This window comes from Orcinus orca, chromosome 9, assembly GCF_937001465.1.
Source record: "Orcinus orca chromosome 9, mOrcOrc1.1, whole genome shotgun sequence".
Taxonomy (NCBI): Eukaryota; Metazoa; Chordata; class Mammalia; order Artiodactyla; family Delphinidae; genus Orcinus; species Orcinus orca.
Window position 1 is genome coordinate 22,344,695 of NC_064567.1, and position 121,896 is coordinate 22,466,590.

The 121,896-nt window shown below is 40.9% G+C and overlaps 1 protein-coding gene and 1 long non-coding RNA gene across 5 annotated transcripts; one reads left to right on the forward strand and one right to left on the reverse strand.

Annotated features, from left to right (window-relative positions):
• Positions 1 to 3,394: 3,394 nt before the first annotated feature.
• LOC117202324 (uncharacterized) lies at positions 3,395 to 5,509 on the reverse strand. 2 transcript variants are annotated; one of them, XR_004484602.2, is made up of 4 exons: positions 5,197 to 5,509; positions 4,305 to 4,442; positions 4,159 to 4,193; positions 3,395 to 3,815 (listed from the first exon to the last, which is right to left on the reverse strand). It is a non-coding gene; the product is annotated as an uncharacterized LOC117202324 (long non-coding RNA). The 2 variants fall into 2 exon arrangements; XR_007479071.1 differs by lacking the exon at positions 5,197 to 5,509 and adding an exon at positions 4,842 to 5,188.
• A 108-nt stretch (positions 5,510 to 5,617) lies between these two features.
• Positions 5,618 to 106,764, forward strand: UBE2H (ubiquitin conjugating enzyme E2 H). 3 transcript variants are annotated; one of them, XM_033432469.2, is made up of 7 exons: positions 5,618 to 6,101; positions 62,268 to 62,344; positions 62,921 to 62,995; positions 80,171 to 80,210; positions 81,514 to 81,566; positions 96,167 to 96,295; positions 106,235 to 106,764. In XM_033432469.2, the coding sequence occupies exons 1-7, from the start codon at positions 6,049 to 6,051 to the stop codon at positions 106,438 to 106,440; spliced, it is 633 nt and encodes a 210-aa protein (XP_033288360.1). In that variant the 5' UTR covers positions 5,618 to 6,048; the 3' UTR covers positions 106,441 to 106,764. The 3 variants fall into 3 exon arrangements, with proteins under 3 accessions (XP_033288360.1, XP_004272251.1, XP_049570470.1); XM_004272203.4 differs by lacking the exon at positions 106,235 to 106,764 and adding an exon at positions 101,188 to 105,456 and having other exon boundaries at positions 5,621 to 6,101; XM_049714513.1 differs by lacking the exon at positions 5,618 to 6,101 and adding an exon at positions 28,878 to 29,416.
• Positions 106,765 to 121,896: the final 15,132 nt, after the last annotated feature.

The window sequence follows — 121,896 nt, forward strand, 5'->3', positions numbered from 1 at the left end:
GCTGAAGAAGTATGTAGGGTTGAAGTGTCATGGTGTCTGAAGGTTATTTTCAAAAATTTAGCAAAAAAAAAAAAAAAAAGGTACACACTTGACTACATGCAAGTAAAACAAATATGGCAAAATGTTACCAGTTGTTATATCTGGATGGTGGGTATTTGGGTGGTCATTGTACTATTTTCTCAAATTTTCAGCGTATTTGAACATTTCCAAAATAAAAATCTAAAAAAATTACAAAGCAAAAAAAAATGAAAGCAAGGTAAGGACATAAAAGTAAGTGGCGTATCTTTTAAAACAAGGTAGTCGGGGAAGGCCTCTGAAGGCAGGACATTTGAATAAATGCAGGAAGGAGGGAGTTGGCCATGAGGACCCAGGGGAAGGGCATTCCAGGAAGAGGGAACAGCCATCTCAGGGGCCCTGAAGTGGAAACGGGCTTGGTGTATCCCTGGACACAAGCACTGAGAGAGGCTGAGGGGATGTGAGGGAGGCAGGAGATGAGGTTGAAAAGGTAACCTAAATCCAGATTACACAGCATCATAGAATTAAGATTTTAGTTTAAGGATGACCTACTAAAGGACCATGAGTGGAGAGTTACTTGGGTCAAATTATATTTTAAAACATCTCTCTGGTTCCTGGGTGGAGAATAGGCTGTGAGGTGAGGGTGGGGGTCATAGTGGACAAGAGTGGAAACAGAGAGGCTGATAAACAGGATTTGTTGCAGATGAGCGTGGCGTCACAGATTAGGTGATGGCACAGGGAGAAGGGCTTAGTTTTGGCAAATATGTCCCAGAAGGGGAGTTCTCACGGAGTTTGTTGATGGACTGGGTGTGGGAATGAGGGGAAAAAACAGTCAAAGGAGACTCCAAGGACAGTCTGAGCATCTGGCCAAATGGTGGCGCCATTTGCTGAGACAGGGAACTCTGGAGGGGAGGCACAGGCTTTTCCTTTCCAGAGGAACATTACTTTGGTTTAGAATGGCCTGGAAGTCTTTGTCGTCATGGAGGAGCTGGAATTGGGGTTGGGCCTTCAAAATAAGTTCATCAATGTCAACACATTAAGGTTTTCATGTGGGTTAACAAGCAGGGTGGCACAGCAGGTTTGAATCCCGATGCTGCCGTTTACTGGCTATGTGACCCTGAACAAATTACTTAACTTCTTTGAACCTGAGGTTCCTCATCCGTAAAATAGGCAAAATAACAACTGTCCTGCCAGGTTGTTAGGTTGTAACACACCTTGGCACAGCGCCTGGCACAGAGTAGGTGCTCAACATATAAGGTTTCCTGCTACTCTATAGAGACCATTAGGAAGAACTAACTTTCTGAGCATCCAAAGTACTGCTTTAAGCTGTTTATCTTTTGTTGCCTTTTCAGCTAGAGTCGTCCTTTCTTCCTTTTAGTCGTATGGTATTTGAGCATTTACTGTGTACCACGTGCAGTTCTAGGCATTGGATGTATTGCAGTGAATGAAACAGACAAAACCTCTGCCTTCATAGAGTTTACATTCTGATGGAGGGAGAAGACAAACATAGCTAAGTAATATACAGCATGTAATATATGAGATGGTGATAAATCTTAGGGAGAAAAGCAAAACAGGGGAGGGGAAGAGGAGGCACTGCGGTGGAGCCGGGACTGCAATTTTTAAAAAATATTTATTTATTTATTATTTATTTTATTTATTTTGGCTGCGCTGGGTCTTCGTTACGGCATGCGGGATCTTTTAGTCGCGGCATGTGGACTCTTAGTTGTGGCATGCATGTGGGATCTAGCTCCCTGACCAGGGATCGAACCCAGTCCCCGTGCATTGGGAGTGCGGAGTCTTACCCATTGGACCACCAGGGAAGTCCCTGGGATTTCAATTTTAAATCGGGTGCCCAGAGAAGGCTCTACAGAGAAGGTGACATCTCTGCAAAGACCTAAAGGAGAGAAGGGAGGAAGCCATGTTTTTAATCTAAGTGAAGAATGTTTCAGTCTGAGTGGCAAGTACAAAGGCCCTGGGGCAGGAGCATACTTGGTATATCTGAGGAACAGCTAGAAGCCCAGTGTGGCTAGAAAGCTGTGAGTCAGGGAAGAGGGTAGGGGCAGCTCCTATAGGGCCTGGGAAGCCCGCAATGGCTTTGGCTTTAACATAGAGTAAAATGGGAAGTCCTTGGAGAGTTTTGAATAGTGGGGATCTGATTTATGGTTTAAAAGGATCACTGGTTTCTATCTGAGTGAATTCAGGGATTAAAGAGAGGAGGCCTGTTGGAAAGTGATTGTATATAGTAATGATAATGGCTTAGTAGAGGTGGTGGGGAAAAGATTGTGGATATATTTGATAGTAGAGCCAACAGGATTTCCTGATAGATTCAAGGTACAGAATTAGAGAGAGGGGTCAAGGATTGTAAAGTCTAAGGCCTTTGGCCTGAGCAGCTGGAAGGAGGTATTTGGTTGAACCAAATGATGTTGCTGATACTTGACTGTTCTTGACCTTAAAAAAAAAAAAAAGGTTATTTCATATATTCTAACTTAATAGTGGCCGTTTACTGAGAAGGGGAAAACTATGCAAGGAAGAGGTGGGGAGATTATCAGAAGTTTATTTTTGGTCATGAGAAGATGTTGAATAGTCAGCTGTATATACATGTCTGGAGTTCAGGAGCAAGGCCCCAGTCAGCAATGTATATTAGGGAGTCAAAGCATAGAGGGCAGTTAAAGCTCTGAGACTGGATGAGATCACTTAGGAATTAAATGTAGATAAAGAAGAACAGAGGCCTGGAGACCAAGCCTGGAGCCTCTAGCATTTCCAGATCACGGAAATGAGGAAGCAGGAAGCCACGACTGGCAAAACAAGGGTTCCAAACAGGGGTGCTGGCCCCGACGAATAATGTAGGTGTGAAAAATTTCCCCAGCCTTGCTCTCTCCTTGAGCCTTGGCATTAGGGTATGTGTGTGTGTGTGTGTGTGTGTGTGTGTGTGCGTGCACGTGTGTAAGGGGGACATGATAATATCTTATCCATGACTAGATCTTTAGAAATTGCAACATCTCTTCTCCTATTTGATGTAAGCAAGGGTAATGTAGGTGCTATCATCCCATTTTACAGATGAGTAAACTGGGACACAAAGGTTAGGTTACTTGCCCAAGTTACAACAATAACAGGTAGCAGATCTGGGACTATGAGGGGGCATCTGTCTCCAAGTTCCACACTCTCATTGAATCACACTTGTTTGGGGGAGGTTGGTGCTTCCCCAGGGGGCCAGCTGCCAGAGGGAGCAAGCAAAGAATCCCATGGGAATGATAGCAGTGAAGGAGATACAATCTTTCCATTCTTTCTGTACAATCTTTCCATCCTTTCTGCTGCTGGTTGTTCTTGCGCCCCACTGACTGCTTCTATGGGGAAAAATTATAACAGGGTTACATGGAGATGACTTGAAATGAGTTTTAAGCTTTTATTTCTTGGCAGCAAGGAAACTGCTGATATTATTGCCCTCTTGAGGGGTCTGGACCTGTGATCTCAGATACCAAGAGCTCCGGATTTAAAATGAACCTATTTCTCAACAGAAATGGTCAAATGGAATCAGGAAGCCTTATTTGGGGGACTTTCACATTTGGCGGGGATACTGATAAATTCACTTTAGTTTTAGAGCCATTGGGTTAATAGGGACCTTTCAGAGATAGAGCAGCTTCCGGGCTGGGCTTTTCGACTCACTCCACCGAATGATGGGTTTCATCTTACTCCCTCTTAGTGTCTTGCTCAAAGCAATATATTCTCTGCAAACTTGTTTTCTTGCCTTTGAGAAGCTGCTCCTGAGATCAGAGGCTCCATTGGTCAAGCTTGGCCCTGCCCTGGGGAGAGATAAACAGGCCTGAATACATTTCCCAGATTGCAACACTGACGCGTCAGGCAAGGCTTGACAGCTGTTCCCTCACAGCGCCCCTGGTTGTCCCCGATAAGGAAGAACATGGCTCATTCCAGGGTACTGCCTTGTGTGCACACATATAAACAGACACTCCCAGGTCCCGGTGTTGTTTTAGAGCAAATTATTGACATTCTGAGTGGCTGAGACACTGGGGGGAAAGGTGAGCACAAACTGACTCCGCTCAAGGGAAGTTCCAGGTCCATAAGCAAAAAATAAGTCAAACCAAGACTGTCATTTGGCACCACTTTGGAGCCACTTTTTGAACCTACCTGGTCAAGGGCAGGCTCAGGAGTCCTCTGAAGCTCTGGAAAGAGGAGGAAAGGGGGAGGAAGTCAGAATAAGGGAGGTGGATTTATGAAGGAGCAGACGTCGAAATGCCCAGAGAGAAAAGTGTCTGGTAAAAATGTGAACATACCTTCACCACAAAGATCGACACTGTGACGTCTTTAAAAAAATACCAAAAATGGGAATTCCCTGGTGGTCCAGTGGTTAGGACTCTGCGCTTCCACTGCAGGGGGCACAGGTTCGATCACTGGTTGGGGGAACTGAGATCCTGCATGTCGTGTGGCGCAGCCAAAAAAAAAAAAAAAATTAAATTAAAAATACCCTCCCCCCCAAAAGTGAATGCTCTTCTTCTTAAATGACATACAAGTGTATAAGGGGTGGGGCAAATGGGGGATTAATATTAATAATACCATCAGTAATATCATCACACCTTGTAATCAACACTTCATGTTGTCTTCATAAAAAGCAATTTATAGTTTACAAGGGGCTTTCACATTCATCTTTTCCATTTATTCCATCAACCCACTCGAGTGGGTAGGGCATTATAAGCCACATTTTACAGATGAGAAAACTGAGGCTTGGGAGGATATAAGCAATTAACTGAGGCATAATTAAGAGCTGGGGAGGGGCAGGTTTGTCCTAAGTAACCCAGGGCTAAGATACTTACTAGGAAGGGTGATTCCTTTTCAATGACTGCTCAGAGGCTAAATCACCATGGCATTCTTAAATAGAGCAGCCTCACCTTCCCCAGTGTGGTCCAGAACAAGTCTCTCTAACTAAACACTCCTCTGATGATTTTTGCTTAGTACTTAGACCACAGCATCATAACATCTGTGAAGATTAAAGCATCACGGGAAAATCTCTATATCCACCCTATGCCCTTCTTTCTCAAGTGTCCCATCCTTGACCAGCTCTCTGTTCTGGAAAAAATAGCTTCAGATCCTTTAAGTCTGCTACCTTGGTCTCAGGTGGGGAGGAAACGTCCTTATTTTCATAGGACATTATGGAAGCACAGGACCCACCTGGAGCGGTCAGGCAGGTGTTTTGAAAGTGCTGATGCCTACTGGAATCTTCCAGCAGTGGTTCTCAAACTTTGGCCTGCATCAGAATCATCTGGGGAGCTTGTTAAAGACTTGGATGTCCAAGGCCCACCCCAGACCTTCTGAATCAGAATCTCCTACCCTAAAACACATGAATATAATAATACTTCCATTCTTTAACCATTATCGTTTATGATGATGATAACAACACTGGCAGTTGAGCTATTAAATGAGTGGGGGAGTTGGGGGAGGGGGCAGAGAGCTGGGAGGGCAGGAGAAAGAGGAACTACAACTCCCAGAATCCCTCGAGAAAGCCCACGCTACGGCCGCGGCGGCCCACCCCTTTCGACAGCTGGGCCCGCCCCCTCCGATGACGTCACAGAGGTGACGTCACGGCGCCCAGAGCGAGGCTGGGGTAGAGAGGCCGACTGAGCTGGAGTCGTCCGCTTGTCGTGGGGGCTGCTAGGGAGCCGGCGAGAGGGTGAGCGGGCGAGCAGGCGAGTGAGCTAGCGCAGGCAGGAGGGAGAGTCGCGCGGCGCAGAGGAGCGCCGGGGCCGGGCAGCGGAGACTCACAGCCAAAGAGGGGCAGCCCGAGCCGGGCGCCGCGGGGTCCCCACCCCCACTCGGCCGGACGGTGCCCGGTGTTCCCCCGTGCGGGGGGCGGCGGCGGCGGCTGACGGGACCGGTCAGGACCGCGGGGGTGTTGCCACCTCCACCGAGGAGCCGGCGCGGCCGCGGGCTCCTCAGAGCCGGGTCCCGGGGCCCGTGACAGACGGGCCGAGGAAGGGAGAGAGGCGGCGGCGGCGCAGGCGACGGGGAGGCAGCGGCGACACCATGTCATCCCCTAGTCCGGGAAAGAGGCGGATGGACACGGACGTGGTCAAGCTGTATCCTTCGTGGACTGGGAATTCGGGCTGTACGTGGGGGGCGGTTTGGGGATGCCCAGGGCACCCCCTGAAACCTAAGCAGGGGCCCAGGGGCACTCCAGGCCACTGTCCGAGGCTCCCTCCCCCATCCCTCCCCCTAGTGCCTACGGAGGCTCCTTGGCACCTCCCAGGAGCCGAGAGCCTTCTCAGCTCCCCCTTTATCTGCAGCACCCCGAAATGTGCGTTGTTCCACGCTCTTTCCTCACCCCCAGTGCCCGTGACTTTTCTTCACGACGTTTGGACTCCCAAGTAGGCCTTCCCCCCCCCCCACCCCCCAGGACCAGCCGCCTCTCTTCACCACCGAGCCCACCTTCTTTTTCCTGTTTGCTCGCTCTGGATTTAGGGACTCGAGGTAGAAATTCCCGAGAGCGAAGAATTCCCTTTCTCCTTTTCTTGAGATGCCTCCACTCCCTCCACTCACAATGCTTCTTGAACTGGGGTAACTCAAGTGACCTCCTTTATCCCTAATTCCTTTCTATATTAGGAAGAGAGTAGTCTGCTCAGTGCCCCCTCTTGTAATAAAGAGCTCTGAGTGTTTTAAACCAGAGACCCCTATTAAGCTTTCTGGTTCTTAGAAGAACCCCACTGTTTTTCTTCCTACCGACAAAGCCTATCCCACCCATAGTTGTATATGGTGAGGACCCCCAGTCCCTCCAGCAAGCCACCCTCCATATTGTGGCTATGACAGCTGAGGGGGAAGGAGAGAAAGAGGATCTCCTTGACCAAATAGCCCCTGTACTAGCCACTTAAGCAAACTCTCCATATGAGAATAAGGTTCTTGGGGAATAATTGCCCTGATCTTGCCAAGTGACACCCTCTATTTTTCTACTCCTCCCCCGCCCCCCCCCCAACTTTATGTACTTTGAAGGTAGCAGTGGGAAAGCTATAACTGATAAGAGTCCTTCAGGCAGTGGTTTTGGTTGGAGTCCAGGCTGATTATTTCATGACTAGCTTGAGAAATTCGCGAAGGTTCCTGTGACAAATAGAGACATTTTTGGAGGGGTAATTTAGAGAGTGGGGGGAGAGAGGAAATGAGCCCAGTGTTCTGAACAACTAATCCCTGGGGAGAGGGGGACCCGGGGGTGGGGAGTGGTAGTGTGTGAAACGCAGTTAAAAAGTCCTGTCTCCTGCTTCTGTCTCTCCCTCACCCCCATCCCCCCACCATTTCCCCCTGTTGCAGGGTTTTGTTTATATAACTCAAGTTGTTTGGCTAGATTCTTCAGGTGAATTCCTTCTTTATTCCTTTTATTGTTGCTGTTTTTGATTGGATGTTTTACCTGTTTGTAGAGATCAGTGATTATTGTTAGATACTCAGTTATGGAATTCGCTGAAGTTTTTAAAAAGTAGATTTTGCATTTGGTTTGGAAGTGGGGGATGGGAGGGAAGTTGCCTGGGCAAGTGATTTTTTTTTTTTCCCCCACCATAATCTTTTCAGGAATAAGGTGTTTTTCTCCTCACTCAGCAAAACTTGATTAGAAATTAGGAACAGTAGATGAACTTCTAAGTTTTAGGGTTTGAAGTTGAGAATTTTGGGGAGGTGGGAGTGGGGATTAGAGAGAAGAGCAAGTAATAAAGTATATATTATGTACCAAATATATGTCTAGGCACAAGTGAAATTGACTCTTTATGAGCTGTTTGTGGCTGTGATTGAGTTTTGTCAATGTGTGAATGATACCAGTAACATTGGCTTTTCATAAGGTGGCAGGATAACTTGTAACTATGGCTGTGTGTACAGTTTACACAAAGCAATATCGGGTTTTATTTTTGTTTAGAAACTAGGAAATGACATCGTGGCAGAATCTGAGTTATTTTTATCTTGAATTGAGACTTGCTGTCACACCTAATGCAAATTTCTACCTAATGTTTAATTGGGATGGGGCTGGGAGAGAGAATTCCAGCTGTCTTTGATCAATGTCAGGTTCTCAAATTGTAGACCTATATATTTTTTAGAAGACTGAGGATAAAGGGTGAGGCCTAACTTGACCTGATGCCTTTTCCATACAGTGCCTTTTGTTCATTTAGTAGTTGAGGCATCTAGAATGATTACCGTATTTAGGAGTCGGGGTGGGGGGGGTGGAGAGGGAGAGGAAAACAGACAAAGAACAGCAGGGTGTCTCTCTTTTTTTTCTTTCCCTAAGTGGCTTATTTCATAGCTTATTTTTAGTAGAAGATGAAGAAAGGCATAGATGCATTGGCCTTCTGTGCTTTCCCCACCTTCCTCCTTTCTGACAAAAGAAAGCAGAGGCGCTTTAAAATCATAGATGTCTGAGGTAGGAGGGCAACAGTCTCGGGATTTAAAAGCCAGGGGTTATCTTTGTTTCGTGTTTGTTATTTTCTTGTCTAAGTTCAATTTTTTGTATTTCCTTTTGTGTGTGCATGTGTGTTGTGGGCGTGAGAGATTTTCTGGCCTCCTTTCTCTGTTGAATTCACATTAGTAGGCCCAAATGGAGACAACAATTTTTGAGCAAGGTACACTTACCACAGAATTTAAGCAACACACTACTAAAATGAATACAATGGTGTGAAAGGGCTGAGGGTTGAAAATGAAGGAAGGTGTAGAGGAAGTAGAAAAGGTCTGAAGGAATGTACTTGCTTTTTGCCCCTCAGTGCCCCTTGATTTCTTTGGTGTGGAGGCTGATAGCTGGTTTCCTTGCAGTCTCCTGTTTCAGCCCATTTTTGGATGTCTCCTGAGTGTAATTATGCCACCACGATTTACAGCCTGGCAGGGAACCTGTATAGTAGGAAGGTAGTGGTGTGGGGGGTAGGGAGAAAAGAGGATGTGTAACTAATTGGCCACCGCCTTCCACCACCTCGTTAGGTTCTTTTGGTCTCTGGTTGTTGTTTGGAGTCGGTGATATTTCTTTTGTGACGGGTTGGTAGGAGGAGAGCTGACTTCCAAGTTATGGAGGGAGTGAGTGTTTTGCACCGATGCACTTAATAATCTGCTGGGCGAATATGTTCTGAAACTCTGACTCATTCATTGTTTCTCTTCTGATCCTTTGCTGAGGGTTGTGCAAACCTCAAACTGAGGTACATGACTTGGGCCCTGTAGGAATGTGTCCCAATCAAGAAACTTGCAGTGAGCCCAAATCCTGTGGAATGGTGGTTGAATAGTGTTGCCAATTGTTTGCAGAGTGAGGTAGATTGGTGATAACTGTGCTGTTCCCACCCTGGCAAGCTTTGGGGTTTCCATCTAGAACCCGGCTGATTATTTAGATTGTCTGAGAACTGGGACTCTGGTGACCTTAAAGCGTGATTTGCCCTAAAGGAATATCGGTTTAAGTTCTCCTGGGTGGAGGAACAAACAGCTCAGATTACACGGGTTTCCTTGTTGGTGGGGGTTACTCGTCTCACCCTGTTGCACAGCCTGGTGATCCTTTTATCTGTGAACCAGTGGCCCCTGCTGAAGGCTGGAGCTGCTTGTTTTGGAAAAGCGTATGCAGGCAAAAGGCCGCAGGCACAGCTCCTCACAGCTCATTGGCTGCTCTGTTACTACCCGGAAAAGGAGGAGGGGCGGAGCTACCAAACAGCTGATGGAGTGTGTGACCAGAGTGTGTTTATATACAAAAGAAGCAGGGGCTGGGGAGGCCTTGTGAGTGGTGTTACAGGATCAAGTGTGTTTTCAAGGGGTAAAAAGAGGAGAGGAAAACCTGACCTGTTAGAGTACAAGAAATGTTCAAGGTTAAATCAGAAAAGTGGATCTGATAGTAATGGGGACTTGGCATACACTGTATTTGTTATTGGTGTGAGATATTGGAACTTATTTTTATAATACCAAGAGTTTTCAAAGAGTCCCTTTTTCAGAGGGAGTGTGGTAACTTAAACCTGGATGGCTACCAATTTAAATTTATTTAACTGACTCCTGCAGGAATTCAAAAGTATGGTAGAAATGTAAGCTTCCCCTACAAAAGCTTTAAGAGTAATAATGGTCAGGAAAGGTCAGTGTCTTATACTAAATTCATTAACAGCGTTAGTGAATCTTACAGAATGCTGGTTGTCTGCCTTAGGGTTTCAGAAGCTTTCAGTAGTAAGTTCATCCCCTCAGACGTTTCCGTGCCCTCTTTGTGCCAGGCTTGGGGCTAGATGCTGGGGGTTTAGTAGTGAAAAATTTGGTGTGTGCTTATGTAACTAGTTAAACAATTTTTGAAAAAATCAGAGTACAGACTGTGTTTATAGCAGGTGAGCACTGTATGTATCACCTTGCCTTTTGAATAACTTGTATTTACTTTCAGAATTGACTTCAAGAAATAGAAAGTTTAAAGTGACTTTTATGTTGATGGGATGTATGGGGATCTATATTTCTGTTCTTTAAAAGATTGATGTTAAAAACTGAAACAAAAACAAACATTAAAAAGTGTAGCCATTTGTCTTTGACTTCAGCTTTGGTATTTTGCTGTTAATCAGTAGTTTAGTAACTATCCCTAAATTAGTAGTCTTTGTTGCTCTTTAATTTGTGCTCAAAGTGTAGACTGTTCTGTTATCTTTTAACTAGCTCCAGTGTCAATTGGGAACCTGTGGTTTGCCTTTTATTTCCTGTGGTCTCTGTTTTACTGAGATGATGAGATGGAAGGTAGAACAGTTTTATGGTCTTCAAGCTAAAAGTTAAAGCTTTGTCAACTCCCAGTGTTCTGAATTTGTCTTCTCTGCCTAGATTTTGGTGACAAATATAACATACTGGTACTTATTTTGGTTAAGCAGGAACCTACATGAGTAAGCGTTCACAGGTTCAGAACATCTGATTCCTGCAGTACAGTTCTAGTAAACTACACACAAGCCTAAAAATTCAGCTTTTAGGGGAAAACAATCTTTGCAGATGTGACCCATAAAAATCCCTTACCCTGTGTGTGTGTGTGTGTTTTAGAAGAACCTGGATTTGTTGATTTTCTAGTATTGTGCAGTTTCCCCAGCACCTTGACCTGCATGTTATATCTATATATTAAATGTATATATAATTATATATATAATTTGGTATCTTATCTCAGTCTTACCAGATTTGATGTTTCCAAGAATCATGGGAGTTTTAGGCATGCAATTCAGACCTGCAAAAGTGCTTACGGTGTAATAGCTTTTTAACTGTAGACCTACAGTGTACATTTTAGTAAAGTACTTTTATGAAAAACTTAATTGGATTATACAAGTAGTAAGATAATTGAGGAAAATATAAATTACAAATATAGGTTCCCCCCAGGATGTATTATTGTCAACCTGTTGATCATACTGTATGTGCCCTGTTTTTGCTTAATATTTTTGCAACTATTTTTCCCATTTAAAAATATCAGATTTAATAAATAGCTCATGTAATATGCCATTCCATGCCTGTGCCATTGATTTAATTCTTTGCCATTTTTCTGTGATAAATAAGATTGAAATTAACATCTTGTGCATAAGGCTTTTCTTGCCATTTTGGATTATTTCTATTTCCCAGAAATGGGATTCTAGATCAAAGAAGGTAAGCTTTTGAATTAAAATATTTAATTAAAAATCTTGGGGCCCCACACTCAGTGGGCTCTCACTTTGTTGTGTTTTAGTTGGTCATTTCAACACTGAAGCAGTCAGCCTGGCGTGGTGATGAAAGATGAGTTCTGATCTCTATTTATTTTCACGTTTTTTTGTGATAATAGTGATTTTTGAATTAGGGATACTTTTGTACTTCTCAGAGTGCCTACTGTGAGTTGGTAGGTTAGACATAATACATTCATAAGCAGATAGATCTGACTGGCAAGAGCTGTAGAATTAGTTTTGGTGACTTGATTTTTTTTTTTTTTTTTTGCTTTTGTCTTTTATTGAAGTATAATTTGGTAAGTTTTGACATAAGTAGCACCCATGAAGCCTATCACCACAATCAAGATAGTGAACATATTCATTTTCCCGAAGTTTCTCTTGCCCCTAGGTAGTCTTTCCCTACACCCGCCCCCATCAGATCAGTGATCTGATTTTTGTCACTGTAGATTATTTTGCATTTTCTAGAATTTTATATAAATGGAATCATACAGTATATACTCTTTTTGTGTGAATTCTTTCCTTTGTGTGAATTTTTTAGATCCACCCATGTTGTTACCATTGTAGTTCTTTCCTTTTTTACTGCTGAGTAGTATTTCATTGTATGGCTGTACCACGATTTGTTTATACATTCACTTCTGTGGACATTTGGGTTATTTTCTGTTTGGGGCTATTACAAATAAAGCTGCTGTGGATATATGCTTTCTTTTCTTTGGGGTAAATATATAGGAGTGGAATAGCTGGATCATGTGATAGGTGTAGGTTTAACTTTTTAACAGGTAGCTTGAATTTAACTTTTACTGATGATGGTCTCTATTTCAAACACAATTATGTTGTGACATTGAATTCCTGTTTCAATTGTGTGTTTTAAAGGAATCCCATTAAATAGCATGATCCTAAGCACTGATTTCTAACCTGTCAAAGCTAGTTTTGTGGATGCTCTTCCATTTCCCCCATTCAAAATTACTGAATTAAATTTTCATTGTGAAATATTTTTGTTTTGTGGCCCTTTGAAGTGGTACTTCAAGAATTATGGTCACAAATAACTTTTATTTTTGCATTTGCTAGTAAGACTATACTTTCTTGGAAAGGTAAGCACACTTTTTGTTGATGGTACCCTTTTCTTGCTTTTTGTAGAATATTGATAAGAATTTTTTAACATTAGTTTTACTTAGCACCTCCAGTTACATTTACAGCAGTTTAAAAATATTTACAGAGGACTCTGTTAAGGTCTGAATAGTATCTTCAATTTTCATATGGACTAAACTCGGGTAAAAGGAACCCACAGCAACTCAGTGGCAGAACTGGAAACAGATTCTAAGAGGGCATCCCTTAATATGTATTCCTGGAATCTTTTTTAAAGTTAATATTTAACAAAATGGTGGGGCTTTTTGTTTTGCTTTTTTACTTTTTGGCATCCTATGTAAATTATTTTATAAGTTAATTATTAGACATCGCCATAATGAAAAATTAGACATTGCTTTGTAAAACTTGTTACTGTCACATTCTTATAAATTACAAACATTTGAATTTAGATATAGGAGTTTACATGCATGTTGCTTAAAAAGTTAGGAGTTTACATGCATGTTGCTTAAAAAGTTAACATCTTATTACTGACAACTGGAATTTTTAGCTTGGTTAACAAGAAGAAAGACAACCTGTTTAATGTTGGAGTCAGTGACAGTTTATTCGGTGGGTAGACTTTGGTTCAGTCCTCAAACACGAGGATGGTGCTCTGAGCATATATATATTAGAGTGTATTATTTCCAGATTGCCGAAGTGTAATTCAAGTGCAATGTAGAAATCTTTGAAAACACAGAGAAGTCACTGTGTACTTTTGAGAGGCTGTTGTTACTTTAGTGATTCTCAGGTGGGGTATGAGAGGAATTGTTATACTTTTATGGGGGTGCTAAGGTTATTAAGGTTTCTTCTTGTACCTCATCAGATGCTTGGGAAAGGTGGCTGGTTGTTTGCAGACTGGTGCTTGTGGGGGCACCTGCCCAAGCCTGGCAGAACCCAAATCCTCAAGAGCCTGTGGAAAGCCCCACAGGGCAGTTCTGTGCACATGAGGGATGAAGGATCCTTTCCGCCTTCCGGTGCATTTTAGGTGTCTAGGGCATTGGGTAGGTGGTTTGAATAGGTGCTGCTGATCTTTTGACCTGGCCCTGCAGTGAAGTGAGGGAGGAGTAGGAAACCCATGTGAAGTGGAGAGGCTTGACTGGACTTTGTCATTATCAGGACAGGCATGGCTGGTGGGTCTGTCTTTGGGTTCACAAAAGGTACCTGGGCTGTAGCACTTGGAGGGACCATATTTAGGGATCAGGGAATGGAATCTTTATGTCTTTATGTTCAGATTCGTGGAGGCATTATGTATCAAAGTAAGAGATATTCCCTACATGTGAAATTGTTATTAATGTTGTAAATTATGCATTTTCTTTTTAGTCTTAGGCAAAGTATTTTTTTCATGTATTATGTTTTTATCATGCACACTTTTCAAGGTTTCTTGGATTATGAAATCCAAGTTGATGTAATATAAATAGAAAATTAGATACAGTGTGTGCCTGGTTCTTGTTACTTCATAAGCAATTGGGTTACTACTCAGCTTAGTGAATATAGATTTAGTTGTTTTGTTCAAATGGTCCAGTATAACTTTGGTTATCTGAATATTGCTTTTTAATCAGTTGACTTTCTACTGTGTAGACAGTTGATTAATTCAAAAATTCGGGTAAACATTTCCATTGTAGTGTCTATCTGTAGAACGTTGAGTCGGTTAGACTTGTGTTCATAAGAGATCACCAGGCGTGATATAGTTAGATATATTGTTTTATGGTCTTATAGACTACTGAATGTTTAGTACCCTTTGGCTAATCTATTTATCTAAATCTGTAAATAAATTAGTAAGTCTCATTGGCAACAAAGCTTGAAACTAGATCACACTTTTTGTTTCACTCCAAAGGAAAGAAACTGGATTGGCTTTTTTTCATTAACAAATGGTCACCTTAAGAGTCTCACAGCTGGGAATTGGTGCTTGGTCAGTTCGCTAATCCACACTAAGGCTCCTGCAATGAAATCATCCCATGATGATTTCTTGGGCATTTTGGATCTTTATTACAAATTATATTTACATTGAAATGGATGAACACAGGAGGGAAATGCATTTTAAATGCTTGTGGCGTTTTCTGACAAGAGGAGTTTTAACTGTTTATCTTAATTTGGTCGCTGATCTCAATGTTGCTTTAGAGTATATTTAAGTAAGTATATTAAAATATAGAACATAATGTATATTTGATCACAGAATTACTGATCTTGGCAACACAATTTTGACATTATTAGCATCTGTTGATTTTGCCAACTAATTCATTCAATTCACCAGAGCTGCCATCTTGATGATAATAAGAAAAAAAAAAACCAAAAAACCCTGCATTTTGCCTTTCTATTCATTTGTATCCTTAGAGACTAAAAAAAAACAAGGTACTTTTAAATCAGGTTTGTTTTATGAGTGGAAGAAGGAGAGGAAGTACACCTTTGAGTGTGTTCTTTTTTTTTTAACAACTTTATTGGAGTATAATTGCTTTACAGTGCTATATAACAAAGTGAATCAGCTATACGTATACGTATATCCCCATATCCCCTCCCTCTTGTGCCTTCCTCCCACCCTCCCTATCCCACCCCTCCAGGTGGTCTCAAAGCACCGACTGATCTCCCTGTGCTATGCAGCTGCTTCCCACTAGCTATCTGTTTTACATTTGGTAGTGTGTGTGTTCTTTAGTCTCATTATCTGGATTGCTGCTCTTGAATGCTGGCTTTGATTATCAAATGACATATATTTGAGTATACCTATATTGAGTCATTCACCTTTTTGTGAATACTTAACTTGCTTTTCTCTTTCTACAGGCTCTTGGGTTAGAATAGTTATTAGGTACCAGATTCTATCTGTCTTTGAGTAATTAATGTGGCTTTTCCTTTGAGACTTAGCTAAGAGTTTTGTAACATGTTAACAGTTATATATCAGGAAGACTATATTGGTGGCTCATAAAGACTAATTTCTTTTCATATATTTCAGTCTGTATGTCTTTTTTCTATTAGTGTGCCTAGCTTATACTTTGACTAATTTCTAGAAATCAAACAAGAGAGTTAAAATTACTGGCAGGAAAGTACACAAATAAACCTTTGGAGAGAAAGTGTTTCCTTAATTAAAAGTAGTAGTGAGGTCCGGTTCTTTTTCCTAGAAGTTTGAAAATCAGACTATACTTGGCCTATTTCACTTTGTGCAATTTGGCAATTATATATCAAACTTGAACTTACTTATGCTAAAAATGTATAGTAGCTTACAACTTTGGTATCCATTCTCTGAATGTAAAAATAGGCTATGCCTTATATTTGTCTTAACTCTCTGTTCAGTGAAGTGAGACATGATGGACCTTGGCACCTGAATCTTGCATTCTTACACTTTAAAGGCCCTTGTCTCTCATTGCCTCCGAAGAATTATGTTTTTCTAAGCTGAATTTATACAGTCTAGCCAGTGTTTCTGAGATTCAGGAGCTGCTAACTGACTGTATTTAAGTCTTCAAGGTGGGAAATCTAGAGGTCTCTCTCACTCAGCATTCTCCTGTGCTCTTCAGGCAAGGTAGATAGGAGCAGTCCCCTGCCCCATGGGAGCTTATTCCTGGGATTAAGTTTTAGCCCCTTTGCCTCTTTTTCTTTTCTTTTGGCCGCGCTGCATGGCATGCAGGACCTTATTTGCCCAAACAGGAATCAAGCCCGTGCCCTCTGCAGTGGAAACGTGGAGTCCCAACCACTGGACCGCCAGGGAGTCCCCCCCTTTGCATCTTGTAATTCAGAGAATGACTAACGAAATACCACATCTGCTTGTGCTTACTCTCCATTTTGCGGGGTGATCCGGTATATATGCTCAAGCCTTTGAACTAGATTATCTTAATTGACAGAGATACATGTCTTATCTTTCTATTTGCTTAGTGAAAAATAGAGTTAGAAATCCTATTTTTTATAGAATCAAAAGTTAGTGTATGATTTATGCTTTTAAATCAGGGCTTATTACTCATTTGAAAGAATTGGGTAAAGCGTAATGGCTTTAGTCTGTCAGTTCTGGCTGGTTTATTTCTTAAATGTCATTCCTATAGTGTTTTGCCAGCTCTGTTGAAGTTCTGATGACATTTTATTATTTGAAGTTAAATTTTAGTAGGTATTACACTTTCATAGATTTTTAGCATGTTTTTCTACTTGGAGAAAACCTGGAATGCAGATAATAGTATTATAAAGCAATGGTTGCTTTCTGAATATAAGGGCTCCTTGAGTTGAAATTAATAATTGTATTCTTTTTAGGCAATATCGTTTGTGGCCTCAAGTAACAGTTTGAGAAATACTAATGCTTGGCTGTACTGCTTCAGATTAGGAGAGTAAACTCTGGTAACTTTGTTTTCATTATTGATAGAAAAAATAGAAGCCAAAGTTGAAATAAGGAGTCTGCTTTTCATCTGTGACTTATAAAATCAGTTTTACTTCTTAGTAATCACATTTGTTATGTGAAAAATAGAATAAAAGCAGCATATAGCCTAATGCCTTAGTTAATTCTATTTATGAATGTGTCATAAAGAAAAAATAAAAATGACTTTAATAGGTTTTAATATAAATGTTATGTTATCTCTTTACAACAGTAGATTAGATGGCATTGCATTTGGTATTCTTGAGATGTCTGAATTATATATGCCCTGTCAATAATTTTTAAATAAAGTAAGCCTTGTAAAAGTGCCTGATTTATGAAAGCTTTTATCAGGATAGAATGGCAGCATGCTGTTCTTTCAAAATTTTATGTATTTAATTACCTAAATTATATTTTGGTTTTTAAAAGGTAAAGTTAGGGAATGTGAGTATAATTGAGTAAAAGAATATGCCCAGAACCAGTGAAGGATCCTATTGGAGTTTGAAACAGTTTGGTACTTAAGCATCTAAATATTTTTTACCTTTGTCCTTTTTTCCCCCCTAGATCATATTTTAAATTTTGACATAGAGATATTTCTGTTATAATGCCACAAATGCATTACTAAAATATCTTGCATTCTGCAAAGTCATGAAGTGGAAATAATAGTGCTTATAGATACCTTATATCTTCTAATACTCTCCAGATATTTAAAATATATCTTTTGAAGAAAATTTAGTTGCCTACATTTTTATTGATATTTAAACTGAGTGTCTCTAGTGGATCAGTTTTGCTTTGTGTTATGGTAATTTTAATTATTAGTCTCAAGACAGCCAAACATGTACTTTAGATGCTTAGTTTCTTAAAAGTTGGGATGATTTTTATAACAGAAAGCTTGGGATATAAGCTGCCCTGCCTTTTTTCTACTGTTTTTGCCTTAATATTTTGATAACTTTTTACTTTTTTTAGGTAAACTTTTAATTTTAGATTTACAGAGACATTGCAAAGACGATAGAGTTCTTGTACCCCACCCAGTTCTGGTCACCCCTGTTATTTATATTACTGAGACGTGTTTCAAAACTAAGAAACCAACATTGGTATGTTACTATAAACTAAACTCCAGGCTTTGTTCAGGTTTCACCAGTTTTTCCATGAATGTGTTTTTTTTCTGTTCCAGGCTTCCATGTAGGATAACACATTAGTTAGTGGTCATGTCTCCTTAGCTTTCTCTAGTCTGTGTCAGTGTCTCACTCTTTCCTTGTTTTGCATGACATTGACAGTTTTGGAGTACTGGTCGGGTATTTTTTGGAGTGTTCAGTTTCAGTTTATCTGATTTTTTTCCCCTCATGATTAGACCTCATAATAGTGAGGTATTAAAATTTAGCCAAGGGACTTCCCTGGTAGTGCAGTGGTTACGTATCTGCCTGCAGGACACACAGGTTCGAGCCCTGGTCCGGGAAGATCCCACATGCCACGGAGCAACTAAGCCCGTGCGCCACAACTACTGAGCCTGTGCTCTAGAGCCTGTGAGCCACAACTACTGAGCCTGCGTGCCACAGCTCTGAAGCCTGTGCACCTAGAGCCTGTGCTCCTCAACAAGAGAAGCCACCGCAGTGAGAAGCCCACGCACCGCAACGAACAGTAGCCCCTGCTTGCTGCAACTAGAGAAAAGCCTGCGCGCAGCAACGAAGACCCAACACAGCCAAAAAAAATTTAGCCAAACTCATTGTGGGTTTTGGAAAGAGTACTGCAGAGGTGAAGCGCTCTTCTTATCACAAGTCGGGTGTGTGTGGGGGGGTTACCTGTGTCCTCATGACGTTACTGGTGATGTTAACTTTGATCCACTTGGTTTAGGTGGCACTTGCCAAGTTTCTCCACTGTAAAGTTACTATTTTTCCCTTCTGTATTCTATTCTTTGGAAGCTAGTCACTAAGTGTACCTGACACTCAAGGGGGCCAGAGGAGTTAGGCTCCACCTCCTGGAGGGAGTAATTGTTTTTGACTTTTTTTTTTTTTTTTTTTTTTGCTGTACGCGGGCCTCTCACTGTTGTGGCCTCTCCCGTTGTGGAGCACAGGCTCCGGACGCACAGGCTCTGCGGCATGTGGGATCTTCCCGGACCGGGGCACGAACCCGTGTCCCCTGCATCGGCAGGCGGACTCTCAACCACTGCGCCACCAGGGAAGCCCTGTTTTTGACTTTTGATCATAACGTAATAGTGCATTAATCTTAGTTATTAGTGGATTTTGTACAGAACTTACACTTGATTTTGAATGAAGTGTAAATTGGTACTGCCTTTTTTGAAACAAAATGGGATGTAAAAATATGAGGATGTGGTCTAGGAGCACACAGATTTGATGGGTTTGTTTATTTAGCAGTTTGCATGCAAATTTAACTTTCAGCATTTGGCTGATTTTAGATCTATAATAACATGTGAAAATGAAGATAAACTTAAGATGAGTTGCAAAAATATTAGTTAAAAGCCTTATAACTCAAGGAATTCTATCATCTTGAAGAGTTTTAGATCAGAAAGAATTTGGGAATGGGGTAGTGATAAAATGCCATTACATTCTGTATACCTTCTTAACTAGTTATATAGTTAACTTAGAAGAATATGTTATTAGCTGTGAATTCTAGCAAAGGGTCATTATTTTGGCCCATAGACACGTTTTATTCTATCTTAAAGGAGCATATTTTTCACCATTTTGATATCTGGTTGTTTTTTCTTTGTTTTTTGCAGTTCTATTTGTAGTTTCAGTGAAAACCTTGACATAATTGTAGTTGGCGATATTAACCAGAAATTCAATTATTATGGGAAGATTAACTGTGTAGAACTTCACTTTTTCTTCAGAATTTTCTAAGCAATTGAAGCTTACTCCTTTAAATGAGAAAACTTGTTTACTTTGACAGTTTTTGGTGTGTTTTTATTTTGGCTGATTTTTTTCTCCTTTCTCCCTGGGATAACACTAACTGATTTTCATATGATGAAAGTCTTAAAGTATATATAAAACATTGTTTTCTTGAGCAGAGTATATTTATAGTTGAGGTTATTGGGTAAGTGACCTCTGAAGAAGTATTAGAGGTTAAAATTTGGCCAAACCCATTTGGTTTCTAGGCTAAAAACTTAAGCCAAATTATTTATGTCTCAGGGGAGTCCTTGAAAATAGTGAGGAAATTGTGGTAGCAAGGTAGCAAGAATTACTATCTTGCTAGTAGTAATATATTCTTTAAGACTGTAGAGAATAGTTCAGAATTTATGAATAGTTCAGTATTTATCAACTCATGGGGACACCTGGGTTTTTGTGTGGTATGTGAGTCAAGTGTTTGTAACCAGCTGTTTACTGGTTTAGTGACCCTGGTGGTGCATTTTTAGACCTTTGACCTTAAATAATGCGAGCACCTGGATGTCATGTCAGTGCTAAGAGTCAATAGTGTGGCACTTAGTGCCATCTTACTGGCGTTATGACTCTGGGCAGATGTTCAGCTGGTTCTTTTGTATCCCTGTTTCCTTTGCTCACTTTCTTAAGTTTGAGTGCCCTGGATGGCTTTTTTTAAATTAAGACTGTTTCTTTAGAGCAGTTTTAGGTTCACAGCAAAATTGAAGGAAAGGTACAAAGATTTCCTATATCCCCTTGCCCCACTCATGAACAGCCTCCCCCATTATCAGTATCCCCCACCAGAGTAGGGTGTTTGTTACAGATGATGAACCTACACTGACACATCATTATCACCCAGAGTCCACAGTTCACATTAGGGTGCACTCTTAGTGTTGTACATCTGTGGGTTTGGACATATGTGTAATGACATGTATCCATCATTATGGTATCATACAGAGTATTTTCACTGCCCTAAAAATTCTCTGTGCTCTACCTATTCATTCCTCCTTACCCCACCCCCTGGCAAGTACTGATCTTTTTACTGTCTCCATAGTTTTACCTTTTCAGAATCATACAGTTTGTGACCTTTTCAGATTGGCTTCTTTCACTTAGTAATTTGCATTTAAATTTCCTTCCTGTCTTTTTTTTTGGCTCATTTCTTTTTAGAGGTGAATAATACTCCATTGTCTGGATGTACCACAGTTTGTCCATTCACCTTGGTGAGCCATTTTTTTGTGAACAGAGCTAATAACTCTTTTAGTGGTTTCTCATTTTTCCAGATTAGCCTTTGTACTTAAAAAAAAAAAAATCTCTTAGTAGCAAGTAGCTGAATTTTATACTGCTGCCCCATTCTATCGTCAATTCTACCTTTCTTATCCCATTATACTTGTTCTGTAATGTGCTACTTCTCATTCTAATATATTTCACATTTATTCTGGTACAATCCTTGCTTTGAGATATTACGACTCACTTTATGTAAATAAGAAACCTGAGTTACAGAGATTGGTTGAAAGTGCTGAGATCACAGAGTTAAGTCCTCCTTGTGATGGGTCTGGAGCCTATGAGAGTTTCTCATGCTTTTGTCCCTTCTAGCACATATTTATCTTTGCATATGAAGTAGGTGTTCAGGAAACACCTGTTAAATGAATTTTGATAAATAATATACCACAGGTTTCCACCAAGTCCTTGGATCAGTTTTAGACTGAACTTTGTTTCTGTATAGAAACAATATGGAAACCTCACAGGAGAGAGGCAGATCTTCCTTATATGAGAAGAACTTCAGTTCTTTTATGTGCAGATGCCATTTGCCATTTCATATACACTGTTCATTTTTCCACATGTGACGTGTATTTGTGTTCTGAAATTGTCCTAAATGCTAGTACTTTAGTTTATCAAATGCCATTTTCAGAGGAGTTCTTTTTAAAGATTCCTTGATTGCTGGTTTTATTTAAGATCAAAGGAAATTATTAAGATTGGGGATTGGGGAAAGAAACAGCTGAAACTTTTGTTACTTCAGTTGTAAAATAGAATACCTTAAACTCATCAAATCATTTAGCTTACTAGTACTCTATTTTGTACTTTGTAAAGTGTCTCAAGTCCCCCCTTACAAATTAGTGGTTCTGAAGGTGACTTTTACTAGCTTAGTATTTGATACTATGAACTTCTTGGTTTGTATAGGATTTTATTGAGGACCTTACTTTATTTTGTGTTTATTTTTACCTTTTACCCATACTCTGTGAGGAAAGGAGATTTAAGAAATGCTTTAACAGCTCACACCTGCTATAAAAATTATATGCCGTCTATTTTTAGTTACTCAGAATAATGGGGGAAATGTAATAGCCAGATATTTAAAAATAATTTTTTTTAATCGAAGTATTAGTTGATTTACAATGTTGTGTTAGTTTCTGGTATACAGCAAAGTGATTCAGTTACGTATATATATACACACACACACATATATATGAGTGTGTGTGTATATATGTATATTCTTTTTCAGATTCTTTTCCATTATGGTTTGTTACAGGATATTGAATACAGTTCCCTGTGCTATACAGTTGCTATACAGGACCTTGTTGTTTATCCATTTTATATATAATAGCTAATCCCCAACTCCTAATTTATCCCTCCCCCACCCCCTTTCCCCTTTGGTAACCTTGTTTTCTATGTCTGTGAGTCTGTTTCTGTTTTGTAAATAAATTCATTTGTGTCACATTTTAGATCCCACATATAAGTGATATCATGTATTTGTCTTTCTGACTTACTTCACTTAGTATAATCTCTAGGTCCATACATGTTGTTGCAGATGGCATTATTTCATTCTTTTTAATGGCTGAGTAGTATTCTATTGTATATATGTACCACATCCTCTTTATCCATTCACCTGTCATTGGACATTTAGGTTGCTTCCATGTCTTTGTAACAGTGAGATATTTAAAATCTCATTTTACAGATGCAAAACTTGAGGTTTAGTGATATATTTAAACTGTATAGACACATGAGTATATTTTTTTTCTTTCTGTGTGCGTGCACAGGCTCTTAGGAAAGAACAAATTTTTGCTTCTTAGGTTTTTGGTAAGTTCTTCAGTCATTTGAACCATCTAACAAAGGTTGGAGTTTCCAAAGTTGCCTGCAGACCACTGGGGATCCCCAGGATACTTTCAGGGAGACGGTAAGGTCAAAACTTGTTTCATAGTTACATTAATTAATTTTTTTGCCTTTTTTGTTTATTCTGTAGTGACATTTGTACTGATGGTGCAAAGGCCAAAACCAACAATGGATAAAACTATCAAAGCTTTGGGAGTTCTCTGGCGGTCTAGTGGTTAAGACTCCACACTTCCACTGCAGGGGGCAAGGAACTAAGATCCTGCATGCCTCGTGGCCAGAAAAAAAAAAACCACACACACACACAAAACTCTCAAAACCTTAGCACATCAAAACCTTATTAATAGTCATTCTTCATCACAACACATGTAGAGTTTTTTAAAAAGACAGTTTCAGTTGAACATGCTCTTGATAAGGAGTAATGACAATAACTTTTGACCCTCAAGTACGTCTCTTTACTCTTCTGTGTGTTGAAATGGGGAGCACCTTTCCTGCATACTGAAAGTATGGTGGTGGTTTCCAGAAAAAGCACTTAGGGCAACCAGCTGTTTGTTTGTTTTTAATTGAATGCCATTTGAACTTGAAAGTATGACTGACTGACAAACTATGGTTATTCAGACTTGGATGTTTGTCAGACATTTTCTCAGAAGGGAACAAAGTGAGCCCATCACTTTAAGGAAAACTGATAGTGTGTGTTGCTGATGATAATATACAAACTTTAAAGTGAAAATCAGAATTTGGGAAAACTTGTATCTGCCACCACATGCTTGACAGTTGTCTAATACTTAGACATTTCTGATGAGATCAGTGGTGATATTAACATAATTTTTTGATATTGTGTGATGAAATGTGCCAGTGTTTGGAAGATCTGTATAAGTCAGTGAACCAGTATTTTCTGAACAGCTAATGCATGATAGAAAAATCATGCTTGGATAAAAGATCTGTTTAAAATACAAGGTGGACTAGTGGATTTTAATGTAACAATATGAAAATTTCATTGGTACTATTTCAGATGCCACATTGCAGTTAGCTTTTAGGAATCTACCACTTGTCAAGTTTTGGTGTAATATCAGTGAAGAACGTCCAGAATTTTCTGAAAAGTCTGTTGAAGTATTCTTCTCTTTCCTAACTACATTCAAAACATATTGTACCAGATTGAATGCAGAAGCAAATTTGAGAATCCAGCTCACTTCTAATTAAGCCAGACATCAAAGAGATTTGTGAAATTGTTTTTTCTTTTGGAAATTAGTTATTTTTTTCATAAAGATGATATGTTAACGTGTAAGATTTATTAGTACTTTGTAAAAATATTTATTTCTTTATTTACTTATTTGGCTCCGCCGATTCGTAGTTGTGGCAGGAAGGATCTTCGCTGCGGCGCACAGGATCTTTTTTTTTTTTTTTTTTTTTTTTGCGGTACGTGGGCCTCTCACTGTTGTGGCCTCTCCCGTTGCGGAGCGCAGGCTCCGGACGCACAGGCTTAGCGGCCGTGGCTCACGGGCCCAGCCGCTCCGCGGCATGTGGGATCTTCCCGGACCGGGGCACGAACCCGCGTCCCCTGCATCGGCAGGCAGACTCTCAACCACTGCACCACCAGGGAAGCCCGCACAGGATCTTTTAGTCACGGCATGCGGGATCTAGTTCCCTGACCAGGGGTCAAACCTGGGCCCCCTGCATTGGGAGCGCAGATTCTTAACCGCTGGACCACCAGGGAAGTCCCTTATTAGTACTTTTAAGTGAATTAATGTTTTAAATTTTTTACGTGGTAAATATCAATAGATATTTCCACATAAAGAAGCTCTTTGGGGTCATCAATTTTATAAGTGAAAAGGGTGCTAAGACCAAAAAGTTCGAGAACTGCTACTCTAACAAATGTGTGTCAGTTGAGAGGTTGTCATGTTGTTATGAAGTCTAGGATGCACTTTATTTGTATATAGCATAGTGTTGGCAAAATAGTAGGTTCTCTAATAACATATTTGAATCAGATTGAATTGTACAGTAAACCATGTAAATACATATTTAGCCAAGAAGGAAAATTGATGTGTGAAGATGGCAAGTGATTTTATGATAGTAAAGAATGTCAGGTTTACATCATATTTCACAGATTCTAAGACATTTTTTCCCTTAACGTCTTTGAAACTGAGAAGTCTTAGAATTGATCGTGAGTCGGTTTGATTGTCAGCTGTTTTCTTTCTTGGTGTGTCGTAGATGTGATGAAATAAGGTAGTGCTTGTTGTGTGGAGATGAGGAGGAAACACGTTGGATAGCAGTTTACTTCTTGGGCTACAGTATATGCTGCATTAAATGTTTTTGTCAGGCACTGAGTTGACTATGGGCAGTTGACAGTGGGCCCATTGTCAGAATATTCCATTCATAAAGCAGTTATCTTTATTCCAAGCTGGAAGACTAGACTCTAATGCTGGAATTCAGGCTTTTAAGATAAAACGTAGAACATGATATAAATTTGGGGTTTTTTTATATGTAAAGTTTTTTGTTTTTCTATTTAATCATATTGTTGATGGACCATAATGGTGAGTATTGAGTTATTCCCATTTCTGTTGTAAAGCAGGCTTTGGAAGGTTTTACTGTGTAGCTCTTAGAAAATGAATGAAGAAGAGTAGCAGAATTAAATTTTTTTAAATTCTTTTGATTAAAAAAATTTTAAATCTATTAATACTTTACTGAAGCTTGAGGAATTCACAAGTTCACTTTTGGCGTCTGTTATTCTGAATCTGAACGCTGTTAATATTTATTCTGCATGGTTTTATCAGGACCTGGGAGGTACAGATGCTCATTTCTTCATCTTTAGAGCTTTTTCTGTTCTCTTGAATAGGTCTAGTAAATGATAAGTTACTGGGTTCTATTATTAACCTTGTGCCTCTGTTTAATTCTATAAAAAAAAGAATAGGACCATAATACGAAGATTAAAAGATACTGTACAAATAAATAACAAAGGCATCCTTAAAAATAAGTTTAAGGCTTCCCTGGTGGTGCAGTGGTTAAGAATCCGCCTGCCAGTGCAGGGGACACGGGTTCGAACCCTGGTCCGGGAAGATCCCACGTGCCACGGAGCAACTAAGCCCATGCACCACAACTACTGAGCCTGCGCTCTAGAGCCCGCAAGCCACAACTACTGAGCCCGCGTGCCACAGCTACTGAAACCTACGTGCCTAGAGCCCATGCTCCTCAACAAAAGAAGCCACCACAATGAGAAGCCCACGCACCACAACGAAGAGCAGCCCTCACTCACTGCAACTAGAGAAGGCCTGCACGTAGCAACGAAGACCCAATGCAGCCAAAAATAAATTAATTAAAAAAAAAAAAGTTTAAAAAGAGGGTAGGAGCTTGGAAAAGTAAGGAGTTGAGTCTATTCAAGAAGGCTTCTGGAGGAAGCTGAATTTCATAGAGACAGGAGGTAAGTAAGCAAAAAGGTACCTGTGGGGATGGCAGGTGGTTGGTGGCTTAGACTGATGAAAGGATCAGAGGTTGTAAATTATTTGTCACTGTAAGTATGTATGTACTAGAGTGCAGTGTGTGTGACCATGATTACGTGGGTTGCTGTAAGGTGAACAGGCTGAGTCTTGTTGCTTTTTATCATCTAATGGACACTCTGGAACCAGTAGGGCCACACCTGTTATTTGCTGGAAGTATGATCTCTCATCTTTAGTCAACCAAAGAAGGACTCTTGGTAAAGAATTTACTCACATAGGTTGTTGAAATCTGGTCATGGATTGGCAGGATTTTAATGGTGTTAGTAGAAGGGAATACATGGATTTTATGGCAAGTTATATAAGAATGATTAAGATAGTATTTTGAAATGCATATACTTTTTTTTTTTTCTTTTCATGATACGCAGGCCTCTCACTGTTGTGGCCTCTCCCGTTGTGGAGCACAGGCTCCGGAAGCTCAGGCTCAGCGGCCATGGCTCACGGGCCTAGCCTCTCCGTGGCATGTGGGATCTTCCCAGATCGAGGCACGAAATCGTGTCCCCTGCATCGGCAGGCGGACTCTCAACCACTGCGCCACCAGAGAAGCCCCTAAGCTCAGCTTTTAAATTAGAGTTTAAATTAGCTGTTACAGCTGCACATCTTTTAAAAATTCAGCACTTAGGGCTTCCCTGGTGGCGCAGTGGTTAAGAATCCATCTGCCAATGCAGGGGACGCGAGTTCGAGCCCTGGTCCGGGAAGATCCCACATGCCGCAGAGCAGCTAAGCCCGTGCGCCACAACTACTGAGCCTGTGCTCTAGAGCCCACGAGCCACAGCTACTGAAGCCCGCATGTCTAGAGCCCATGCTCTGCAACAAGAGAAGCCACTGCAATGAGAAGCCCGCGCACCTCAGCAAAGAGTAGCCCCCGCTCGCCGCAACTAGAGAAAGCCCGCGTGCAGCAATGAAGACCCAACACAGCCAAAAGTAAAATAAATGAAATAAATAAATTTTTTAAAAAATTTAGCAGTTTACATAGAATTAACTTGAAGTGTACTCCCATATTCATTGAATTGATTTTTTAAAGCAAGGTGACCAAATGGAGCCTAGATTAGCATTCATTGTATATGTATTTTTTTTTTACACAAACTGCAAAGGTAGGATACATTTTAGTAAAATTTCAGCTGGATGTGATTTTGGAATAGATTCTTTGGATTAACTGAAAATTGAGCAGAAGAAACCCTTTTGATTTGAATCTATATTAAAATCTTTTAAAAATAGATTAATCCATTTTTCTGCCCTCAGAAAATGTGGAATGGTAAATACAATTGGACCCTCAAGATTAAAGACCAGAGGCAGTGATATAGTCATCCTAATAGAAAAATGATAGTGGCTGCCACAGAGGCTGTTGAATCAATTAAGTGAGACTGTGTACCTAGAGCTTAACACAGTGTCTGATATGTAAGCATTTCAAATGTTAGCTTTAAAGAAAAATGTGTATGTATTGATTTGGAGCTATAGACACCAGGACATTTGCAAGATTACTTTTTTTTTCTTTTGATTTATTCTAGTTATTTACTCATTTAGAATGTTTTTAAAATGACGAATTATTTTGAGCACCACAACAAATATGAGGAGTAAGATAATGATAGTAAAAGAGGTTTTGTCAGGTCTTAACATATTGCCTTATTTGCTTCAGAGAATTCATTTTTAAAAAGAAGTAAGACCTGAAGTTACATTGAATCCCCCTGTGAAATACTCCCAGATTCTACTTCCTTCCCTCGCTTATGAAATAGAGGTAGCTACTATGTTGAGTTATCTTTCCAATCATTTTAAAAGACTTTCTTATATATGTACATATCCATAAATATGTAGCATTGTCTTGCATGGTTAAATAAATGATAGCATACATTTTAGTTCAGTATTACTTTTGAGATTTGATGTTGATAGAAGTAGATCTACTTCATTTGTAACTCATTTTTTTTTCCATTATACCGTTTATTACTAATCATCATTCTTGTTGGTACTCTTATTGCTGTCGTGATGGTCAGGGGGAGCCATGCATCTCTGGTGCTCTCCATTTGTAACTCATTTTTAATTCGTTTGTAAAAGTTACATGCATATACCACATTTTACTTATCCATTTTGTTAATTTTCATTTAGGTTATTTCCTGATTTTCACCATTATATATAGTGCTGTAAAGAACATTTATGAATGTCTTTTTGAGCACATATGTGTTTCTCTACGACAGTGTTTTTAGACTTTTTTGTTCATTGGACACAATAAGAAATATACTTTACAGTGAGACACAGCATATATATATATATATATATACACACACACACACACCATATATATATATATATACACACACACACACACACACAGAAATTTTACTTTTATAATAATATTTACTCTGAAAAAAAGTTTAGGCATACACCCTTGAGATATCTCTCTGAAAAAATGCTAATCATGCTCTACTTTTGACAAATAATGGCCCAGTGTATTTAACCTGAAGTAGAATTGCTGGTCTTAATGGTGCACATCTTCAGCTTTGCTAGAGATGAAAACATTACTCTTCGAAGTGGTCGTACCAGGCTTTACATTTCAGCAGCATGTGAGACTTTCTGTTTACTCATATCCACACCAGCACTTGTCTAGCTTTCTAATGTTTGCCAGTCTAATGAATGTGTTATGGTATCCTAATGTTTTCTCAGCCTGTTTCTAATCAAATATTTTGAGTGCCTTTTCTCTGTCAGACCTTCTGCAAAGCAGGAAAGATGCTACCAAGACAAGTGAGACATGGCTTCTCTGTTCTAGGAGAGAGAGGTGAACTTTGTCGATCTATGAGTAGCAGAGGGACACAGAGGAAGGGGCAATTTGCAGCCCACTTGGGTATTTTTGTTGCGAGGGATGAAGCTTGACCTTGGTCTTGAAAGGTGAGTAGGCATTTTCAGACAGCACATAACAGTTGAAGGACATTACACGTGGAGAGGAGGGAACTAGGCAAAGGAATAGAGCTGTAAAACCACATCATTCAAAGAACTTAGTGTTAATGACTGTGCGTAGGGTCCCAGCATTGGGAGGCCAAGGGAGAGGCAGAGGAGAATCTGCAGACGTATGGGCAGGCTGAAGGAGTTAAGTACTGCAGGCATCCATAGTCACTGGTGAAAGTTTTAAGCGCAGGGTATTAGCAGGAGATTTTTTTAAGTCTAGAAATGAATTTGTGTATTTTAAAAGTTAATCTAGTTTTTGTTTTAATTTCAGTTTCAAACTCATTAGCTTGTCTCTTTTTTTTTTTAAGATCTTTATTGGAGTATAATTGCTTTACAATGTTGTGTTAGTTTCTGCTGTATAACAAAGTGAATCAGCTATATGTATACATATATCCCGATAACTCCTCCCTCTTGCGTCTCCCTCCCACCCTCCTTATCCTACCCCTCTAGGTGGTCACAAAGCACGGAGCTGATCTCCCTGTGCTATGTGGCTGCTTCCCACCAGCTATCTATTTTACATTTGGTGGTGTATATATGTCTATGCCACTCTCTCACTTCTTCCCAGCTTACCCTTCCCCCTCCCCGTGTCCTCGAGTCCATTCTCTATGTCTGCGCCTTTATTCCTGTCCTGCCCTTAGGTTCTCCAGAACCACATTTTTTTTTTTTTTTTTTTTTTTTTAGATTCCATATATATGTGTTAGCATATGGTATTTGTTTTTCTCTTTCTGACTTACTTCATTCTGTATGACAGACTCTAGGTCCATCCATCTCACTGCAGATAACTCAATTTCGTTTCTTTTTATGGCTGAGTAAAGTTCCATTGTATATATTTGTGCCCCACCTTCTTTATCCATTCATGTGTCAATGGACACTTAGGTTGCTTCCATGTCCTGGCTATTGTAAATAGTGCTGCAATGAACATTGTGGTACATGACTCCTTTTGAATTACGGTTTTCTCAGGGTATATGCCGAGTAGTGGGATTGCTGGGTCATATGGTAGTTCTATTTTTAGTTTTTTAAGGAACCTGCATGCTGTTCTCCATAGTGGCTGTATCAATTTACATTCCCACCCACAGTGCAAGAGGGTTTCCTTTTCTCCACACCCTCGCCAGCATTTATTGTTTGTAGATTTTTTTGATGATGGCCATTCTGACCGGTGTGAGGTGATACCTCATTGTAGTTTTGGTTTGCATTTCTCTAATGATGAGTGATGTTGAGCATCCTTTCATGTGTTTGTTGGCAATCTGTATGTCGTCTTTGGAGAAATGTCTGTTTAGGTCTTCTACCTGTTTTTGGATTGGGTTTTGTTTTTTTTTTTTGATACTGAGCTGCATGAGCTGCTTGTATATTTTGGAGATTAATCCTTTGTCAGTTGCTTCGTTTGCAAATATTTTCTCCCATTCTGAAGGTTGTCTTTTTGTCTTGTTTATGGTTTCCTTTGCTGTGCAAAAGCTTTTAGTTTCATTAGGTCCCATTTGTTTGCTTTTGTTTTTATTTCCATTTCTCTAGGAGGTGGGTCAGAAAGGATCTTGCCGTGATTTATGTCATGGGGTGTTCTGCCTATGTTTTCCTCTAAGAGTTTGAAAGTGTCTGGCCTTACATTTAGGTCTTTAATCCATTTTGAGTTTATTTTTGTGTATGGTGTTAGGGAGTGTTCTAATTTCATTTCTTTTACATGTAGCTGTCCACTTTTCGCAGCATCACTTACTGAAGAGGCTATCTTTTCTTCATTGTATATTCTTGCCTCCTTTCTCAAAGATAAGGTGACCATATGTGCGTGGGTTTATCTCTGGGCTTTCTCTCCTGTTCCATTGATCTATATTTCTGTTTTTGTGCCAGTACCATACTGTCTTGATTACTGTAGCTTTGTAGTATAGTCTGAAGTCAGGGAGCCTGATTCCTCCAGCTCCATTTTTCTTTCTCAGGATTGCTTTGGCTATTTGGGGTCTTTGTGTTTACATACAAATTGTGAAATTTTTTGCTCTAGCTCTGTGAAAAATGCCATTGGTAGTTTGATAGGGATTGCATTGAATCTGTAGATTGCTTTGGGTAGTAGAGTCATTTTCACAGTGTTGATTCTTCCAATCCAAGAACATGGTATAGCTCTCCATCTGTTTGTATCATCTTTGATTTCTTTCATCAGTGTCTTATAGTTTTCTGCATACAGGTCTTTTGTCTCCTTAGGTAGGTTTATTCCTAGGTATTTTATTCTTTTTGTTCCAATGGTAAATGGGAGTGTTTCCTTAGTTTCTCTTTGAGATTTTTCATCATTAGTGTATAGGAATGCAAGAGATTTCTGTGCATTAATTTTGTATCCTGCTACTTTACCAAATTCATTGATTAGCTCTAGTAGTTTTCTGGTAGCATCTTTAAGATTCTCTATGTATAGTATTATGTCATCTGCAAACAGTGACAGTTTTACTTGTTTCCGATTTGTATTCCTTTTATTTCTTTTTCTTCTTTGATTGCTGTGGCTAAAACTTCTAAAACTATGTTGAATAAGAGCGGTGAGAGTGGGCAGCCTTGTCTTGTTCCTGATCTTAGTGGAAATGGTTTCAGTTTTTCACCATTGAGAACGATGTTAGCTGTGGGTTTGTCATATGTGACCTTTATTATGTTGAGGAAAGTTCCCTCTATGCCTACTTTCTGGAGGGTTTTTTATCATAAATGGGTGTTGAATTTTGTCAAAAGATTTTTCTGCATCTGTTGAGATGATCATATGGTTTTTCTCCTTCAGTTTGTTAATGTGGTGTATTACGTTGATTGATTTGTATATGTTGAAGAATCCTTGCATTCCTGGGATAAACCCCACTTGATCATGGTGTATGATCCTTTTAATGTGCTGTTGGATTCTGTTTGCTAGTATTTTGTTGAGGATTTTTGCATCTGTGTTCATCAGTGATATTGGCCTGTAGTTTTCTTTTTTTGTGGCATCTTGGTCTGGTTTTGATATCAGGGTGATGGTGGCCTCGTAGAATGAGTTTGGGAGTGTTCCTCCCTCTGCTGTATTTTGGAAGAGTTTGAGAAGGATAGGTGTTAGCTCTTCTCTAAATGTTTGATAGAGTTCGCCTGTGAAGCCATCTAGTCTGAGGCTTTTGTTTGTTGGAAGATTTTTAATCACAGTTTCAATTTCAGTGCTTGTGATTGGTCTGTTTATATTTTCTATTTCTTCCTGGTTCAGTCTTGGAAGGTTGTGCTTTTCTAAGAATTTGTCCATTTCTTCCAGGTTGTCCATTTTATTGGCATATAGTTGCTTGTAGTAATCTCATGATCCTTTGTATTTCTGCAGTGTCATTTGTTACTTCTCCTTTTTCATTTCTAATTCTGTTGATTTGAGTCTTCTCCCTTTTTTTCTTGGTGAGTCTGGCTAATGGTTTATCAATTTTGTTTATCTTCTCAAAGAACCAGCTTTTAGTTTTCTTGATCTTTGCTATTGTTTCCTTCATTTCTTTTTCATTTATTTCTGATCTGATCTTTATGATTTCTTTCCTTCTGCTAACTTTGGGTTTTTTTGGTTCATCTTTCTCTAATTGCTTTAGGTGTAAGTTTAGGTTGTTTATTTGAGATTTTTCTTGTTTCTTGAGGTAGGATTGTATTGCTATAAACTTCCCACTTAGAACTGCTTTTGCTGCATCCCATAGGTTTTGTGTTGTGTTTTTGTTGTCATTTGTTTCTAGGTATTTTTTGATTTCCTCTTTGATTTCTTCAGTGATCTCCTGGTTATTTAGTAGCGTATTGTTTAGCCTCCATGTGTTTGTATTTTTTACAGTTTTTTTCCTGTAATTGATTTCTAGTCTCATAGTGTTGTGGTTGGAAAAGATGCTTGATATGATTTCAGTTTTCTTAAATTTACCAAGGCTTGATTTGTGACCCAAGATATGATCTATCCTGGGGAATGTTCCCATGAGCACTTGAGAAGAAAGTGTACTCTGTTGTTTTTGGATGGAATGTCCTATAAATATCAGTCAAGTCCATGTTGTTTAATGTGTCATTTAAAGCTTGTGTTTCCTTATTTATTTTCATTTTGGATGATCTGTCCATTGGTGAAAGTGGGATATTAAAGTCCCCTACTATTGTGTTACTGTTGATTTCCCCTTTTATGGTTGTTAGCATTTGCCTTATGTATTGAGGTGCTCCTATGTTGGCGCATAAATATTTCCAATTGTTATATCTTCTTCTTGGATTGATCATTATGTAGTGTTCTTCTTTGTCTCTTGTAATAGTCTTTATTTTAAAGTCTGTTGTGTTTGATATGAGAATTGCTACTCCAGCTTTCTTTTGATTTCCATTTGCATGGAATATCTTTTTCCATCCGCTCACTTTGAGTCTTTATGTGTCCCTAGGTCTGAAGTGGATCTCTTGTAGACAGCATATACACAGGTTTTGTTTTTGTATCCATTCAGCCAGTCTGTGTCTTTTGGTTGGAGCATTTAATCCATTTACATTTAAGGTAATTATCGATATGTATGTTCCTATTACCATTTTCTTAATTGTTTTGGGTTTGTTATTGTAGGTCTTTTCCTTCTCTTGTGTTTCCTGCCTAGAGAAGTTGCTTTAGCATTTGTTGTAAAGCTGGTTTGGTGGTGCTGGATTCTCTTAGCTTTTGCTTGTCTCTAAAGGTTTTAATTTCTCCATCGAATCTGAATGAGATCCTTGCTGGGTAGAGTAATCTTGATTGTAGGTTTTTCCCTTTCATCACTTTAAATATGTCCTGCCACTCCCTTCTGGCTTGCAGAGTTTCTGCTGAAAGATCAGCTGTTAACCTTATGGGGACTCCCTTGTATGTTATTTGTTGCTTTTCCCTTGCTGCTTTTAATATTTTTTCTTTGTATTTAATTTTTGATAATTTGATTAATATGTGTCTTGGTGTGTTTCTCCTTGGATTTATCCTGTATGGGGCTCTCTGTGCTTCCTGGACTTGACTATTTCCTTTCCTGTATTAGGGAAGTTTTCAAGTATAATCTCTTCAAATATTTTCTCAGTCCCTTTCTTTTTCTCTTCTTCTTCTGGGACCCCTGTAATTGGAATGTTGGTGCGTTTAATGTTGTCCCAGAGGTCTCTGGGACTGTCCTCATTTCTTTTCATTCTTTTTTCTTTATTCTGCTCTGTGGTAGTTATTTACATATTTTATCTTCCACATCATTTATCCATTCTTCTGCCTTAGTTATTCTGCTGTTGACTGCTTCTAGAGAATTTTTAATTTCATTTATTGTGTTGTTCATCATTGTTTGTTTGCTCCTGAGTTCTTCTAGGTCCTTGTTAAACGTTTCTTGTATTTTCTCCATTCTATTTCCAAGATTTTGGATCATCTTTACTATCATTACTCTGAATTCGTTTTCAGGTAGACTGCCTATTTCCTCTTCATTTGTTTGGACTGGTGGGTTTTTACCTTGCTGCTTCATCTGCTGTGTATTTCTCTGTCTTCTCACTTTGCTTAACTTACTGTGTTTGGGGTCTCCTTTTTGCAGGCTGCAGGTTTGTAGTTCTGTTGTTTTTGGTGTCCGCCCCCAGTGGGTAAGGTTGCTTCACCGGGTTGTGTAGGCTTCCTGGTGGAGGGGACTGGTGCCTGTGTTCTGGTGGATGAGCCTGGATCTTTCTGGTGGGCAGGACTGCATCTGGTGGTGTGTTTTGGGGTGTCTGTGAACTTATTATGATTTGGGGCAGCCTCTCTGCTAATGGGTGCGGTTGTGTTCCTGTCTTGCTAGTTGTTTGTCATGAGGTGTCCAGCAGTGGACTTGCTGGTCATTGAGTGGCACTGGGTCTTAGCATTGAGACAGAGATCTCTGGGAGAGTTCCCATCGCTTGATATTACATGGGGCCAGGAGGTCTCTGGTGGTCCAGTGTCCTTAACTTGGCTCTCCCACCTCAGAGGCTCAGGCCTCACACCCGACTGGAGCACCAAGACCCTGTCAGCCACACGGCTTACGTGTAAATGGGTTAAATTCTCCAATCCAACGACACAGGGTGGCCAGCCTTCTGCACTCTGCTCGGTCTTCCAGCCAGGTGTTGTCCTCCAGCCCTAGTCGATAATGGAGAGCCTGCTTTGGATCCAGGTCCAGCTGCATTCCCTAGTGTCTAGAAGAAGCAGCCGACGCCCCCATCCTCCCCTGTCCCTGCTGCAACTCGTCATGATCCTGGAGTGCCTGAGGCTCCACCCCCTCATGCTCTAGCTTGTCTCTTATTTATTATTGCCCATTTGAAACAAAGATGATAGAAATTGATATTTTTTCCTTCGAACTGGAGTTGGTCACTTGCTTTCCAAAATAGAAATAATTATAGCGTAGCACATGATGCATTTGCTCTCATCCATGCTCCTTGGTTTTAAGTGGGACAGCAGATGGTCTTCACAGTATTTTATTTCTGTTATCAAATAGGTATAGGTTTGCACAGAGATGGTAATTTTAAGAATTTGTGGTTTTGGACAATGCCTTTTGTAAGGAATTTTCAGTCTTCATGTCTTTCGCTACATCATAGCAAATATTGTGTAGTTGAAAGAACTTCTTTAGGAAGCTTGAGTGCTTTTTGTCAGCCAGCTCTGTGTGTATGTGTGTGTGTATAGGTGATCTGAGAGGTCTTTTGGGGGTCCTTGCCGCTTTTGGCATTCCTCGGCTGCCAGTTCTTTTTCATGGGAGTATTTGTCTTGCTTTAAGGCATGGAAGTTGAGGCCTCCCAGCACCTAATTTAAATGGAAGCGATTTTAGAGACCAGGTTGGAGAGAGTTACAGTATTTTGAAAAACTCCCTGCCTTAAAAGAATGAATGTTAAACATCTAGCACAGAACAGTCAGCACTTGTAACAGATCTCACACTTGTGTTAGTTTTAAGGAGAGTGTTCAGAGGTATGTTCATTGAGTTGCTGGGGCAACACTGAGTACTGCATAGATATTATTTTTAATTTAGGAAAATCATTTGCAAGTAGATTCTTAAACGAACTTTTCTAAACCTTACAGTTCAAAGTCTTAGTTGTCTTTCCTAGCTGCTTGATACCCTAAAAATACCCGGTTCCCTCCATGAGATCTCTAAAAGGGCTTTTTATTAGTATAGGACTTAATCCAGGGAGAACTCTAATGGAGAGGACCATGCCTGGGATTAAAAGAACTAGAAGTTTGTGTTGCCCAGTCATCCTGCCTGTGTCCTTTCCTCTCAGAACCTCCCACAGTGTTGATTCTCTCAGCCTCATCATCTCTTAATCACCCACCCAGCCTCCAACACACATACATACACAGTTACAGGTGGGGAAGGAGTAGGGATATGAGGGTCTGTCCTCGGGGTAGGAGCTAGGTCTGTTGTATTTACTTACCGCCTCTAGCAAATGTAATACATGTTAACATCTTGGCAGCAGAAGTAGGCTGGGTCATTTGGATACAAGGTGACTGTTCTAAAATAAACAAAATGAAACAGCATAATCTTGAATTCGTGGGCAACATGTGAGACTGAGCAAATGAGACTTTTGCAGGTGGTTTGGCCATTAACTGTGAGCATGCTAGGAGTATGTTAGGCAAGTGGATAGGATGTTCTCTGTGTGTACTGTATAACCTTGAAGACTTGCATCTATTTCCATTTCCCCAGGAATGAAATCTAAAACAGAAAAGCTACTTCTTAGCTTTCAAAACAAAAGTGAAGTTTATAATCTGAACTAGACTGTTGCATAGTGCTGGAGAGGATGGCTCTGTTCCCGGGTTTGATTTTTGGTGAGGATTTCCCTTTTTAAAAAATTCTGTTAGAAGTTGAACATAGATAAATGGTTTTGAAAAAATGAGAGGAAAGCCCAGGACATTGATCACTGTGCATATTCTATAGCAAATGGCTGAGAAATTTAACCAAATCTGTTGAGGTCTGTATAAGCTGAGCATTTTCTTTTTTTAATAAATTTATTTATTTATTTATTTATGGCTGCATTTGGTCTTCATTGCTGCACACGGGCTTTCTCTAGTTGCGGTGAGCGGGGGCTACTCTTTGTTGTGGTGCGCGGACTTCTCGTTGCAGTGGCTTCTCTTGTTGCGGTGCGCAGGCTCTAGGCACGCGGGCTTCAGTAGTTGTGGCATGCAGGCTCAGTAGTTGTGGCATGCAGGCTCAGTAGTTGTGGCTTGCGAGCTCTAGAGCAGAGGCTCAGTAGTTGTGGTGCGTGGGCTTAGTTGCTCTGCGGCATATGGGATCTTCCCGGACCAGGGCTCGAACCCGTGTCCCCTGCATTGGCAGGTGAATTCTCAACCACTGTGCCACCAGGGAAGCCCAAGCTAAGCATGTTGATTTCTGTAGTAGATAAAGCCAGTGTCATATCTGAAGACTGTTTTCCTATTTTTTTTAGATCCCTTTGGAACTGGATATATTTAATGGCAGAGGATTTCTACGTTAAGCCAGTTATAGTGCCCATCGAAACTTTGTGTTTAGAGTATGAGAGTTCTGGACTAAATAAATGTGATTATCTGCCTATAAAAAAATCGCTAAAGTCATTTGAAGAAAAATGAACAGGTGCAGGAATATAAGCCATTTGAAAATGTAAAGTGCATTTGAGAAAGCTTTCTGAGAGTCAGAGTGTTTTATGGATTTCTTGTCATTAATAATTGAACTTGGTGTGAAAGACACATTTTAGTTGGATGGACTTACAAGGCTTGTAAAGGACAAGGAATTTTTTTTATTATAGAATGTCTTTGCATTGCCTGTGATCTATTTCTGTATCTTGAGCTAATGATTGAAAGAAAAATCTGTGGAACTCAGTACTATTATGGCTTTTGAGTTGGGGGTGGGACTTAAAGGTGACTGCGTGTTGGGGGCAGGGGGAGTTCTTTTGAAAGATAGGCAGACTGGGGTCGTGGGCCACTTAGCCTGTTTGCTTCTGCTTTGGCCACAGGTGCAGGCAGGCTGTTTTACAAAGAGTTAAAGTTCTGCTTCTAAACAGATGCCTTTCCAGTGTTTCTTCCTGGCTTTCTGAAAACCATATGTGGGGGGAAAGAGTCTTGTTCTGTTTAAAGGTTAAGGGCGTTGCCTGCCTGAAAGCACCAATAGTATTATTTAATATTTATTTTAAGGTTTGAGGCAAGAGATGAAGAAAACTTCCCGACATTAACAAAATGGAGCCAAGCCACCGTTTTTTTTTTTTCGGGTGGAGGGAATGTTTTTCTACTACTACTCCTATAAAGCTGTAAAAGTTAATTTCATATCCTCAGGGAAAGATGTTGCTTCCCTTAAAGATCTGTTCTAGAGGGTTGGAAGTTGACTTGTCATTTGGTCTGTAACTTAAACTGATAAAAAGGTTTTTTGAGTGTTTACTGTGTGCCAGGCCTTGTGCTTTAGCACTTTGGATATCTTGCTTAATCCTCAAAAAACCCCAATAAGTAGATCCTATTGTCATTTTTCCTGTTTCACAGATGAGAAACCTGAGGTTTAGGCTCCAGTCTCATGCCAACTAAGTTGCAGAGCTGGGTGATAAACTCAGGCTCTCTGACTCTGAGCCACTAAACTCACACTGTAGTACTGGTATTTCCCCAGACCACGTGGCAAGGAGGGGGTGGTCTTATTTCCTGGAGGGAGTGGACTCAGAGAAGGTACGTAATTTACTGTCATAAGGCTGGTGTTGAAACCAGAATTCAAACCTGGGTCGGTTTGAAGTGAACACCCGTGTTCTTTCCACTAAGTGTATTGTATTACCTCTTAGAGTACATTACTGTAATATCTGATTTACTAAGATCTTTTTATTTCTTGTGTTGGCTGCCCTCAGTTTAGAGAGGGAGTTGTTTAAAAAGTTCATTTGTGAGGTGGTGGTTTGGAACTCAGAATACATTGTCTGCTGGCAACAAGTGTTGTACCTGGTTATGGTTCCAAGGCCAGAGCCCCTTGGGACAATCGATATGCTTCACCTTCTTTACGCTGTGATACCAACCTGGGTTCTAAGACCTGCTTTGAGTTCCAAGGGAGTAAGAGAAGCAGATATGTGTTCCTAGTTGTTTCCAGGTTCCGTTTGTCCCTTTACAGATGTTACCTCCCTTGGTGTAGGTAACAAACTATAAAGTATGGGGTTGAGGATAAGTGTGGAGCCTCTGAGGTCAGACCTGGTTCTGATTGTGACTGCACTAGTTACTGGTTCTCCCACCCACTCTCTACTAGGTGACCTGAGATGAGCCTTAACCTTTCTAAGGCTGAGTTTCCTCATCTGTAAAATGGATGGGTACCGTCATTGTAGGGTTAGAATGAGACAAAGCATTAGGTGCTCAGCATAGTATCTGGACATGGAAGGTGTTCTGGAAATGATGGCAGTGGTGATGGAGATGGTGATGATTTATTCTCCTTCGTGGGCCATCTCTTCTGTTACCAAAGGTTTTTGTAGTGGTGAATATTTTCTGGAGTAGACTGTGGTGTAACATTCTGAATTGGGTATAAGGTAAAGTTTGGGATTCCCTTTATTTTGTAGTCATGTAAATAAGTAAATTGCCTCGGAATTTAAATACTACAGTATTCTCAAATTATATGTTGTAAATTTTTGTATACTTTAAAACCTTGATTTTAATTGGAAATACATTGGTTGATGAAAGGCTTTGATACTAACAACTTTCATGAGCCTTTTAAGTTTTTGTTGCATTTAAATATAAATATAATGGACTTTTTGTTTTTCAAGTGGAGAAACTGAGGTAGGAAGTAGGGATGGACTTTTGTCCAAGGGCCAAAAAGTAAATATTTTAGGCTTTGTGGGCCACACAGTCTTTTTTGCAGCTCTGCTCAACTCTGCTATTGCAGCACAGAAGCCACCATCAACAATTCACAAATGGATGGGCTTGGCCTGGTACAATAAAATTGTATTTATAATAACAGATGATGGGCCATAGTTTGTGCACCCCTGGACTAAAGAAACATATTCAGTTCTATCTCATTGTAAAGCCCTACCTTGGTCCTACATCTCTCTCTGTAGGCTAATGTAGATTTATTAAAGGTTGGTTTTCCCATGGGCTTTATCCTCATTCTTCTTTTCACATAACACTTCCTTTACCATAAAATGATTCATATATACACATCTTCAGTTGAATTGTTTCCCAATCTCTAAATTAGTATAGCTGCCTGCCTTCCAACTTCTCTCCAAGAATATCCCAACAAGCCCCTTAACATGTCTGATACTGATTTTAGTACTGTAGCCTTCAAAATCAGACTGTAGTCTTTTTATGTGTTCACTCATCTGTTACCCAAGTGGGAAACATAGATATTCCCTTAACTCCTCCCTCATCCTCTTTATTCTGCCCCTTTGAAATCTCTACTCTCTCCCCTTCTCTCCATCCCTACCACCACTTCTTTATTCAGGCACTCATCATATACGTGGACTGTTGCAAATCATCTCACAACTTCAGAGCTCCCTATGTCTAGCCTCTGTCTCCTTCCAGTCTGCCTCTCGTTTTGCTGCTAGAGTGATCCTGTTTTTAGTACATTTGATCATGCCACTTCCTGCTTAAAACCCCTCAGTTGTCTTTAGTCTCTGTGGTTTAAAGCCTAACCTTAGTATAAAAGTCAATTCAATAGAGAGGTATTGCCTCCTTACTTGACAGTCTGAGATGTGGTGCTGCACCCACCCTGCAGTACGCCAGCCTTCTTAGAAGACAGTTCCTAACTGTTCTACATAGTTCCTTTCTCTTCTTCTGGCTAACTTTGGTTTATTCTTTAGTTTTCACCTTAGGCTTTGCATCTTTCTCAAACACCCCATCTCCATATTTGCCTTAGATGCTTTTCCTGCCTTCTACCTATTTTAATAGCACCCTTTATTTTCCCCTCAGATGAGCCGTTACCACTTTATTATCAGCTGTGCTTGTGGCTCCAACTCCCACCTCTTTCAAGCTGCCCCTTGGAGGATATATCCTGAATCTTTTATACCTTTACCCCTAGCTTCTTGTACATCTGGGTTTGGACATTTTGAAGAGTGGTAAATATTCATTAATAAAGAGGTGGGGACACATGTACATTTTTCTTTCCTTTTAGTGGGGGGGTTCTTATTTCTGCTCTTCCAGGGGAATTAAAAGCCTAAGGAAAGTGGCAAAAGGAAAAGATCCTTGGGCTAGGGTCTGTGGTACGAAGAATGCACAGTGGACAGGCCTGGGGCTTAGAACTGTCCCCTTACATGTTCTTCATGGCCTGGCAGCTCACTCCCTAGAGCAGTGGTGCTTCAAAGAATGTATGCATGTCTGATGAATACCTACTGCCCACTATCCCCACCCAGTTAGCAGTAGGGGCAGCGGATGTTCATGTCCTGTTGATTCTTCTACATGTATATTTCTTCTTTGCATTTCCAGTCATTTCTCCCACCTGACATTTTCTCCCTGTTCCTTCCATTTCAGAGTTCTTCATGATGATTCTTCTAATGTCTTATTTCCCTTCTTCTGAGAGAGGGGCTCTAGATGCAGCGAAGTTCAAATGATGATGATGTTAGCATCTCAGTGTACAACTCTGGATGCATTGGTACTTTCTAATAGAAATATTGATATAGATGAGGATTAACAATCCAAATAAAATAGTGTACTTCAGATATGAGTTAAATTGGCTTTTATTTGTGAGAAATTACATTCTGAGTTTTAAGAAATTTTGAAACAAAACTTAAGTCTGTTAGTTAAGGGCTTACCTGCTGTGGTGAAGTTACCATCATGCTGTACCCTTTGCTGTACCCCCCCTCCTTTAGTACCCCGATTTCTTAGCTTTGCAGATAGTGACCTAGAAGTTCTATAAAGGCGGCATTTCTTGGGAGGAACTCCAAGTTGGCCCCTCTGGAAGGTGGGTTGGAAAATGGGGAGGAGGTGCACATTTGTATTTCTCTGCAGTCAAATCAGAAAGGTTCAAACAATTATTTGCTGTCATATTTAGAGTACACTTTGCTGGTTTTGAGATTGAGTTTATGCAGATAGTTAGCTGGAGCCTCTAAAGAAGAAAGCTCTTTATTCTTAAATGACTGCTTAGTAATCTACATAACAAATGAGCCATTTTGCTTCAGAGATGTGAAATAGGCATCTATAAGTGAACAGTTTTTGAAACTAAAGTTGTTAAGACAAAGTTCATCTTTTCACAGTAGGGTTTCTCCAGAAAACCCTCTTTACTCTATTGAAATGCAGCTAGTTTGAACTAGGAAAGCATATTCCAATAATAGGCCCATGCAATTAGCCTTTACTATAATGGAGTGGATGCTGGAATTTTTTTGTGTATTATTATCATCAATTGATGTTAGTCCCAGGGGAACCGCATAATAGCTAGAAAACCTTGATTGAGAGATGCAGACAAAGGTTTCTTATTCATAGGCGTGCTTTAGTTCTTGAAACTAAATAAATGTTAGGCTCTTAAATCTTATACTTTTTTAGTAACCATCTGTCGATGGTTAAGATTAAGAATTGGTGCTTCAGAACTATGTCATTATTTTGAATTAGAAGAAAATGTTGTCACTTCATTTAGTGCCATATTCATACGAGACCTTGTGTAGAAATGACACAGTGGTGTGCTGGTGAATGCTGAACAACCACCTATGGGGGGATAAAGCCCTGATTTGTAGCATTTACTGATTTTTGAGGTATAAATATACTCCACCATGCCTGATTTCAGACTACAGATGGTGAGGTCACTGAACTTGAAGTTGGGAAGAGATGCATATAATCAGTTGGCTTCAGCACACTGCCAAATTCACCTCAGCCACTAAATGTTTAAAATCTTACAGCCGGTACTTTTAATACTTGTCTCATTCCTGACTGTACTTTTGTCCTTTATTTTCTAAAAACTAGCCTTATGGATGTATAACTTACGCACAACAAAATGTAGCAGTTTCAGATGTACAGCTTGATGAGTTTTGACGAATGTGTGCCCCGCCACAGTCTTGACACCTATTGCCTCTTCTGCGTGCAGTCGCCAGATGGATTTCCCCAGATCTTGCTTTGCATCCACTGCTCACCTGTGCCATATACTGTTCATACGATAACGTGCAGAATTCCGTAGCCTGGCGCTCAACCATCTTGCCTCTTGTTGGCTTCTCTGGCCTTGTTTACTATGGCTTGGCTACGTGAATCTCTTATTAAAAAACAAAACAAAACAAAAACTGTTCAGCTGGTTTCTAACACAGTTCCTGTATCTGTCCCTCTGCTCGTGTCTGTACCCTGCTTGCAACACTACTGTAACCTCACATTGCTCTTCTCTTGACTGTCCTGCCTTTCCGCAAATCTGGCTCACATCCCATTTTCTTCTTATACAATCAAGTCTTTAGTGATTACTCCCTCATTTGACCTATTGTACCACTGTTCGGCACTTAACTTTGCAACTTATATTGAAGTTCCAGATTTTTTATGGAGTAATTTGGTCTTCCCTAGCAAAGTTGTAAACTATGATAGGGTAGAAAATGTCGTACAGCTCAATTTTTAGCACGTGGCTTTGTTTAAAAAAAAAAAAGACTTAAGCGGTTCTTCTTTTTTTTTAAATTTATTTAGTTTTGGCTGTGTTGGGTCTTCGTTACTACACGCAGGCTTTCTCTAGTTGTGGCTGTGTTGTGGTGTGCAGGCTTCTCATTGTGGTGGCTTCTCTTTGTTGCAGAGCATGGGCTCTAGGCGCGCCGGCTTCAATTGTTGTGGCACGCGGGCTCTAGAGTGCAGGCCCAGTAGTTGTGGTGCACGGGCTTAGTTGCTCCGCAGCATGTGGGATCTTCCCGGACCAGGGCTCGAACCTGCGTTCCCTGCTTTGGCAGGGTGGATTCTTAACCACTGTGCCGCCAGGGAAGCCCAATAAATGGTTCTTGATGACAGTAATCTTTTCAGTGGCTCTTCCAAATCAGCTACCAACTCAGTGACACTGTTGGGGAGAATAGTACTGTGCTATATCATAGATCTCTTAGGGGATGAAAGTTTGGTTTGTCACGGAGTATAAATTTATAAATGGCCAGTAAAGTCTCTCAAAACCAGTGTTAGTCATTAAAATGCACAGTGGAGCTTTTATATCTGCCTTGAACATTCATCCAAAGGTGGTTAGCATCATGGACTTTGAACTTTTGGCAAGATTTAAACATTTAAAGTAGGTCCCAAAAGAAAATTCTTTGTTCCTTTCAACCAGCTTTATTTCACTTTTTGGAGTCCTAGTAAGAAGTCAGTAGGGTGTATCTCATTGATTTCCTTCCTGTTCCAGGAAGCCATATTATGGTATTCTGAAAGAACTTTTGTGTCTTTTTCAGTAACTTTACTGTAAGATTGTTTTTCTTTTTCTTTTACTTTCTCTGTGCAGATGTGCTTTGTAGAAATCTGACGTTGAAAGATAACCTAACAAATATTTAGGACAATTATAGGTGCCTTTCTCTATTTCACAGCCTACCTTGCCGGTTTCTTTTCTTCCATCCTTTAAATAATGGATTTACTCAGGTTCCTCATCTTTTGGTAGCTGACATGCCTTTCTTGGGTGATTTCATCTATTGGTGCCCAAATACAAGTATCTCCAAATTTTAAAAATTCCGTATCTCTTGAGTTCCAGTCTTGGATAGGCAAATGCTTACTGGATATCTCCAATTACCTGGCCTTCAGAGACCACAGATTCAACATGTCCTAAATGGGACATCTTCTACAAGTCTAATGCCCTCTCTTACTGCTGATGCTGTCTTGCTGAATGGTATCACCATCCCCAAATAACTGAAGCCTAAAACCTTGGAATCATCCTTGGCATGTCCCTCTTCCCTCACCTTCCATATCAGTCAGATTCACCTCAAACATTTCCCTTAAATCCTTTTCCTTAACTCTGTTTGAAGTCAGGCTAACCTCATGCTTTGTTGGGAGGGTGACTTCCCCACCCCCCAAGTCTTTAATTGGTGAACTAAGAGCAGATCCACTTCCCTGGCTTCAGATTAACTGAGCTCATGAGTCTGAAATTGGAAAGCTAGTATATAATTTTCAGTGTGTTCTCTCCTAGACATAGCCAGGAGCCCATACCATAATTAGAGAAGGTTATCTGAGAAGGAATCAGAACAAAAGCTAAATCAAATGTTTAATGGCTTGTCACGATCAGATGATACGATACCACTGTCTCATAACAGGGAGATCCCTTGTGACCAAAAAACTCATCTATGAGCAAAGGCTCCTCCTCTCCTGCCTAGTTGCTTCACTGGCCCCTGCCAGCCTTTCTCTTTTTTAATTCTTCTTCAGTGCTTGCAGGGGAGACCATTGCTGTTGAATACCTTGTTTCTTTACATGTATGAATACATTCTTTCTGGCTCTGCTTGAATCTTGTTTTGTGGCAAACCAGGCTTTCTCTTTTAGATGGCTTGCACCCCTCTCTTACTAGTCATTATGTGTTGATCTTGAGTTGAAGTTTGAGGGCCTTCTTATTTCTTGTGTTTGGAGAAAACTTCATTGTAGCTGCTGAGAGCAAAAGGCTAATCTCCCCTTGGGTTCAGCTGGCAACGTTACCTCCTGAAAACACCCTCTCCCTTCCCCACCCTCCTGGGTTTGGAGCATCCTCTGTATACTTCCTTCGCACCTCTGGGTAACCCTTATCATAACACTCATTTATTTCACCGTTTGGTAGTTGGTTGCCTGTCTGTTTCCCCATAAGAACTTGAGCTGTCTGAGGGCTGATCCCACTGTCTAGCATGGTGCCTGGCACCCATTTACATAATTCACTTTAACCAGTGTTTGTTGAGCACCGACCATAAGCTAGACAAAGAATAAGTCAGATTAAGGTTCCCTGCCATCTTGGAACTTAGATTTTCTGGAGGTGAGGGAGGATGTAAACAGACAAAATAGTACTGTGGTAAGACATACAAGGAAACAGACAGTGGGCTGAAGTAGAGAATAGTTGGGGGTCTGTTGGGGTATGTACTTCAGGTGATAAGAAAGATTGCTGAGGAAGTGGCATTTAAGACACACCATAAAGGATAAGAAGAAGCAAGCTATCTGTAGAAGTAAAGAAGTCAGGGCTAGCCAGAAGTAGCCATTGCAAAGGCCCTGAGGAGGGCAAGAGCTTGTTTCAGGAAATGAAAGACCAGTGTAGCTAGAAACAAAGGAAGAATGGGCCATGAATGTACTGTGTCGGTCATATTATGGGCTCGGATGAGTGAAATAAGACAACTGTTGATACAGTGATTCACATAGGTTAAGATTTGTTTGGAACTAGAACTTGGTTATTTGTTAGAACTTGTGATTCTAAGTTTTCTTTTTGCATATTCCTTTCTGGAAAGTGAATTTTCACAAATAATGATTGAAAGAGAACTGAGAATTTCAGTCTTCTGTGAAACATAGCCTACAATTGGCCAAACACTCATAGGAAGTTCCTTTTTATGCCTAAGTTTCTATCCCTAGGGAGCCTATAGTACAGCCAGATAAGCCTTCTATATCATACTGAGCATTTTCACTTAGTCTTACTGACTCATTATTTTCTGCTGGTTGATCTACTATTTCAGCACAACTCTTGAGATAAATATTATTAATTTAATATGATATCCTCATCTGAAAACCAATTCAGGATAAGCATAGCTGATTTAAACTTGTATGAGTACATTTTGTTTTGTACTCATGAATTTTGAATTATAATGATTGAGGTAACTTTAAAATACTATTTAAAAAACTATATTTTGGGGCTTCCCTGGTGGCACAGTGGTTGAGAATCTGCCTGCCAATGCAGGGGACACGGGTTCAAGCCCTGGTCTGGGAAGATCCCACATGCCGCGGAGCAACTGGGCCCATGAGCCACAACTACTGAGCCTGCACGTCTGGAGCCTGTGCTCTGCAACAAGAGAGGCCGCGACAGTGAGAGGCCAGCGCACCGCGATGAAGAGTGGCCCCCGCTCGCCGCAACTAGGGAAAGCCCTCGCACAGAAACGAAGACCCAACACAGCCAAAAATAAAATTAATTAATTAATTAATTAAAAAACAAACAAAGAAACTATATTTTGGGGGCTTCCCTGGTGGCGCAGTGGTTAAGAATCTGCCTGCCAATGCAGGGGACATGGGTTTGAGCCCTGGTCCGGGAAGATCCCACATGCCACGGAAGAACTAAGCCCGTGCGTCACAACTGCTTAGCCTGCGCTCCTGAGCCCACATGCCACAACTACTGAGCCCACGTGCCACAACTACTGAAGCCCGCATGTCTAGAGCCCATGCTCTGCAACAAGAGAAGCCACCACAATGAGAAGCCTGCGCACCGTGACGAAGAGTAGCCCCGGCTTGCTGCAGCTAGAGAAAGCCCACACACAGCAACAAAGACCCAGTGCAGCCATAAACAAATAAATAAATCTATATTTTTAAAAACTATATATTTTTAAAAACTATTGTTTGGATTTTTGGTAGGTGCAAGACTACTTTCCTTCCCTTCTCATCCATTTTGTGCCTTTCTCTGCCCAGGTTGCTTAAGCACTATTGGGCTTAATGGGGAGCAGAATCCTGAGTAGGTAGACAATGAGTAGCAGCTCTACCACTTACCTTGGAAGGCGTCACAGACTGGACATACCTTCATCTTTATAGTGGAAGAAGTACCTGCATGATAGGCATTGAGAGGATTAAATGAAGTAATATATGTATGACACTAACATCTCTTTGTAGAGGCTTGGTAAGTATTTGGCACCTATTAACCTTCAACTACCCTGTGCATAAATATGATTATCTCCACTTTTGTACAGGCGGGAAAAGCAAGCCTTAGAGAACATTCACTTGCTCTAGGCTGGTGCTTCTCAAACTTTTATGTGCACACAAATTAATGGCAAATATTTTTAAAGTGCAGATACCGGTTCAGTTAGTCTGGAATGGGACCCAGTTTCTGCATTTCTAACAAGTTTGCCACCTTGAGTAGTTAGACCCTAGGCTACTTACCTAGAAAGTGGTGGAGCTGGGCCTGAAACCCAGGTTTGCTCTATTCCAAAGCCTTCCACCACCCAGAGAACTTCCCTAACTCTCACCAGTGGAACAAGAGTTTTATTGAGGGACCCGTAAGTTGGTTATTTAATAATTTCTTAGACTAGTGAGAATCTGAAGTTGTATTTTATTCATTAGTTCAACATTTACTTAGAATGTTTAATGTGCTGTATCCCCTTTTTAAAGAAGTGTAGGGCTAGATTAAAAATGGGGAAATATTACTTCATATTGTCTATTGGACAATTATTTGGTGTCTCATCACCTTACACTTAAATGTCCCATATTGCTCTTACCCCACCCCCAATCTGCTCCTCTTCCTGCCTTCCCTTTTATTTATGTTAGAACAGTGTCATCTACCTCAACAGATACTCTTGAGTCCTCTCTCCCCTCACGTATAATTAGTCACGAAGTTCTTTCAGTTCTCAGAATCTTGTTGAAATGTGGCTTCCTCTCCAGCCCCCTGCTCTCTGTCAGCTCTTACCTGTTCTTGCTCATCAGGTCCCAGCTGGCCTTCCTCCCATCATGGTCTCCCAGACTGCTCCGCAGTCTCTCTGGAGTTAGTCTTCCTAAATCAAGACAAGTCTGAGCATGCTACACCCCTTTCCAAAAGCTCTGGTCTGTGTAGACAGTGCTGGATGGCTAAGAGCACAGACTTGAACTAGCCTGCCTGGGTTTCATCCCTAGCTCTACAACTTACTGGCCGTGTGAGCCTGAGCAGGTTACTTAGCCTGTCTTTGTAATAATAACTTGTCTCCCTGGGCTGTTGTAAGGGTTATAAGTTAGTACAGAAGGCTTAGAATGGTGTTCAGTGCATTGTAACTGCTGAAAGGGTAGCTGTTGTTAATATTGGTGACTAAAGGGGAAGTAGCAATTTTTAAAATTCGGAAGGGGCTGCACCATCATGGAAGTTGGGCTGAATGCTATCTTTGGAACAAATTATAGGTTAATAATCCCCTCATTGGCAATTGCTAACGTCAATGTATTAAGGACCTAGGCATATTAAAGGTAAAAAGTCATTGTGTACTTAACTCTTCTCAAAATTGAAGAGCCGTAATTTCAGCTTTGTAGGTTAGTAACTAAGGTAGATTAGACTAATAGATGTACCTTGTTAAATCTGAGGCTATTGTTTTGGAAGTATTAATGATAATAGCAAATACTGAGCCTTTCCTTAATCTATGATATATTTACTATTACTCCCTTTATACATTGAGGGAAACCAAGGCACAGAGAGGTTAAATGGTCTGCCCAAGACCCATATGGCATCTTGAGATTCAAACTAATGAGCCCACTCTCTAACCACTAGAATTCCAGACTTACTGTGAAATCTCTGTTCCTGGGAAAGAGCCGTCTTCCTTTGGGGAAGTGGTGCTCTGCAACTGGGTGATCTGGTAAAACCGAGTGGCAGAGGTAGGTAGGACTTCTTTGCCGTCCTGTCAGTCTCCAGCATGTGCCCCTGCAGTCCTGGATTTTACTCTGTAAATAATGCTGATGTTGGATATTCTTTTTCTTTTAAAGTGATGTTAGTGGTTTTAGCAGAAAAATTCTTAATTACTCTTGGGCAGAGTGCGGTCAGGTACTGATCCCTGTCTGGCTTCCTTCTGTCAGCTGGGATGTTCATGAGTCACCTTCCTTGGCTGTCCAGCCAGTGTCAGCTTGGGGAATGCATGGTACCTGATCAAGCCAAAGAGTGAGGCAGGTAAATTTACGAGGGGAAACATTCGAATACAGATATTCATCTTGATGGGTTTAAACATCAAGAGACAATTCTGTCAGAGTTGAGGGACAAATAATGATAGATACATTGGTTTCTTGTTTGCTTAGTTATTTAAGCAGTGATTATTTCCTTGAGAAAAAATACTGAAAAGAAAAAATCTTATAGTACTGTATGGCTCAGCAGTGAATAATATTTACATGGTCATTACTACAAGATCTCTCATTTGTTTTAAATAGTCAGGGGTAAACTGTGTGGCTTTTAGTAAGTTGGAGACTAACATATTTCTTTAAATGTTAAATATCTGTTGTTGAAGTATTCAGATCTGTAATTCTTTTGTGAGAATTCATTATTTTGTATGCTGTAACAGCAAACGTAGTTTGGTCTAAAGAGAACTATTTAAAATATCAGATTCACCCAAGAAATAAGAAATTAACTTCACATCCTAGTTGGGGCATAAGTTTAGACGTATAAAAGATTTAAGCATTTAGAGAAGTAGGTAAGATACTACTCCTGTCATTTAATTGAGTGATGCCATGTCAGACTAAACTTTCCTTGTTTTCAGCTTTTTCTGTCCAGGTTCTGTAGTTAACCTATTCGATGAGTTAAGTGAGATTTAATTGGCTAGCTTTGTCTTTGAGATAGTTAGCGAAAGGTGCTTCATATCCTAGTGTGTTTTTGTTCATGAATCTTGGAGGGCCACCTTCACAATCAGGTGTTGTGTTGGAGAGGCAAGAAGGAAGGTCAGCAGAGTGGAAAAGCTTTAATGCCAATATTGTTGAGAGTATGAGGAAAACAGGTTGGCTCATATGACAGTGGTTAGAAAGTGACTGTATGCAGCCTTTTTGAAAGACATTTAGGCACTATCAGAAGTACAGCAAGGGGCTTCCCTGGTGGCGCAGTGGTATAGAGTCCGCCTGCCAATGCAGGGGACACGGGTTCGTGCCCCGGTCTGGGAGGATCCCACATGCCGCGGAGCAGCTGGGCCCGTGAGCCATGGCCGCTGAGCCTGCGCGTCCGGAGCCTGTGCTCCACAACGGGAGAGGCCACAACAGTGAGAGGCCCGCGTACCGCGAAAAAAAAAAAAAAAAGTACAGCAAGATACGCATACTGAGATGTTCATTGTAACCATGTAATAGCAAAACACTAACAGCAACCTACCTGCTCACTAGTGGATGCTTAGTTATTTAACTTATGGTACATGGACATTGCACAGGCATTTTTTTTACGGGAGCTTAGATCTATGTGTACTAATAAAGAGGTCCTCCATATATAACCTGAAGAAAGGTGTTTACAGAAGAGTTTACACCTGTGTGTCTGGGTGTACATGATGATGTTAATGTGTGTATATATAAACATTAATATAGACAATAGTAATATCTGGGCAGTGGGATTAGAGCGTTAAGGGAATGGGGAGGCTGCTTTATGCCCCACACACATTTTAAAAGACAATTTTTTAAAAACCTAGAACTCAGTGCTTCACCAGATGAGGTTATTTAGCTGTACTGTAAGGCGTTCTCAGAACTGCACTCTTGCCCTGTGACTGTGCCGTCAGCAAACTGTTTGTCTCACTTAGTGGCACCTGAGCCTATCAGTCCTACTTCTCCCCATGGTACAGACATGGGAGAGGGAAACCTAATAGTTTTGTCACCTTTTCAATGCCAAATTTTCTTACTATATATATACCCACTGTTGTGTATGTCTAGGTTTATATTCTCTTGTTTTGCTAAATAACCAATTTTTTCCCCTCATTGTTTAATTATTCAGGAAACACTCCTAGTGAGAACCTTGATTTTTTAACTTCTTAACCATAACTCATAACAATACAGCCTTTATTCACTTTATTGTGTGTGTATATTTAAATCTCAGACTTCTGTTTACTTTAAATTATTAGGCTAGCTTATCACATATTTATCACTCCCATGTCTCTTAATTGTACCTGACAACCCATTTCTTAGTATGTATTAATCATTTCTGTTGGTCTTGAGCTAGCAAGTTTACTAACATAGGAAGAAAGCTTCCTTTCTCAGCTCTGTCACCTGTTACTTGTATGATGCTTAAAATAGCTGCAACCTCCCTTGTTGTATCACATTGCACACCTAGTTTACAGTCCACTTTCACCCCACATCTCTTGACTTTCCAGGGTTTTCTACTTAACTCAGTCACATTGGGGTTCTTTTTCTTAGGGTAGGATGTTTCTTTAAAAGAAACTTTTTTTTTCTATTTTAAAATATTATTTCTTTCGCTTATTTTCCTTATGGACTTTTTTTTTTAAAGCAACATTTAAAGTTTCTGGTAATTTTTTATCCCATTTTTTTATCCTAATTATTTATAAAGGTAATAAATGAAGGCAGCTTATAATGGCTACTTGAACATATCAGATAGAGTATTTGCCTACCAACTACCCTTGGATATAGTTTTTAAGCAGAATTTCAATCAAGAAGACACTGCTATTTTCTGTATCACTTTAGATTACTTTTTAATCCTTTTTTTATACTGTTTAGCCAAGCCTTTATTAAATTTCCAACAGATACTTGCTATGTTACCTCTCATAAGTCTTCCAAATGGGTAATAGAAACTGGGCCCAATTGAATAAAAGCATATTCGTTTGTTGTGGAATGCAGAGTTCTCTACATGGTGGATTGTGCTTTAATTTAGCATCCTATCCAGTGTATTCATCTGTAGTTGTGCTTTTTTCAGTATAAAATCTTGACAGTGATCTTGAACCTGCCACTTATTCCTTTGTACATGTATTGCTTTAAAAAAGCCTGAGTCTGTGCTGCTCACTTCCCCCTTATACTTTTTATGAAATCAGGGTTGTTATTAACATTTGACATCTACTCTGCCTAATGAACATGGAGTAGTAAAGGGAATGGCAGGCATTGGTCATTCATGTTCTGGGAAAGAACTAGGGAGTGAGGAGGCACTGAGACCAGGGCTTACAGAGCAGTGATTTATAAGGGCAAGCCAATTGTTATCTTGAAGTCATAAAATTACGATGAGGAATCATTGGTCTCTAGAGACACAAACTCGTAATTAGCCAGTGCAGAGAAGGAAAGGAAGAAGAGCCATGGCCTGGGTCGCGGACCTGGGTCTTTCCATCAGTAGTTCCATGACTTCAAGGTGTGTTGATTGTTCTTTTTTTTTTTTTTAAGAGTATGACCATATATCTAAGATCTCCTTCTCATTTCTGTGATCCACTGTTTTTCACTCTTCCATAATCTTCATCTACTAAATGGGTACCACTGCTTGGTATTTGTTAATTTTCATGGTATTTATTAATTTTCATACATCACCTTGCATTTGTAATGTACTATATTTCACTTGGAGACTGCCAAAGAAAATATTTCCTTTAAAATGTCACTGCTTACTGTGAAAGACTCACATATGCCTTGATTAGAATATCTGTGGATAGGGATTATCAAACACTTAGCTTAATTCTATTTTCATTGAGTGGCATTATAGTCTGCATGTCAGGTGTTAGGGTAAAAACTGGTCTGCTATATTTAAAATGAATAAAAGAAGTAAAGTTCTCAAGGATTTTCTGAGAAGAGGAGAACACTGGAAACATGATTACAAATACACTGCATAGATATTCCATAAAGCAGTATTAGCTTCTTACTGAGAAGCTGCTTCATGATGCACTTTGCTCTGCCCTGTGGATGGCTTGGTGAAGTAGCCCAGAAGGGGAGGTAGAATGTGTTTTAAATAGACGTTTCCGTTAGGATTTTGCAGATGGCCACCTGACTGTGGGGAATTCATCTCTGGGGAAATTATACATTGCCTGGGACTTCGAAGTTTTCAGGTGCTGTTGTCATCTATAAGGTTGTGATTCATGTGTTTTTCTTCTCCAGCCTTCTGTGATTAGGTAGTCTGCCTTTGGAATGACAGCGTTCTTTCTTTTAATATGTCCTATCTTCTAAAAAAATTTTTAACAGATTTTCTAGATCATTGGTTTGGATTTTCATTGTCAACTTGATGTCTCTGGGGTATCCTGCATCTTGAGAATTTTGCAAGTCTTTATTTTTTCTCAGCAGTTCAAAGTTGTATTCCAAGTTTACACATTTAAACTGGGTGTTTGACCAGCTGATAGTTCTTTAGCAGTGAGTGTCCCCTATCTACATAAGTAGAGTGTAGTTAAATATATACAGTCTTCTGATTTTAAAAAAAAGAAATGATAAGTATTGGAAATTAAATAAAAAGAAATAATGTCATTAAAATTTTCAAGTGTACACAAGATTAAAGATTACTTTAGGGCTTCCCTGGTGGCGCAGTGGTTGAGAGTCCACCTGCCAATGCAGGGGACACGGGTTCGTGCCCCGGTCCGGGAAGATCCCACATGCCGCGGAGCGGCTAGGCTCGTGAGCCATGGCCGTTGAGGCTGCGTGTCCGGAGCCTGTGCTCCGCAACGGGAGAGGCCACAACAGTGAGAGGCCCGTGTGCCGCAAAAAAAAAAAAAAAAATTAATGAATCCCCATTATCCAAATTAAAATTTTACAGTTATCAGTATTTTCTCTCACATCTGTTTCTCTTCTTTATGAAATATTTTAGGGCAAATCCCAGACATTGTTGTCATTTAACACCTACATATATCAGTAGGCCCCTCTTAAAAATGTGAACGTTTTCTTAAATAAACATAATGACATTATCACACTTAAGAAAATAAGCAGTTTTGGGGGAAGGTGATTTATTTTTAACGTACTGTGAATCAAGCTGTAACAAACCGAATTCTGAAAAGTAAGCTTTTCATTAACCTTTTATGAGTTATTTAAGAGTAATAATACTATTTAAGTAATACACTGTTAATTTATGTACATGGATTTGTATATTTTTAGTTAAAAATAAGCAATGCTTTGTTGCCATAAAATAGCAAAGCATCAAAGTATATTAGGGACATCCCTGGTGGCGCAGTGGTTAGGAATCGCTTGCCAATGCAGGGGACACGGGTTCGAGCCCTGGTCCGGGAAGATCCCACATGCTGCGGAGCAACTAAGCCTGTGCACCACAACTACTGAGCCTGTGCTCTAGAGCCCGTGAGCCACAACCACTGAAGCCCGCGCGTCTAGAGCCCGTGCTCCACAACAAGAGAAGCCACTGCAGTAAGAAGCCCGCGCACCGCAACAAAGAGTAGCCTTCTCTTGTCGCAACTAGAGAAAGCCCACATGCAGCAAAAAAGACCCAATGCAGCCAAAAATAAATAACTAAAATGAAAAAAGAAAGTCCTGGGCTGCAGTTGTCCAGCTTGAAATAAAGATCAGAAAAAAAGAAAAGTTTGTATGTTAAAGAGCTGTTTCTATTTTATCAATAGCCTTCTAAATATTTTGAGGTGTTTAATAGGAATTTGAACTTTTTAGAAAATGTAAATCTTATTTCTGTTTTGACTGTATTTTCTTGGTCTCAAGATGGCCTCATTGTTTTTCCATATTTCCCTTTGCTTTTCTCTCTCTCACTTCTTCTGCAACTGGGTCATTTCTGACTATCTGACTTTGTAAATCTGCTGTATAAAACATTTTGTTGGGGTCGAATGGGGCTTAGATTTCTTATGTATCTCTCTGATACACTTCTTTTTTCTAAAACCTATTTGAAAAAATTATTTTCCATAACTTATGACTCTTAATTTTTCTTTTGAGTTTTTTACTGTATTATTTGGGAATCTGGTAGCAGAATAATGCATCTAGGGAAGAGCTAAGTTATAATGATTTTCCCATTTAACATTTACTTAGATCTTGCCAGTGTTTACGTTGGTTTCTGACATGGAAGCTTTAAATGAAAGCATAAACTTGAGAAGAGAAAAAAAAAAAGCCCCAAAACTCCAAAGGCTGGTATGATTTACAGTCTGCTGGGTGGTAATGAACATGCTTGCTGTTTAACTTAATTTTTGCACTATCTTTGTAAAATTTAAGAAATACGTGCATGCTACTTTTTACCCCTTAGTGAGTCTTAAGTGTTCAGTATATCATAGTAAGTTGTCAAATTGTTTGCTTTACTTACTTCTGGACAATACATATTTATTTTGAAGAGGCTATTTTTAAATAAGTGATAACTTCCTCACTCTGAAGTTGTTTAGTTTAGTTGTAAACCTGAAAACATACAGCTAAAAATTATGTATTTTATTTACTGGAGAAGGTCTTGCTTAGAATTATTTACCCTTTTAAAAAAAAAAAATTCCGTGAACTTTGGTTATCTGATTTTTGCATCCTACCATAGATACATTTGAAGGAATGGTAGCCCAGTGACGGCTCTCAAACGCAGCTAAAGAAGGAAGAGAAACTAGGAAAAGAACCTGCCAATCCCTTCAGCCTAACAGTATGGGAAATTTCTACTTCAGGAAATAAGTATATCCCTTACGGTTCCTAAGGGCATCATTGTATTTTGTAGTACTGTATAGCAACTATTATTCATAATGATGACTTAACATCAAGAAAGGCTTAAGGGGCTTCCCTGGTGGCGCAGTGGTTGAGAGTCCGCCTGCCGATGCAGGGGACGTGGGTTCGTGCCCCGGTCCAGGAAGATCCCACATGCCGTGGAGTGGCTGGGCCCGTGAGCCATGGCCGCTGAGCCTGTGCATCCAGAGCCTGTGCTCCTCAACGGGAGAGGCTACAGCAGTGAGAGGCCCGTGTACCACAAAAAAAAAAAAAGAAAGGCTTAAGGATATAGAAGGAAACTTAATTTTCTTAGATACTGTAAAAAAAAAAAAAAGTGTTACTTAAGTAAATTTTAGTCACGTGGAAATTAGTCAGTTTGTGTATTTATTTTATGTTAAAAAAATTGAATTCCTGGTTCTGTCTGACGCTGAGCCAGGTAGATACCTTTGTAGATAGATCATTTCATCTTCAACAATTCTGTTTGTGAGGTAGTAACCCCTCCCCAAAGTAAAGCTCCCCCCTTTTTTTAGAGATTAAGAAACAAACTCCGAGTTAAGCAGTTTACAAGGTGACTCCTTTTAAATCGCAAGTTTCCCAAGCTGCTTACAGTATATTGCCTCTTGGTTCGTCCACTTATACTTCAGATTTAGCATGTTCAGAACTGAACTTAGCATCTTTGTTCCACTTTGCCCTTAATAGTATCACCTCATCTCTCTGACAAACCTAAATCTATCCTTAGATCTCAGACTGGCAGCCTCAGTCTATGCCTGCCTTACAGCTTCATTCATGTGTTCATTTTATACATATTGATTGGGTACCTACTGTGTGCCAGGTACTCTTCTAGGCGCTAGGAAATGGCAGTGAACAAAATAGACAATCCTATTGGCGCGCGGGCTTCAGTAGTTGTGGCTCGCCGGCTCTAGAACACAGGCTCAGTAGTTGTGGTGCGTGGGCTTAGTTGCATGCCGCATGTGGGATCTTCCTGGACCAGGGCTGAAACCTGCATGCCCTACATTGGCAGGTGGATTCTTAACCACTGTGCCACCAGAGAAGGTCCCTCATAAGCTCTTAAGAGAGCTGCAGTAGCTAAGTTCTTCTAAATTGTCATGCTTGTTAAATGCTAAAGTTCTGATAACTGACTACATTAATTTTTCAGAACTTTTATAACGAAAAAATTCAAACTAGAGAGAAAAATATAATGAAAACCCCATGTACCCATCACTCAGATTCAGTAATTGTTGACTCAGGGCCAATGTCCTATCTTCTGTACCTCTCTCTCCTAACTCTTCCCACACTGGATTATTTTGAAGCAAATCCTGGACCTACATTTTAATTAGTAAATATTTCAATTTATATCTCTAAAGGAGAAGGTTTCTTTATAAACATAACCCTCACAGTATTATTTTTGTGATATTTTGTTCGTTAGTGGATTAGTAGACATACCATATTTTTATCAAGAAAACTAGGTAGTGAAGGTTGCCCAGTTTCTTCAACTTTCGTGATGTGATTAATCTCAAGGAGAGTTTAAGCAGACTGGTCTGAACATGTGGATAGAAAGCCCACGCAAATTGCTTTTACCTTCTGCACAGAAGCAACCCGTTCTTTATCCTAGTCCCTTATTGCCATGGGCACAGCTCAGGGAGGCCACCTTCCTTTATCTTACAAACTCACTAAGCAAATTTAGGAAGCAATGCTGTCTGAATCCTTGACCTGTTAACAGGCTTAGCCCTTGGCTCCCTTTCTGGAAAATCCCAGAAGTATATAAAAATCATTTCTAAAATCCCGACAGACACGTTTTGCCAAGAATGTCAGTTATCTCTTGACGGCTTGGCATTAACCTTTAAATATTACATTGTGTAATCATAATGCCATTCAGGGAAAATAAGTTGGTGGGTGGCTGGCATTTTAAAAGTGAAATGAACTTGGGTTCCTGGGAATGTTAATCATTATTCTACTGAAAATGCTGACATTCCTTAATAGTGAAATGCTAAGTAAGTAAAAAGCAGTATTTTACAAATAACTTAGAGGTGAGTAAAATGTGATTTTTATGGGTTTATTTAACATATTTTTACCAGAACAGTATCTGAAGGATATTTTATATTTTCAAGCTTTGAAAGTGAGAAAGTAATGAAGGAACCTTCTAGTGAGTTCCCACCAGGCTACTAGCCTGACCAGCACATCTCAGAAATAGATCATTGTAACCTGTCATTGTAACCTGCCTTCTCATTTGCCTTCCTTGCCCTTGACTTTGCAGCAGGGAGCAGAAAGAAACTCGTGGCCTCTACCATAAATATACATGGTAACAGTAGTCAAGTAATTTTATATTTTTTGTGGGTAAGTCATTCATTCATGGTGATGGAATGGCTTATTTTTAATGCAGTGTTTTTCTTTCAACTAAACTTAAATTCTTTTTTTCCATCTGATTTAGTGTCTGTACCACTCCAAGGCAGCATAAATTTAGTACAGCTTCTTCATTTTACCAACTTGGTAGAAGTTTTTAAAGGTTTCATTCAGTTTACTTTTAGCTTTTCATGTGAAATGGACTATAATAACACTTTAATTTACAGTATAATGTGTAATTTAAGACAGACCCAGTGTATCTGGAATGTGGGTTATACCAGGGATCATGGGAAAGAGGAGGTTTGGAGCATTAATTTCTAATCTCATTTTCACATGACCTTTTCAAAAGGAGAATCTTCTTTGAAAAGTAGGTAACAGCATGGACTAAATCCCAAACAGATCACAAAATGGAAGAAACCCAGACTTAACTGCATATACATAAAAGATAGAAAAGATATCTTCAGTTTTCTAGAGGGGACATTCATGTGGATAACTTATAATTTTAAATGATTAATTAAGAGTAATTGCTGTAGATTAGTGTCATTCATAGCAAGTTAGGTCTGATTGATAGGGAATGCTGCTTTTACAGATTCTTATATTGTAAAATTAGTTTGACTTCTTTTGTTAAACTCATTTAATCCTCTACCTTACTTCATTATTATCCTTGCAAATTTATTTAGTTTAATGTCTGAGATATCTTTATATGTGGTACTACAGTGTATTCATTTTGACTACTTCTGGATACCCCAAGTTAAACAGAAACATACATTAGAGGAGCTCTGGTTGGGGAGAAGACACTAGTAAACAATAATAGACACTAGTAGCAGCCTGTTGCATAAATGGCTTATAATTCTTTTTCCTATTGATAAATACTTAATTTATTTTCATTTTAAAAATTTAAATAAAAAATATCTGTACATGTATCGATAGTCTTATATTTAGTAAACTTCTTTTATTAAATAGTAACATACGTACAAAAAGTGCACAAATCATTTTTGTAGCTCATTGATAAATGGAACTGTAAATAAAAGTGTAATCGGCACTCTAGAAGTCCCTCTCAAACCCCTTTCCAATGACCAGGCCCCACTAGAGGGTGACCACTATCCTAATTTCTAACACCTTGATTCATTTAGCCTGTTTGAAATGTGTGTAGATGGAATCATATTGTATGTGCTCTTTGGTATCTGCTTTCTTTCACTTACTGTAATATCTTTGAGACTCATCCATTTACATGTACAGTTAATTTTTTATTGCTGTGTAATATTCTGTTGGGTGACTGTACCATAATTTATCCTTTTTACTGTTGATGAACTTTTGGGTTGTAACCTAATTTTTGGATATTACAAGTAGTGCTATACGAACATTCTTAAACGTGTTTTGGTGAACATAGCTATTCCTGTCTACTGGGAATAGTGCTGATGAGTGTGGGACATGCATGTGTGCAGCTTTACCGTGCCAGCAGTTTTCCAAAGTGGTTGAAACCGTATCACACTCCCACCAGCAGTGTCTGTTTTTTGTTTTTTTAAAAATAACTTGAAAGAAGTGAAATTTGAGTAAAAGAGTAAATTCATTTTAAGTAGTAGAGTATAGTGCTAAATTTGTCCTCAGGAATACCAATTTATACTCCACTGAACACTGGGTTTTATCTAGCTCTTTCATCTTTATGAATTAATAGTGGAAAATATCTCATTTTTAAACTAATGAGTTGGACTTTTTATGGCTTAATTTCAGTTTTCTCAACTTGGCTCTTCTGGTCTTTTCTTTTTAGTTTGTCCTTTGTCCTGACTTTATTTTTTATAATATAGAAGTTTTAAATGTGTGTGTGTGCTTGCATCTGCTGATTTTTCCCTCTGTGGTTTCTGGCTTTGGTGTCATTCTTAAGAAAGCCTTTTATCCCCAAGGTTTTTTTTGTTTGTTTTTTTGAGAACTTAGTTATTTGTAATTAACTTTGTTTATTGTAACTAGATTTGACTTTTACTAACACAAGGGAGCTTTTTTGGTTGTTTTTGTTTTAAAACAATTTAAACATGTACTTTAATTTATTACATTAGCATTAGCTTTGGAATATTTTGTAAGGAGGTGCCAGGAAGAATTTAGTACACCAAAGCATGCATGCATGTTTCGTTTGACCATGAGAAATGAAGCCAATTTTCCAATGTGGATACTATTTGAATCCTTTCAGTGTGCATGTTATTAAAATAGTTTTCAAAAAGAATGAGATCAAATAGACTGAATTATCTTATTATTTAATATCTCTAGTGGATACTGTTCATTGCTCTTGAGCAAGGACTTTGCCAAAAATACACCTGGCCTCTGTTCTGTGGCCTACAGGACAAAGGATTGGAGAGCCAAATACTTAATTTCAAGCCTTTAAAACTAACATTTTTCTCTATTTAAGAGATCACTTAAAATTTCTTTGGCTTTTTTTCTTTTGTATAATAGTACACATAATTAAAATGTAATTTGCACTGGTGGTTGAGAAAGATGAGACCAGTCTGTCATATCTGGTTGTTGGTGGTGGTTTTTTTTAAGGTTACAGTGGGATTTGAGAGCTCCCGAAAGCCCCCACCATCTAAAATTTTTCTCAGTAGAGTCATTATTGGGTTAGACCACAAAGCAGAGACAAAACAGATATTAAGCCAGTAGCCCTCTCTTCTGCTGATGTGGGTTGGTTTGGTTTCTATAATCGAATCTTAGTACCTTAAAGGGGTGGGTCTCGGGACAAGTAAATTTTTGAGGAAGGGAACACAGAAGTGTTAGCGCTCTGTGATTCCAACCCCGAGCACATAAGAACCTAGAGGCCAGTCTCAAGGGGATGGAAAAGAGGGAGGAAAAGAGCAGGTGAAAATAAATACTACAGATAAGATTTAAAAAAAAAATTTTTTTTTTTGCTTGTCTTTTGCATTTGGCAATGCTACTTATAGCAAGGTTATATCACTAGTTATTTTGATTATTCTCTAAGCCAGGGAGAAAATTATGGGGACTTCCTTAGTAAATGTGTAATTTTAGGAGCACAGCATTTCCAGTTCAGGAGAATCGGTGTTTTGCTGAGTGCTTGAATTTGACTAAAGGGAATGCTGGATTTATGTTAAAGGGTCATTGGGGATAGGATGGGGTGGGGACAGTACAGAGGGGAGAAAAACTAAAATTAAGTGCCTATTTTTCATACTTATATATACAATGTGGTCTTACACATTTTACATACTTAACCCATTTAATCTTCACAGAGGTCTGTAAAGTGGTGTTTTCCTGATTTGCAAAGGAGAACAAAAGGCTCAGGGAGTGAGTTTACATTATTTTGTCTAGGCTCAAATTCAGTATATGGCAGTTCTAGGATTTGAACCCCAGCTTCTCTGAATCTAAAGCTCATTCATATTCTTTTCACAAGAGCGTATATTGCCTTTTAAATTACAAGAATTATTATTCATGTTTTATATTTTATTGCTTTCATTATAAAATGTTGGTAACACTTTAAATGGCATATCTTGAGGAAGCCATCTTTAGTTCTTCTGGGTAATATAAAGCCTGTGTAATTTCCTTTACCTTCCACCTTAGCATCGAGAGTAAGCATGAGGTTACGATCCTAGGAGGACTCAATGAATTTGTAGTGAAGTTTTATGGACCACAAGGAAGTAAGTATATGTGTTGGTATGTGTTTTTTATTACAATCTTTTACTCTATTCCTTAATAGTGAGAATATCAAGGGAGATGGTGATATGTGTAGTTTTTGAAAAGTAAATTTAATTCTAGAAGCAGTGAGGAAATCTTGCTCTTATCATAATTACTTTATATGCTTTTCTCTTTTATCTCTGTGTGACAGTATTAAACATGAATTGTGAATTCTGGGTTTTGTGGAAATGTTTTTTGTTGTTTTTTGGGGGTGGGGTGAGCATGGTATAGTTTGAGACAGTAGGCTATTACTTACCAAATAACTGAACAGTGTTTGATACTTTAAAGAATCAGGTAAATTTGGGGGAGAAAATGAACCTTTGCTAACTCTAGATTTTTTAAAGAAAAGTATTATAATTGAACATAGAGTACCTACTAGTTATAGTAGTTAGTTAGTTATAAGAGTTCCCTGACTCTTGAAGGAATTAATTTGCAAGGTTCTCAAAACAGGTTAGGATTTAATGTTTAACTTACGTTCAGATTTATCTTCTGATTTGGAGGCACAATCCTAATGTTTAACTTTTTTGCTTTTATTTCAGCACCATATGAAGGTGGAGTATGGAAAGTTAGAGTGGATCTTCCTGATAAATACCCTTTCAAATCTCCATCTATAGGTATGTAACTACCCAGTTTCTCTCCTTAGAGAGTTTTGAAATGGAAAAAAAAAAATCCTACGTTTTATGGGAGATCATTAATTCCAGAAATATTAACTTAACTGAATTTTTTCCTTTTTTGGCTTACTAGGTTAATTAGGTTAGATACTAGGTTAATTAGTAATTTGGTGGGGAGGGTACTTCCATAGTGTGATAGAAAATGTTTAAATATACCCTTTGCATGCTTGTAATGACTATAACTCTAGATTTTTCTGTCAGGGTCAGATTAAACAATTTTAAGACCCACTGTCCATTCAGGCTATTAGCAGTAAAATAATAAACATCTTAAATCTCATTTTAAATGCCAGATTGTTGGAATTAATATTTTACAGTGCCTATTCTAATTCTGCCATTTAAAAATCCTGTGTATATCCTACTTTACTTTTGTTCACTCCAACTCTGGGTACCCTTTTCCATTCTCTACATTCCTAATCTTTTTAGCCCTCTAAACAGCTAAAGAAAGTAGAGAAGAAACCTCAGTGGGGTTGTATAAAGGGTATTTTTTTCCTCACCTTCATCTTCTGCCCTAATTGTTGATATTAGCCTATTACCCCTATTAAGGCATTTAGTGACAATTTAGGTATTTTAGCATCAGATGCTATAGAGGTATATTTGATTGAAGATTGATAACCTTTAAATATTTTGAGACTGTAGAATGGTAGTAACTTAGCTAACTTAAGCCCACTTTTAAAAATTTCATTCTGTAGATGATTTTAAAATGTTATAAAATATTGACCAATTTTAAGAAGGAAGAAGAAGATAAAATTGGAATATATTAGAGCATTCTCTGTCACACTGAACCGCGTGCTCAGAATTGTTAGTTTCAGATATCTTGCTACTGCTGTGGGCTTGTCTTCAGAGCTAATGCCAGAACTCTTGGAATTTAGACTGCCCCACCACCCCAAAAGGGTTTTTTAAAAGAGGTGGACCAAAGACATTCTGAGCTATATGTTTTGATTCTAGGCCCCCACATTTCTGTCTCGGATAAATAATGCAGGAACGTTAGAATAGTCACAGGCTAATTCCCAGTCAGATGCAACGGCCTAGCCCCCTGACATCTAGCTACTTTATATGTTTTAGAATTTCATGCTATAAAAATACTACAGAGCATCTATAATCCCTTCTTAGGCTGGGATTCTTAGTGCTCATTTTAAGAATAAACTGGTGATTTCCTCTTAAGGGCCCTAAAGTTGAGTTTTTAAACTCAGTAATTGAGAAGATACTTTATGGATAATTGAATTACTATAAGGGCCTCCAAGTTTTAGAGTTATCAGCTGGTGATGTAGGAAGAGTGCTGTGAGGTGCTGAATCTTTGAGACAATCCCTGAATGTATCTGACTTAATACCTTAGCATACTTGGGACACCAGCCCTTTCTCAGTTCCATTCCAGTGTGGTGGAATGTAGGTTTCACTCAGTTCGGGAGGGCTTTTGTGTCACATTGGTTCCCTATCCCCCATTTGTCTTTTAACTTTAGGGTGTTTCTTTCTATATAGGCATTTAAAACTTTTATGTAGTTGAGTGGTATGATCTTTAAACCTTTACAAACAGAACGTCCAAACCGTGTAAATTCATTCAAATATATTTCATACATACCTATTTACTTAAAGACTAAAAATTGGCTTGGTAAATCTAGTTTTGTTACCCTAGATTCCTAGTCAGAAAGGAAACAGCATAGCTTGTTGAAACTAACAATGAACCAATAGAAATGCAATTACATAACCTGTAGAAATGTAGTTTTTTCTCAAGTCTTGTCTTAACATATATTTCCAGGTAATATAATTATTTCATCATAACTTTCAAAGTGTAAATATCTAAACTTCAGACATTGTTTATTAACTAATGACACAAGAGAAGCCTCTGTACTTTCTTAAATTAATGATGTAACATGAAATTGGTTAGGACAAATGACTAGGCAAATTTAACTTCTTTATAATTTTTCCTTGCCTTTCTGTGTGCTTTTAGAACTTGGTAATACCTACAAATGTGTACCATATTCTCTTAGGGAAGTAGATCTAGTTGAAATATTTGTACAAGCTGTCCTTGTTTCCTCCAAAGGAAGATTACATAAGAGAGTTTTAATCAGTTGTGTGGGATGACCCATTTTCAGGTCGTCAACAATGTAATTACTGTTAGAATGTGCGTTAAACATTTTGAGAGGTGGTGGCTCATGTAGAATAGGCAAAGATTCCTTTTTGAATTGTATAGATAGTTGCAGAATTATACAGAAGGGCAAGGAGATAAGATAAATCCAACTTCACTGCTCTTTTTAAACCCTGCCTCTATAGTATCTAGGCAGGCATACCCTTCTTTCTGAGCCAAATTTTGAGATGTGCAAATTTAGATTAAGTATTTTAATGTTTAGCTCTTGGAATTTTAAAATGTATATGTATATACTTTTTTGTTTAATATTACTATGTATTTTTTAAATTGTATAAATGCTCCATATCCATAGTAGGAATGTGAGAAGGTCCAGGTGAGCAAAAGTAAAGAAAAATTAAAATGTCTTATAGTCCTATCCCTCAATAGATATCATTATTTGCATAAAGTGCATAAAAATGTACTTTAAAACATTTTTCTATGCATATATAAGTGTATATGCAATGTAATTTGACAGGCTCATCTTTGGTATATACTCCAAATACAGTTTTAGAGAGTTTTCAGTAGTTACATGATTGCATGAGGTATAACTACAAAAGTCCTTTCAGAAACAGTTTACGTCTTTAAGTAAGTTTTTACCCCCAAATAGCAATAAACTCCCTCAACTCCTCTGTGGAAAGAGAAGGAATATAAACAGACTCCTGGGGAAGTTATGAGCTTACTCTTACAATGCCATCATTGTTCCAAACATCTTAAGCTCATCTTTTGGAATTTTACATTCTCTTTGAATATCTTGAGTGATGGCAAATCTTGATGCTTTGAAGCTGGATATAAATTTTTGAAATGGCTAAAGGTCATTTAATTCTAGAGAATAAGATGAATTGAAAAACAAAGTAACATCAGTTGAAATCTAAAATGAAATATGGTTGTGAAAGTGACTTAAGTTTAAGGATTATGATTTTCTTTTAAACTGGCCCTATGGGCTCTTTCAAAAGGAAATTATAAAACTCCTTTAATCAATTGTAATGTCATTGAAATATTTGCATCGTTTTCCAGAGAGACTGCTTTGATGTAAATTATATTTGAATCTTTAAGTTCTGATTTATTTGAAAGTACAGACTTTTATCTTTTTCATTCAGAAACATTCCTAGAATGCTAGCAGTGCTGCTGGGTGTGTCACTGTGTAGTTAGGCGAATGTGATTGGTCAGTGGACTGGTTCAGGAAAGAGTGGGAAAGAATGGTTCTGGCCCTGATTCTCCTTGACTGTGAGAATGATACTTATCAGAACTGTTGTTTCCTCTTCTAGAAAATGAGATAATGGAATTAAATGAACTCTGCATGTTTGATATTGACCAATGTATTAAATACTCAGAATACATGATATATGGCATTCTACCCAATAGTTAGGAAGGCTGTGTAAGGCTTTCACTAGTTGGGAGGAAAAAGTCAACACATACAAAATACTGCATTTGCTTTAGTGACAGCATTTCCTTGCTTTTTAGAAGTGTGAATTAGCTCAGTTGAGGAAGAAAGAGTATATGGAGGAGATAGGCTTTTACAAGAATTGTATTTCACATATTGAGAATAGTCTTTACAAAGCTTCAGAGATGTGAAGGTGAACGTAAGGACTTTACAAATACTCTTTCAAAACCGAAGTAATGCCCAGCCCATGAAGATTATGTTATATGCAGAGGAGTTTCTACAGAGACTGCCATATTCTATACTTCTCCAGATTCACAGTTTTCAGTCGTTACACGTGTGCTCATCTACTAAGGAAGAGCTTTTATCCGTCAAAGATAAGACTTGCAGTTGCTGTGTGGGGAAATAAAAATGAGTGATCTCATATATACAGAGGTCACATGGAGCAATTTTTTATAAAAATTAAAAATAATCGATAAGCATAGGATACAAATGGTTTTGTGTCTAATCCAAAGAATGCAGATTAAAAAAATAAGAGAATATATGACTTATCAAATTGGCAGGTTAAACATTGTTGGCAAAGTTATTATGATGTAGCCAACCTAACAGTATATATTGATAAAATTTTGTATCCTTTGAGTGATTTTACTTAAAATAAGGAAATACCCAGAGGTGTACACTAAGATTAATATACAAGAGTATGTAAATTGCAGTGTTATTTTTAAAACTTAAAAGTTGGAAGCAACCTAAATCACCCAGTTGATAATAAAGTAGTTAAATTGTGGTACATGGACAAAATGTTTCACAACCATTACTCATATTTTTTTTTTTTTTTTTTTTTTTTTTGCGGTACGCGGGCCTGTCACTGTTGTGGCCTCTCCCGTTGCGGAGCACAGGCTCCGGACGCGCAGGCCCAGCGGCCATGGCTCACGGGCCCAGCCACTCCGCGGCATGTGGGATCTTCCCGGACCGGGGCACGAACCCGCGTCCCCTGCATTGGCAGGCGGACTCCCAACCACTGCGCCACCAGGGAAGCCCCCATTACTCATATTTTAACACCATCTTTAAAGGAACACATAGGAGGGAATTCCCTGGCCAACCAGTGGTTAGGACTTGGCACTGTCGCTTCCAGGGACCTGGGTTCAATCCCTGGTCAGGGAACTAAGATTTTGTAAGTCACACGTGCAGTGCAGCCAAAAATAAATGAATGAATAAATAAATAAATAATGGAACACACAGGAAAATGTATAACATTATATAGTGTAACAATAATTTTTTCCATGCAAATTCCAAGTATGAATGCCAAATACTGGCTATAGTTATCCATGGCTGTTAAGGGAATTAAAACCATTTTTCTGTAATTCCCAAATATTCTGCAGTAAGTTCCCTTTTATTATAAAAGTAAATATTTAAAAACATATGGCAAGTGCATGTCTTTTGAGTGTCCTGTCTACATCTTTGTCTGAGTCTATGCTTTTCCTGTGTTTTGTTCTAGAAAGCCACCAAGCAATCCTTGGCCAGAATTCTTACCTGATAGCTTGCTAAGGGCCTGCTGGCCCCCATGTTTCCCACCACCCTCCTTTCTTTTTTACCTTCAGTTTTAATTATTTGTGCGTGTAAGTGTACCTACTATTTCCTTTGTTTCTCTGCTTACAGTTTAGTTTACTCCATCTTGGAATAAACCTTTAAGTATAGCTATTCTACACTCCTTTTCTTCCTTTCCCTTTTCCCTTCCCTTGTTACTTGAGCAATTCTTATCTGCTTCTTTTTTCAGTCTGACTCCTCCACTTGTGTTTCCCTTTGTTCCATTTTTCTCTTCATATGAACCAAGAAGGCTCCCGTTTACAGCTAATAATAACAGTAATACTTTTTTTTTAACAGAAGGGGAGGGGAGACTCTGTTCTCTTATTTTCAACAGGCAGAATTAAGCCTCTTATTTTTATTTATTTTTATTTTTTAAATTTTATTTATTTTTTGGCTGCGTTGGGTCTTCATTGAGTCACGCAGGGGCTACTCTTCGTTGTGGTGCGTGGGCTTCTCATTGCAGTGGCTTCTCTTGTTGCGGAGCACGGGCGCTAGGCGCACGGGCTTCAGTAGTTGTGGCTCGCGGGCTCCAGTAGTTGTGGCTTGCAGGCTCTAGAGCGCAGGCTCAGTAGTTGTGGCGCACAGGCTTAGTTGCTCCGTGGCATGTGGGATCTTCCCGGATCAGGGATCGAACCTGTGTCCCCTGCATTGGCAGGTGGATCCTTAACCACTGCGCCACCAGGGAAGTCCAATAACAGTAATACTTTGGATAAACCTCACCCAAGAGGGCAAAATTATGTCTTCTGATAAAATACAACATACAATATTAAATTTAAGCTTTTCAGCCTCTAAAGCGGCGGTCCCCAACCTTTTTGGCACCAGGGACTGGATCTGTGGAAGACAATTTTTCCGCGGGGGGCGTGGGGGCTTGGGTGGTTCAGGCGGTAACGCAGGCGATGGGGAGTGGCAGCTGAAGCTTCGCTCACCCGCCCGCCGCTCACCTCTTGCTGTATGGTCCAGTTCCTAACAGGCCGCCAGCAGTCCATGGCGGGGGTGTTGGGGACCCCTGCTCTAAAGGTATTGAAAGTACCTTGAAAAGTTCCCTTCAAGATCTACAGTAGTCTCCATCAGATCTACCTATTTTACTTAAACACTAGCATTCAACAGAAAATTTTTAAGTTGTCATTTAATCTTATTTTTAAATGTCTACTGACTAGTATATTAATAGACATGTATTCTACTAATTTCAGATAGAACTATAGAGTATTTTAGAATCTTTTGTAGATAGCCTTAAGACCAGCCTGGGAACTCTGTCACCATTTATACTTTTTTAAAATAGAAAACTCTTTTGTAAGAGCCAGCTAACAAGTCTAGAAACTCACTTTTGAAATACTACCTGTGAGTATCTCCATATTAACAGTGAGGAGGACCCTCTCAGGAGCAGGCTATATGCTATGTGTGTCTGGACTGTAATTTGATGATACCAAAGCTGACTGTGTAAGAGGAACGGTTGAGAACAAGATTCTGGAGAGACCACTTAATGTGTTTGCCGAATGTTGATAGAATGGCCAGGGAAAAACCCAAGCTCATTCTTCAGTGTAATTGATGTCAATAGCATATGGCAAGAGCTAGCCAAGTCCATTTGAGTAAATAGAAACAAAACGAAAGAGCCATGGACAATAACAAAAATTAGAATGCTATTTTGAGCTATACCAGTGGCCTTTACAATTAGGTCAGACTGTCATCTAAATAGAATGGTTTTAGGTCATTCTTTTCCAAAGGAAACTAGACTAGATTACCTGTCTGAGTTCCTTCTAAATTTCCCAATCTGCCACCAGTTTTTAATTAAAAGATATTCTGATATTCAGTGCACCATATTCTTTTTACTTGTGCCAGTGATTAAAGGAAATGTTTTCACCTTTTTCATTGGCAGATTCACAGACTCTTCTGGCATAATACATTTTTTATTTCACTATGGCCAGAAATTACCTCACAGTATTTTTGGAATGGAGTTTTATAACATATGGTATGACTAACTGTAGAGTTTAGAATATTTACCATTTACTTTGTGTCTTCCTAGCTGGAAACATTGTACAATTACTCCCTCAGGAACTATTGTGAGTAACTTAACTGAGCCCTGCTTAGTCAGGAGTAGACCAGGATTGGGAGTAGAGAGGAGTGTGTCATGCATGAGAGGTTTGGGTCAGTCATTTAACAAAGACTACTTGAACCACTATATTTCCACAAATAGAATGAATTCTTAGACTGAGGAAGCAAATTCCATTAAGATCACCTATATACTTCTCTACTTTTGCAACCTTGGGTTTGAGTTTAGTTCCTGTTTCAGTTACATTCTAGTAGAAAAGTTTCCTAAAAAAATTTTTTTAGATAATGCTATGAGAATGTAAGCCATTGTTAAAAGCTCTCCTTTTACTGGAGTTCTGAAAATGAGATTTTTCAGGATAGATTTTTGAAAAGATTATGTCTAACAGCTGAGGCAGAACCTGCTTTCTCATAAAATGGATACATCTTGCATCATGTCTTCTAATCAGCTCCACAAATTTATCAGATACCAGCTGTGTGCAGGGCATTATTCTAGGTGCTAGGGATACAGAAGTGAACAAATTGCTCCCTTCACCCTTAAATCCTTTTGTGATGATGGGAGGGGGAGATAAAGCAAAATTTTAAATGTCTGATAGCTTTATGCAGAGAACTGATGTGATAGAATTGACATGATAGCTATCTTAGATTAGGTATTCAGGAAGGGCTTCTCTGACAAAGTAAATTTAAGCTAAGGTTTAAATGAAAAGGGGAAAAAAGCCAGCCCTGATCCTCTAAGGTCAGGGATTGAGAGCATTTTAGGCAGAAGAAATTGTGAAGACGAAGACCCCGAGGCAGGAGCTTTGCATGCTCAGGGAAGAGAGATGAGGCTGGGAGGCTGGGTTGAGAGTGTGAGATATGAGAAGCGGTCCAAGTGGTAGGCAGGGCGAGGTCCTGTAGAGCTTTGCTGGCCAGGTTAAATGGTTGAGTTATATTCTTAATGTAACGGAAAAAAATCATTGCAGCATTTTAAACAGGTTCAGTGATCACTCTGCTGTTGTGGGGAAAGAGTAGAGATACTGGTGGTTTGGATCAAGGTGCCAAGGTTGAAAACTCTGGTGTATTGGGTTGGCCAAAAAATTTGTTCGGTTTTAAGTAAAAATAAAAGACACATTTTTTATTTTCACCAATAATTTTATTGAACAATTATTCACTAACCAAATGAACTTTTTGGCCAACCCAATAGATACACATTACTTGAAGAAATCTATCTATATAGAGGAAAGCATACAAATGAGGCTGTTACCTAGAGGAAGATAAAAGGAAGGCTTTACTTTTTATTTCTTGAATAGGAGGTTTTGCTCCTTGCAGGGAGTTGTCTAGAAAAGAGGGAAAGCTTGGTGATGTTGGACGTCAGGAGGAGAATTAAAGGAGCAATGCCTTTGACACTGTAGCAAGGGACAAGATCAGAACACAAATAGAAGACTGGTGCTTGAGAAGACCATGAACATGAACATTTGAGCAAGCTGTTGAGGCAGGAAAAATTAGCATGTGGGCGGGTGGATTTTGTTGGGGATGATGAGGGATCCTGCCAATTGGCACCCATTTTCCAAAAAAAATGGGCAGGGCTATTAAGTCAAAGTGAGAAATGGAGGGGCAAAGGGAATGGGAGATTTGCAGAATAATGGTAAAATGTCCAAGTCATTGGAGAATGGGGGAGCAAGCTACTAGAGAAAGAAGAGGAAAATTATAGGGGATGTTGAATCCACAAAAGTTGTTATAGAGCATACTTTTTAAAATTGATACATTTGTTTACTTACATCTCTCCTCCCTGCCAACCCAATGGATATAAACTCCATGAAGGCAGTTCCTGGGTCTGTTTTACTAAAAATCCGTCTCCCCACCTCCAGGCTTTATACATTGCCTGTTCTGCAGAAGAATATCTGTTGAGTGAGTTAGTGAATAATGAGTGAATGCCTATTTAGAGACATCCTCAAGTCCAAGTAAGAATTGTGAATGATTGGTTTTCTCCAGTTGTAGATGGGTATTTTGGAGGGGAGAAGGCAGGGGATTTGCAGAGAATTGCCAGAGAGTGATGATGGTGATAGCTCTTAAACCTAGTTAGGGGAAGACGTGAAAATAAGAGGGTGGTAGGTAGGAATAAAGAGGGAGGGTGAGTGGATTAGAGTTCACAGGTGAAAGAATTGTTCATGGGGTGGGAAGCTCTTTGACAAGGATGGGAGACCGTAGTGCGAGAGGGGATGTCTGAATTTGTGATTTTGGAAGTGAAGCTATTTGTAGGGATGCCAGACTTCAAGGCATGTCCTGGGAGTGTGAATGAGATAGAACCGAGGAAAGATCATTAAGAAGAAGCTTAGAGAACTGAGAGGCCCCAGGGTGTGAGGAGGGTGGTCTGTGTAGGTAATAATGTCACTAAAAATGACAGGAGTTGGTGGGGGAGAGACTTGGCTTAGGTGCTGAAGTTCTCAATGATGGAAGAAGTCAGTAGTCAAATTGGCCCTGTCAATGAAAAACCTGTTGTTAGCAGTTTGTAATATCTAAATTTATTCAGCTTCATCTTGCTGTATAGCCAGAGTAAAAATAATAGTTGGCTTTGATTTCCCTTCCCCAGGCCACCTCTAAGGGGTAACCTTGCTTTTGCACGTGCTTGCTTCTGTGAGAAGGTTTGTGCATTTCCTTCTTGAAGCTGGCTTATGTCAGTTTTAATTCTGCCTTTGGCAATTCATTATTATATAATCTTTCCATTTGCTGTATAAAAGTTCCACCTAACTTGCTGTTTAGGTTAGTTCCTACTTGAACTTTAGTTCCTCTAGCTTTTGAGCTGGTTGGTTATTTTGACATCTTCTGGGCATAAAATTCATTTGCCTTTAGGATTGGTGTTATAATGAAAACATATATTCTTAGCTTCATTTTTCTTTAGTTAAACTGAAATTCTTTTAAAAACAAGAGTAATATCTTAGTTCCCTTGGAAAAGCTTGTTCACACAGTTCAAGATTTGTTCATATTCTTGGTGTTGGTGAAAACCATATTGCTAGAAGGAACTTTGGAGATTATATCATCCTGTTCCGTTATTTGAAGGATTGTAAAAATGAGACTCAGGAAGGCGGAGATATATTACTACTAATTAGTTGCAGAGTCTGCCTTCTAGCTTCCAGTCCAGTGTTTTTTCCATATGCCAAATACAATCAGAACAATCTTTTTAATAGTAAATATTAGAGTAACTGTATTTGCCATTTCCAGTGATAGGGTTATTAAAAAAAACCAATATCCCATAATCAAAATACCTTCTAATGCTCTTAACAATTGCTAAAGGATTAAGAGATGGATATGTAGGGGCAGATATTTTCATTTTTAGGATGAGAAAAGTGAGATGAAATTACTTGCCTGAGCTCATGAGTTACTGGTCACATGCTGTGCATATATTCCTTAAATCTTGGTGACAGTCCTGTGGTATGTGGATACCATTATTTAACCCAGCTTTATGAATAAGGAGACAGAAAGGCAAAGAGATACAGTAGGTCTAAGTGGAACTTAGGCAGTCTGACTGGAGCCTGATCTTTTAACCACGACTTTGTGTAGTAACAGTGGCAGAGACTTGAAATTAGGTCTCAAAATTTCAAGTCCAGTGTATTCTGTCCATACTCTGCTGCCTCTGACCATGAAAATAAATCCTGCCTGATTCAGACAGTGTGGTTATATGAATGACCAGGAGAGTGAAAGATAAACTGTGGAGATAGGAAATAGATTACAGTCTTCCAAAAATGGATGTGCAGGAGAGTAGATTTAAGGCTGCAGGCTTTGGTAATCTGCTAGGTTGGTAGAAGAGTTACGCTGTTGAAGGATAACACTTCACCTTTTCTTAGTTATAAATGAATAAATGAACTTTTCTTATCCATCCAGCCCATTCCTCAGACTCCATATTATCAGAGAGAAAGGAAGAAACAGAAAAGAGGACCCCTTGTTGAGTTTAGATCTCCTGAACACACACAGGATCAGTTCAGAAGTTCCCATGACACAGGGCAATGAGAGTGAGCTCCTTGCTTGGTTCCTCACCCAAGAAGAGACCGGCCCAGGTCCATCTCTCCTGAGTAGGAAAGGCTCAGCTCTCGGAAGAGACTTCTGCCTGGGTGCAGGCTGCCACGGGCTGGGCCTGGCTGTCTGAGGTAAGATGAAAATCTATCTGAGGGTGCACTAATGCACAAAGCTGGCAGTATAGCTGTCACCAGTGAAGCTGGCAGCATCCCCACCCCTTTTTTATCTGGAACACCCTAACTCTGATCACCTCCTGCATGCTTGGAATGGAGATCCAAGTTATTGCCCTTAAAAAATTTATAGTCTGAGATACTTCTAGGGGAGATAGGATTTAATCTTTAATAAATATATTTTAAATAATTATATCTACTTTAAAAATAGAGAATTAATCAGTTTCATTCTGAATGGTCTACTTTATGCTGGTATTTGTCCTGAAGATAGACTATCAGAGTAATTAAATATATTTATTTACTGTTTTCTCACAGGAATTCATAAGCTTATAATTAAATCATATCAGCCACAGCTGCCTCAACCATCTGCAGTCCAGGTTCATTTTATCTCTGGGATAAAGTTTTCAGTTTTGCCTTTTGTGCTTTTCACCCTATTACCTTAGGGTGGATTTACCTTGTTTCATGAGTCACCTTGTTTGACCTCATTTCTTCAAGATTATTCTGGATGAAATTTCTGGATAGATGACTGGCCCTTAGGTATTTCATTGTATCCACAAATTTGATCACTAAAAATATCCCCACTTGTAAACAGAACAAAGACGGAAGTATAATTAATTTTTGCCTTTTTCATGTACATATTGACCCCAATATCAGTTATTCGAAAGTGTACAACTTTGTATAGATCCCCTCCTGGGATTGGACACAGAAACAGTCTGAAATAAAAAACAGTTTTCAGCATGACTCGGCACAGCGTTATTTACTGTCTCTCTTTATTAGCCTATGGGTCAAGAGATTTGTTATTCTAGAGCAATTGAGTATTGGAGTGGAACAAGCAAAAGCATGGCATATTTTTCTATTTTAATAATCTGTGCTTTTGTTTTCTAAGATGTAGTTTTTCATCAACTAAGCATGGTTTGGATTCCTCCTCCAGAATTATAAATCTCCTGATTCCCTTCTGATAAAAGACAGAGGACAGAGGTGGTAAGATTTTTAGCTAAACCTTTGTACCTGTTGTCCCCCTTTTTTATAAATGCTTGATCCATGCCAGAGAATAATTGTCCAAAAAATTTAAACAAAGGAGTTCTGAATTTTATCTGATCAAATCACTGAAATGTTATCATTAGAAAATGTCTGGTAGTGAATAAAATCTTAAATCATATGGATTAAATGTGACTTGCTGCTTCCACTTATCATGTTTCCATAAAAGCAGTTTTCAAAATATGTTCTCTTAAAATATCTTCAAAATAGTTCCTGGTCAAATGGAAGCAAGTGTTGGGAAAATTCTCTTGTTGCAGACAAATTCATTAATGTGGTGATAGCATTGCCAAAAGGAAGGAAAACATGCCAGGGCAAACACACTCAGTCCTGAGAATGTTCCTTCTCTGAATTCCTAGCCTGTTCTTTCTCTCCTCCCCTCCTTGTGCAGAAGTTCCATTGTTGCCATCATTATCCAAAATGTAAATAGCTTTGCCAGAAATGCTGCCCACAGCTTGTCCAAGGACAAATTTAAAGGAGATATATATATATATACACATATACAGATAAATCTACCCCTTTCCATTTATTTGCGTTGGGTATTTTTCTAACAATAGAAAAAGCCTGGTATAGGAAGAGATGATTGTAGTGTGGAAATTGTTTTTTAGTAGAAATGGTCTGGTTGTGCTTGTTGCTCAATGGCAAGTTTATAAACTCCATTTCTGCCTACTTTGGAATAGTCAGTGGATTTTGTGTCTCTTTGTGGTATTTTAGCATGTTAGTAACTTTGTATTATATTCTCCAGAATACTTATGTACCTAAAAATGTGCCTCACAGAATTAATTTCCTTTATGGACTTAACCATTGGCCATTTCCCCTTAAGTCCTCTGTTCTCAGAGGTCTGGCCATTGTTATTAAATCCCAGATTTTAGAGCTGATGGTCCTTTTACAAACAGAATAAGAGTGGAGGTTTTGGAGGTCATGTAGCCCAGCTGTTTCTCTTTGCAGGTAAAGAAGCAGACCCACAGAAGTATAGTGACCTGATCAAGGCCTGCAGTTAATAGCAGAGTTGGGACTAGAAGCCAAATCCCTATTAGTACTTTTCTCTTTCCAGTCCGATTCTGCTCTCCACCTCAGAGCTCAGATGGGGTTTTATATTTATCAGGGGCACTGGGGACTGGGCTCCAACCCATTTATTACTAAAGAATATGTTTACTAAGCCCTTTTTGGCCCTCTTTCTTATATAGTCTTGGACTCAACCAAGCCAAAATCTAGATTAAATTGAAAACAGTGTGGAAACTATATTGATTCCAAATGTAATCTCCAGACCTTGTACAAGGAGAGAGGCAGGAACCTTAATCTTTCAGAGACAGTTTTGATAAACATTTAAAGCTTTTTTCACCATAGCTATTTCCTTGACTTGGACCTTTGAGGTTCCCTGTGACATCAAATTATTGAAGCTTCATTCTTTTATTTTTTTAATTTTTTGTTGAAGTATAGTTGATTTACAGTGTTGTGTTAATTTCTGCTCTACAGCAAAGTGATTGAGTTATACGTATATACATTCTTTTTTCATATTCTTTTCCATTATGGTTTATCATAGGATATTGACTATAGTTCCCTGTGCTATACAGTAGGACCATGTTGTTTATCCATCCTGTATGTAATAGCTTACATCTGCTCACCCCAACCTCCCACTCCATCCCTCCCCCAACCCCCTCGGCAGCCACCAGCTTGTTCTCTACATCCATGATTCTGTTTCTGCTTGGTAGATGGGTTCATTTGTATTGTATTCTTTCTTTCAGACTTACTTCACTTAGTATGATAATCTCTAGTTGCATTCACATTGATGCAAATGGCATTATTTTGTTCTTTTTTATGGCTGACTAGTAGTCTATTGTATATATGTACTACATCTTTATTCATTCATCTGTCGGTGGACATTTAGGTTGTTGCCATGTCTTGTGAATAGTGCTGCTGTGAACATAAGGGTGCATGTATCTTTTTGAATTATAGTTTTGTCTGGGTGTATGCTCAGGAGTGGGATTGCTGGATCATATGATGATTCTCTTTTTAGTTTTCTGAAGCTTCATTCCTTCTAACCCATTTCCATTGCTGTGATCCTACTTCTGGTATGGGGTGGGGCTGGTTTAAAAAGGATAACGGAGAAAATATCCCCACCACTAAGAACTAAGCACTGTTGATATTTGTACATATTTGTTACCAGTTTTTTATCTATGTGCACACTTTTTAAAATACCAGGGCAAATAATATACAAGCACATATATCTTTTTAGTATGTGAGCTGCCGAAGCAAGAGCTAGCTCTTTTTTAAAGGAATATAGTTTTACAGATAAATTCATCTTTAATCACCATTCCTCATTCTGTTACCTATTCCCACCATGACCTTGGCCCTGCACCCTCACTAAAATACTCTTATAAATTTGATATATGTTGGTCCAATACAGTTTTCTGTACTCGTTACCATAGAGAATATGTAGTGTTGCTTTGTTTTAGTTTATGTAAATGGTATCATGCTGTAAATATATCATCCTGCAACTTTTTTGTTTCCCCTCAGCTTTGGCTCTATACATACTGACCTAGTTCACTACCTTGGCTGTATAGGACTCCCAGTATAAGGATGTACTACAGTCTCTCCCATCCCTTGTTGATGGGGTTGAACTTGGTTCTTGGCTTTTATAAACACTGCTGCAACAGATATCCTCGTAGGCCTTCTTGGACACATGTATTAGTGTTTTTCTGAGGTTCGATAGAATTTTTATTCTGCTTTTTTTCTCTTAACATTAAGGCATGAACATTTCAATTGGCTTAGTATAATCGCCTCATAAACACATACCTTGTACATCTAGACTTTGAAACATCTTGAATGAAAAATGAATGTGAAATGGTAATTGGACACAAATCTTTTTGCATCAGAGTCATTTAAACATTGCATGGGCTCTCTTGATAGTAGTAAATAAAACATTAAGCTATTTCAACACAAAAGATTAAAAAACAAAAATTGGAAGCATGATTAGTACTTGGAGTGGCTAGAGCACGTGAGGATTGGAATGTCTGGGATTTCATATAGTCTCATCCCCGTTTTCTAAGTCTAGAGAAGTTTCTTAGCTTTTCGGAGATGACCTCTGTCACACCTCATCCTTGAGGATCTTCCTTTGATGCCACTTGTCTGCATCTTTCCTGACATCTTCCTCTCCTTATACATGCTTCCCCTGTCACCTCTTTTTTTTTTTTAAAGGGCTTCAAATGCTTGGCTTTTTATTTTTTTTATTTTTATTTATTTTTTTGGCTGTGTTGGGTCTTCATTTCTGTGCAAGGGCTTTCTCTCGTTGTGGCAAGCGGGGGCCACTCTTCATCGTGATGCGCAGGCCTCTCACTATTGCGGCCTCTCTTCTTGTGGAGCACACGCTCCAGACGCGCAGGCTCAGTAGTTGTGGCTCACGGGCCTAGTTGCTCCGCAGCATGTGGGATCTTCCCAGACCAGGGCTCAAACCCTTGTCCCCTTCATTAGCAGGCAGATTCTCAACCACTGCGCCACCAGGGAAGCCCCCTGTTGCCTCTTTTTGCACACTGCATTATTTCTTTGTGTGTCTTGTCCCATTGCTCCAGCGACCTCCTCGAGAATAGAGTACTGTCTTTATTTGGTTTTGTACCCTAAATAAGCACAGTGCCTGACACATAGATGTTGACCAGATATATTTTGAATGAATGAAAGAGAACATGTAAGGTGGGGGTGGGGTGAGGGAGGGTGGGATTGGGACGTGGTGATAGCCACTTAATAAGGAACTTCAATTTATTGAAAGGAGGGTACGGAATAAGGAAGTCTAAAAAGGAAGTAAGGGGACTTCCCTGGCGGTCCAGTGCTTAAGACTCCGTGCTTGCATCGCAGGGGGCACGGGTTCAGTCCCTAGTCAGGGAACTAAGATCCCGCATGCCGTGTGGCACGGCCAAAAAATAAATAAATAAAATTAAATTTAAAAAAGGAAGTAAGGCGATAAGGATGACAAAATGAGGGCTTTGACAGTGGATCTCTGCTTTAGAATACTGTCATTTGCTTGTATACAAACTGATTAACTCACTGGTTTTGAGTTAGAAAATAATTTCTTTTTGGAATTTAAATATCAATATATTTGTTTAAAAGTCTATACATACTTGTTTTTCTAGGAATAAATAAAAAAATTTGAATCCCTGACAGATAACAGCCATCTTACAGAATTTTTTTAAACACCTTGCCTAATTTCTTGGTTGCCCCAATTTTAATCAAAACTGGGTTTCCTGGAATGAGTAGACTAAAGTTAAAGGAAATACTTTGGTCACTGTTCTTATGAAATCCTTTGCGGTTTGGAAGCAGTACTCCTTTAGCATTTCAGCAGCTTCATTCATGTTCCGCACACGGTGTAGCACAATGATACGAGTAACAGCTTCGGAAGGAGAAGTTCAAATGCAGAACCTCCACATTTAGTGATTGAACAATAAAACTTTGGGGAGGAAAGTCAGAGTAGCTTTCTTAACTTTTATCATGGCACTAGTTATAAACCATTTAGTACTATAAATTTTCTTGGCAAGTACCTTCATAGCTCAGAAAATAATTTCTTGTAATGATTATTTTGTATTAGAAGCTGCATTGCTCTCAGAGTTTGCTCATTTGATTAGTAGAACTCTGATGTATTTTAAGTAATTGACACATTCAGGAGAATATAGTCTTACCAGTAACCAAAGATCTAAGGTTGAAAGTAATGAGTTATCCTAATACTGAAATTGTTTCCGTACTGAAATACTTTTAAACTAATTGTTCTCTGGATACTTTTTGCTGCTAATTAACATCTCTTTTTACAGGATTCATGAATAAAATTTTCCATCCCAACATTGATGAAGCGTAAGTAACTGTTTAAAAATGTTTAAATCTTAGCAGCAGCTGCTCTTGGTTAGAGTTCATCTCTCTGTTATTAAAAAAACCTCAATTATCTTTTTGGATTTTAACAACAGATCGGACTGTAAGAATGGTCACTTCCATTATAGAATCCAGGACTACGATATTCCACCTTAGTTCAGGGTCCACTATTGGACTGCTTGGTTTTTTCCACTGTCATGAATGGGTCTTTCATTTCCCTTGATATCTAGCTAACATTTGTAATATTCCATATCTCTGTTCTCTTTGTATAGACACTGTCCAGAGATCTGTCTTCAGTGTACAGATTATATTATTTTCAGCCCTTAAAGTATTTCTCAGTCCTTGAGAGTAAAGCAGTTAATGAATCTTAATTATCCCTTTCTTTCCTTCTAATATTTTATTAGTGATATTTTAAAATGTGATATCAGTGCCTCCTATTTTATACTTCCAGTGCTATTTAGAATACTATTTGTCCTGCAGTTTTTCCTTGTCATGGCACTAAATTTTGATATTACACACACGCACACACGTGCATACATATGAAGTATTCTGAACTCTGAGAGGTTGTATGTATATATATACATCATGCCCCATGGTCCTTTAATACTTTCATGTATCAGTCATCTTAACAAGGATGTTCTCTTATGTAACTGCAGTATAGTTGTCAGATTCAGGAATTACATATTAATGCAGTACTTTTTCATCTACTGCCATATTCTGGTAATGGACTTTTTAGCACTTTTTTTTTTCATTCATTAAAGGATCCAGTCCAGTATCATCTACTGCATTTAGTTGTCATGTTTCTTTAAACTACTTCAATCTGAAACCATTCCTCAGCTTTTTATAAAATTGACATTTTTAAGGAATAAAGACCAGTTATTTCATACTGTCCCTTAGTTTGGGTTTGTCTGATTTTTCCTTATAATTAGGTTCAGAGTATGCTCTTAAGGCCAGAAAACCAAAAAGTGAGATTGTGTCCTCCTCAGGGTATCCTTTTTGGAGGCACACAAGTTTGTCTGCCCTGATAACCAATGGTAATTCTCATCACATGGTTAAGGTGTTGTCTGGTTTCTCCATTGTATAGTTACTGGTTTTCCCTTTGAATCTGTAAGTAGACACAAGACTTTGTGTATATTCTGCTCCTCATCATGTTTTCCCCAATTGGGATTCTTTGGTTTTTTTTTTTAATCTATTAAAAATATTTTTCCTGATGATTAAACTAGTTGCCAAATACATGCAGCTAACTTTGTAATTTTTTTAAAAATGCCATTCTTTCCATCTGTTTCAGGTCAGGAACTGTGTGTCTAGATGTAATTAATCAAACTTGGACAGCTCTGTATGGTGAGTTTGGCCATGGAATATTTTTTAGAGATGTTGAGACACTGCCTAAAAAAATGTTGTTTGGATTTTCTTCTCTGGTTTAAAATGTTTTGTTGGGAATGGGAAAGGATTTTGAAAGCCGGTGGGAAAGTTTAATCAGTGAAAAAAACGTTTTCTCATGAGTACAGACTTTGGTTTAGCAGTGGAAGTTTGAAATTATCTTGTAAGATTCTGAAATTAATGTACAGTGTTACACATATGCAGACACACAAATACATACGCAGACATTTTATATATGTGTTATTCTGAAGCACATTGTATACATGTTTATCTGTAATGCCTTTTAGTTTTGGAAAAACTCTTAGGAATGTCCCTTTGAAATGAGATGGTGTATTAAGAGGTTTGGGGGATCATCATCTGTTTCAAAGGTGAAAACTTTGTTATGAAGCAAAGAATAATTTAGCCTTACCTTCAGTGCTGAAATTGACATATGAACTCTTACAGTGAATCAGCATGTAAATTGAGATCACAGAGAGAGAGAAGCCTTATCAGGCCTTGTAACTTGCTTGGGGAGCTAAAAGTATTTTTAAATATATTTAAAGTTTATTAGGGATACAACAAATCAATCTGTTCTCCCCACATGTCCAAGTTCTCAGGCTTCACAGACTCTCCCTCTTCTCGTGCACCCACCTCGTGAAGCTTCCCCTGATGCTCCAGCTGGAAGTAATCTCTGGACATGCCTAAATTTTATAGCTCTTTTTTTGTGGCCTGCTTTTACTTTCTACCTTGTGTGTGTTGTCTGTGCCTACATTTTCTGTGCTACTGGATTATTTCCTGCCCTAAGGGCTGTCAGGGTGCTGGTCTGATTTGTGTTTAAGTCCTGACACTCCTAGCACGGTGCCTCGCACCAATGTGTTTGTAAGAATGAGTGGTACAGACAACAAACACTTGCTGAGAGGTGCAGAGCAGGAAAGATCACTTCAGGCTGGGGTTACCTAGAGACGGCCTCCCCTTGTTGGAGAGTTGTGAGACCTTTTAGCGGTCTTAAGGTACATAAGACCCCTTATTCCAGCCACCATCTGCAAGTCACCTTGTTTGTACTAGGATGGTGATAAGAATCACAGAGGTTGGTCACCAGCAGCACACAGTTAATCCTTTTTTTTTTTTTTCCTCCTCCTAATTCCTTCAAGAGTTATTTCCTCTGCCTGGAGTTATCCTCCCTGATCTTTGTGTAGCTGGCACCTTCTTTTATCATCTCAAACATGCTTCCTTAGAGAAGCCTCATTTCCTGGCCACTTGATCTGAAATAACGCCCCTCCATAGCACAGCACCCTCTTTAAAAACCTTAAAATTTATTTATTGTTTATCTTGTCCTGTCAGGTTGTAAGCTCCACAAGATCAGGGACTTTGTCTCATGTGTGCGCATGCGTGCATGTGTGCGTGTACATATGTACAAGTGCCTAAAGCAGTAGCCCATGTACAATGAGGGTTCACATATTTGTTGAATTAATAAGTGAATTAATCATGCCCAGTACTGTTTAACATGAGAGTTTCAGGGAAACAGCAGCTTATAAGGAGATGAGGCAACAAGAAAGGACATATACACTGAGGTTGGTTAAAGGGATTCCTTTTAAGATGGTTTTTCGGTAAAAATGTCTTGTGGCAGGTTGCCTGGAATATCTGATGTAATAATGTATTTTCTTAAACTGCATGCACATTGTAGAAATATACATAACTAAATGCTGCAAGCTGGTTCCAATGACAATAAAGTAAATTGGACTTTAGTTTAACTAATTCTTTTACTACTGACCAGAAGAGCTTTGTGGAAGAGGTTTGCTGATTGTCAAGTACCTCACATCTCAGAACAGATTTTTTTTAAATAACAGTTTTATTGAATTATAACTCACGTACATAAAATACACCCATTTAAAGAGTGTAATTTGATGATAGTTTTTAGTATATTCACAGTTATTTACAACCATTCCCACATTTTTATCATAGAATATTTTTATCACCTCAAAAGGAAACCCTGTACCCTTTAGCTATCATCCCCTCATTTCCCAGCCCCATCCCCCAGCCCTAGGCAATAACCAACCTTCTTGTTGTTTGTATAGATTTGCCTATTCTGAACATTCCTTGTAAATGGAATTATACGATATGTGGTGTTTTGTAACTAACTTTTTTACTTCATATAATGTTTTCAAGATTCATCTATGTTGTAGCATGGATCAGTACTTCATTCCTTTTTATGGCCAAATAATACTCTAGTCTACAGATATCATTTTTATTTGTCAGATGATAGACATTTGGGTTGTTTACACCTTTTAGCTATTATGAATAATGCCTCTATAAATATTTGTGCACAGGTTTCTCTGTGGACATATGTTTTCATTTCTCTTGGGTATGTACCTGGGGGTAGAATTGCTCGGAGATATGGTGACTTTGTTTAACCATTTGAGGAACTATTTTCCCAGGTGGTACCATGTTAACATTCCTGCCAGCAGGTGTATGAGGTTCAGAATAGACTTTCAAGCAACAGGCCAACGTGACTAAGGTTTCATCACATCTATAAAATGTTAGAATATGTTCTTGTATTACCTTGCAAAGCATTTAGTAAGTAACAAGAATTAAACCACATTGATGAAAGTGAATTTTGATTTCTGTATTACATGTGTACAAGTTACCACTAAGTGTTCCATAATACAAGAACATGAACACACTAACAGGTAAGTGTAGGAAAGCAGGAAGAAAATATTTTTATAGTATAGTCAAAATTATACTCAGCATGGGAAAACTGTTTTGACATTTTTCTCAAGTCCAAACTGTTCCTCAAGAAAATTCAACATTTCTTTCATGGAAAGATTTAGGAGCAGGTAAATACAATCTATATGAAAGTACTGGTAGAAAGGGTTGGTTTAGATGACCTTGAAGTTTCTTTTAGACTTATCTGATCTTGAGATCTAAACTGAATTTTTATTACAAGCTGCTAAACCCTCCGGCATTGAAGGTTAGTTTCGTCATTGGTGAATTTTGAATCACTCAATTTCCTGCTGTGATTCTTGAATTTTAGTTCAAAGGACAATAACAAATCTAACTTAATACGAAACAACTAATAGGAGAAAGTTGGCAAGTTAACACAGATATTCAACTGAAAAGCAAAAGGCTTAGCTTGGTAACCAAAACTTGTTTCAACTCTACTATATAATATGGTAAGGAGCAGGGAGTTACTTGTGAAATTTCCTGCAATTAGCTTTGCCCCAGGGCATGCATGTACTGTGCAATAGATATACATATTTTTATTATAACAGCAATTCCCAGATGAAATTCAGATTTATACTCATCATAACCTGATAATAAACAATGTTTATGTTTATTCCTCCACCACCCCTCACCAACTCCACAAAAGAAAATTGATTTCTGGCAGCCCATTTGACTCCTTGCCTCTGTTCTCCTCCTGTTTTCCTTTGCCAAGTGTACATGCAGTTTGTTCATTCAGAAGCTCAAAATTGGTATAATTGTAGTTTAATCACCCAGTAATTTAAAATTTTATATTTAATCTTGAAAGAGAGCATATTATAGTGGTTAATTTTGTAAAGAAGCTTGTCATCAATATGAAGCTATCTATTGAGTTTGAAGTTACTATTGTTACTCTTTGTGACATTAAAAGGAAAGTAGCAGATGCCATCACAGAATTGATTCATTTTGGCTTCCTGTATGATGGCATCTTTTTTTTTTTTTTTTTACATCCCTTCGTGCTCTTCCAGACAGGAATGATAAAAGCTCTGGAAAACTTAAAATTCAGCCAAGGGGATCTGGATTTCAATTTCAAAAACAACTGTAATTTTAAAGACTGATGAAAGGAAAGTTCATTAAGCCATAGGTAGCTTGTTTTCTGTTTTCCTTTTTACTCAAATATATTTTATCCATAGTTGTGTTTTCACCCCACACTCCTGGAAGCTCAGGTACCTTCACTGCAGTACAGCTTCAGTTTCCCTCCCGCCATTCTGAGCCATGCATACTTGACCCTCGTAAATTGTGTTTCTCTCTCTGACTTTCGTTTTACTCATTTCTCGACTGACTTGGTAAATTACTTATTTGTGGACTAAGTTGTGGACAAGTAATGTAGAAGACAATTTTCATATAAAATTGGGCAGTTTATAATTTTATTCTCACCTTTAGGGTTGCTAGCCAATGGACTGGATAGTCCTCTTATTTTGCTGGTGAGAAAAATCAACATTTGGGAAATTATTTCCCCTAGAGTCATTTGGGGGGCGGTCAGTAACAGACAAATGAGTTTGACTACAACAAAAGGAATGCTTCAGGAACTTTGGGATTAGAATTAGGAGAAACAGTGCTGCTTTTTACTAGGCATTTAGAAAAATTTTAAATCATAAATTTACTTAATAGTACTATGCTGTAACCTAATGATTTTAAGCGGCTAAATGAATTTAAGCCTTTTCATGTTGGAAGTACATTGTTATTACATACCTCTTTTCAGTCAGGTAGCCTGTGAATCTTTCCAAACAACTCAAATTTTGGCTGAGGGTAACTTTATCTTAAAATAATGCTTTATGCTGCATGAGTGTTTGCTAGCTATGTTTCTAGACATTTTAGTATAGTTGCAGAGATAAGAGATACATTTATCTATCTGCATGGATGATTGAGTGGCCAGCAACCACTGTTTCAACAGGCTTGAGAACTCAGTATTGATCCATCCATGCTGGAATCACAAACATCATCCTGCTTTTGGAACAGCTGGATGTCATTATGAGTCTCCTAGACAGACCCAGGTAGAGCAGTTTCTTTCTAGTACTATGGAGAAAGGTCAGCTGTAGTAGATAAAGAAGAAATATGCTGAGTTTTGGATTTGATGGTTTCCACAATGCTAGCTCCATGATCCACCTCCTTTGTCTGCTTGTAAATATTTAGATTTGGTGTTGGCATGTGCCCCAGGAGTTTAATTAGCTATACATAGAAAAATGGGGCTTTCTTGGGTTGAACAACCTAGCAGAAATTCGTTAAAAACACCACATTCACTGACAGTCAGCATTAGAACCATGGAGTGGTCCAGGCTTTGTGGATCGTGGGATATGAGCCAGGCTATGGTCCTGAAAGACAGCCACAGCCATGTTTTTCTTTCTTTGGGGCTGTAGCTTCAGGGCTCCATTGTGATTTTATGGATTTGTTTTGTCTTCATTTGCTTGTGATCACTGTGTCTAGGTAAAGTCTTTCCCCATGCATGGTCATTTATCTTATAATTGCATGAAGTTATCTTGTTCTTTTCTGACATTAAAGACTAAATTATTGCCTAGTAATTTAAAACTTTAATAATGAATTTTAGTATGACTGTAAGAATACCCAACTAGCTAATTATACATTAACTGCCCTCATTTCTAGAAGGGTAATAACAAATCCTACTACCGTGTTTTAGCTTGCAATCTTTTAAGGTAAGCAGGGTCATACCAGGTTTAAACCAGGATGAATTGCCCTCTCAAGAACACCTAAGTAAGGTGGGAAGTGTTTTGAGATCGACATGGCAACAAGGGGAATGTTTTTTGGTGAACAAAAGTCTGTTTTCTTCATTCTGATCTATGTAGTAGCATTCATTTCCTTCTGCAGATCTCTACGGTTTAAATACATTGTGGAGAGGGAGTTGCAATTAGGCAATGGATGGAAGATGATTTTCTAAGACAGTGGAATGCTTTAAAACGTTCCATGTTATAAAACTGCACACCTCTGGTTGGTGACCTGGTGATCTGGCAGTTAGGATATATCTGGTATTCCACCAAGTTTTAATTAGTACCCTATGTCTTTGACATTGCTCTTTCCCACATATAACAGGAATACCTGTTTTTAGCTTGGAATACTTAAAAAAGTGTAATGGTAGTGTAGTGAGATTAAGTATATCTCTCAGGAATATTGCAAAAATTCTTCAAGTGTTTGCTGATTCTTATTAATTCCTGCTGATTGCTCTCTCTCTTTTTTAAGAGGTGTGAGGAGAGAAGAGTTTTGTTTTTTGCATGCATGACCCTCTTCATGAGACTTTATTCTATCTTTAAAAGATCCGCATGGACTAACACGAGATCACGTGTACATCTAATGAGTTTCACACCCTTTGTATATTTTATCCACACAGAAGACCCTCTCAGTTAAGTGATTGGACACATTCTTGAATATATCATCTGGGATACTGGTTTGCTGTATGTATTATTCCATTAAAGCATGTTAGCATTCAGTGGCCAGCTGGTTCTGTGTCACAGCACCACACAAGTCTTTGTGGTGGTCTGCTTCAGCTTGCCACATGTGTGCCCTCAAACAGCTAGTAAGAGAATATTTAATCTCAAGGCCATTTCTTTTTTCAAATCTACCTGCCTATCTGAAGGCATTCCTCCTAATTGGCTTTATTGAGGTTTTCCTCTAGGGGAGGTCTGTCACCTTTTAGGGCCCACTGCTTACTCAGTCTTTCATACATAACAACTGCTTGACTATATGCAATGCTGATCCTCCAGCTGAAGAGAGGTATAGGTTTCTGGCTCCTCCTCCTTTTAGGGGGTAGAATTTCACTGTTTTTAGTATTCACAGACTACAAGCAGAAGAAAATTAAAGTAAAAGACTCAAATTCATCATTAATAGTGCAACTTCTTAAGAGCTGACAAGAGTAGAAAAGTAAAGATCTATTAATTAACCCAAAATTCTTAGATAACCTGAAGAAATCTGGAAATTTTATTTGTCCTCTTTCAGTCTTGTAAACTTTGACCACATATATGTCAGTGTGTTTTCATACATATAGTTAGATACCACCCCCCCCCAAAAAAAGGACAAAAAAGAAAAAAACCTTGAGCAAATGAAATGGAATTTTATGATTGTTTTTATTTTGAACATGTAACTATAAATTCATGGCTTGCTTAGCAATATGATGAATTAATTACAGTTCCTTATAAGATGAGCAAAGTCAATCAATGGGATTTTGAAAGGTCAGCTGATGATTTTCTCTAGCAAATCAAGGATAGCATGGGTTTGTTTGGTTTTTTAAAATTATTGTATTTTTGGCTGAGTTGAGTCTTGGTTGCTGTGCGCGGGCTTTCTCTAGTTGCGGAGAGCAGGGGCTACTCTTTGTTGCGGTGCACGGGCTTCTCATTGCGGTGGCTTCTCGTGTTATGGAGCACGGGCTCTAGGCGCACAGGCTTCAGTAGTTGCGTCACGTGGGCTCAGTAGTTGTGGTTCATGGGCTCTAGAGCACAGGCTCAGTAGTTGTGGCGCACAAGCTGAGTTGCTCCGCGGCATGTGGGATCTTCCTGGACCAGGGATCGAACCTGTGTCCCCTGCATTGGCAGGCGGATTCTCAACCACTGTGCCACCAGGGAAGCCCCGGATAACATGGTTTTAATTCCCAGGTGATCTCAACTTATTTAGCCATCAGCTTCAACTATAATGGCCGAAAGCCATGGAAAGAGGAGGTCGCAGTCATTGGTTCTGGTTCACTAGAATCTACTTCTTGTGGGTTTTTACCCAGCTTTTTACCTCTCTGATTGTGAGCAGGACTTTTCCTTTCTTCCTCTCCTTTTAGCCCTGCTCCCTATTGAATTACAAAACAGTTAAATACCTTAAGGGGTCATGGCTAACTCAGTGATTCTGAGCTTTGGAAGCCAGGAGTCCTCCAGGAGGGAGAAGGTCAGTAAAATGTAAGTTTGTTTGGATAGCATGCTTCTGGAGTATGAAGTTTTGTAGGAAAAGAAAAGGAACTTGCTCTTGATGGGCAATGACCTGAGTGTTTTAAGGAAGTGTTCTCTGCTTCCAAAGGTAAGAGTTTGGAGGCTGGAAGGCCATCCAGAGATGGTTGTCCTAATCCAGGTCTAGAAAGATACATTGGGCTTGATGTAGTTACATGCCAGTGGAAACAGAAGAGGAACTAGAGGCATTTCACTAGGATTAATAGTGAGTCTGGGAAATTGACTGAGTACATGGAATAAAGGAGGAAGGCCTAACCAAGGTCCTTCCGGAGGTTTGGAGCCGTCGATCTAGGTTTTAGGAGAAAGGAATAGGTTTTCAGGGAAATAATTTTAGGCATGTTTAAGACCAGAAATGTAAAGGACCAATTAGAAGGATTTGCTAGTTATCAGCATAGACTTATTTCTTTAAAATTGTGAGATGATGAGCTTCCTGGAGTAAGAGTATAAAATACAAAGACCACAGAATTCACATTGCTGAGCAAGTGGCTGATGTCTTTCCAAACAAGTTTTTCTGTATGTTTTTTGTTTGTTTGGCTTTAAAAAGAAGGAACCCAGGGCCTCGGACATCTGGGGAACAAGGAGTAGGGTGAGAAAAGGGGGAAGGATAGGTGGCATTGGAGAAGGGAGAAGGGCTATGATGGCTGGTGGTACCTGGCCGTGACTGTGCTGTACCATGGTGGTGTTTTCTGAGTCACAGCATTTGGGGTGTTAAATCTGAAAAACAAACAAAGATTATGCAAGTTCAAGTCTCTGAGAGGACTGCCGGCTTGGTAATTGTGGTTCCTGATGGGGCTGACCAAGTCAAGCTTTGGCATCCACAGGGTTTTAACCTGAAGATAGCAGTATGCTTTACAAAGGTTTCCATTTTAATGTTCAAAGGAAATAGAGGAAGAAGAAATAACTTATGGTCACTGGTTCATAAACAGCCAAGAATAAAACATGAGATATGTGATTCATCCCCTCCTGAGTGTCTTCTCTTTTAAGCCATGTACCCATCTTTTTGTGAGTCACCTGGAGTAGGGTGGCTTTACTTTAGGAATTGGTGCAGGGTGTCCTTGATGGCGCAGTGGTTGAGAATTCGCCTGCCAATGCAGGGGACACGGGTTCGATCCCTGGTCCGGGAAGATCGCACATGCCACGGAGCAACTAAGCCCGTGCGCCACAACTACTGAGCCTGCGTTCTAGAGCCCGCGAGCCACAACTACTGAGCCCGAGTGCCGCAACTACTGAAGCCCACGTGCCTAGAGCCCATGCTCCACAATGAGAGAAGCCACTGCAATGAGAAGCCCGCGCACTGCAATGAAGAGTAGCCCCCCGCTTGCCACAACTAGAGAAAGCCCGCGCACAGCAACGAAGACCCGACACAGACAAAAAAAAAAAAAAAAAGAATTGGTGCATTTTTGTGTGGGTGACTCATTTTAATTATTAATAAGTATTCCTTGAGGGATACAGGTAGCTGTAATTTCTTCTGAGAAGATGGCATATTTGTATTAATATTTTAGTCCTTTGATGTAGTTTGAAGCCTATTTTATAGTCATTTTTAGAAATGTGTATTTCTTCTTGTAAGGAGCTGCAGTATTCTCTTTTTGCAGATGAAGAAATTGAGATGCAGAGAGGAAGAGACCTGCTTTCCTACCTATAGTTTGGAATACCTCTACCTGGAGTGAATGATGGTGACAGCAGTGTGCAGAAAAAGGACAATGAAAGGGTCAGGGAGGGCTACTAAATTAGAGCCTCTTCAGCAGCTTAGCTGTCAAGACCTAAACATTTTCTTGAGCTAGAGAACCCACAAGCACATAGCTCTTCCCATTTGGTCTCTGGGGTTAGGAGTGTGTAGAGTAGGTAGTGCATTTCTGCACACGTATCACAAACATGCAGATGCTAACCAATCCTAAATCAGAATCCCTGGGGTAGGTATGCATATTTTGAAAAACCCTGTGGGTAATTTTAATGGACGAACAACCAGGACCTAGACTTGCCCAAGAACCATTGCTGTAGACTGAGTGGGGTAAATGCTGCTTTTGATGAGAGATAAGTATAATTTGAGTGTTTTTAAAAATTAAATATGGATATAAATCATTAGTTTATGTGCCTAAGCTGAACTATGAGTTTTGTAATATTGTTAACATTAATACTGTAAGATCAGGTTGAAGAATCAGTCCTAATGGACTGCATTTTGGTAAGTGCTGATTTAGTCCAAGGCAAAAGTAAGAGCTGTTTGCTCATGGTAGACCATACTTATCAGGGTTCTTGGGACTTTCTTTAAAAATTAAGGTATCCAGGGCTTCCCTGGTGGTGCAGTGGTTGAGAGTCCACCTGCCAATGCAGGGGACACAGGTTCGTGCCCCAGTCCAGGAAGATCCCACATGCCGTGGAGCGGCTGGGCCCATGAGCCATGGCCGCTGAGCCTGCGCGTCCGGAGCCTGTGCTCTGCAATGGGAGAGGCCACAACAGTGAGAGGCCTGCGTACCGCAAAAAAAAAAAAAATTAAGGTATCCAGTAATGGGGGCACCTGACTGTAATCTCTAGATTGTGCAATCCATGTCTGGTTCTTTCCCTTCCAAAAAGTGGAATGTCAGTGTTTTTTAAAAGACTTTGGAACGGATAGATGTTTTATATTATTAACAATTCTAGGGGGAAAAAATTTTATTATGATGGATTTTTCCAAAGATGAATATCTTTATTTCATTCTTGGTTTATGGTTTATGTCTCTTCTGCTAGAATATTTATCTTGAAAGAAGATTTTGTGCACATCTGCATGTTTGAGAGATATTTCTTTGGGGAGGAACCTCTCAATGGTAGTCATTCTGTTAGCCACTTTCAGGAATACTTTACTGCTTTAAAATGGCCATGGCAACAACATCCTGGCCTTCAAAAGCTGTCATCTTTACCCAAAACTGGGCTGCGTACTTTTCCTTTCCTGCTCTTCTGTTTTAGAGGTGTGACTCAGCACATCTGTAAAATGGATCAAAAGTATGTTGATGTCGGAAGACAGTAGACACAGGAAAGGAGAAACCAATAATTGAGCGTTCTTTTTTTTTTTTTTAATTGAGGGTTCTTTTATTTGTTTGGAACAAATACATAGGCAAAGCCACTTATTGGTAGCTTGAAAAACTTAAAAGTAATGGTGAGGGGTATAAAATCTTTTCCTGGAACACATGAAACACCTAGTTATGAGACATGTTGTCTGCAATATTTCTCAAGTCCTGAAGTGCTTCTGAACTTAAAACCTGCACTTTATTTTTTTTTCAAGTTTTTTGTTGTTTGATAGGAACATTCAGCTGTTAATCTTTTGGGGGCAGCACCAATAATGCTGATGTGGCAGGAGAGGCCCCCAGTTTACTCCTGAACATTCTCTGCTTAGAGACCATCCTGTTGGCCTTGAACATGTGAGAAAGAAAAACTTTGGGGAGGAGGGTGGCCATTTCTGAGGGTATACAGTTTGATGCAGAGATGTGGGGAGCTTTTGCCATCATGGTTGAGACAGTGTTCCTTTCATCCACTAACAGAAGCAGTGTAGTGCATAAGCCCAGGTTTGAAACCCAGCCCCTTGGACAAGTTACCTAACCTCTCTGTGCCTCATTTTCCCCATATGCAAAATGGAGATAGTAATGGTACCTACCTCACTGGCTGTAGTGAAATTAAGAGTGTATATAGGGGCTTCCCTGGTGGCGCAGTGGTTGGGAGTCCGCCTGCCGATGCAGGGGGCGCGGGTTCGTGCCCCGGTCCAGGAGGATCCCATGTGCTGCAGAGTGGCTGGGCCCGTGAGCCATGGCCGCTGGGCCTGCGCGTCTGGAGCCTGTGCTCCGCAACGGGAGAGGCCTGCGTACCGGGAAAAAAAAAAAAAAAAAAGTGTATATGTAAAGTGTTTACAGGGCCTGGCTTGTAGTAAGGGCTGTGTAAGTGTAAACTCTTGCTGCCATTACTATTACTGTTACTATTATTAGTGTTACTGTAACTCTGCTTTGGGATCATGTTCAGTTTGTAAAACTTGGGGTTCACACCTCTTTTCTTCTTAATTTGCTTACCTTTTAGCATTTTCTACCATTGCCTTGATAACCCACCCACTTAAGGATAAAGAGAGGAAAATTTTTTTCAGACTTTCCATGTTTTATTAAATGTTTCAAACATATGCAAAAGTAGAAAGGACACATTTATATGCAAATACTATTTTTAAAGGCAAAAAAAGTAAAGTGTCATTTGAAGTGTGAAAATACAAGCCTTTTGCTTTGACATAACTTTTTTAAAATTTTTATTTACTTTTAATTTTTCCTTTTTTTTTTTTTTTTTTTTTTTTGGCTATGTCAGGTCTTAGCTGGGGCACGCAGGATCTTCATTGAGGCCTGTGAGATCCTTCATTACAGTGCATGGTCTCTTCGTTGTGGCACTCGAGCTTCTCTCTAGTTGTGGCCTGCGGGTTTTCTCTCTCTAGTTGTGGCGTGTGGGCTCCAGAGTGCATGGGCTTTGTAGTTTGCAGCACACGGGCTCTCTCGTTGAGGCATTCAAGCTCGATAGTTGCAGTGCACGGGCTTAGTTGCCCCACGGCATGTGGGATCTTAGTTCCCTGACCAGGGATTGAACCTGTGTTCCCTGCATTGGAAGGCAGATTCTTTACCACTGGAGCACCAGGGAAGTCCAACATAACTTTTAAAATATTCTTATGCATAACTTTTAAAAAATATTTTTATGCATCATACTGTGTACATCATTGTAATTCTAGAGAACATAATATTTTACAGACTTTCTCTATTCAGCATTAGAACATAAGCATTTTTCTCTGTCCCTTAGCCTTTACAAATAGTTTCAATGATTTTGTACCATGAATAGTTATTGGTTTGTTAAATATGTTGCTTCCTTTAAAATATATATATGTAAAACAGCAGTGAAAATCCTGCCACAGATGGTTGGGGTTATGTTGGAAGATCATTTTTGTTTTGCTTTTTTGATTAAGGATCTCTGCATTTGTTTCCTGGTACGTGGGAATTTTACTTTAATGTGGTTCTTTGGAAAGTTGGCCTTATCAGTAATACCAAGTCCCTAACTCGGGGTTGAAGGTAAACCTGCTCTGTGTTAGTATCTGGTGCATGAGGATAGGACTGTGCTGGCTGTCATGAAGTACAGCCAGCACAGTCCATATATCACTCTGTAGACCTGAGTGGTCCAATATGGGATCTACTAGCCACACGTAGTTATTTAAATTTAAATTAATTAGAATTAAAGATGAAAGATTTAGTCCTCACAGTCAAACCAGCTATATTTCACATGCTTAGTAGCCACATGGCTACCATATTGGTAGCAGATGCAGATCATTATCATCATTGCAGAAAGTTCTGTTGAATAGTACAGCTCTAGGTTTTTTTTGACTGCTCAGTTTTTTTACCTTATAGTGACAAGGATGATCTGCTTCTCATAGGATTTTCTAGAGCAGAGGTCAGCAAACGTTGGCTGCCTGATTTTGTATATAGTTTTATTGGAACACAGCCACACCCATCTGTTTATCTATTATTTATGGCTGCTTCTGTGCTAGTGGCAGGGCTGAATGTTGAGTAGCTGTGACAGACCAGATGTGGCCCACCAAGCCTAAATTAGTATTTACTCTGGCCCTTTACGAAAAAGTTTGCTGACCCCTTTTATCTAGACCAGGGTTTCTCAACCTCAGCACTATTGACATTTTGGTCCCAGATAATTATTTGTTGTGAAGGGCTGTCCTGTGCATTGTGTTGTAGGATGTTTAGCAGCATCCCTGGCCTCTGTCCAGTAGATGCTAGTGGCACCCCTGCACCTTCCCCCACCCGGTTGTGACAACCAGAAATTTCTCTACACATTGCCAAGTGGCCGCTGGGAAGCAACATCACCCCTGGCTGAGAATCATTAATCTAAAGTGACATGGCTTGACAAAACATTCACTTACAATACTGCATGAGAGCACTCACTCTAAAACAAAATCCATTAGAAAAGCAGAATAAATTGAAGAGTAGTTTCTATGCTACTATACTTTAGCATTCCCTCTTGAAACAGAAATGTTTTTTATAAAACATGTTGAGTAACTAGAGTGGGCAGAGAGATGGAAGCGCTAAGGTTCCACAGTTCACTGTCTGCTAACTGAGCAGTGAATAGAATGGAAGTTAGAGCATCTCTGAAGTTATGTGGATGTGTGGTTTATTTTACAGGTTTTCAAGCCCTACTTCCTTTTTAAAACACTAGGTAACTGCAGGGTTTTTGTTGTTTTTGCTGTGTATGTAGATGTGCACCCAGCACCTTGTGCTGAATCTAGTAAGAAGGGAGTTGTTAATGTTTATTAAAATGATTATTAATAAAAGCAGTGAATTGGCACTTATCTGTCTTATGATTATGATTTTAAGTGATGCATATAGGTTCCTACCCTCATTACCTAGAATAATTAAAAAGCTGGTTATATTTACCTCCATTAGAAGTTAGGAGAATTGAATTAAATGTCAAGGCTTATATAATTGTATTCAGTTCTTTTAAGATCTGGTGCTTGAATACTTTCAGAGTGGGGATTTTCAAAGCTGTAGAAAATGGCGATGTTAAGAAATTAACTGCTTGCTTTGTAAGAATGTAGAGTGCTGTACAGTATTGGGGTACAAGTTTTAATAAACCATGTAGTATTTCTAAAATCTCAGTTTACAGAGTGGAGTGAATTCGAATTGGGACAGTTGCCTTTCAAAGAGAATACCAAGTGTACCTGGTTCTTCAAATTAAAATTAAATTTAAAAATTGGTATTGAAAGGAATATATAAGTCACATGTAATGGAGCACTGTTTTATGAAAAAATATCAGTGTAGTTAAATATGTTGACTACTGAATTCAAGTGAATTTTAGGTGAACTTGCTTGTTCCATGCATGATATATTTCTTGCTTGTTTTTCAGATCTTACCAATATATTTGAGTCCTTCCTGCCCCAGTTGTTGGCCTATCCCAACCCCATAGATCCTCTCAATGGTGACGCTGCAGCTATGTACCTCCATCGACCAGAAGAATACAAGCAGAAAATTAAAGGTAAGGCAAATAGCTTAGCCTTGAGACAGAAGAACTTAAGTCTGTTAGGTTTTGATCGTTAAAAGCCCTTCTTAGTTACTCGTAATTTTTCTCAGGCCTAAAAAGAGACAGCTGTGGGCCAGAGCAGAGCTCACTAGCCTCTGTAGGTTCAAGGGTCAGAGACACCTTTAGAAAGCTGGAGGTTTCAGCAAGAAAGGAGAGAGAAAGCAAAAAAGGAAAGATGAGGAAATGGGTGACTTATTAGTTGGGTGGTAAGTAGACATAACCCTGCCAGAAATCCCTGTGACCCCCTATATGAAAGAACCTTTGCTTTCATTTGCTTCCTCTTGTCTTAGAAAATTAGAAAATTGGACTGGAGAGTAAAGTATTAATTGAAAGGCATAGTCTCACATTGGTTTATAAATGGAATCATCCTGGCCCTTCAGGACAGCAGTTAACTTTGGGAGTTGGGAAATAATTACCAAATTCATCTTTAGACTTTGTTTTATTATATCATTTTACCTGTTGAATAAAAATTACCCAACTGGCTTCTTTTCTTGGTCCCATACTGATTTGCTTACATTTGGGGAAGTTTACATCTAAGGCACATTTCTACTGCAGATACCTGGCCCCAGTGCCCTGGTGCTATGGATTTTTCTATTAAAACTTAAAATGTGCTATTAAAGTTTAGAAATGTGCAAATGGTGGTAGCACTAGTTAGCTCATCCTTTAAGATTTAGGATCCTGTTTTCCCATTCTCAGTTTACAGGCTAATGGGACACGAATTTCATTAAAATGAAAATGTGGTTGTGAAAGAACAGCTAAAGCTACACACAGGGTTACCAGCATTCACCACGTTGTCCTTTTACCTCTGTGTATGTTTGAGAACTTTCATAGTGAAAAGTCTAGATACATAAAGTTCCACCAGAAAGGAGAGGAGTTCAAAGTCCATGAAAATAGGCCTACTCTTCTTAACAAATGGCAGGCATTGGTATTTACCCAGTTTTTAGCTTGACTCGTTCATCTGCACAGCAGCTCAGAACATGAGCTTCTGCAAAGTGTATAGCCCCTATGAGTACATTTGCAGGAGATGGCAGTAGAAATAATTTATGAGAGCCCAGAATGCATAGGTCTTCACTCTTAAATATGAAAGTATGAGACAGGATGTGAGCATCTGGGCCTATTTGTTGAACAGTAGTTTTTCCTTTTCTTCGTCTTCTCATTCTTCCCTGGTCTCTTAGGGTATTGTTTGGTACTTTTTGTTGAGATAAAGTAAAAATAAATCTACTCTAATTAACTTACTTAGGTCTCAGGTGCTTTGCAAATTAATATCTAATTTATGTAACCAGACATAGCCAAAGAAACATAATTCAAGAAAACATGTATTTCATTTTTAACCAGATAAAATTCTGTTATGAGACTGTCTTACTTTGACATAAGAATCACTTAACAGTGTTTGCAACCCACAGATATCTCTGTGCAGAGCATATTTCTATAGTTCTTGTATTCATTATGCCTCTATTTAACACTATTCCTGTTTTAGTACATATCTGTTATAGTCCCAGTTACAAAAGGAACCTAACCTACGTTTTTATCTTTGAACAGCAAGCTCTAGCTTAGGGGGCTCTAGATTTCTGAAACATTAGTGTTGGCTATCACTTCCTTAGTAATCTGAGAAGATCATGACTATCAGACCTGAGCTCACCCCAGCTTCCTACCTTTATATATATCGGCCCCCCCCCCGCCCCCGCCAATCTTTTCTTTGTTTCTTCCTACAGGAAATAAGAGATCTTATTTCTCAGACCCAGTCCCCCCACCAACATGATCTTGTTCTCCATTTATCCTTCCTCCTAGCACTGTTGGTCTTCCTTCTCTTCCTGGTTACCCACCACCCCCATACTCAAAGGTATCCCCATGTCGGAAGCCTTTATCTGTTTCTGTGGACTCCTTTAGGAGTCCTGCTGTTTGTTTCCCCTCCTCTCTCCTCTTTTTTTTTTTTTTTTTTTGTGGCTGCATTGGTCTCACTGCTGTATGCAGGCTTTCTCTAGTTGCGGCGAGCAGGGGCTTCTCCTGTTGTGGAGCACGGGCTCTAGGCGTGCAGGCTCAGTAGTTGTGGCTCACAGGCTCTAGAGCACAGGCTCAGTAGTTGTGGCACAGGGGCTTAGTTGCTCCGCAGCATGTGGGATCTTCCTGGACCAGGGCTCGAACCTGTGTCCCCTGCATTGGCAGGAGGATTCTTAACGACTGCACCACCAGGAAAGTCCTCCTGTCTTCTTAATCATTTGGATTTTTCTCATGACCCATTTTCCTCTCTGCAGCTTTGGTATTTTACCCCTTACCTTTCTGAAAATTTTTCTCGTTCTATTCCTAAACGTGATCATTCTCATAAGATTTGGGTCCTTCGGCCCCTCTCTCCTTCCCCCACCCGTTAGGGAGCTAATTCACCCCTTACCGCTTTAGATAATCCCCTCCAGGTAGTCAGTTTCCACGCCTGACATCTGAGGTCAGTGTACGTAACCTTTCTTACCGTGAACATGATTCATATTTAGTTGGTGCTATTTTATCTTGTAAATTATTGGGCTTCCCTGGTGGCGCAGTGGTTGAGAGTCCGCCTGCCGATGCAGGGGACACGGGTTCGTGCCCTGGTCTGGGAAGATCCCGCATGCCGCGGAGCGGCTGGGCCCGTGAGCCATGGCCGCTGAGCCTGCGTGTCCGGAGCCTGTGCTCCGCAATGGGAGAGGCCACAACAGTGAGAGGCCCGCGTACCGCAAAAAAAAAGAAAAAAGAAATATTGGACTGTCTGTAGGATGGGGCACCGTTGGAGCTGTCTAAAGATATGTCACTTCTCAAAAACCTTCCCTGAGTGGCATCTTAGCCTGCCATTCAGGGCTCTCTGTTACTGTGTGTGATCTACATCTTTGCCTTTACTCCTCTAAATATATCAATATGTAACGCACAAATTGGATGAATTTTAGATACCCAACTGTATCTGCTTCCTTAGTTCTTCAGGGAAAGTTTTCAACCATACAGAAAAACAAAGTGACTTAACTACGTACCCACTACCCAACTGTAGCAAAACCTGTACATTTTGCCTTACTTGCTTCAGATTTTTTAAAAGAAAGAAAACAAATATAGTTCTCTCTTAATGTGTTTTAATATCCCAGCCACTTCCTTCTCCCCTGTGCTTCGGCGAGGCTGTCTATGCCTTTCCCCTGGAGTGGCGTCTCCTATGCTGCAGCTGCCAGAGCTGCTTCAAGGGTCAGTGCAGATACTGCCTTCCTGGCTCTCAGGAGCCACAGTCCCTTCCTCCTGCTTCCCATTGATGGCACTTAACCCCCTAACTGTTTTATCTTTGTCTGTGTTTCCTGCTCATTAGTGACCTTGCTCTTCATTTTTCTATCTCCTGAAAGGCCTTATCCCAGTAAGCACTTAATACACATTGGTCTCCTTGAATATACTGAAGAAGGCTGATAGTGTCGACTTACAGTGTCCAAGAGCAGTGCCAAAGTGCAGCAACTTCTTTCTACAAAGGAAGAAAAAGTAGCCAACCCAATAGAGAATAAAAATACAATTTCTAAGACTTCAGTAAACATTTCTCTCACTCTCAAAAAAATGAAGGCAAGTTCCTACCTAGCCAGGGGCTTTTGAAATCTCATTATCTCAGCATAAAATTTTGCTCCAATGAATCTGTAGGGGTGTAAGTCAGAAGCCTGCAAACTTTTTCTGTAAAGGCCCAGATTTGGCCACATATGGTCTCTGTCACATACTCATTCTTTCTTTCTTTCTTCCTTTTTAACAGCCCTTTGAAAATATAGAAAATATAGAAAATAATCTTAGCTGGCCCTGCACTGCATCATTCAGACTTGGCCCATATACCTTCTCTTCTAGTCCCTGCAACTCCATAGGAGGAAAAACAAAGCATTCAGACGTGAGGATGTGTTTTTCTGGATAGGATTCTGTCCTGTCTTTTCATATTGTGTGTAGGCTACTTACTTGAAAAACCATCTGCACCTAGAGTTTTAGGAAAACGTTTAATTGTGTATTCAGCAGTTCTTAACATTTTTTTCAGCTAGCAGCTACAGCCTAGGCTATAGCATCATAAATCTTCAGGTAAATAAATTAATAGGTGGTAAAGTCACTCAGGCTAGCTGTGTCCCCAGGTAGCAGCTCATTCCTGAGCAGATTGAGAGACTGTCTTCACCAGCTGCTTCAAAAACCTGACAGGCAGGATCTGTTTAGACTAAAATCTATTTCTAAAATAATAGATTTGGGCTGACTGTAATTATATAACTGCAAATCTAAAAATGATGGGGGATTTCCTTATAAGTTACTATGGAATCATAACTAGTCCTGTTCTATCTGGGGGGAGAATAGTTTTATTAACATAGAAAGTAAAAGAAAATGTGAGGTTTACATTTCCCCTGTCCATCAAGTTTGGAGGAGTGCAGCCATATCAGTAGGCAACAAGGAGAGAGTGGGAGCGCCCTGGCTGGAAAACTGGGGCCTGGTTAACCCCAGACACTGTCCTGGACGTCTGCCGACCTTCCTGAGCCTTGCAGGCGAGGCCCAGGGTGCTCTGCTGTCTTCTACACATCCACGTGGGAGGTAATGGCCCAAAGAAGATCTAGCATGGTGGTGCAGTGTATCTGTTCCCCTGCAAATCAAGTGTTCAAATTTGCCTCTCTTACTAAGAGGGTGAAATGCATAAACTCCAAAGACACCTCCCTGCACAATTTTCCCCTTAGCTTTAGTGACTATAATAACTGTCATCTTTGTCATTGTCTGTTCCCTACTTCCCAAACCGAATAGGGAAAGCTTGAACCTCCCTGGGACTTGCCAGCTTTGGGGTCGCTGAAGCACATGCCTGCCTGCTCACTATCCTTGTGTTTTTTTTATCCCAACCCCCTGTGCAGAGTACATCCAGAAATATGCAACAGAGGAGGCACTGAAAGAACAGGAAGAGGGCACCGGAGACAGCTCATCGGAGAGTTCTATGTCTGACTTTTCGGAAGATGAGGCCCAGGATATGGAGTTGTAGTAAAAAAAGCACCTGCTTTTCAGAAAGACTATTATTTCCTAACCATGAGAAGCAGACTATAATATTCATATTTAAACAAAGCAATTTTTTTTATTACTAAACAAGGTTTTTATGAATAATAGCATTGATATATATATATTATATATCACCCTTTAGATCTTGATTTCTTGGTCATTTCTCAACCTGAGGTGCATAGCATATTCCCACATTCCATTTTGGTAGCAATATGCGGTCCGAATGCATGCATTCATAAGTCCATTTAGCCAAGTCAGCCTGTGTGCTACTGAACTGTCAAAAGAAACAGCCGCTCTGATAGATAGACATGAGTAAAAATAACAGGAAAAAGTTGCTTCTTTTATTGACGGTTCCAAAGAAACAAACCAAACCAACCAGCTCTTGGATGTGAAGATAGAATAGTACTTTTTCAAACTGGAAAGGAAGAAATTGGGGAGGAAAAGCCCTGCTTGGGAGCATTTAGAGCCAGCCATGTCAGAATCAGAGCTGCTTCTTCCTGTGCATCCTAGGTGGCCCCATTTCTGTGGAGTAACAGTATAAAACAGGGAGCTAATAATTTTTTTGACTTGGATTTTAAGTACATTTTTATATGTAGATTCCTGCCCTTCTCACTACCAGGCCCTGCAGCCACAAGTGTTTTGCTTTGGAGAACCTTTTGGAAATGTTTTCTGAATCTGATTCTTTTTCTTGGGGGTAGAATTTGTAATCCAGACCTGTTTTTTGAGAGGATAGGACAGGAAGAGAAAAGTGACTGGGAAGATGTTTCCTCTCATCCAACACGTGCAGAGTCACATCCTCATCCTATTGTTGGCCACTGTGAGACTGCTACCCTGGACTCAGAGCTTTATATTTGAGGATGGTTGTGGGGTTTGGTTTTTTTTTTTTCTTTTTGGTGTGTGTGCATTGTGCTTAGGTTGCAAATTTAATCTTCACCTACCAAGAGATGGCCTCCTCCTTGGACAGCCACTCAGTGGACCATTAGACTTGGGAAGAAGACCCTTCTGGTGGCTGTGACTCCTGGGTACTCTCATTCAGGTTTTGATTTTGTTTTCCCTTCTGCTGCTGCTCTTGGCAGCAGCCTGATCATCGTCTGCTCGTGGGAGTGGGAAATAGGTATTTTAGACCCAACTCACATTCTAAATTTAAAATGAGTAATAATTGGAACAAATAAAGGTTCTTGTACCCAAAGTGACTCTACATGGGAAAAACAGCTTTTTTTTTTTTTCAGAGTGAGACTGAATAGGAGGAAAGGATTCAGAAATATGATGTAGAACAGGTTTTGAAGGAAGAGAATTTTCTCTCCTGTATGTGTTAAGAGGAAATCAGTTTAAATGCCTGCTAATCAAATGTTTACTCAGCTAACCATATGTCCAGGTTGCTGGCAGAGTTTCTTTCAGATCTGAGTGTTGCCTGCTGAATTTGGAGAACTTCAGACATTAGCTGGTGGGGGGGGTGGGGGGGTGGTTGACACAACCAGTAGGACAATAGCAAAATTAGCCAATCCTGAAATCTTCTCGAGATGATTTTTGAATGTCCTACTGGGATAATTTAATCCTTCTCTCTGTGTGTTTTTAGTTTATAAGTGCTATATTCCACAAAATTTGAGTCAATGAGATTGAAGATACCCTATCTTTTTTATTCAAAAAGCACAATCTTTTCTTTGAAAATCTATATAAAGTACAACTTGTTTTTAGCATGATTATTTTCCTAAATAAAAAACAAAGAATTTACTTATTTTATGTTAATTACGGGCATGAAGCAAAAGGTTTTCTTTTTTAAAAAAAAAATTAAAAGTGCAGTTATGTAGGGCTGTGGTTAGTTAACCGTACTGAGTTATCTATCTAGCATTTGTGGCTTGTTGGAAGGGTAGTATTAACTATTTAACATGTAATGGAGTACTTTAACTCTTATCTAGCACGTTGTCTTCTCATTACTTTGGGGGAGGGAGGGTCTCTGCTGGCACTGTCTAACTTGCTTACCTGCTGAATTAGCAGTTTGCTTGTGCTATAACCGTTATTTGTAGGTGCGACTTAGGGTAGGCTTAAAGTGCTGGGTGGTGATTTGAGTTCAAACAATAAAAAACTGTATTTTTTCAATATTGTATAAACAATAGTGTTCTAATTACCTTTCAAAGAAAATAATGTCCAGATAATAATTGCTTTTAATCTTGTCAAAAAACAAAAACAAAAACTAGTAGAACCAAGTTTAGGGATGTATGTGAGCAGTGCCACAGCTCTGCTCCCTGACTAAATCCATGTTTCTCTAACCAAAAGACATCAGCTTGCCTGTGATCGAGAACTCCAGCACTAGGAATCTGTTGGTGCAGAATTTCCAAATGAAGATTTGTTGGAGGTTGCAGGGGTTAAGAAGCAGATCTGAGTATGGCTACAGTGTGTATGCACGTGTGTGCACGCCCATCCAAGTCTGTGTGATAAAGGTGTAACTAGGCTTCTCTGCTAGCACTGGAAGCTCCTGGAAATTGCTGCTCAGATCACACTGTACCCTCTCATTCTGTGCAAGTCTGTCCTTTTTGGGCACTAACCTTGATCCCATGCATGTTCTTGGCTCTGTGTGGAGCTTTTCCTCTCCACTTGGAAATTGACTTTTGATGTGTTGAACAGAATCCCTTCTTACACTAACTTTTCGTCCCTTCCCTGTGCCTGGGAGAGGTAGGAGTAGGAGAGGAAGCTGGAAGAGGGCCTGGCTGTGATTCTGAGGACTCTGGGCCCCCAGTAGTAGATGGTAGAGTGAGTCTGGAGCAGGGGGTGGTATGACACCAAAAGCTTTTCCACGTTGTCCCATCATAACACTCAGAGAAGCATTCAGAGCCCCTCAGAAAGGCTGCACATTATTGCTTTTAAAGGTGGTGGTGGTAGGTCAGAGCTGCTTCTGGCAGTTTCCCTTCCCTTCCCTTCCCTTCTTTAGTACCCATCATTTTTGAAATCCTGCCTTGTGGTTTACCAGCACAAGCCATTCTTTGCCCCTGTTCAAATGACTGAGCTCCAGCTCTCGCCAAACACCAACAAGCAAGATGGCTGCACCACAGCAGCCTGCAATCCGCTACCCTCCAGCCGCCCCAGCACCGGGGCCTCGTGGGTTGCGTTTTAAGGTAGCCAACCTAGACACTGGCGTATTTGCTCTTTTGTCTTCAGTTGTATCGCGCTACTTGAGGTTGCTGTGCAGTTTCAACCAGCGTTTTATACTAGTGAGATAATTATCAGAAGTTGCCATATCTCTCTCCAGTACCTAACGTTTTTCTTCCACTCCAAAAGCTGTTCTAATTGCCAACTGGCTGATCTAAGCTCCAGAAGAGTGTCTCCCCTCGAAGGAATTTTTTCCCTCACAAGGCTCCCTGAAGCCCTAGTTGGCCTTGGCCTGACACTTGCTTTTTATTAGGCCTCCTATTGGGATGGCTGAGAATCATGAAAGACAGATCCTCTGCTAGCCCCCGTGGTGAAGTTGTTAGATACCAACTTTCTGGGAACTAGTGTTTGACTTTAAATGGCATGTGACCCTTCTGTGTTCTAGGGACTCAATTAGAAAAGTGAAAGCCATTAACAAAAGTTAGAGTTTTATTCATCTCACCAACTTCCTGACTGGGTTCACAGCCTTGTTGACTGAAATCATTTCTGATTGAGCTCAAAGACCTGCATTTCTTTGGACTTCTGAATCCATGTTCATATTTTCTCTGGCCACTGAACACCTTGGTGATTCCATTAGGGACTGAATGGAGTGGAGGCCCCTTGGGGGGAAGGGAGAGTAAACCCTCAGGTATGCAGTTTCTCCACTCACCTGAGGAAGGGCCAGGACTCTTAATTCAGCAAATATTCATCTTGGCCGTGGGCTTGGGAAGAAATGGCCATTATTTACTGATTGTATTTGGTACATATTGTGTGATACTTGAAGAGATAAAAGGGACTTACCAGCCCTTAATTGAAATCTAAGCTTTTTATCACTTATTTTTTCCTTGCCCCCTCTCCTCCCTTCCACCTTTTACCTTGCATTGTGATGATCTAGTGGGCACTTCTGTCAACAGGACAAATGCCTCCTCTGACTATAACCTCTTAATAGTTGTGTATAATGAAAACTGTAAACTTTTTTAAATAAAATGTGTATATACCTTGGCAAATGGCTGGACCTTGATCAATAAGATAATAGCCCCCATGATTACTAAGCCCGATATTTTAGAACACCCTCCCTACTCATCCGGCTCCTCTGAGCAGCAGACGATGGCTTGCTTTTTTTTTTTTTTTAACTGAGACTCTCTTACGAGGCAGGTGACTGGGTTAGTTTGGGAAGGGATTGTCATATGTAGGCAGTAGTAACTGAGAGGCCCTGCCTACAAGAGCCCTACCCCTATACCTGGAGTGGCAGGTGACTGCTGGCTATAAACAGGGCTGGCTCTGAGGCTTCTCTACCAGAGCCTTGAAAAGCCATCTGTTCTGTGAAGTCCTGTAGCCTGGAGGACCCCGCCTACCCCCATGTGGATCAACAGGTATGGCTCTTGTGTTGCTGTTCAGCCCAAACCTCTAGACCCTGTTAACTAATGCTGAGCAAAGGGTACCCACTTGGTCTGGAGTTCACAGACAGTACAGCTTCCTGCTGGGGCTGGTCTGCCTCAACAAGGAAGGGGGAAAGCGGTGGGTGTTGCTTCTGAAGCTGATCACTGCATTAGCCCAACATTTCAGTTCCTTTCTAAAAGCATATGTCCTCATCTGCCACAAGGTGGCGATGTTGCTTCATTAGTCTATTTACTTTTGCTGGATTTAGTTAGAAGACCCTTTAGACAAAGGGAAAAGTTGTCCTTTGGTCACATGCCCTCATTCCCCCAACTCTCTTCCACTGTTTTCTTCTCCTTATTCATTTCCCCCACACTCCCTTTTTTTCCTCACTGCATCCCGATGTAGTTGACTGTAGGCACAGCTTTGTATCTACCAGAGAGGAGGAGGGTAATAAGGCCACCCAGGAACCCTGCCAACAGACATCTCAAGCGCCTCCAGTGGCTGCCTCCAGTGCTCAGAAACGAAACAGTCAACAGAAGGCTTTGCTGTTGGTCTTCACTAACTCCTCAGCCATGGTCACAGTGGACCAAAGGATGGAACCAGTGCTGTGAGTCCTGGTGCCATCTCTTCTGATAACCAGCTGTGCGGCCTTGAGCTCTGTGGGCCTCAGGTTCATCTCTAACATGTGGTCCCTAAACTAGTAGGTTCTGACTGACACTTTGTGACTCAGAACTCCATACAGGCTCTGAAATGAAACCATACCATAGGACTCAGTATCCTGAGAGAGGATATTATATCAACCTGAAAAACACCAAGGTTTCAAGACCAGAGGTTAGAGTTTTAGGACCCAAAGAGCTTTGGGAATTTAGAGCACCCATTTTCCAGCTGAAAGAATTAGATATATGGGTCACATGAACAGTCATCCTATTGATCTCACGCAGGCAGCTGCTTTTAAAAACCCCATGAGGGGGATTTCCCTGGTGGCGCAGTGGTTGGGAATCCACCTGCCAATGCAGAGGACACGGATTCGAGCCCTGTTCCGAGAAGATCCCACATGCTGCGGAGCAACTAAGCCCGTGCACCACAACTACTGAGCCTGAGCGCCACAACTACTGAAGCCTGTGCGCCTAGAGTCCGTGCTCTGCAACAAGAGGAGCCACAGCAATGAGACGCCCGCGCACCGCAACGAAGAGTAGCCCCCACTCACCGCGACTGGAGAAAGCCTGCGCGCAGCAACGAACACCCAACAAAGCCATAAATAAATAAATTCATTTTAAAAAAAAACATTCCATGAAGAATCTCAGTGCATCCAGTGGGGCTTGGGTCCCTCCCCCACCAGTAATTTCTCCCAGCATCACTCTTACCTCTCAGCCTCAGTCCAGCTGCTTCCCAAGCAGCAGGTGGCTCTCCACTGCCTGCCTGAGGCACTGCCCCTTTCCTGAGAAGGGGGATGCAGGGTTTCTGAAACATATTGTCCTGGAACAGAAAGTTATGGGTTCAGAGCCCCAGAACTTTTACTTACTTTAAGCTCTTCTTATCTCTGAAGGCTGCTCTCTACCCCAGGGAATAAATTTCTATGACACTGGGCCCTGGTGTTTTCTGCTCCCTACCTAGAACGAGGGCAAAGAGGATTTGTTTGGCTCCCACAATCCTTGGACCTGCGGAGGCCTGGGGGCCACCTGGCAGACTGAGCAGCTTTGCTTATGCGGAACTCACAGGCTTCTCAGGGACTCTGATGCCCGAGTGAGCCTGGGACAGTCTGCCTCGGGCCAACCCTGCTCTCCAGTGCCTCAATGGTAGGGTTTGTGCACCCAGAACTTCTTAGAACTGCAGAGTTACCCTTACTAGGGATTTAATGTTTGAAGGTAAAAGACACAGGGGTGTTTCCCCTCTCACTTTGTGTGTGTGTGTGTTGGGGGGGGGGGCGGGGTAGACGCATATATGTCTATAATGAAGGATGTTTAATTTTGAAAAAGGGCCAGGGCTCCTCAGAGCTATTTGGGGCTCAAACTTGGCTTCTGGTGTCAAATGACGGGGGTGGCAGGAACAGACCTGGGCTCCCTAAAAGACAAACTTGGCCCTTCTGGATGCCCCATCATTGACAATTAACCTGGGAAGGGGCTGCTGGACAGCCGGTAGGGTTTGGCCTTCAGGTCTCTCTCAGCTCCCCTTCCCTTGGCTCCTACCACCTAAATCAGCCAGCACAGAGCTAGCAGCTCCCTTTGAGAAGCTTCAGCCTAAGTTCTGTTCTCTCCAGCTCTATAAACAGTGGATCAGGTGCCTGCCACAGTCTACTAACGTGCATGTAAAAGTGTGGAACAAAGCGTTTAAAAGATGCTCTTCGGGCTTCCCTGGTGGCGCAGTGGTTGAGAGTCCGCCTGCCGATTCAGGGGACACGGGTTCGTGCCCCGGTCCAGGAAGATCCCACATGCCGCGGAGCGGCTGGGCCCGTGAGCCATGGCCGCTGAGCCTGCACGTCCGGAGCCTGTGCTCCGCAACGTGAGAGGCCTGCATACCGCAAAAAAAAAAAGGTGCTCTTCTACAGATTTCAAAAAATTATGTGCTGGTAACAAATCAGCATTCCAGAAACTTGTGATCACAAGTCTTCCACAGTGCCCTCCTCCGCAGACAACCAGCATCAGCGGTGGCCGGAGAGGCCTTCCCCTTGTGATCCTCACACTGGCCCTGCGAGCCCCTCTGGAAGTGGACCAGGACTTGGCCCCTTCACATTAACTCCTTGTGAGGTGCCAATACACCTGGGCACACAGAGTTCGTGGCACAGCCAATGCTGGACCCACATCTTCAGGCCACAGATGAGTGTTCTTTCCATGCTCGACTGGGGCTGTGGGCACCTGTGTCTGTGTGAGCCTCATCCTGCCACCTGGGGCTCCTACGAGATGCCTCCTGGTTGACCGGGTGAGCCTGGCTGACCTGCCCAGAGGCCCTGTGGGCTTGGTCCTTGAGGGTCAGGGCCTTTCCCTACACACATCCCCATTTCCACTGATAGCAGTGACCCCACCCTCTGGGCCCTGCAGTGGAGTCAGAAAATAAAACTCAGACTGAACCCCTAGAGCAGAAATATAAAAATAGAATGCCATCTACATAAATAATTAAAACTTTCTAATAGCTACATTTCTTTTAAAACAAAATTAATGTTTTGTTTAACTCAATCCATCCAAAATATTATTTCAGTGTGTAATTACTATTTAAAAATGAATGAGATAGTTTGCATTCTCAATTTTGTACTAACTTTGAAATCCAGTGTGTATTTTACACAGCACATCTCAATTTGGACGCTTACATTTTCAACGTTAAAGGTAACACGTAGTCGTACCAAAATAAAGTTGGGTTACAGAAAAATGTACACTGCTTGTTTTAAAATTTAAGTTAATTATAATTAAATAAGATGAAAAATTCAGTCCCTCAGTCACCACCTGGCACGGGTCAAGAGCCACAAGTGGCTCGTCGTGGCCACCTACTGGACGGTGCAGCCCTGGAAGCCTCCAGGTAGAGCAGGAATTTTTAGGACACGCAAATAAACCACAAAAGCGACTTCTATGGGGGATCTGGCGCAGAACCCATAACCTCACCCTCCGCAGGGAATGTTCTGGGGTCGTGCAGAGCCCACAGGCCGCGGGCGAATCGGGGCCGGGGTTGGTGGGGGGGGGGCACCCTCTGGGTCCAGCCGCCGCAGCCCCCCGGCCCGGGGGCGTAGCTTCCAGGACGCGACGGCGGCCCCGACCATGCGCCCCGCCGCGCGCTGCTGGCTAGAGCCCGCGAGCTCACGCTACAGTCCCTCCGGGGGCTCGCAGGTGTCCCCTGTGGGGACGGAAGTGGCTCCTCCACGAGTCTGGGGACTCTTCCTCGAGCCGGCTGCGGCGAAGGGCCCGGGGCGGGCGCGGAGGGGCGCGGCCCAGCCCCGGCCATCTTAGCGCGCCCCCCCTTCCGCCACCAGGAGGCGCGCAGGTCTCGCGCTGCGGCCCTGGCTCCCGGGAGGCCCCGCCCTTCAGCCCCTGCGCCCGCCCAGCCGACCCGGTTGGGACCCGGAGGCCTCCGAGCGTCTCGCACGCGGGAGACACCACTTGGACCTGCCGAGGTGCCCTACAGTTGCCAGAAGGAAAACCAACGAGGTCACGCAAACACAAGCGTGAGACATGGGCCCCACCCGGGGTCCCCCATTAGTGCCGCAGAGGCCGCCCCCCGCCCCCCCTTCCCCTGGCCTTGACCCTCCTTGCCCGTCTCAGTAGGATCCAGAGCCTCCCAGCCTGTCTGCCCCCTTGGCCGTGGCTCCTGGTGGCCAGCGACAGATGAGAGTGCTTAAGTAAGCAGCGGCTTGTTGGAAGGTCAAGGCGGGGCCCCAGAATTCCTGGAAGGCTCTAAGACCAGACTTGGAAAATGAAAGGAGCTGAGGAACTTCGGAGAACGGCCTCGGGAGCAACCCGGCCAGAACAAGTGCACCCCTCAGACTGCCCGGCCACCCACTGAATCTAACCATCCCTCCTCTCTGCTTCAAGTGCTGAAGACAGAAAAGTCCCGGCAGAAGCCAGGACGCTGTGCTAGTGGGTGGGGACCCGGAGGCGAGGGATGTAGACCTCTTCAACGTGAGGTTTCCCTCTAGGGAAAGAGCCCCCAGAGCAGAAAGGGAATTCAGCATATAGGCACCAAAGTTGATGTGCGTACTACCACTGTGCCCGCCACTCTACAAACCCTCTGTTACTCCCGGAAGGGGAGAGGCAACTTACCCCGCCTGACCTGGCCTCCCCAACTGACCTTTTGGGCAGGGAGGAATAAAGTTCTCAAAAGAACCACAAACCACAACGAGGGGGCTTCCTGGAAGAAGGGGTTTGATCACGGCCTGGCTGGATGGGAAGGGGTTGTATATAGAGAGAAAGGCACAGGGCAGCCCAGGTAAGGGAGTGGCCAGGGATGTGCAAGGAGGTGCGAGTGGGTCTGGGGGGAAGATGAAGGGGGTGGGCAGTCTCAGGGTTCTAGCTGGCCTGGAGGTAGGCAGGGAAAGGAGATTGAATGGTAGCTTGGGGCCAAGTCAGGCATCAGAGGCACAAAACAAAAATACAGAAAAGGAGAGAGAGAGACAGTAGTGGACAGGGGCCCAAAGTGTTCTGCAGAAGTGAGAGGATTGGGCAAGGAGGGACAATGGCACAGGCTGCAGGGGCAGGTGGGACAGGGCAGCAGGGCAGGAGCAATGGGGGTCTGGAGCACAAGGGCAGGAGAAAGGGGCAGGAAGGATAAGAGAAGCTTAGGGGGTATTGCTTCTGAGACCCAGTGGAAGACCACAGCCTCCACCTTGAGCGCCCTCTGTCTTGCTCCTTCTTTCTGTCTTGGGCCTCTCGCTATAGGGGGTGGGAGTCAGCTGATGGGTTTTGAGCTGCCCTTTGGAGAGACCCACATGACTGGGAATTGAAGCCCTAAACTACTGGCTCCTCCAGACCCAGTCAAGCTAGGAATGACTGCAGCCCAGGCCTCACGGATCCCAGATTCCTGACCCTCAGAAACTGAAACAGAGAAGCAGTGTTTGTAGTTTTAAGCCTCTAAGTTTGGGGTGTAGTTACACAGCCATAGATATCTAATACTCTATGACCTTGTGGAACCACTATATTAGCCCTAGACTGCTTATCTCAACACTTACATTATAGGAGAGAGAAAAATAATTTCTATCATATTTAAGCCACTGCTTTAAATTTTTTGTTTTGTTTTCTATTTATTACAACTGAACCTAATATTAAATTACTCAATAGTATAGACTAGAAATAACAGTGGAGTGGGAAGTTAGGTTCCTACTCTCTGTCATCCTAGCTTTGGCTTCCACTTTGCACATGTCCCCTCACAGTCCAGGAGAGCTGCTAGAGGTTCAGAAATCATATTCCAAATTCTAGGCAATAAGAAGAAGGAAGGAGGGAAGAATAAAAGGTCTTTATCTCCCACCTGACAACTCCTTTTAAGGAGTCTTCTTGGAAGCCTCTTCCACGCTTCCACTTATACCTCCTTGGCCAAACTGAGGCACAGGGAAGAGGGGGAAATGTACTTCTTCAGCTGGGCACATTGCCCCCTTGAATAAAACTGGGGTTCTACTAATGCAATACGTGGACCTCGTGTTTTGGGAATCTGTTGGAACAGTCAGTTATTTAAAAAATTATGAGACAATTGCGGAAATTTGAACAATTAGTGGTATGTGTTGATATTAAGAAATTATTCTTGTTTTTTATAGGTGAGAAAGGTATTGTTTTATATTGTGTGTATACACATGTTCAAAGACTACCTTTTAAAAATACATATTGAATTTATGGATGAAATAATATGATGTTTGGATTTGTTTCAGAATAACCCAGTAGTGGGTGGGGATGTAATAGATGAAACAGGATTAGCCATGTATTAACAATTGCTGAAGCTGAGTGATGGGTACATGGGAGTTCATTATACATCCTCTCTACTTTTGAGTAGATAATAAATGTTTCATTATAGAAGTTTTTTAAAGTTCTGCTATTAGGTAAAAGTATTGTGATTTATATTTTAAAAATTTGGGTTCTAAAACGCTGGAATTCTATTAGTAAGGAGTAGCTCCGGGGAAACACTGGCAGTCTCTGCCAGTTCTAGCAACTTAGTTCAATTCCTACCTGGCAGAGATGGCGCAAATGTCCTATGATCTGATGTCCCTCCAGGCCATGATACCAGCTAGACACTTCTATTGGCTGGTATTTACTGGATCCTTCTGTGTGCCCAGATTTGCATTATGGGTCAGGGAGGAAGGGGGTGTAACTGAAGGCATATGAGACCTAGGCCCTCGTCCCAAACAGTTTGTAGTTTATTTGAGCAGACAGTGCCAATGCAACGACACCCACATTCCACGTAGTCACTCCAAGGTAGGAGATAAATAAGTGACAGATTGTTCCATGTGTGTTCCTTCAGCAAGAAGGGTGAGGCCAAGGTGTGCAGGAGGGCTGCATGGAGGAGGATGCGGGGATGAACTGGGCCTTGACCTGACTTGATAAGGAGAGGAGTCCCATCTGACGAGAGGAGCATGAGATCTGGAAATGGATAGCGGTGATGGTTGCACAACATTGTGAATGTGCTTAATACCACTGAAGAGTACACTTCAGTTAAAACAGAACAAACCGGGCTTCCCTGGTGGCACAGTGGTTGAGAGTCCGCCTGCCAATGCAGGGGATGCGGGTTCGTGCCCCAGTTTGGGAAGATCCCACATGCCGCGGAGCGGCTGGGCCTGTGAGCCATGGCCGCTGAGCCTGCGCGTCCGGAGCCTGTGCTCCGCGGTGGGAGAGGCCACAACAGTGAGAGGCCCGCATACCGCAAAAAAAAAAAAAAAAAAAAAAAAAACAACAACAACAAAAAAAAAACAGAACAAACCAGTTAAAATGGTATATTTTATGTTATGTGTATCTTAACCAAAAAAAGGGATGTAAATGAAAAATGTAAAAGAAAAAGAAAGAAAGAAAGAAAGGGTAGAATACCCGATAAACACCTAAGGAAAGGTAGATACTTATATTCCATACCCTGGTGGAAAAGACAGACACGGGACTGGACAGTTATAAACTCTGCGGAAAGGGCTGTGATGGAGACACAGGCAGGGCGGCATGGGGCCATGGTGCTCAGGGAAGGCTCCTTGGAGGAGGAGACCTGAGCTGCATCTTCCGAGCTGAGTGGCAGCTGGGGAGGTGGAGGATGGGGGCGATACCCCAGGCTGAGGAAGAGGCCTAAATTAATGCTGAGAGGCTGGAACAGCCTGAGGGGGACCACACAGACATTGTTCCCAGATCCTGCAGTGGCGGGTAGGGGGAGTGAAAGGCGCAGGGGTGGAGGTGCAGGCAGGGCCCGGGAGGCAGACAGAGCTGTGGAACCACGGTAGGAAGCGGGACTTGATCCTGAGATGTGGGAACCGTGAATGCGCTGGAAGCAGGGGAGATGTGAGCAATCGTGCACAGGGCAAATGGTGTTATTCTGCAGGCGGGGAGCCCAGCCAGGGTCTGTCGGGGGTCGAGGATGGTGTTGGTCTGCACCAGGGTGGAGGCCAGGAAGATGGATCTCATAAAAAGGGGTTTCTGGGATGGAACTGGAAAGACTTGGTGACATGGGATGGGGGAGAGGGAAATGACAAAGATGGCTCTGGCAGGATCACAGCTGTGGGGAAAGCAGGGTGGAGGAGAGTTTTGGACCTGGTGAGAGAGCAAGACCCTCTGGGGTGTGGAGAAACTCTGGGGATGCCCAGAATCTGCTTCGCTGCCCAGGTGGAGGCCTATGGGGCCAGCAGTTGGCCTTCCACGGGGAATCAAGATACCCAGCGCTGCTGAATTATTCAACAGCTGCCTCTCAGCTGTGACTGCACGAGCAGGGCCATGGCGGGCGCTAGAAACCCAGGCTGCTGAGCTGGCTGCCTGGGAAGCTGGGGACAGGGGGACCCTGAGCCTCCAGGGAGAGAGCCCACCCCTTGCTTGCTGCTGGGCCTCTGAGCCTGGCTGGGCTGGGGCACGCTCTCTCTCTCTGATACCCTCCCTCCTGCCCAGGGGCCTGGTGCCCTGGATGGGCCAACAAGAACCAAGCTCGGAGGGTGGGTGATGTCCTCACCCTGGTCCAGGGTCTCAGCTCCCACCATCTGTCTGCTTATCTCTCCAGAACCCAGTTCTACCACCAGGATCCCCAGGCCCAGGGTGTTGGTGCTGGGCAGCTGCAGCCACTAGGCAAGGTGGGCACTGGGGCGAGGCCTCTGGTCCTGACCCCCGGAGCCTGGTGTTGGGCAGTCAGTTGAAACTCTGGGCTCTTGTGAAAGCTTCAGCCAGAGAAGACCACTCTGGTCATCCTGTCCCGAGACCCGTGTCTCTGTCCCGGCCGACACCCATTGTGGACCCAGATGTCAGCCTCCACAGGTAAAGGTAGCTCTGTTCAGAGCCAGTCTTGAGATATGCTCAGGGCCGTGGGTGGGTGAGCAGGAAGTGGGCTGACTGCCCTCTAAGGTCACACAGCTGGTCACCCAAGGAGCCTGGGCTGGCCCCGCCCTCCCGCTTCCCTCTTGTCTGCACTTTCTCAGTGCCTTGGGGCTGCCCCAGACCCCCACTTGCCCACCTAAGATATACCCCCTCCCCCCAAAGTTTCCCTTCCTGCACAGGCCTATCCATCCTCTCGCCGAAGGCCTCATTTCTGGAGGTGTTTTCTTCGCCAGTGTGATATGTGTTCATGTAACAATGCCTTATCTCTCACAGGGAGAATTACAGGACTCCTAGGAGAAGCATTTTGGGGTGTCCAGGTCCTTCCCACCCAAGGACAGCTGCCAGAGACAGGTCACAGGCCCCAGCACAGAGCTGGAGTCCCCTGGGGACATCCCAGAGCAGCTGTGGGAGTGAAGGGTGGTGCAGGGGGAGGCAGGGCCCAAACCTCTGCCCCTGGGAAGGGAAGAGGAGCTTCCTGCAGGCCCAGGGTGAGAGAAGCTTCCCAAAGCCTCCTCCCTCCCTCCTGGGCCAGAGGATGGCTGAGGTGTGAGCAGTGCCTCCTGCACCCCGCCATTCTCCTTGACTCTTACCATCCTCCAGACCTACTTGGTCTAGGATGCCCTCTAAGGAGCCCCCGCAGCTGGGCCTCTGCTGCTCTTTGGCACACACAGTTACCCTGCTGTGGTCTGACTGTGGCCCTACCGTGTCCCCCACCATCCACTGCAACCCCCATTAGGGCAGGGACCAAGTCCCAGAACCCCGGAATCCCAGCCTCAGAACAGACGTGAGCACTCCAGGTGAGGAAACTGAGGCCCAGCCCAGAAAGGCCTTGCACTTCAGCCAAGGTGCCCTAAGAGGTCTCCCAGGTCACCTCCTAACACTTGCATCTTGGGGAAACCTCTGAAAGAAGTGACAATGTGAATAAGCAGTGCTCAGGATGTCGGAGGAGAAATAACTTCTTTGCTTTTCATTTTGATGCAGAGATCGAGGACCAGGAAAAGAAGAGGTATCCGATGGTCCCACCATAGGTTGGAGTCTGGAAAGCAGGGGGCACCTGGGCTCCGGTTACTGCCCCACTCTGGAAACAGGGCGCAGGGCCAGCAGGATCAGTGGATATTACTAATGCATGTGCTGGTGGTGGCCAAGAGGCCATCTCAGGCTCCCCAGCTGGGCCCAGGGTGTATGTGGGTGGAGACTCAGGGGCCCATGTTCACCCAGCTCTGGCCCCAGAGACAGCCCTGAGGAAACGCAGGCTGGTCTGCGGAAAGAGCCAGCCGCCACGTTCTGAGAGCCCAGACCAGCAGAAAGGAGGAGTCAGGTGGAATTCCTGTGTAGCACTGTCATGTGACGCGATCACCTGTCCTCACAGCCTCCCCGGACACTTCTGTGCCCAGCCGTCTTCTCTGTACTGATACCACCTGAGATGTGAATTTCATTTTTGCAAGGGGAATGACCTGTATTCCTGCCAGGGCCTCCACCCTGGATAATCCTGACTCTTCCTGAGGTGCCCGGCACCCCGCAGGCCACTCTGTTCCACGCAGCTCCCCGCCAGACACACACCAGGCAGCTCTCTCCCCATAGAGCCAGGATCAAGATGCTCCTGGGATGCTTGGGTACATGGCTTTCCTGGGCTGGGCCTCACTCTCCACCCTGGACCCCGATGCCTTGGGTTTTATTAGTCTGTCTGTGTTTCTGAGTTTTCTGGTTTTGCTTTGTTTTAACTATTTATTTATTTATTTGGCTGCGCTGTGTCTTAGTTGTGGCACGCGGGATCTAGTTCCCTGACCAGGGATCGAATCTGGGCCCCCTGCATTGGGAGCGTGGAGTCCCAACCACTGGACCACCAGGGAAGTCCCTGTCTGTCTGTTTATACCCTGCCTTGTTGCAGAAAGGATTTTAGACATTGACATTTTGTACCTAGTAACCTACTCGGTCCTGTGAGATACAGAGGGCGGATTCCTGCCCTGTGGGACATGAGCAGCCACAGGTGCTTCAGCGCAGAGTTTAAGTGACTTGCTTAAGGCCAAACAGAACTCATCCAAAGTCACACACCAGCCTCCTTATCGCCAGCCCAGAGTTTTTTCCACCAGACTCTATACCTCCCAATGAATAATTTGTGCCTGGCTGGCAGGGCAGTCATCAACCACATCCCTCTTCTCACTTTTCTGGAGCATCAACGCCGGCCTCTCTGCTCTCCCTCTGACAGTTCCCCATCCACATCTGTGAGCAGGAGAACCCGTGTGTTCAAAATTCTTAGCCAGTTCCTTCCCCTCCAAATAATGTCTCTTTCCTTCTCAGGTGAGCCTCTCATCTCCTGAAGCAGCCTTGCATCATCCTGATTAGAATCTGATTCATAAAATCATTCATTCGGTTCTGGCCCACACATAAATATGAGACGTTCACACACACACACACACACACACACACACACACTCACTCACTCACTCACTCACTTTGCAAGAGCACCTACCATAAAGCATTTTTAATTCATAATTTGACATTTGTGATAACAAGAGTAAGAGGAGGGCTTCCCTGGTGACGCAGTGGTTGAGAGTCCACCTGCCAATGCAGGGGACGCGGGTTCGTGCCCTGGTCCGGGAAGATCCCACATGCCGCGGAGCGGCTGGGCCCGTGAGCCGTGGCCGCTGGGCCTGCGCGTCTGGAGCCTGTGCTCCGCAACGGGAGAGGCCACAGCAGTGAGAGGGCCGCGTACCGCAAAAAAAAAAAAAAAAAGAAAAAAGAAAAAGTTTAAGGTGGAACTCTTTTTCTTCCTTCTTTTCCCTTCCCTTCCCTTTCTGAACAATTCATTCCAAAAGCCATGAAGTGGGCTGAACAAGGTAGACATGCATGCTGTGGTGCAGGTGGGACCCTGAACCAGGTAAGGAGGGCATTGGTGCAGGAGGGTGTGGGCTGGGTGTCAGAGCAGTAGCAGTGTAAGGCAGGCATCCATACAGCCGGTCCTGCCACCCGCTGCAGGGTGCCAAAGCCCAAATAGGACGAGAAGGGCATCTCCATGGGAGGCCCACCCATCACGGAGTGTCAGAGGCCAAACGGAGTAGGAGGGTACCCCCATAGGAGGGTGGACTCGAATGGGGTATCAGACTCCAAGAGAGGTGAGAGAGCTTCTGTTCCACTGAGGGGAGCTGTAGGGGAGAAGTGGCTGTGATTCGAGGTTGGTTACATATAGGGATTAACCAAATAAGTCAATATTTTAAGAGATCAACAGGAGCCAGATTTCTCACCGTTGGAGAGGAAGGTACAAATATTGAGAGAGAGAAAACAAGGAGAAACTACGGAGTTGGAAAACTTGTGGTGTTTTGTCATTTATACATAAATATAGAAATATAGTTCCAGGTAAATATGTATTTACATCTATAGATCCAGAAGTAAATATAAATGTAAACATACTTCCTAGCTCTACCCACTAAGAGGGCCTGGGATCAGCGACAGTAGTGATAGCAAAGGTTATTTCGCACCTTTGATGCACCTATGATGCTCCTATGATGGCAGTGTCCACCCCCAGTGCCCAGATTGGTTCTAAATACCATTTTCCACTAAAAGGAACCAGGACTCCTTGGAGCCTTGGTTGATTTTAGTACACGGGCAAGAAATATACAAATGAGTCTGAGATATCTTGCACCAAAAACCAAGGAAGTGCTCAAAGAAATATAGAGATGTGTCAAAAGCACACAGGTGTCCCCTTGAAAGGGCTCCCACAGGCCAAATCTAAGACAATTAGCATCAAAATAGTGATAGTAAAGATCATGATCCATTGAATAAAATCTGAATCCATGAGTCTATACTGATAGACACACGCAAATTGAAAGTTTGATGAGGGACAGGGTATTTACATAGGCTCAAAGCATCTCCCCACAAAATACTTATTAATAACAAAGGAGACGAGAGCAAGAAGGATGCAGCATTGCTTTTGAGTATTTATACAGAAGACCCATAACCTGAGGAATCCAATCATGAGGAGTCATCGTCAGCAAACCCCAACTGAGAGGCATTCTACAAAATAATGGGTGTGGAATTTTCAAAATTGCCGAGGTCATGAAAGTTAAGGAAAGACCAAGGAACTGTTTCGGCCCGAAGGACACCAAAGGGACTTGACAAGTATATATTATGCAGGATTGTGAGCTGGAGCCTTTCGTTATAAAGGACACTATTGGGACAACTGGTAAAACTGAGTGGGGTTCGAGGATTTGGTGAAGATCAATGATAATTTCTCGATTTTAATGTTTGTATTGTGGCTATGTAGAGGAATTTTTTTTAAATAGAAAATATAAAAGTATTCAGAGGTGATGGAGTATCATGTTGGCAACTTATTCTCAAGTGGAAAAAAAAATGTTCCTTTTAACTATACTGAAAACTTTTCTGTAAGTTTGTAGTTATTTCACACTGTTGAAAAAATTTAAATCAAGATAGAGAAAAGTATGTATTGTCTGCTTCATTTATCTAAGAAAGGGAAATATGAATGCATATATACATATGCTTCTATTTTTAAAAAAAAAGGAAGAAAAACCCATACAAACATTTTAAATGTTTACTTACAGGTGCAGAGCGGTTATAGGGTAGAGGGAATGGGGATGGACACCAGATTTAAATGATTTTTTTTGTTTTGTAGATTTGGCTATGGAACTGTGTAAATAGTTTACAAAATTATAAAACAAAAGTAAATGTAAACCATTTGTAATAGCAAAATATATGAAACAACTAAAATGTCAATCAGTAGTGAACTCGTTAAATAACTTTTGCTACATTCGTAAAATGAATTCTATGCAGCTATAAAAAAGAATGAAGATGACTTTTAATTTTATGAAATGATACTGTGCTGAACAATGTATAGATAAACCAATTATATAATAATGAATGTAATCTATATCCATATTTGCCTGCATTTTAACAAACTCTGAAAGGATAATCAAGATACTAACAAAAGTGGATGGAAAGGGGAAAATGAAAAAGAGAGGCCGGAAGATTTTTCATTGTATATCTTTTTATGTTGTCTCAGGTTTTGACTATGTGAATGTATTCCCTCTTTAAAAAAATTAGTTAAAATGCCATTTAAAAATGAAACGTAAGGGACTTCCCTTGTGGTCCAGTGGGTGGGACTTCTCTCTCCCAATGCGGGAGACCCAGGCTTGATCCCTGGTTGGGGAACTAGAAACCGCATGCATGTTGCAACTAAGAAGTCCACATGCCTCAACTAAAGATCCCGCAGGACACAATGAAGATCCTGCATGCTGCAGCTAAGACCCGGCACAGCAAAAGTAAATAAATAATAAATAAATAAATATTTTTTTTAAAAATGAACTGTAGAAAGAAATTCCTAAAAATCAGAAGTGGACTAAAACAAAGGAACCCTTATGTCTAGTTAAAGGTCATATCCACAAAGAGAGAAACTATAGCAAGTGACTTTTATTTTTGTTTGTTTGTTTTGGGGTTTTTTTTTGCCGTACGCGGGCCTCTCACTGTTGTGGCCTCTCCCGTTGCGGAGCACACGCTCCGGACGCGCAGGATCCGGAAGCGCAGGATCCGGAAGCGCAGGATCCGGAAACGCAGGCTTCGCGGCCGTGGCTCACAGGCCTAGCCGGTATGCGGCATGTGGGATCTTCCCGGACCGGGGCACGAACCCGTGTCCCCTGAATTGGCAGGCGGATTCTCAACCACTTCGCCAGCAGGGAAGCCCCGACAAGCGACTTTAAAACACGGTACGTAACTTAACTGCATATTCCTCACAGAACATACTCAACAGACAAAAGAACTGAAAACACTGAAATTTAGCAAGCATGCTGTTGGTGGTGGGGTTAGCTTTGTTGCTCTGAGCTGCGTTGTGCATGAACTGTAGAATAAAACAAGTGAGCCGTTATGTTGGTGTCCTTGAGAACTGACATGGATTTGGCACGGTTAAAAGCAAACACAGAAGATCAATAAGGTTAAGTAAAAACACTTGGGTCAAAAAACAAACAAACAAACACTTACGTCTTAAATTTGAATAGAAATTTCTTGCTTGCTTGCTTGCTTGCTGTGTTGGGTCTTCATTGCTGCGCACAGGCTTTCTCTAGCTGCAGAGAGCGGGGGCTATTCTTTGTTGCAGTGCCCCGGCTTCTCATTGCGGTGGCTTCGGTTGTTGCCAAGCACGGGCTCTAGGTGCGAGGGCTTCAGTAGTTGTGGCACACGGGCTTAGTTGCCCCGCGGAATGTAAGATCTTCCCAGACCAGGGCTCGAACCCGTGTCCCGTGCACTGGCAGGTGGATTCTTAACCACTGCGCCACCAGGGAAGCCCCTAAAGAATTTCTTTTAAAAAATTATTAAGACGGGCTTCCCTGGTGGCGCAGTGGTTGAGAGTCCGCCTGCCGAGGCAGGGTACACGGATTCGTGCCCCGGTCCAGGAAGATCCCACATGCCACGGAGCGGCTGGGCCCGTGAGCCATGGCCACTGAGCCTGTGCTTCCAGAGCCTGTGCTCCGCAACGGGAGAGGCCACAACAGGGAGAGGACCGCGTAAAGAAAAAAAAAAAAAAAATTATTAAGACAAATAATATTTCCTAGCTCTGATGACTGGAAAGGACTAGAAATAATGACCAATCCAGTAGCAGTGAGTACCCCCTGACATCCAGATTCTAGACTCTGAATATTATCTCCCACTAAAAAGAAACAGGTGTCATTGGAGGAATTGTTGATTCCAGGTCTGAAGCAGAAAATGTCCAAGATGAATCTAGAACTTGTCATACCAGAAAGCAAAGATGCTCTCAAGGAAAAATAGGACTGAGTCAAAAGGACTCAGGAGCCAGCCTGAATAAGCTGCTCGGCATCATTAGTTATCAAGGAAATGCAAATTGAAGTCACCGGTGAGATGATGTGAACATCATAAAGGATAATAGCTGCAGTGCTAAAACACATCAATGCCATTCCATCCCTCGCACCACAACAAAGCCCTCTCTGATCAATGGAGGATGTTAGGGAACCACTTCATTCTGAAAACTGGCAAATAAAAAGAAAGAATCAAGTGTGTGAACTGCCTTTCCTATATGAACTGTACCAAGGAGCTAATCAAATCAAAGAGGGGAGACCCCTCTTTATGGAAGTAGTGCTGTGAATAAATGGAGAA

Bases quoted from the DNA above. Each gene is read 5' to 3' on its own strand.
- UBE2H (XM_033432469.2), top strand. From the start codon at position 6,049: ATGTCATCCCCTAGTCCGGGAAAGAGGCGGATGGACACGGACGTGGTC. The intron at 6,102-62,267 runs GTATCCTTCGTG...CTTCCACCTTAG, and splicing joins GACACGGACGTGGTCAAGCT to CATCGAGAGTAAGCATGAGG. The intron at 62,996-80,170 runs GTATGTAACTAC...CTCTTTTTACAG, and splicing joins TTTCAAATCTCCATCTATAG to GATTCATGAATAAAATTTTC.